The 142,323-nt window shown below is 44.4% G+C and overlaps 6 protein-coding genes, 1 long non-coding RNA gene and 1 pseudogene across 11 annotated transcripts; 1 reads left to right on the top strand and 7 right to left on the bottom strand.

Moving 5' to 3' along the window:
• The window catches only part of LOC115396439 (aryl hydrocarbon receptor nuclear translocator-like), a 9,242-nt pseudogene extending 8,277 nt beyond the window's left edge, over positions 1-965 (bottom strand).
• Positions 966-3,097: 2,132 nt separating this feature from the next.
• On the bottom strand, positions 3,098-20,524 carry LOC115397169 (ceramide synthase 2-like). Of its 2 annotated transcripts, none has more exons than XM_030103376.1 (11): positions 20,477-20,524; positions 12,284-12,457; positions 11,505-11,622; positions 11,309-11,427; positions 9,734-9,791; positions 9,447-9,497; positions 7,387-7,479; positions 6,770-6,898; positions 5,028-5,134; positions 4,789-4,942; positions 3,098-3,611 (listed from the first exon to the last, which is right to left on the bottom strand). In XM_030103376.1, the coding sequence occupies exons 2-11, from the start codon at positions 12,454-12,456 to the stop codon at positions 3,450-3,452; spliced, it is 1,164 nt and encodes a 387-aa protein (XP_029959236.1). In that variant the 5' UTR covers position 12,457; positions 20,477-20,524; the 3' UTR covers positions 3,098-3,449. The 2 variants fall into 2 exon arrangements, with proteins under 2 accessions (XP_029959236.1, XP_029959235.1); XM_030103375.1 differs by lacking the exon at positions 20,477-20,524 and adding an exon at positions 20,049-20,391.
• Positions 9,187-25,225, top strand: LOC115397171 (uncharacterized). Its single transcript, XR_003932442.1, has 3 exons — positions 9,187-9,220; positions 10,130-10,133; positions 25,159-25,225. It is a non-coding gene; the product is annotated as an uncharacterized LOC115397171 (long non-coding RNA).
• On the bottom strand, positions 24,353-48,649 carry LOC115397168 (CUGBP Elav-like family member 3). Of its 2 annotated transcripts, none has more exons than XM_030103373.1 (13): positions 48,391-48,649; positions 46,733-46,815; positions 32,282-32,330; positions 31,729-31,866; positions 31,554-31,633; positions 31,076-31,231; positions 30,499-30,643; positions 30,088-30,234; positions 29,925-29,990; positions 28,530-28,634; positions 28,236-28,379; positions 27,892-28,053; positions 24,353-25,365 (listed from the first exon to the last, which is right to left on the bottom strand). In XM_030103373.1, exons 1-12 carry the CDS (start codon positions 48,533-48,535, stop codon positions 27,926-27,928), a joined length of 1,386 nt encoding a protein of 461 aa, XP_029959233.1. In that variant the 5' UTR covers positions 48,536-48,649; the 3' UTR covers positions 24,353-25,365; positions 27,892-27,925. The 2 variants fall into 2 exon arrangements, with proteins under 2 accessions (XP_029959233.1, XP_029959234.1); XM_030103374.1 differs by having other exon boundaries at positions 31,729-31,857.
• A 5,641-nt stretch (positions 48,650-54,290) lies between these two features.
• Positions 54,291-89,285, bottom strand: LOC115397167 (thrombospondin type-1 domain-containing protein 4-like). Its single transcript, XM_030103371.1, has 17 exons — positions 89,134-89,285; positions 87,519-87,582; positions 83,761-84,368; positions 82,131-82,824; positions 69,647-69,749; positions 62,182-62,321; positions 61,538-61,742; positions 60,955-61,139; positions 59,443-59,605; positions 58,726-58,977; positions 58,441-58,570; positions 57,728-57,932; positions 57,367-57,540; positions 57,101-57,280; positions 55,687-55,866; positions 55,434-55,581; positions 54,291-55,358 (listed from the first exon to the last, which is right to left on the bottom strand). Exons 1-17 carry the CDS (start codon positions 89,154-89,156, stop codon positions 55,228-55,230), a joined length of 3,585 nt encoding a protein of 1,194 aa, XP_029959231.1. The 5' UTR covers positions 89,157-89,285; the 3' UTR covers positions 54,291-55,227.
• Positions 89,286-102,568: 13,283 nt separating this feature from the next.
• On the bottom strand, positions 102,569-114,126 carry tars2 (threonyl-tRNA synthetase 2, mitochondrial). Of its 2 annotated transcripts, none has more exons than XM_030102250.1 (18): positions 113,929-114,126; positions 111,945-112,126; positions 111,739-111,853; positions 111,196-111,317; positions 110,808-110,916; positions 109,926-109,990; positions 109,735-109,813; positions 108,961-109,104; positions 108,784-108,885; positions 107,591-107,760; positions 107,270-107,432; positions 106,635-106,772; positions 106,134-106,211; positions 104,379-104,479; positions 103,834-103,935; positions 103,141-103,213; positions 102,908-103,022; positions 102,569-102,817 (listed from the first exon to the last, which is right to left on the bottom strand). In XM_030102250.1, the coding sequence occupies exons 1-18, from the start codon at positions 114,010-114,012 to the stop codon at positions 102,675-102,677; spliced, it is 2,085 nt and encodes a 694-aa protein (XP_029958110.1). In that variant the 5' UTR covers positions 114,013-114,126; the 3' UTR covers positions 102,569-102,674. The 2 variants fall into 2 exon arrangements, with proteins under 2 accessions (XP_029958110.1, XP_029958109.1); XM_030102249.1 differs by having other exon boundaries at positions 108,784-108,882; positions 108,958-109,104; positions 113,929-114,125.
• Positions 114,127-115,899: 1,773 nt separating this feature from the next.
• LOC115396381 (regulation of nuclear pre-mRNA domain-containing protein 2-like) lies at positions 115,900-132,358 on the bottom strand. Its single transcript, XM_030102248.1, has 10 exons — positions 132,146-132,358; positions 124,818-124,947; positions 123,151-123,350; positions 122,993-123,045; positions 122,665-122,791; positions 122,239-122,414; positions 121,841-122,126; positions 121,481-121,741; positions 120,544-120,711; positions 115,900-120,432 (listed from the first exon to the last, which is right to left on the bottom strand). Exons 1-10 carry the CDS (start codon positions 132,342-132,344, stop codon positions 118,421-118,423), a joined length of 3,612 nt encoding a protein of 1,203 aa, XP_029958108.1. The 5' UTR covers positions 132,345-132,358; the 3' UTR covers positions 115,900-118,420.
• A 2,125-nt stretch (positions 132,359-134,483) lies between these two features.
• LOC115397227 (U4/U6 small nuclear ribonucleoprotein Prp3-like) lies at positions 134,484-141,975 on the bottom strand. 2 transcript variants are annotated; one of them, XM_030103449.1, is made up of 17 exons: positions 141,797-141,975; positions 141,250-141,403; positions 138,577-138,707; positions 138,074-138,244; positions 137,892-137,978; positions 137,483-137,739; positions 137,247-137,365; positions 136,971-137,158; positions 136,681-136,847; positions 136,514-136,596; positions 136,288-136,431; positions 136,099-136,198; positions 135,880-135,993; positions 135,676-135,794; positions 135,442-135,519; positions 135,287-135,342; positions 135,034-135,183 (listed from the first exon to the last, which is right to left on the bottom strand). In XM_030103449.1, exons 2-17 carry the CDS (start codon positions 141,392-141,394, stop codon positions 135,034-135,036), a joined length of 2,109 nt encoding a protein of 702 aa, XP_029959309.1. In that variant the 5' UTR covers positions 141,395-141,403; positions 141,797-141,975. The 2 variants fall into 2 exon arrangements, with proteins under 2 accessions (XP_029959310.1, XP_029959309.1); XM_030103450.1 differs by lacking the exon at positions 141,797-141,975 and having other exon boundaries at positions 134,484-135,183; positions 141,250-141,394.
• Positions 141,976-142,323: the final 348 nt, after the last annotated feature.

Below are 142,323 nucleotides of genomic sequence, written 5' to 3'. Positions count from 1 at the left end.
CCCCCCCACTTGCTTGGGCCCCACTTGCCCCCATACCCAGATTTGGGTCTGGTAAGTCTAATAATAACACAGAGTAACAGAGAAATGTAATGTAGCACAGATAACAGGTGATTTCCTTTTGCGATGCAGCACGAAGAAACAAACCGAAACCATTCACTGCAACATGCATGGATAGGCTCCAGCAAGTACATTAAAGCTCGTTGTATTCTAAAACGCGCACTCTTCCTTTTTGATTGAACAACTTAGAGTCACTTTAAAGCTATATGTAGCAAACATAACACCTACGCTGTGCACATTAGCCAATAGTTTAACCGTCGGCAGTAACTTGACATTTTACTACATTAGACGTTCAGTTTGTCGGCCTAACTGTTGTCGCAAAACAAACAAAATAAACCCACAAACATATTTATTAACAACCCAGCTGAATAATTACATAACCATTGGAAAGTAGTTAGCATGTTAGCAACCGATCATTTATGCAATGAGCAGCGAGATGAAGCTAAGCTATTAGCCCCGCTGTCACGCTATCTTCAAGAGAGTGTTCGCTAAAGAAACCGCTCCAAACTAGTTAACAACTGCACATTACTACATGTCTAAACTGTCGCAGTCACTTCTACGTCGTTTTACCTGGATTTGAAGAGGACATGTCCGTGTAGGATAACATAAACAAATAACTTCAGCTGCGCCAAAAAAAAAAAAAAAAATCCTCACCCCCCTTACCCTCCCCTATGCTAGCTATGTAGCTCACAGCTAACCAGCCGAACTCCTCGGGAGCGCTCGTTTAATGTGTACGGTAAACAGACCAAGCCATGGCTGATACTACTCCAGACGGGCTGTTTGAAACGCGGATTAAAATATTTTCCTGTCTCCCTCACAGGGCGCTTTCTAGCCTTCTCTCCGTTTAAACCCCCCCTTGCCTAATTAAGATGGCGTTTCGGGCTAGCAGCGGCAGCTGCGGTGTAATTTGTCCTCCTCCTCCCATTGGACGACACGCGGCCGGATACACATGACGTCACGTGTTGGGAAATCCACGCTAGTACCCGCCCAGAGAGAGGCGGGACCCGCAGGTGTGCAAAACAATCTCCACGGCTCTTTTTGTAAATCTTTAAAATTAGTTGATAATAGAAAAGCCCTTCACTTGTTTTCTTTATTAGAAAATTTTGATTTAACTTAAAAGCTCCCTCACAAATTTTATTTTTTATTATTGTTTTTATTTAATTTCATTTTATTTTATTTTTGGATTTACACTGACTGCTCAATCTATAATAGCAGTTTGTTGATTTTGATAATACTCATGTGCCTTGTTTGTATGTGTGTATATATGTTCTTGTTCTGAATAAAACTTAAAAAAAAAAACCAATCTCCACAGCGTGGCGCGTCTGGGGTCTGAAGGTAGCAGTATGAGGGGAAACCATTGGCTGTATATAAAAAAAAAATTATATATATATATATATATAAATATATATATATATATATGTATATATATGTGTGTGTGTGTGTGTGTGTATATATATATATATATATATATATAATAGTTGTTGTTCTTCATGTGCTTTTGTTTTCTCTGTCTTGATTTGATTATTTAAATGTAATTTCATGTTTCTTTGCCTTTGTGAAGTGCTGCAGGTAGCCTTGAGTATATTTAGTGCTATACAAATACATTTGCTGCACCATGTCTAGGCAGTGTTTTCACTGTACTCGCTATATGTAACGTCTTTTTCCATAAAGCAGAAAAACCTAACTTGAGATGTGTTTATCTGGTGTGTGTTTGCATTGCAGATGTGATAAAGACACAAGAAGCCACTTCAAAGTTCATTCTCTGTGATTCATGATTTTTGCTTTTATCATTGATAACAACATTTAAAGGAAAAAAAAATATCAAAATAAAAAAAATAACACTGTAATTAGGACACAGCTGTTTCTTCTGTGTCACTGGGGAAGAGAGGTTTGCTGGTTGGTCAGGGTTAGTTAAAAAAGGAGATGATGATGGAATGAGAGTAGGGTTGAAAAAAGGTCATTTAAGAAAGAAGAGAAGTGAGCCATGTATGAAACAGCGAGTAGGGACAATGTACTAGGTCTTGATGTGAGGTGGAAACAGGAAAAGAAATGGAGAGGGCATGGAGACCGGAGAGCTTCCCACACGTTACAGATAAGGCACTTGACGTACGAAAGCTTTAAAGCATGGCAACAAAAGTGGAACGATCGTTTCACAAAATCATCAGCGCAGAAAATAACATCTCTTCACAGACAACAAACAACAGATTCATACCTAAAATCATTCATTTAGATCAACACTCAAAGACTCAAACATGGGCCGAGCTAATAGGCAGTGAACTGAAGAAATTTGGCCCATCTCTTTAAAATCAGGAAACCATGAACCTGTCTTGATTCCCCGTGTTTGCTAAAAGTCCGGCATTTTGACACAGCACCACACTTTCGCAATGATTTTGCGCCGTGAGTCATGGACTTTCTCATCAGTGCCATCAGAGTGCTTCAGACGAACCGCAGAAGAAGAAACTCATATGAACCAGGAAGCTGGGGCCTCATGATCAGAGGGAAGCACTCGTGTCTGGTCTGTTTCTCACTGCTTTAAGACATCGATCTATCTATCGATCGGAAGCAGGAACCTAACAAACTGGGCTAAAAATAACTTGAATTAAAATATTTTATTTTTTTCAGTTTATAAAATTGAAACCAACTTCCTATGAAAATGGCACAGGCTGCACTGGGGAGCAGAGGCACACCGGCCCACTGCCGCTTATTACTTCTTACAGGAGACGCTGCATGTTTGTGCAAAGACGGTACAAAAGCTGAACTTTTACACAGTTGCATAGACAGAAAACTAGGGAAATAAATGCCCTGTTGTCTCACCTCAGTAAAACTCACTTTCACTTTGTTCTTTTAGTACAAAACAAACAGAAAACAGAATAAAGCGACATCTTTTTTTTTAAGCAGAAAGCTTTAAAATGGCTTTTTAACAGCCATCAGCTGGCTCTAAGGCACACAGTTAGAACATGAAAGCTAAAGTAAAGCAGCATCACCCCCCATCCCCCACCCCGCCACCCCCGTCCACTCCTCTGTCTTCTCCGCTTCTCCATTTTCTCCCCTGTCTCCTTGAAGATTTTTTTTTTTTTTTTTTTTTTTTTTTAGGGACTAACATCAAACAAAGGCAACGATTTATTTTTCCGATGACAAAGCGAAGAAGCTGTGCCACTTATTGTAGTGTTTATCATCTGCTGGATCTCTGCCGTGTCCTCTACAAGTACGAACGAATACGTGTGATTTTGTGTGAAGTAACAGTGTTTAATTTCCTCGGATGTCTGCTGTTCTCGGTTCGGAGGGGGATCACGTGCTCCCTCCCTTCATTTCTCTCTCTCTCTTTTCATCCCTCTCCCTCCTCTTCCTCCCCCGCTGAGGGATATGAGTCCGTCTCGCACACTTGTTTGTTTTCACTCCGTCTTGCTGTGGTTGTTGTTGTGGACCGAGTGGCCGTTCAGCATGGGCCCATTTTTCTTGGTGTGTTTTTTGTCCTCTGCCTGCTCTTCCTCCTCCTCCTCCTCTTCCGATTCGTCTGTTTCATCTTTGTCGCTCCTTTCATCATCCACTTTTTCCTGAACAAAACAGAGGAGAAGAAGGAAGTCTGTTTAGAAGCAGCCTGTTAATCATGGAGGAGATCTTCCAGTCAAGCTGTCCTGAAGCTCTGGTCAGCGTCAGAAAACGCCAGACTGTCTGCCTGCTATCTGTATTTAAAACAGCTACAATCAAGATTTTTAGCTTTACAGTTGATTTGAAGGCTTGATGTTTCCCCATGCACTGCAGCGGTTCTCAGGTCTGAACAACCAGATAACAGCTCTACCTCACTCATCCCTAAAGTCTAGGAATAAGTTTGCATCTCTGAATCTGTAGTCCTCTCATCCCAACCTTGACAGAATCTTCAAATTGATTTTAAAAAAAAGATGTTTGCCAGGAAATAGGAAAGTTTGACAACAGAGGCAGTCAGAACTAGTCATGTTATGTTGACACTTCTAAAACTATTCTAACTCAAACCTCCAATGTATCAGTTTACGACATTTATACCGTGATGACACCCCCCCCCCCACCAAAAAAAAAAAAAGTCTGGAAATAGTCTCACTGGTTTTTCTGAAGGGACACGAGTAATGCTCTTTTATTTTCACTGCTGTTATTGAAACACTTTATGCACACAGATGTTTATCAGCTCACCAGTGAGAACAGTGGAGCAGAAATGAAAAAGACAAAAACTAACTGGCCTTAAAAGAGAATGGATTCATCAAATTGCAATAAACATGTCATTTGAAGGATACTGTGATTGGTCAGCTCAAAAACAAAATACTTTTGCAAAAATATTTTTGTAATAGGACATCGCATCATGTTTTAAATCCATATTTTTACATTTATCTGCACTTTTAATTTGTTTTACAGACGGATTAAATCCCTTCATTCTTGTCACTATCCTTATTTTATCTACAAAACCAAGTGAAATAATAATGAACAATAATAATAATAATAATAATAATAATAATAATAATAATAATAATAATAATAATAACAATAAAAACCCTTTGGCAATTCAACTGTCAAATTCAATGTATTTGAAAATATCTAATTATTCCATTTTGGTTTTGATGACAGTAGGTTTTCTCAAAGTGGGTTTAAAATTTTATGGACATATTTTAATATGTGATGTCAAATTTACTCGCAACTTTAAAGGAGGGAAAATTTATATTTATGGTCTTTACTGTTGTGCTGTTTCTGTTTGTGCCTCCTTACATTATGGGTGAGGAAGCGGACTGCGATGCGGATGATGAGTACAGCCCAGAAGATATGTAGACACTGAAGAACCATCAACAGTCCGTTAAAAAAGTAGTAGCCGAAGAAGGGCTCATAGATGGTGACGGGGTAAACCCACGTACAGTAAACGATCCTGCAACAGACACAGAGGGAGTGTGACGACGCCTGCAGCAAAACGACATAAATGCTGAAAACAACAATTTAAAATGCGTTTGTACCAGAAAGGGAAGTAAACCAGGCGAGTGATGATGAAGACTGCAGCAAATACGATGAAAATGTAGTTGCAAGCATTTCGCCACCCAGCGTAGTTGAACATCTTTGCAGACTGTAAGAAAAAAACAAACACAAAAAGTTGCATGTGAATGATGATCATATTTGTTTTTAATTTTAATATCCCCCCCTGAAATTAGCTTCAAGTTTAGCCTCATGTGAAGAAACACACTGAGCTCATATGAGCAACAATACAATAATATTATATTCTTCTTTCTGTCCAGCGGTCTGCAGTTAGGCTGTAAAAAGCCCCATAACTGTAAGATTGTGGCCACAATATCACTGAACCTGATACAACAGAAAGAGAAGAGCAAACATCAGGAACCTCCTCAACGCAGAGCCGGCACACATCTCCAACGAATGCATACAGCTTTAATTTTCTCCACAAGGTGGCAGTGTGTGATCAGGTTTCAGTGGGACTCTGACCCTCAGCTCAGCACTGAGGTTGCACTCTGTTAAAATAGAGCCTTGGTGCTTGCAGAGAAATACGCTTTAAAATACTAGGAATCTCACATAAATGGGTCAATTTTAGAATAAGTTTCATAGTATAGGGGAAACTCTTAATATCATTGTATTGAACTCTGAAAAGACCAAAAACAGTCTGCGGCACGTCTACAGTCTACAATGTTTGCATTTTCTTTTTGAAACTGTAAAATTCTTCACTAACAATCGCCTTACTCAACCCAGGTCTGCTGTTTTAGCAGTTTTGCTCTGAGCTGTGATCTTGTCTGGTGTGATTTGATAACATCGGAACAAATGAAGTGGTTAATATGGGGTGTGTTAGAATAATGGTGGATCAAAGTGAAACAGGAGTTCTGTGTGTGCCACTTCACACTGACTGGCTGAGAAGACACTGGGAGTCACATCTGGCTGGAAAAGCACTCGGAGAGCACACACACCTTTCACCGACCAAACAGCACATTAAAGGTAATTCTACCCCTGAAACTACTGTTTGTGTTGATATAACCTCACTGATTGTGCAATCTGACATAATCGAGAACCAGAGTGTAAAAGATATCTCTAAGAGTGTGTAATTTGGCTCACAGGACGAACTTGAAAAGTGTTAAAACGACCAAAAATAAAGAAAGATAAAAACAGAACATTATTTTCTTTCAAAAAAAAATCTCTGGTGTGACCTGGGTGTGACCGCTGACCACTGAACTAAAAGAGTTTATCCGCCCCGAGTTTATTGATTATTTAGTATTCTGTCATCATGCTGTTAGAAATAATTGTCACTTTAAACAGCATTGCAATTTCCCCCCCAAAATACTTTGTAAAAGTAGAATTTAGGGCGAACCTGTCCTCCTGGTAACAGATTGTATGAGTATATCTGATGAAGTGGTGAGTGAGTGTACTTCCAGTACTTCTACGCTAATTTCCCTGTCTGACGCCTGCTGGTAGCCATGAATGGGGATTACTGTAATCACTCTTCTGAAATGCCAACATTTTGTTGAAGGACACCTACTGGATTCTATCTTAGGGTACATGACAATTTGTGAGCCACAATATTACCAGTAAAAGGTTTTATGACTTCCTTCCCATCACACATCCCGAGTTCAGACTGAAACAGGCTGATGCAACACTCTTTAACCAACTTCCATTTAATCTGGATTCCATCCTACAAACAACTGAAGTGCACTAATGACCTACAACTCTTTGGCAGAGTTAATGGCGCTCCCAAGACATTTACCTCGAGGAAGTAATCAGAGGAGTCGTGCACCAGCATGATGAGAGTTCCAGCTCGAATGTAGTTGACGCACCAGGAGAAGCTGATGAGGAGGATGGTCGCAACATGGTGGACGATCTGCTCCTTAAAGTCCTGGGAGACACGGGGACGTGAGGGAGGGAGGGGGAGGGCATGATTATACAGTGGAAAAGAACAAGAGTTTCATTTATTCTGTGACATGATTTTATGTGGTTTTATGCTCATGTTGGTAAATCCCTCTTCAGTGGTATCTGGGTTCAACTCTGGTGTTGGAGAAACACGGTGTGCATGTTCAGAAAGAGTTTTCCACACTGAGCTCAGATGACCGGGCAGTGAGCAAAGTCCAGCTCACACACACACACACAGACACACACACACACACTTACACGTGCAACAACAGTCTAATGTCCACCCGCGGTCCGTGCCAGATGTCTGGCTGATCATCCAGAAAAAGCTGCTTTTTCAGCTGATCACAGGCTAAAACTGTTTGTATGACCAATAAATGACTGTATTTCTTCTTCTCCTGCTGTCACACAAGTCTTTCTGTGTTTAATTGCTTGAATCATGGAGGAGTTCAGTGCGACCGAAATAAACTCACTTACTTTGCGTTTGACATCGGAAGCCACACTGAAAAGCAGAGAGCCGTAGAAACCGAGCTCAATCATGTAGTACCAATACTGAGATGGCAGCAGGGTCTGCGGGAGAGGAGAGAGAGACAGAGAGAGCGAGGTTTAACTTCAAATTCACGTGAAGAATAATGATTAGGAACAAGATTTGTAATTTATTGATCTAATTTGTTGAACTTTCCATTTTAAATGGAAACACCCCCTCCATCGTAATTAAGGTTGTTTCTGAGTGAGAGACTGTTTGATAATCAAACAGAGTCTGAACAAATGATCATTTAAAAGGCTGAAATCTGATATTGTTGACACGGCATAAAGAAAACCAAACAAGATTCATTGTGATAGCATTGAGAGCCCATATTACACATGGTGAAATTTATTGTTAACCAGTTTCTCATTAAAAGTGCAAACTGCGCGATTTTCAGAACAAAGATAAGCAAATATATTCTGGACAGCTGCTGTGATTTATATCCTGTGACATTGTTTGCACAAAGACACGGAGCTTAAATGTAATAAAGTGCATGAGGGACTCTCGTGGTGGGATGGTTAAAAGTTGAATACATTCAAACTTTTGATCTTGAGTCTATGATCTTCTATATATAAATCATGCTAAAGTGCATTCTTATGCAAAGAGACTGCATTTTTAGTTTGTGCATTTTGCAAGTCGTTTAAGAACAATACCATGAGAGTGACCTTGTGCAAACAGGAGCATTAAAGTGAAGGTTTTGTTTGGATTTATTGTTAAGTGACTGGATGGAGCGCTGGGCCCCACAAGTACTAGATGGAATGTGAAACCATGGAGGTGGAGGTGTTGCTGGAGCAGGCTATCAAGCATCACACTACACCAAATAACTTTGCATTTAATGAAAAAAAGAAGGAGGGGAAAAAATGCAGTACTTGGGATAACCTGTCACAAACTCCGGAGAAAAAAAGAGCAACAGAGGAGATTCAGAAAAGATTACAAGACCTCAGAAGGGGAAGAACATGTAACATTAAATTTCATACAGTAAACCTAGTTATATACAAAGTAAACATTTTCAGGTGTTGCACCCAAATCTATAAGCAGAAACTCCTGTCAGTATTCTGCATGATGTGGAACACAAGCTTAATCATCCAAATTGTCAAGGCAGACATGTTAAATGGATTGTGTGTGTTATTTTGTGCCGCAGTTAAAACAGTAAGTCCATTTAGCAGATTAGCTCTTATGTGTGTGGGCAACATCTAATTGTTTTAGAAGCATTTTTATAAATGTTCACACATCCACAACTGGAATATACCATGTTATCAGAGCCGGCAGGTGCGAATATACTCAAAGTGAAAAAGAGCCAAGATAAATTCAGACCTAATTTGTGTTTCTTTAAAAACGGTGCTGTAAGCCTCCTCTGGGGATGCCTTCTCCAAACATGATGTTATCCATTTTTCAATTTTTGAAAAGGAATCAAGATATTTAAAAAAAATGGAAAAGTTACAATGACTTCAATAAATAAAATACATATTAAAGAACTGAACTGCGGATATTGTTATAGAGTGCAAGCTTCGATGTAATGGCCGTGACACAGCGCATAATGTACATAATATAATGTATTGACTACGTCTTTCACATTTTAAGCATCTAACGAGTTGTACAGCATATCGGTTGTGGATAAAGAAGAAAAAAATCGTTACAGTAACTTATAATGTGAAAAACATTAGGAAAGCTGGCATTGAACCAAAAATTACTACTTAGTCTGAGAGAAAGCATGTGTGGTTGAGAGGTGGAGCACAATGTGGTTTAAGCCCTGTATGTGTGTGTGTGTGTGTGTGTGTGTGTGTGGTCATCCACCCACACTTAGAAAACCCTGCTCTAAAGAATCGCACTAATGAGCCTCCTAACGACTGTAACCTAATAGCAGCGACTGTGTTGACTGATGATCGCGAGCAGCCTCGGACCACAGAGGAATATTTAATAGCATCTGGGGGCCGCTTTGTGAGGGAACTAGATTTAATAATCAGACACCCTGTTGCATTCGGTTCACTTAGCCCTCTCGGTTTCTGCGTACCAGCACAGGAAAGCCTTCCCACATCTCCTTCACGTCGTACAGCCAAGGTTTCTGGAAGGAGAGACAGAACCTGAGTGAGGCAGGTGTATTTATAACAGCTGACTCAGCACGATGCTTCCCCTCTGACAGAGCGGAGGTCATCACAGCAAAAACAGAGAGGCCGACTACCATGGAAACCGCCAAGGTACAAATACAGGGACAGGTGACGGATGGAGATGTGTGTATGAGGAGACAGCAGGAGGAGGAGGAGGAGGAGGAGTGGTGGAGGTTTTCATGGTAGTACTCACATCGATGAGGGCGGCCAGGCCAGCAATGAAAGCAAGAAGGTAAAAGGTAAATCTCCAACTGCAAGAGAACACACACACATACAAACACACTTTCTACTCAGTCAATGGGGAAAAAAGACAATGGACACAGATTTCTACCAGCAGACACACAAGGGTGCACACACAAGCTGCTGTCACAAACACACACGCACACACGTGTATGTATGAGAGGAAGACGCCAGGCTGCATGAACTCACTGGAAAGATCTGGTGAACTATGCTGAGAATGTCAGATGAGGACAAAAACAGACATGAGCTGACAGGCGAACAGAGGAATCGGACTGTTTCCTCGGCGTTAATGAGCCACATCAGAGGCAGAAAGCGGTGGCGGCCGCAGCTCATACAGGTGTGCCGACAGAAGAGTGGACAGGAAACGCCACATGCCAGCAGAACGGTGGAGTAAGACGAGCCAGCGAGAGTGTGAGCGATACGCCAGAGGGGGGAAATGAGGAAGGGAGACAGAACGCCTGTTGTGTGCACTTACACAATACATTGATTCAGAGGATGAATGTCATTATGTTGTCTCACACTCAGTAAAAGACGCCAAAGCCAGGAAGTGACAAACATGCAGCTACATGCACGTCTGCGCACAACCACACACACACATCATGCAATAAATCTCTAAATAAAAGCTCAAATACAGTAAAATACACCAAAAAGGGGCCAGTTCACTAAAAAAATTGCACTTTTTAAAGTATTTCAAATCACGGGAGACACAAACAAGATGCCAAAACGTCTTCTTTCAAGCCTCCTAATGCCTCATGCTTAGTCACCAAATTTTCATCAAGCTCTGATTTTAATCCATGCATAAACCAGACGTGTACTTTGCGTGAACTGACCCTGAACATAAAATGCTGTCATGCACCTGTCATCACAGTGGAATGACATCCAAAACCATATAGCTAACTGATAACTCTGAAGCCAACACATGAGGATTAATACATGCAACTGCCTACATAGACACCAGTGTACACAGGCACTTCCAATGATTTGTCAGTTATTACATCGATAACATCAAAACTGAAAGGTTTAAACTTCGTGATTTTGATAATTATGTCTTCCAGAGCAAAAAAAAATTGGTCTTGATAAGCATATTATTAAAAAAGGATTCAAATATTTCAGTTTTTGTGTAATAAATTGCATCTGTGAGCCTTTGAAGTGTTTGTTAAAATGTACATCTGAGTCATGCATTGCCAGGCTGTGATTCGTCTCAGACTCGGTAGTCTTGTATTATCAGGTGATCAAGTTGTTCCTCCTGTTACAGTAAACGCTCACACATAAAAATAAGCAACAGTGCAGAGATAGTCCCTGCTACCGAGAAGCCGTGCTAATGAGCAGGTGGGGCAGTGGATGTGTGTGTGTGTTGCATGGTCGTGACCCAGTAGCATTGTAATGAGTGCAAGTTAAAAATAGAGGGCTACTTTTGCCCTCAGAAATTTGCTCATACGGCCAGAGGGACGCGGGGGTGGGCAACTGTTCCAGCTCGCTCCATACCACCAAGTGCACATACGTTTGAAAAGAACATTGGCGGGTTTACCTGGCCTCTCGGAACTTTTTCAGCAGGCTCGGTCTGTCCTGGTTCCTTCGCCTTCTGAACCATCGCTGGACTTGTCTTTCCGAATAGCCCGTCTGCTTGCAAAGGCTCGCTACTGAAGACTGAGCAAAGCACAGTTAGTGCGTTAGTGCCGCACTTTGTCCTCGTCACAATGCGCAGCGTGGACAGATATATCTACCTGTGTGGGGTTTTTGGTAATGTTACAGTAGTAGGACTCCAGTGTTGAGTTGTGGGGGGCTTTGAGCCGCACGGTCTCTTTCACCCCGAGTAGAGAGGCCAAGGGCGTCGCCACCGTCCTGCAGGCACATTATGGAAAACCAAGTTACGAGGAAGAAGAGGAGACGGAGAGAGGCTGAAGAAACATGAAGACAGAGGAGGATGTAACTATAGCAGCTCTTTCATTAGCAGTAAATTGAATATAAGCATCAAAGCAGTCATAACTGAGCTTACTCTGCTCATTAAAAGCCGAACAGCCACTATAAATATCATCCAGTTTACAGCGTGTATGCAAATGAAATATAACCGGTGTGTTTATCCTATCGCATTTGTCAACCGCCATTTGAACCACTTTATAACTGTGGCTCTATTGGAGATCGCAATAAAAGGCAGTAATGAGGAAGAGAGCTTCTCGACCATAGCGATAAAATAGACCCTGTAATGACTGTTTGATTTCCAAAAGATTAGCTACTGGAAACAGAAACGCTGCTCTCGTGAGGAAAACAATACAGTTTATTCAAAAGAGTTGACCTTTAATTAGAAACTTGGGCACAATAAAGGAAAGATTAGGCACTTGTTGAAGAAAGAAATAACTGAGATTATTGAAAAATAGATTAAAGCACAAAGGGAGGAGAAGCTAACATGAATAAATGAAATGTCATTAAGAAACAAGTAAATGTTGAATTAGACACAGGTGAAGAGCACATGTAAGGCGGTCAAGACCATGAAAAACTGGCTAACCTTTCAAAGATCTGACGGATAATGAGGAACATGAGGGCGATGGGAAGCGCCACCCACAGGTCGTGGGCCTTGGCGTAGACTCGTCCATCGCGGTCCTCCAGGTCAGCCCAGCCCAGGCCCTCCGGAAACCACAGCCGCTCCTGCCAGAACCACTCACTCAGCCCTGACAGCATCCTGAAACACGGGACACGCTGGACGTTAGCACCACATTTATCTTTTAACTGGGCTGTAAAGATAATGACATAAAACTTAAGTCCAGTTTTACAGCTCCTATTACAACCTAATGCTCAAGTAGCCCATACAGGCTGTTCTTTACAGGCCTCTTCTATAACAGGCCTGTATAGGCGGACAGCTGTTATTGGGAGTTTTTGGTAGTTTACACAATTACATGATTTCACTCTCATTGGGAGTCCAGCTGCACATATTTCCTCATGCATTATAACGGAGCACATTAGTCCGCAGAGAGCTCAGGAGGCCCACGTGAGGGAGCCTGGATCACGCCAACAACTGAGTAAATCTTTTCCTTCACACTTCCAACACATGAGCTGAGCCGGTAGCAGCTGCAGGAGGATTTTTTTTTTTCCTAAACCGAGTAGGTACAGAGATGAAGATTTCTGCTGCCGAGTTTAGGGAGTGGCATAGAAGCAAGTAAAAAGAAAAGGCGAGGAGGAGGAGGAGGGGCGTGTGGTGGCAAGGGAGAAGGAGCATCTGAGGGATTTGAGTCATGATTCCTCCACATGTGCGGAGCAGCAGCGGCGCCCCCATGCTCGACATCTCCAGAGTCCCCTTGCAGATCCACAGTAAACCCCCGCCCACTCCCCACCCGCTGCAGCTGCAAACGCCAAAGGCCTGTAACCGCTCCCATCCCCACCCCGATCCAGTAATCAAGAAGGATTCCCTCTTTGGCCCAGAGAGCCAAGAACTATGTGTAACACTGCCCTCCCTCTCATGTCTAACCATAAAGCATGCAGCCTGCTCCACGCTCCAGGATTAATCCTGATGTGGATTTCATAGAAGAGAAGCATGTGTTTGAATTAGAACTTCAGAAAGCTGTGCGTCTCACGAGGAGTCAATAAAGCAATAAACAGTTTCTTATCTCTGCGCAGAGCTGACAATTATTTGAAAGGCCTCCATAAGAAGAGTTTTAAAACTGATGCCAAGTCAACAATTCAAGATAAAAAGACTCGAATAACATCTTTTTATCTCATCTTTTTAAGCTTTGGGTTGAATGTTTTCATCATTTAATGGTGGGATACTTATTTTCCAACTGCAGTGTACTTAAGTCTAGATGACTCAAATAGGCCTGTATGTTGTGGATATTATATTTCAAGTATGCCTTTTGCATACCATGTTTTTCATTTCTGAGAAGTGGCAGCCCACCGTGCTGCAGACACCTGATCTTATAGATCATGACTCAACTCAGCAAAGTATTTACAGAGGTTGAAAGCATATGTTTTTCTCTTTATTTGTGTCAAAGCAAACACAATCAAGAGTTTGAGCTGAGATCTTAAAAACTTTGTCTGAGACATGACCACGTCAGTATTATTTCTTTGGACGGGAGCTGCAGCCTTTCTGTGCGGAGTCTGTATGCTCTCTCAGTGTATGATCCAGCGTCAGCTCTCCGCCACTTTCAGCCCGGTGAGGTAGAATAACGTGTTGCTCGCCGTCCCTGCCGCTGACGTCACTTTTAATGTTTTATCTTTATTATCTGACAGAGAGCAGCCAGTCAGCGATGCTGTTAATGAGGAGGTGTCATGGATGAGTGTGTCGGCGATTTTCCACATGGTGCCATGTTAGTCACGAGCCCTGCTTCCTGTTGCGGCAGAGCGGCCGCTGCCCGAGCGCCGGGCTTCCCCCCTCTCTCCCCGTCTCCTTTAACACAGGTGGCTGCGGCAGTGCAAGGGAAGGGTGACATATTTTTCCCAGTCTTTTTGCCAGCTCTTCCACTTCAGCAGAGCGACATCTAGCTTTTCCTGGTGAGTCCTGCCAGCTCTCGGGAGCTCTGCTGAATAGCATGTTTGTGTGCATGTCTGACCCCATAAAACGGCGGCGTAATCTGACCCAAAACAGATAAACTAAATGCGATTCTGCGTGCTGGTGCTGGCAGTCCAAAGGCCAGACTGACAGCTACAATTAGACTCAACACACACAAGCACAGAACAATCAATGAAGAGAAGAGAAGACGTGCAGCTGAACAAGTAATACATCTTCTGTATTTATGTTTTGGAGCAGTGTGCATTCAAAATTGTATTTTTGGGGGGGTTACTTCACTTGTGGAAATGTTTCTGGAAATTCAGCATGGTAAAGTACTTTTCCCAAAAGCTCTACTACCACCACACTCCATTGGCCCCCAGGATCACATGACCCGACTCTGACCATTTCAAAGGTCCAATAAAAATAAAGCGTGTCTCTGGCAGGGGAGGGAGGAAGGATGTTCTCTCTCTCTCCCTCTCTCTCTCTCTCATACTCACTATGAATATACATAACAGGCATGTGCTGATTATAAAGGGGGGTCTCACTCCGTGCTGGCACAGCATGGCTTCAGCTGTTACTGATAATGTTTCCTTTCAGCTATTCCTGAGTTTATAAGTCTACCGAAAGAAATTGATGAAACAAAAGGAGAAAGCCTCAGAACCTATGAAGCTACCGCAAAGCATAATCATCACTATCCTACAATACAGAGCGGACGCAGGAGACACAAATACCCGAAATGTGACACGCAAGCAGATTTACAAGATTTCCACAAAAAAAAGCAGTTTCACCTAAACAATGAACAAAAAAACCCTGGAAAATGATGACAAATTGCAAAAATTGATGCAAACAACCACAAAAGCTCCAATGACGAAAACTGTAAAACACAAAATAAGAGACAACTTGCATGCAAAAATGACCAGACTTACACATAAAAAGCAGATGAAAAGCAACACTGACAAACATTCATCATAAAAATGTATTGTGAAAGCCCTCAGAGCAGCAAACCAACCACAAAGCAACATGGCAAGTCCAAGGATGGTTACAAGTAAATACAGAATGACCAAACCATAAAACACACTGAAGCAAAACAAATCCAACCACCCAAAACAGCCTTGCAAATCTGATCATTATTATTAAAAACGATCCATACCAGAAAGGAGGATTAAAAATGCTTGTGCAGTTGTACTAATTGAGAAACGTAAAAATAAACAAAAAGGGATTCAAAGATGGCTGGGGGGAAAAAAAAAAGCAAAAAATGTGACATAGAACAACAACCAGCCATGGACCAATCGATCATACAGAGATCCATCTGTCAATGATGTATGTACTCACATTACAGTTTCAAGAAAACATGTTTGAAAAAGAGGGGGAAAGCCTTGGGCGGGGTTTGAAAAACCTAAACAGACCAAGGTGGCACCTGGTACGAAGTCCTGGTGTATTTAGAGAATGTAAACATGCTGCTACCATCCAGAGGAAGCAACCAAGGCTTTCTCATCCACAAAGTTTTACAGTCAGCCGATACTTAGCAAGAGGAAGACGAGTCATGAGACAGCAGCAGCCATGAACTCTGACTGTGAGTCACTCCAAACGTACCATCTACGCTTGTACAGCCGCCCATTTACTCACATCCATGCTTAGGATGTTCGCTGGCAGATGAATCACTCAAACCACATGTTTTAAAATAATCACTAAGAGGCTGACATGGAGAGATCAGACAGCTTAGGAGCGCAGACGACATGACGTGAGGGATCAAAGCTGAGGGTTGGATAAGTCGGGAGGAAAAAAGAAGACTGAGCAGATGAATAGTTTACTGAAATTCACAAGATTTCTTGGTTTCTCGGACCATACAGTATTGTTTAAACCAAGTAGTGTTGGTTTAAGTCAGTGACTCAACCTTGTTTCCTCTAAGAAAAACTCATCTCTTCCTCTGGCTGAAACTGGTGGAAACTTGTTTCAATGTTTGGGTCCTGAATAAAGATGTCTCCATTCCGTACAAATCAGATCAGACTTCTTTATTGCCATATTTTGTACACTTCTTCAATTCAAATTGTATTATTTGGTTTTAACAGAGACACAGTGGAACCGGTTTGAATTTATTTCCAATGAATCTCACCCCAAAATGCTGTACAACTTCTATATACCTCTAATAAAACAATAATCATCCTACACTGCATTAAATATACACATTTCCTATTTGTAAATTAAACTAACCAGTCTTAGACAACACAACTGCTGTGAGGTTACTGTGTAGATAACAGATCATTACTATTACTAATACTAATACACAAATACAGATGATAATAAACCCATATTTTATATTACTTAAACATAAAGCAGACTCCAACATCTTTAATTTTACCACTGCTGATTAACCCTGCATATTCTAATCACCATTATTTTAATGCTTTCATTGATATGTTGTAGCACAGACAGATTTTGGCACTTCTCATAACCATAACTCCTTAACCGTTTATGATGTCAATAAAATTCAACAATTGTGCGAAAGCAGAGAAACTGGGCTTACACACATTGTGTTTTTCTGCAATATGATCTTCCATTCAAAGAAAACATTTGCCAGCCTGCAACACAATCGAACATGAGCTCCTCACTGTCAGAAACATATTAATACAGAGGAGCTGGCAGACAGTCAATATTTATGAACAAGCGACAGAGCACTGACCCACTGCCAATGTCTTCCCCATTCTAAAGCCATAAAATCAAATAAATTCAGGAAGTCCTACTCATAAGTAGGTTTACTGATGTTTGATTATCAGTTGATAAACAGATGACCAGAATCAGATGACAGATCATCAGCTGTGGTGACGCTGAAAAAAACATAAGTTACTGTCTTACAAACCTGAAGAAATAACAATATTTGGTTGTGTTTTCTTTTGAATCAAAAAAAAAAAGAAACCTGCAGTCCAATTATTACTGACGGTAAAGTTTTGTCAGTTGCATCATTTGCCTTTAAATGCAACTCTGAACACAAATAAAAGAAACAATCATTTTAGGTCTCAGATCTACTTCAAGGCTGATGATGTGGACAGAATAATATAAGTCAACTTTCTCCACTGTTCATGTGTTGTTGTCTCACACAGACACACAGTTTCCAGATCGCAGTGGAAAAAAGGGAAAACAGCGAGATCCAGAGCACACATATTTTGGGATGAGGTGGCAATTCAGCAGGCTGACATGCTGTGTGCACATGGTTCATTAGCTGTAACTCGGGTCATGCCTCGGACATTTTCAACTGGAGCGCTCTGAGAGTGAGTCATATGCATCCTTCACATTTTAGACGTTCCTCTGGAATGTTGTTCACAAGGAGAAACAAACAAACAAATCTTTTAAATTAGAAGATAAGGAGACTGGACTCTGTAGGTGGAGGAAAATGTTGAATCATCCCAACACATCAGTGCCGTGGTTTCAGATAGAGATCACAACAAAGTCAACTTCAATACTTCCCACACCGATCTGCGACACTATGAATTATTGATGAGGAGATTCAATCAGCGGGCAGCAGACTCATTTGTAAAAGGCCTGTTCTATTCAGGAGGTGCCAGAGTGATATTGTCATGCTGATTTTCTTCTCCTGAGTGAATGTACACCAATTCTGCCCTTTGAGCAAGTACAGTTCCCTGTGCTCAGAGCAATTAGTTTGACCCATGAGGCTGCTCGCTTTGCTGAGAGGAAGCTCAGACCGAACCGTGACTGAATCGTTACTCAATGAGCAGAGCAGAAGAGACAGAAAATGTAATCATTGACAGATGATAGCTGAGTTTTGTTCCTGTCCAGGTTAAGCAGAAATATTACTAAGACTGAAGCGTTTTCCAAGGTTCTTTCCTATCTTCACTGGAATATCTCAGCGAATCGAAAGAATGCTTGGCCAGAGTTCAAAGCTGTTATCAATGGCAACGATTCACTTATGAATAATTTACACACTGATTTTAATACACAGCTTCTGAGTATGTCAGTTCTTTAGAACCAATAATGATTGACTCATCTGATGGCTATCGTTATGATTTATCATTCTGACAATAAGAGTCATTCATCTTCAGCAGGTATAAATTTTCATCCTAATTTCTCACAGCTAGTTAAATTGAGTGCGAACACAAACCAGAAGGGACTCCCAAATATTTCCGGGTGATATCTAACAAAGACGAGCCACAGGAAGGATTACATACTGAGCCTCCTGCACACAAGCTCAGGGGCCCACAGAGGTCAGAGGGCCCCAAAGTATTCACCACAAATAGACACAAGAACAGAGAGAGGCACCAAGCTAACAAGCTACAAAATAAAAGAAATAAAACTGTCACAAAGAGACACATCACAAAAACACACCAATCAAGCACAAGACTAAAAAGAGACATGAGATGCCTCTTAAGGCCTTCAATCTTTGTGTGTACAAACAAAACCTTGAATACACACCACATAACAATACGTGTAAGTGTTATTTTTACTAGCATAGCTCATTCTGGTGAATATACACAATCAAGACAACACAAACAATACTGTCAGTGCTTCAGCTGTGCGACCTGGTAAGGTTACACCGACCTTATTGACCTCATTGATACGCTTATTTTAGAACACATGACCAGTATAAAAGAGCCGCATGGTCGTGCTCTCTTGTTAGCAAGCGAAGGTCTCGATTCAAATACAGGCCAGGGTACTTTCTGTTTAAAGTTAGCATGTTCTCCCTGTGTGTGTGCGTGGGTTTCCTCTGGGTTCTCTGGTTTCCTCCCACACTCCAAAAGCATGCATATGAAGTGATTGGTGACCATAAATTGGCCCTGGGTGTGTGTGGTTGGCTGTCTGTGATTGACTGGTGATCTGTCCAGGTTTACTCAACCCTGGTCCTCGAAGGCCCCAGTCCAGCATGTTTTAGCTCAGTCCCTGTTTCAGTACCCCCCAATTTGATGTTGGTGTCTTCATTGTTCGAGTAAAAAAGCCCAGTGACGAGCCCTCGTTGCAATCAGGTGCACTGCAGCTGTAAGAGACCTAAGACAAGCAGGACTGCGGCCCACGAGGACCAGAGATGAGTAGCCCTGGTCTTGGGTGGATCCGGCCGTCACCCACAGTAACCTGGGGCTGGCTCCAGCTGGATGGGTGAATACAAAATAATATGAGCCATATCGGATTGTATATCAGTTTTTCAAATGATTTCCAATGCGCCTGCAAAGATATGCTTTTGGAAAACAAGCATATTTTATTGTAGGACAGTAGGCCTGAGGGGGTTTTATATCAGTGTTTCCAGATGTTTTTTCCATAGAGTCTCTGTAAGAAAGGTTACAGAATTCACTCTATATTCTCTGAGGTGTAAAAACATGGTTGTTTTTCAAACACGAGTGGACACATATATAGTCTTATGGTCAACCTGGAACTTTCAAAATGAGACCACGAGGAAAGAGCAGCGGTGAAGTACAGGTAAGGGAGGTGAGCTTGTAACTAGCTCGGTCTGTGGTTTGACTGTGGTATCTAGGTTCAGGCTGAAAAGTGAAAGCCACCACATCATTTGACTCCACCCTGATGTAGAAAGACTCTGAAAGCTCTCTGGAAGCTGATCTGCCACACAGAGGATCACACTGTGCACAAATTAATCAAATCTCTGCCTCATCTGCAAGCTGGAAAGTGTCTTATATGTGCTAAAACAATTTTCACAAAACAAGAAAAATAAACTTTTCACCTGATAAACTGTGGAACTTGCGTTAATATATATTATTTCATACTTTTCTGATTATTTATTAGTGTTGATTTATATTTTCTTCAACAAGTCACATCAATGAGAAAGACATACATTCTGCTGTTTTGTGGATCTCCAGGCCTTCAGGTTCCAGCCACTGTCAGTGAAGACAGCAGGAATGGCAGGAGATGTCCCGAGTGAAGAGATGACCCAGGGTGCTGGAGGCTTGGCCTGTGTCGGAGTGTTAGCTCTGGCGATAATGTGCCATAATCTGCTGCTGCTCACTTCACTTTACAGGAGACTCTCGGCCGAGCCGCGCGCCAGCCTCACCTCGTTACAGAGCAACCAGCATTTCTTCTGGTTTCAGATGTGTTTTTGTTTGTTTTGGCCCAAAACGGGGCCTTGTTGTCCAGCGTGTAATGAAGTGACTCGTGCATGAATGCGTAATGACGTGTGCGCGCAGACAGGATGCAGAACGTGCGTCTGCCGCAAACACACATTAACTAACCGACACGACGTGAAAGTGAAACGGCGCTACTCACTTTGGCGATTTCCCCCCTGAAAACAAGCGTTTTCAAGTCGAAAAAAAAAAAAACAAAAAACAGGCGGAGGCAGAAGTGTGTCTGCGTTTTTCCGCGACGTCGTCTTGGTCCCACCGAGCAGACTGAGAGAGAAGAGGGGAAAAAAACAGACCCAAAAAACTAACGGTCCCGCAGAGTGAGCCCAGCCCGCTGCTGGAGGAGCCGAGAAGGGCGCAGTCTGTCCCGCGTCAGTGTCCGGACTGCTCTTTACATGTTTCCATGGAGATTAAAGTGTCTTTCCCTCCGCGTGAAGGCTCAACTTGACGAAGAAAAAAAAAAAAAAAACACCCAAAAGTGGCCACGATGAGGGCATATGGGAGATGCTGCAATGTGACTGAGTGGCAGTTTTCTTGAAATGCAGCGTATTCTGTGGTCTCCCGTCGTGTCTGGAGCCTCCCCTCCTCCTCCGGGGTCGCTCCGGCTGGTGGTCCCGGGGGTCTGCGGAGGTCTGAGCGGGTCTGAGCGGGTGTGAGAGCCGGACGGAGGCGCGGGTCGGGCCGGCGGCAGGAGGAGCGGACAGACTGAGGGGAGCAGAGTCAGACTGAGGGAGGAGTGAAGGGATAACGGAGAGGGAGGGACAGCGATGACGTCAGAGCACACGAGACACACACACACACACACACACACACATCCGCGTGTTGTTTCCGCTCTGAAGAAACTTTTATCCTCAGTCTTTACACTACAAATAATCCTGTGCTGTCAGCTTTATTTACGGTAATTTTTTTCTTAACAAACATCTCCTTTATGTTTTCATAAATATGTATTTATCGATGACACTTTCTCTGCTTTCCTTAATTTCTTTTAGGTTCTAACCTTTGACCTTACTATTATTTGTTAACTCAGCACATTTTAGGGTAGATTTCTTTAAATCCAATATGCTGACGAGGTTTTTGTTTCTTCAGTAGTTGTAAGCAGTCTCTCTAATCTCTTTTGCCATATGGCTTCATAAATCAATGGTGCCAAACCTGGAATTCGGGGCCCTCTGGGATAGCACCAGATATCACATAGGGGCTGAGGTTATTCCTGCTCTGAGGTTGTCAAAATTAGATTTGCACATGTCCAAACCATATAATGAGACAGACTGGAGAGTCTGTACAACTGGGAACTGCTATAGTAACGTTTCCCAGTTTCCAACTGGGGCGTGAAAGTAACAAAAAGCAACACGACTGCGTCCTGCAGTGTCGATTTGTCCCTGCTGTAAGAGTCCCAAAACGACAAAGAAGTAGGCTATTGCAAGAATCAAGATAGTGATGAAATTAAGCTCAGGAGCTGGAATTTATATTTGCAGTACATTTCTGTACATTTGCTGTATTACCAAGTCTGTTTCAGAGAAGCATTTGATTGTAATAAAAAAAAAAAAATGAAAATGACTTATTTGTGCCCTTCACTTCTTTACTGTCAGCAAAACCAAACCAGACGTGATTCTACTGAATCTAAAGCTCCTTTTCTCGAGGTAAACGCCCAACTTGACCACTTTGAATGCATTTTTCTTCACTTGGTGGCCAGACTTCCCTCACCTCCGAGTTATTTATTGACACAGCACTGGAGCAGACCGTCAAACTGTCCTTTACTTTTACTTTAGCTACTTGAGCTTCTGTAGGTTGAGTATAGGTGTTCCTGCAGCTTCTGGGTTCACTGTGTTTTTCCAAATCAGAGACAGAAGAGGCGCTCTGCAGTCACTATACATTAGTATACATCAGGTCCAGGTTATACCCAGTGTTTTCCTTCAGACTGGCCTTCAGTCTTCACACCAAATACAGATTCCTTTTGCTGCTGTGATTCATATTCTTCAAATGATGTTTCCAGTGTGGTTATTGCGGTCGCTGTGACATCTCCATTCACTCTGGTAGCTCACATCTAAACTCTTCTATTAGTAATGCATTTTCTAGCAGAGAGCTGACCTTGTCTACATGTTGTAATGCATTTGCCTGACGATGCATGAATGGCTGATTAGATATCTGTATCAACAGTTTAACAGCCGCACGAACCCAGATTGCCTGGATGCACAACTGAAACCATTGAAAATCAGTGGGGAAAAAAACAACAACAACAAAAACAAATAACACAAAAAAAGAGATGTTGCAGAACAACACTTCTGAAACACACACAAAAAAACATCTCAACCTGATGAAGTTGTAGAAAAATTAGAAAACAATGTAGACATTCATCATGTTTTTCCAGTGATTTATGAAACATCCATGTATTTCAGATTCATTACATAAAAATTTAAATGTTTAACAACGTTTTTGTTTTATTTTTAGTTAATAGCTTCTAAATCCTTAAAATCAAGAGTCCAGATTCTAAAAAATACAAAAATGTTTCATAGGATCAGTCTCTTTTCATTTTTTTGACCCAAAGCCATAATCATATCAATCAAAAAAAGGAACAGCTTAAAGCACATATTGTGAGAATATAAAACAATATGGTCTTCAAATATTTTTGAGATGCACATGCACTTCAGACCTAGCTCTGCAGAGAGGCATTAAATGACACGCACGGTGTTTTTTCTACGTCCGGTCTAGATGTGCTGGTTGTGTTGGGGCCCTTGTCCTGTCTGTGCCTATTGTCTCATAATCCATCGATGTTTAAAAGGCTGGGGGTTGCCTTTGCTGGGCAGCACGCTCCAGACCTGTGAACCATGAGCTCCATAAAAGAAGCATGTGAGGGGTGACAGGCTGACACATGTAGCACACTGTGACTCCATCTGTGGTTAACCTCGGGGCTGTAAAGGAGTTCGCCTCAGATAGTAACAGCTTGAACTGTGAAGCAGGTTCAGGTGGACAAGGTCAGCCAGGCACCTGATATTTATGTGAAAGGTGCACTCGGTGCATTCATTAGTCATTTATTAAAACAATCCCTGTGGGAAATGATATTTATTCTATAATTACTACTTTTTTTCATGAGTTTGTGTTAAGTATTTGTCAATAACTCACCACAGTTAGTTTTAAAGGACTGAGAAAATAAATGCAGCAGTGGCCAGTGGTCGCATATGGTCAGCTACTCTCCTGAAGGTGCTTACAATTATAGAGATTTTGGTCCAAAGTTTAAAAAAGATACAAATGGACGATGTGATAATCTTGAAAATATGCTTTGCTGCATGATATTCCATGACATGTCTGTTTTTAACCTCACCCAGAAACATACTCCCACTTCATCTCTTTTTTCAGAAGAATGTGCAAAGAAATGTTCTCGGTCAAAACATGTGCTCTCGAACATCAGGAGCCTTCATTTAGTTTTCAACTAAATGCTGTTTTGTTGCTTCCACACACCTTTATATTTGCCCCTTATCTAAATTTGGCATGGACACATCATTAATCCTTATCATGCACTTTCTCTCTGTCTTTGGTTTATTAAACTGGGATCAGCTCATCCAGCGAGAAAGCAAATGTGCAGGATCACTGAGCCAGAGGGAGGAGAGTTTACAGGAATAGTGTACTTAAGAAATAAAACTAATGCTGCGGTTTAATTGTGCTGATAAATGAGCAGCTATTCCGGTAAAGGAATACAGAAGACATCAAGTGCAGCAGCTTAATGTGGATAAAAATGCTCCTTTCATAGTTTTTCTGACAGCACGCTGTTCAGTTCTGCCCCCTTGTGGTCACAAGTTAGAGGTGCAAACCAGTTAAGACGTTCTTCTCTTTCTCTCTCACACGCACACACCATGAATCACAACGAGACATTTCATTCAGTATGATAGTTTTTATTTAAACTTAAAAAGAGAGCGGATCAAAAACAGAATTCAATAAATTAGAAATAAATATAATTGCTGTTATAATTAATACATTACATTATAATTGCTTGATTGCAAGAGTCTGACAGAAACAGGCTCCTCAAAGTTTTTTTTTTCTCTAGAAAATTCTAAAATCAAAATATTGCAACCCACTCAAACCCCTTCTCCCAATAAACAAAATAATTGATAAATTAGTAAATAAATAAAAAATAGCTCAAATATTAAAACCTCCCGAATAAAAGTGCAATCCCCCCCTCCCCCGTGTTTCACCTAAAATCTAAGTAGAAATTTAAAATAGGTTAGTGATTTCCCATTTTACAATTTGGAATGTAATATCCTTTAATGATGATGATGATGATGTTACTAGTGGCAGTAATAATAATAATAATAATAATAATAATAATAATAATAATAATAATAATAATAATAATAATAATAGTAATGTTGCTGTGTCCTGTTCAGTGTTTATCTAAAGTAGTCGTCTTTTTGCATTTTTTCTTGTTTTTTAAATGCTGCTCTTTGTAAACTAAACTATTTACAGGTCATTAGGATCTTCTCCAACGTCTCTCTAGCCTACTTATTTAGCGTTTTTTTTTTTGCTTCTTTTTTTGTTTTTTTTTTCTTTCTTTTTTTATTATGAAACATCGGTCCCTCTATATTTGTCATGTAATAGACATGGTATAGACATGTTAAAGTCTACTGAAGTGATATATCAGCAGCGTTCATCTGTACCCTCCTGTACACTTGGTCTGAGTTGTCCTAGATGTACCAAACACCCTGTTCCACTCGGACTCACAAGATCCAACCAAGGTCCTGACTGCATGGGTAAGATTACTGACTGGTGTGTGTGTGTGTGTGTGTGTGTGTGTGTGTGTGTGTGCGTGCGTGTGAAAGGTGTGTGTGTCTGTGTGAGTATCGGCAGGCATGTTTATGTGTGTTTGTGCACTTTTATGTACATTTCAGTCTTGTACTGTCTGAGCTTCAGTGTTGAGAGTGCATGTATATTAAGAGTGTGTGTTTGTATGTGGCGGCACTCCTCGAACGCTCACGGGTCGCAGACAGTCTGAAAGCACAATGAACCCTGGGATTCCTTCTCGGGCCGGACTCTGAACGGTCACCTGTGAAAAGGAGGGGCAGTCGGAGGGGGGAGAGGGAGCGACACATGAACAAGGAGAGAGGGACAGAGAAGGAGGGAGGATCCCGTCAGAGTTAGAAAAACACTCCGGCTGCGTGTCTTTGTCTGTTTTTCACATCTTCTCAAACATGCCCCTCCCATCAAACAAACCCTCTCCTCTCCGCACGACTGCAACTACTTTCCCTCATCCTGCTGCAACCTTATGACGCTCCTAGCTTTCCTCTTTGTTTCTTTCTCAAGGTGGTGCGTTTAACGAGAAGGAGCCATTCACTACAGCAAAGTTCTTTTCTCCACAGCAGTAAATCATGGTGTTTGGACACATACACACACAGTGCCTGGATCATGCAGCTCAATACAGTGAGAGTCATTTATACGTGTCCTTGAGGAGCTGGAAGTGTGTGATTGTGTGTGTGTGTGTGTGTGTGTGTGTGAGTATGTGCGTGTGTGTGTGCATATATGAAAAGCTCCACTCTGTACACAGTAAGTATTTATGTTCGTGTGTGTGTTTGTATCTTCAAGACATGTGCTGCACTCATGTGCCTCGGATCATGGCAAGCAAACACTACTACCAACATGCATCACTCTCTGGCATTAGCAGTATAGAAATTCTGGGTGACAGTTTTATTGTGACTAATGCTGGGATCACATCTTTAATCAGCTGTTTTATAGGTCTACATCCATGTTTTAAAAGCCCCTCTTATTATCCACAAGGATTTGTTATGCAAAGGTTGGTCTAGAAATAGAAGCAGAATCCTTTATTTATTACGCGTGCTGCCATTTGACGGCGCCTCTATTCACTGACTTGACAGCAGCTACACATTTTCTCCTCTTTGGTAAAGTTAGGGAATTGTGTTGCATTAAATTTAAGGGATCCTATATTCCCCACTGCAGTTTTTCTCCCAGAATTCCTATAGTTGAAGGCTGTTCTCCAATAAGCAAGAGGCACTTTTTTTTTTTTTTCCACCATGACAACCACATACCCTTTACCTCAAACACGAGCTAGAGGGATAGAAATTGGAGGCTGGGATGGAGAGAAGCGAAGAAACAATTTGACAGAATAAGGGGGGGGGGGATAAGGAGGAGAAGATAAGGGGACTGGAAGAGGAGCAGAAGGGAGGTGGTAAAGGGGGAGGGGAAGGAAACGCCACAAAAGCAGTGATAGAAAATGTAAAATAAAAGAACCACGAAAGAAAAACAAAGGAGCAGAAACAGAACTAAAGTGCCACATCACACGGTGTAGTAAATCACAATCCAGGATTAGAAACTCAGCCTATCAGAGTACAGCTCAACAAAATGCATGCTCGCCCAACAATTCAATGTGTTTTTTTGTCAGTAAGATGAAATAACCCTGTCTGTCTTCTCTAGTTCAGGTTTTCGACCAGTTTGTGGTGTGTCATACCGTACTGTGAAGCCTCGGCCTCTTCTCCAACATGGCCTGTCACTGTGTATTGCATAAAATAATTAAACAATATTTATTTCTCTCTCTCTCTCTCTCTCTCTCTCTCTCTTTTTGCATCAAAATAATTTGATGGTAGTTGTCAGTAAGCTGTATTGCTGCTCTCCACTTCTCCACCAGTCCAAATCTCTGGAAACCTCTCTATTCAGACAACAGTACAACAAGGATTATGCTCTCCTGTATTACACGCTAACAGTGTAACACAGACACATACGCACACATAGATGCCCAGGCTCACTCCTTTACCCAAACAGTTTGTTCAAATAATAATGACACCAAACAGAACACTACAGAAACTGATCAAAAACAAAGCTGCGGAAAAATAACGAGCGTTGCTACAGAATTTATCGAATGGCTATATCGTGATTAAGTGTATCAAATATCCAATCAGATGAGTTGATTCTGAGTGCGGTCCTGGCTATTGACAGTTATTGATCAGTATGTGCACAGGTCAATACAAAATAAAGTCACAATGCACCAAACACAGTCTGTGGTCACTACAGCAACAGGACATGCAGGTCAACGCATGGCTGGTTGCTCGAGGTGACAGAACAAAAATTGCCAAGGGCAACCAACACAGGCAATCAATCGCCACAGCAACCCAAACACAGGCCAACCAATCAACTTACAACAATGCGAGAGGAAGGGGGGGTCAGGGCTTTATCGGTCACTAGGCAACCATTGCCATAGCGATGGGGTCCTGGTGAATTATGATTGGACGGAAGGTTCTTGGGTGAGGTAAGTTGCCGTTTCAGGAAAAGATCAAAACAGCAGGAAAGAAAATAAATAAGATTGTAAAAGAAAATAAAAAGGAAAACAATATTTAGTATCTTTCACTTTTCCTGAGATGATTAATTTATTTTATATGAGAAACCAATGCATAGTCACTTCAATGTCATGATAAGCTTTCTCTCTTAACTTGTAACAATATCACTACCAGTTAGCATCTAAAGTTACCCTTTGCATCTTTCTTTTTTCTCACCCTCTCCCCCAACATACTACCCCTCACTTCTCTTCATGTAGTGCCACTCGCCACCTCTTCACCACCACCTCACCTCTTCATTTGTCCTTCCTCCAGTCAGCAGTCGCTCAGTAGGGGCGGTTAGCATCTTTGGGCCTTTTGAGCTGCACTTTCAGTCTTTTCATGCCGATCTGGAAGCCATTCATGGCCTGGATGGCGGCTTGAGCGCTGGCTGGGTTGTCAAAACTCACAAATCCTGACAAAGAGACACAAACGGACTCACTTTACCTTTTTTGTCACCTTCGAATTAATACGATATATCACGCACACAGCCTCAGTCTTTATGTGCTTGTCCTTTCCTCGCTCTGATACACACACACTCCCCTGTACTCCCCCCCCGCCGCCACCGCCGTCTGCCCCCCTCAGTCTGTGTCTCACCGAAGCATTTACTCTGGTTGGTGGCACGGTCCACAAACACTTTAGCTGAGATGACATTGCCAAAGGGCAGGAACATCTGTAGCATCTCAGAGTCGCTGAACTCCTGGGGCAGGTGGTAGATGAAGATGTTACACCCCTCTGGACCTGAAACATACAGACACATGCACACCAGCGCACACACACACACAAACAGCATAGTGATGAATGATTTTGGATGGTGAACACCTCTTGACAACTTTGAATAAAGACACTGAGAGAGGGGCGTGGCCCGAGTCAGACAGGAAGTGGCATCACCTTCTCGTTGCTGCTGTTGCTGGGGCGGCTGGTGTTGCTGGGCAACCAGTGTTGGCTGCTGGGGGAACGGCTGCCCGACCAATCCGTAGGCAGCAGGGTACGCCGCTATTGGGAGAGGCAGACAGTAACAAAATGTGATTGGGTAAAAACAACAGGTGGCAACATCCGAGTGTCCAATAGAGTCGCTTCATTTGAGCTGAAGCGTCTCCTGCTGAAGGTGAAAACTATTAAGTGGAACAACTGAAGTCTCCTAAACAATGACACTGTTGATCTGAGTCTGGTTTGCAGACACTACTTTCGCCCTTTTACTCCGTGGCCATGAATCATTTACACAGATGGCGTAAAAGTACGGTTAGCCGTATTACATTATAGCCAGCCGCTTGTGTCACATTGAAATCTGATAAATCATAACAAAATTAATTCAATCAGCCTGTCCTTGAAACATCTCTATCCCAGACTGTCAGAAAGCGGACACTTTGCTTTCATTATTCCCTTCCATGACTTGTCTGAGCTGCCTGCTGGGTTGGTTAAATGTGTATTGTTATTAGCATAACTTCAGATGGGCTAGAAATATATACATGCAGGCTCTGTTGTGAATTTGAAATCATTTTCATTACATTAATTTTCAAGCAATGTTTGCTGATTTGAATCTGTTCCTTTTTTTTGACAAAGTGAAACGTAATTTGCAAGGTAAAGTTCAAAGATGATTTTAGGTGCATCACTAAATGGAGATACATCTGACAATGTGCCACAGCAACAGTGAAATCTGCTCAAATAAAAGATAATGTATCAGTGCTGTTGCTACCTATGCACAAAGTACCAAGTATGACAAAACAACAGTCAATAAAATAACAACTATAAGAATAATTTGCCTGAATTCTAAATGAAAAAATTGTTATCACCAATTCAACAAGCTCATGAATTTGTTCAAAATAACACAGTCATGGTGCCTGATTTCTTATATCTGTTTTTGGTTTGTTTGCTTGTACCTGACAACATCTGAAAAGTTTCAGAAACATTGTAGTGAAAATTATAACATGAGTTGTGGCCAGACAGGGACACTTGCATCGCGCTTGTAGCTTTGTTTCAAAGTGTGTTAAAATTATGCAGCGCTGGCATGTGTAATAGGATCCATATGAGCTGCTCCAAAGCAAAGCTTTTGTGCAGATTTAAAGAGTGTCAAGAATAACTGTTGTTCACATCAGATTCTGTAGAAGCCTCATATAAACCTATGCATTTCAATCAGGAATGTTGAAAGTTATAGACACCGTGGATGTTTTAGCAGTCCACGACAAGAACTGTAAAATTTTCAACTTAATTACGCATTACATATTAAATGATAATATGTGAGGATTCCAGGTCAAAATGACAACCAGCTTACAGATCTGTCTGTACCTGTGTAGTGCTGCATGCCTGCGTAGGCCTGCTGTAGAGGATCCAAGGCGGCTGCAGGACTTTGAGCTGAGGGAATAAAATAAAACCTCTAAGCATGAAAAAAATAGAGATTTCACAACATGTGTCTGCTGCTCTGTTCTATACACCCCTAAATTCAAACTACCTTGGTAAGGGTGGACACCGTTGGAGTATAATGTCTCTGTTTGCTGTCCGTTGGTGGGAGCTGGCACGCTGCTGTAACCATTCACACCTATTGGAGGGGGGAGAGCGGGCACGGGCGTTGCTGCAATAGTTGGTGGAGTGTTTGTCCCTAAAAACACAAATCACACCCATGAAAATTAAGCTCAGCTGCTGCAAAATAAAAAAATGAAGAACTTATAAACCTGAAATACAGCAAAGTGCAAAAATGAAATTAGAGGTGAAAGCCAATAGCCATTATGCAAATGCAATGACATTTTGTCTATATAATCAAAACATAATGTAGAAATGTAAGTGGTGAATTCTACAACCGTGCATTATTGCAACAAATCCAACAGTGTTTTAGAAGAAGTTGCGTATGGGCATGGGAACCTACCCGAGGACGGTGTGATGGGTGTAATGGGTGTGGCGATGATTCCGTTGGCATTGAGCGCTGCCATCTGCTGCATCTGTACAGCAGCAACTGTTGCCACTGGAGACAAGTACGCTGACTGGGCAACCAGGGCCTGCTGTTGGACAAGCTGTAAACATGGAAGGGAAGAGAGCGGGGAAGGGGATTCGGAAGTCAAGAGGGAGGAGGAACAAAGAGGGAAAAGTGAGGGAGAAAGGAAAATGACAAAGAGATAGTTGAATTGACATGGGAACCAGGGGGGAAAAGAGAGGGAAAGATGAAGTAGGAAAATTAGAAGAAGGGGACAGAGGAGGGGAGTGATGGAGGAACAGATGAATAGAGATCTAATTACAAGGCCATTATGTCCAGAGTCAGTGGGTTAATGGTTGTGTGTTGCGGGAAAGCTAATGCCAGATGACGTATGTTCTGTTGTCTGGGTAATAACATTAGCCCCAATTACACCACTGATAGCCTCTTCAAATTTATTACATCCTTTCATAAGCACAGCACTACCCTTACAAACTTGTTTTGTTCATATGTGTGTAGTACAGTGAATGCTTGCCTGTGCGTTGACCGCCTGCGTGTAGGCATTGTAGGCGGGGAAGTTGAGGGTCATGGGGCTAAAGATGCCCAGTTGGGAGGCCACCTGCTGCATCCTCCTCAGTCCTCGCTCCTTCTCTGTGTCCGCAAACTTCACCACCAGACTAGATGACGCCCCCTGCGAGGAGAGGGACGAGGATAGAAGTAAAGAACTAAGTTTTAACGGTACTGGACTGTGCCTTTATCCATTCAATTTCTCCATTCAATTAATCCTGGCTGAGTCACATGGGAATTAGGCTCATCCCAGCTCATACAGTAGAGCAAATATACATTTACTTTGCATTAGCACTGACAGATCATTTAAACTCTCCCTTGTGACACACATGCCTCAGGTAGAATGGAGATGCATTAAGTAATGTGTGCCAGGGATATGCAAAGTGTGCATATGTGTATTTTATGTGGCTGACTTCAACAATTGAGATCACTTGCATGAAACTTACCGGCATTGTGCGACTCCCGTGCAAGCTGTTGATGGCAGCTTGAGCTTCAGCGTGCCCTTGGAATTTTACAAACGCGCATCCTGCAGCAAAACATCCAGTAAATGAATGTGTGGTGCTGAATGAAATAAAGTCATCTGATGTGTCTCAGCTGTTAGTGCCAGAGCAATCATGTTACCTTTGCTGGTGCCATCGGGTCCTCTCAACACAGTACACTCGTCTATGCTGCCAAAGGGCTCGAACAGCCTTCTGACGTCCTCGTCACTCTGTTGCTTTCCCAACATGCCCACAAATAACTTCCTGTCCTCTGAGAGACCAACAGAGCATGAAAGAAAATATACAGATTTAGTCCTAAATTCCTCCAAGAGCAGACTTTTTTTTCTCTCAGATTAAAGAATGGGTCTATGGAAACTACCACCTTTGTCCACCAGGGAGCAGTATTGACTGGAGAAAATGCATAAGAACCCTGTCAAGCACCTTGTTGACCATTTTCTGTCTGACTTGACACCTGCTTATTTGTCACCGTTGTTGTGTTTGTCTTCTTAATTCAATAGCAGGTTTGAAGTGACGGCATTTAGTGGCTTCCCTTAAAAAGATATCTGTATCAAGTGAAACGTTCACTGCGACGGGTCTGGTTGGATCAAGTGCAGACAGGACGCGTTGAGTTAATCAGTGGTCTCACAAGGACTGAAAGACGCTTGCTTGTGTTTGAATACTTAAGTGTGTCTCACCTCCTCTGCCCTCGCTGTCAGCTGGTTTCACCTGGATTGGCCGATTCATCTGAGGGACAAACAAACAGGGACATAAACACAGATGGTCAACAAAAACAACTCTCATTTTTTCAATTTGGAAATTTCCCATATTCTCTAGCTGAAATCAATTGTTGATTCTCAATGTAACTTTATTAAAGTGTTTTCTTTATCCATTTCAAGAGATTTTTTTAAGAAAGGTGTCAAATGACACTATCAGAAAATTCCAACAGAAAATACTTCTATTCACAATAATGGTTTGAATTTTTCTAAAACGTAAAACAGTTGTTTCCTTGTGTTCTTCAGCAACAGATTAATGGGGTTTAGTAGGTAGCAGTTGTGTTACAGCAATGTGCCAGGTCTCTGTCTTTCTGTGTCAGACAACACACACACACACACACAATCTTACTACCTCTGATTTCTTACACTTACACACGCATGTGCACGCACTCACACACACACACACACACACACACCACAGCAGAGCACTGGGGGGATTGAGAAGTGATGAGATTAAGAATGCATGCCAGCTGATCTGGATTACAGAAGAACTACGGATTAGATGAGGGACAAGAGCAGGCTGAGATACAGAGAAGAGGAGGAGAAGGGGGCAGGGGTGTGAGAGAGAAAGAGAGAGAGAGAGAGAGAGAGAGAGAGAGAGAGAGAGAGAGAGAGAGAGAGAGAGAGAGAGAGAGAGAGAGAGGCAATGGTTTATAGTAAGGTGAAATGACAAGTGTGTAAAGTGAACAGGGGCAGTCAGCTAAAAATAAAAGGATAGAGAACAAGAAACAGAAAGAGAGGCCTGGGGGACCCCGACTGATTTCGACCGACTAAAAGGGCAGGTGGAAGGCCAAGAAGAACCCTGGAGTGAATGGGAAGGCTTGAAAAATAAGTATTACATGAGAAGCGAGATAGACAGACTGAGTGGGAGGATGAAAGCAGAGCTGTCCCTCAGAGGATGATTGAAAAAGAATAGAAAGAGAGGAAGGAGTGAGGAGTGATGCGTGACTTAGTCGTGACTTCCTCCTTGTAGAATATGTCACGACTACAGAGATCCCTCACTCAGAGTGATAATGCATGCAAAGACATTTCTGTATGTCTTTTAATCTCCATATGCTAAGCGTTAAATGCACAGGGTTGAAACACATGAATGGAGGCATACGCGGCCACATACTACACGTGCACACACTGCTTAGTCATAGCACAGAAGCAATGAGACAGAGTGTTAATACCGAAGGGTGGAGAAGGAGAAGGGCGGCAGAACGATGGCAGGGAGAGGAGGAAAGAAGTATAAGTAAGAGAGAAAAAAAAAAGGATGGATTGAAATAAGCAATGGAGGGTAAAGGGGACAACAGGGTTGGGTTGAACAAGGAAGAAGCATCAATTCGCAAAGCAAGGAAAAACAAACAAGCATCCCCCTGGAGTAGGTGATCCACTATTTTTGTCATCCAATCAGTTTTGGAGCATTGAAATCCTCTGAAATCAAATCTTCTTTAAAATAAATGCATTCTTTAAAATAAATAGCCATCCATCTGAATCAAAGGTGACAATCATGAAAAGTTACTGAAAAATTCGATGAGGAGACCAGAAGATTAAAAGAAAAGGATGAGATGGGACGTAGAGGAGGAGGAGGAGGAGGAGGAGGAGGAGGAGGAGGGTGCAGGGAGGGGCTGGGGAGGGCATGAGGAGAAAGAATGGAGACAGATCCCAGTGGGGTGTTAAGGCAATGTAATGAAGCTGGTAATTGAGGAGAGGGCAGAGCAGAGAGAGACTGATCCATACATTTGATTAATCAGCTCTTAGCTGTCACCACAAAGCTATTGATCTACAGCAAGGCCTTCAAGCACGTGTGCTTGCACGAGCACGCACGCACGCACGCACGCACGCATGCACACACACACACACACACACACTCAGTCTGCAGAGAAAAAATTATATACATTTTTAACCACACACCTTTATCGACTTAAGCAGTCAGCATGAACATAAACTTACAGAAACACACACACACACACACACACACACACACACACACACACACACACACACACACACACACACAAAGCCGTAACATTCCTCTATAACCTTGGATTCACGGTGTCTGTCCGTCCATCCATCCATCCATACATCCATCATCCATCCATCCATCCATCCATCCATCCATCCATCATATCCCTGTCCTGATGTTATTGTTGTCCATCCACCCTGTCATCTATCTTGCGCTATCAACTCATCGATCAGTCCCGTCTTGTTCATTGATTTTGGATTGTGTTGTAGAGCAGGCTGATTGTAGCAAGATTTGTGTCCACTAACCCCTTCTCTATCCTTCCATCCATCCATCACCTCTTCCATTTCTTCCTTCATTGAGGTTAGTCTAAAACAGACTGAATAGTCACAGCTCCTGATTCCAAATGAATCACAGTAGGTCGATATGAAAAATGCTATTATATTTGAAGAGCGTTCCCCTTTCAATGTTTTCCAGTCAGGACTTGTACAATTCATACAATGTATTCTGAAAGATGAGAGGAAGGATCAGGAGATGGAGACGAGCAGCAGGTGAAGAGAGCACATTGCCGCTACGGAGACAACACAATGGCATCGGAAAATTGGCATGGCAACCAGCTCGTTGTCATGGCAATCGTATGACGGCACACTGGGTAGGTAAACAAGGATGCTGGTTGCCAAGGGCGACTGCTGTGCTCTTTGGATAAACAAAGAATTTATCCTGGAGAATGATTTGCTGCCTTTATACTCCATTCCCAACACATTTCCCTGTCTTGGATGGTGAATATTAAAACTTGCACACGAATACTGAGCATGATATAGAGGAAGGAAATGCATAAGAATAATGAAGAGAGGTGTTATCAATAAGTACATGTGAGTAGGAAGGTGAGGAAACTGAATCCATCCTGTCATCGTGAAATTAAAATTTCCTTGAGTTCAAGAGAAAAATGCAGAGTATAGTCAATCACACTGTACTCCAGTCTGTCTTTTTTCCCTCTCCTTCTCTTTAACACACATGAACTGCCACACACTCCTTTCAAGTCAAATTATCCTCTAATTACTCACGTTCCAATTAAGACTTAATTAACAGTAACCATCTGTAAACGTGTGCACGTATGAGGAGCTGGCTTCTTACTGGAGTGTGGTTTGATCCATCCTGCTGCATACTAAAAAGCTCGCGCTGAGAGACAGTTTCTGTATCTCTGCGGAGAGTGAATTCGTATGGGAGGCGACGAATGGGGGGAGAGATATGTGATATATGATTGTGTGCGAGCTTGCATGAGTACTCATACTCAGTGGAGGCACGTCCACTCATACATGCATGATCAAACTCCGCATGCAAACACAGCTCCATTTGCATGCTGTGGTGACAACGCAAACACACAAACAGTACATGCCAGTCACACATGCACGCACACACACTCACTGACACACAGTGCACACAACACTTTTTCACTCCTCCAGTGCATCCGCCCTTCTGTGCACACAGAAACAAACACATACTACACACATACAGTTAATCTTGCTCCCTGCAGTAATGCAGAGAGGATTGTGTCAGGATTAAGGGATATTAAATCCTTGGATTATCCAATCAAATCGTATTCGACCCCCTCCCCCACCTATGCAAAATCAGTGGAATAAACCATTGCACCATGTTTGGAGGGAAGGGTAGTGTCCCTATTTAAATGTGTGTGTACACGCACTATTTGGAACATGGATTAAATAAAGCGTTGATTTTTTTCCCCCCCTTTGCCATCAAAATGCTGGAAGGCAATCTTTTAGAGAATGAAAAAAAAAATTCTTGGAGACAAAATGTAAAAACTGATTACAAGACGCAGAAGGACAATATACTGTGTGTGTGTGTGTGTGTGTGTGTGTGTGTGTGTATACGTTAACAGACACAAACATTTGCACTCTTTCTTCACATCACTCTTACATACAACCACCAGCACACACACACACACACACACACACACACACACACACACACACACACACACACACACACACACACACACACACACACACACACACACACACACACACACACACACACACACACAACACACAAACACCCTTCCCCCTTCAATCTTCCTCTGGAACACTCCATCCATGCAATTTCACATGTCCATTTTCCAGAGCGCACAAGAAAGGAAAACTATTTTTATCCCTTCTCCACGATCTAGCATTATTTCTGCCTCTTCCTCTCGCATATCCTCGATTCCCCTCCTTCTTCTCTCAGCTCCATAATCCCTCCATACCCAGCCTGATGACATGGCCATCACAGCATTTTCTTTTTTATCTTTTCTATCCCTTCCCCTCTCTCCTTTACCGCCCTTAACTCATTCACTTCTCTTTAATACTGTTTATTTTCTAGCCTGTAACATACATCACATGATTATTAACTCCTCCATCATTTTGCCAATTTTATGAATTAAAAAAAAACAACTAAAATATCCTTGTTGCTATGAGTTTTACATAAAACTCCACAAAGGTTTTATATAATGCTAACTTTGTTATGCATTTGACTGGAATTACAAAAGTACATCATATTGACATAGATTTTTAATGTAACGTTATTATCCCAATATAGACTGAATATTGTTTTAATGCAAGTGTGAAACAAAAATAAACTCAAAACACTTCTACCTGAACTGATTCAGTTCTTCAGTTAGTGCAAATTATTGTTGAGGTATTTTAGCAAAACATCAACCGTTTCAGTAATTTATTAGAAGCAGATCTTTGGAGGAAAAAAAATCCTTGTTTACTGTAAAAGGCTTTCTGTTAATCATGAAAGAGTAAAGTACAAAGCAAATAACTGTCCTATCTGAATATTTGATATCAGCACCAATCATCAACACGACCAACAGACAAGATGTAAATTTGCAGATAAATATGCGGCATGAGAAATTAGTCACTCTACACATCACGGAAGATCCCCAACAATATTAAGTCGTAAATCATATTAACATTTTATTTATCACTTATTAGTTTTTTTGTATCATTTGTGTAAGCAAGTCTGTACAGAGTGTGCTTTCGTGTACAAGTGAGGATGTTAATATTTCAGTGGAATTGAATGTATTGTAGTTGCAACCCCCTGATTCTCTGCTGAAGCTGGGCTTACACCTCTACCGTGCAGCGGGATGAAAACACTGAAATGTGAGAAATAGAGGAAGCGAGAGATAAGGTGGAGCAGTTCTACAGCCCGGCTCCACCCCACTTCGCCCCCGCCTCTCTATCGCACCAAGTTAAGCTTTGCATCCTCCAGGTTACCTAGCAACCTGGCATCTTGCTCGGCGCCGTTGCTTGGTAACGGGGGTCGACAACCATAATACAAGCTTGCGCGCGGCCCATCCCCCTGCGCTCGTCCCTCCCTCTATCTCTCTCATTCCATTCTTCACACCTGAGAAGTCTGCCCTCAACTCAATACTTTATCAAGCTGTTAACCCTTCATCTGCCTCTCCCTTGAAGTACAGATTAGCCACACATTTTATTCTCGCTGCCATGATCGTTTTTCCTCCATCACGCTCCCTAGCGATGTATCAAACCATCCAGAACGCAGAAGTAACTTGCCCTGTTGAGCCCTATAATATTTATCTGTTTTAGTCGAACCCCAATGAGAGAACATTCTGCATGCAGCATTGAAGCACTCACTGAAATTTGATCCTTTGGATTTAGTCCAACATAATCCAACGGCACTATAGCGGATAACTGTTAGACCTATGCACTTGGACCTTCTTTCTATTTTAGGGAGTGTAAGTCCTTTGGGAAATGAGCTGGTGAATTAAAAAGGCTGTTCAAAGCCATACAAATTCATGACTGTAAAAATCTCATATTCGCTGAGATTACATTGAACACAGAGCCAGTGACACATTTCTGAATGCTCAGATAGTTACAGTGTTCTGCACGATCCCAGAAAATGAAAGTGACAGAAATCACTTGTTTTCTCTCATAGCTGCTCACTGGGAGTGTAAAATACATAAAATACACTTTCACTCATTTCTGCTATTTTTTTTTTCTTTCACCTAATCTATTTTCTTGTCTTTCATGAATATGTATACTCAGTATCATGTACACTGAGGCCACACTGACAATAACTGATTAGTTTCCTGATGAGGCTTTTTCTTGAGTTTCTCCTGAAGCCTTAATCTCACTAGGTAATGTGAATCCGTGTCGTTTTTTTGTTTGTTTGTTTGTTTTTGTTTTTTGGACTGAGCAAAAGGCAGGTCTCTGAGACACAGAGTCGCCTGCCTGCAGCAAAGCCTCTAATGTATTTGTAGTGTTTATTTTTATTTACTTTTTTTTTTTGCTGAACACATTAGCTGTTTTGCATTTCAAACTCATACAGATTATCATACAGGCATCGTCTTAATTTCCATGAAACCAGAATAAATAAAGGCATTGTTTATTTGATTTTATTTTATTTTTTTTACATTAAGGCTGAAGCACATTAATGACAGAATTACATACACTCATAACTGAGTGGGCACATAAGCCTCTGAGCTTATAAGCCCAAAGACTGCATTTCAAGCTTATCACATAGTATTTTTTTCTTTTTTTTATCCAAAGCTAAATCTTCTATAAATGTGATGAACCTCACATACGTATAAATCTTGAAGGCCAGGCAAGGGGATGAAGACTTTAGACAATCTTCCTTCCAGTACTTAAATAGTTTCTCAAAAATTAAAGTTCCATGTAGAGAATTGTTTTTTTTTTTCTCCTGCCACACAATAACAACCTGACAATGTTGTTGTACTCTCATGGTCTTCTGTTGTTGAACGGAACAATGTGAACTGTCCTCATCTACAGCAGTATAATTTGGTAGAGTAAAGCTGCAGCTTTGCTCTGTGATCACGGAGAAAAGGCCATTATTGAGACAGCAGCTTGAAGTGTGGTTAGAGAGGGGACCTCAGAGCAGAGGTCACACCCCAGGTGCAGCTAAAGTCCTGTCATCTACTTGCCCGCCTAATCACACACGCACGCACGCACACACACACACACACACACACACACACACACACACACACACACACACACACACCACTGGCCCCCTCTGACAGATGTCTCTGTTTAAATTGACAGAAGTGCGCCCCGACTCCCTCCCACTCCTCCACCACCCAGAAAAAGCCCTTTCTTCCACTCACCACCCGCCTGCCCCTTCCTCCACACTCATTATGGAAAACTTTTGTCCTGTTTCCTCCTTCTCTTTAACCCGACCTCCTCCACTCCTCCCATGTCTCACCCCACCCCCTCCCTGTCTATGCACCCCTATTCATGCCAGACCTCTCCATGGCCCTCCTCCACTTCTCTTAGCCCCCTTTTTTCATTCACATACATTCACACATTCATTTTGCCCACTCGCACAAGCCTGTTGTATACGTCTGTCTCAGAGCAGACACATAAATATTGCATGCTGCGACAAGGTGTCTGGATTGTGAGCCGCAGGAATTGGAGTCTGACGGACAGAATGAAAGATGCCAATTCATTCCAGTCAAATTTTGCCTTCATGACATATGTACTTTTTTTTTTCTATTGTAATACTTCAACTTTCTATTGCAATACTTTAAAACTAACAGCAACTTTGGGGAAAATACACATCAATATTTAAAGAAAACAAAATCACTTTCAATCAAAGAATGTTTGATACAAAGTGTAGTGTACTAAGAACTGTGCTTAAATATGGAAATGAGATGGTCAAGGTTACAGTAATTGATGTAAAAGGGGAATGATGTTTGCTACATGGTTTGGCACTGGACATTGGTGCCACTGCTTAAATGCTCAAAGTGCAAATGCACTTGGGTCTGGCATCTGTTAAGGTCACTGCATTTAAGTGATTTTTTGGCACTAAGGTTTCTGGCACTTGTTTTCTTAAAGAAAAAATATTAACAGTCATATACATGAGTGAAACATATTCCTCTTTTGTCGGTCAAAGGTAATATACAGTGCAATTTTTATTCCCAAACATCTATTTTCTATGTGTTTCATTATGTTGAGATTTCAGTCAACGTGACATTTTGTCAAAATCCATCAAATGCGCAGCTTTCAGATCCACGGTGTTTGAATATGAAAATTAAATGGACATGGATGCTGCGTGCAAGTGAAGGTCTGAAACGAACTGCACAAATAAACAACAAAGCATCCAGCATGAGATGCTTTAATGACAACTGATAATTGCAGCTAAACAGCTCTTTTCATTCCATGAATGTGGAGACCAGACCCTGCAGAAGCTGGCTGGATTTACAAAACAGATGGTGTGTGATATGGACTCGACTCAACTTTGGGCTACTTTAGAGCTTAGCATCTGAGAGACACTGATTTGGCAGTGAACAATCACACAACCTGGTAATCATGTGTCCACAGTCACAAACGTAATTTCCAAACTGGCCGAGAGATAAATGTTCCTCAGTGTGTATGGGTGTGTGTGTGTGTGTGTGTGTGTGTGTGTGTGTGTGTGTGTGTGTGTTTAGGTTAGGTCTTAAAGAGGCAGGCTCTCTCCAGGGTCAGGCTTTTATGAGGCTATGATTAGATTCTGCCTCAATTTTGTGGTGAAATATGAGGCAGGGACTCTTTCTCTCTACGTTACATGCGCACATGAACCCGTATGGATACACACACACACGTGAACACAAGCATGCGTATGCATGGCCAGCATATAGACAAAAGCACACTTCCACAACTAACATTTGTCGTTTAAACAAACAACTAAAATCCCCTTTGGATTTTGCTGTGCACAACCCAAACAAACACCCTTCTGCTCTGCAACCCCCCTCTGTATCACGCTCTCCAACTTCTTTTTTCTCTCTCTACACACATAGACACACGTAATTCATACACATCATACACACACACTCACATACACACACTCAAACACACATGCACACACACGCACGCACTTGATTCTACACCTGTCCCTCTACTCCCTTCCCATCCCACACACGGTGAGGATAAAAATAGAGAAACAGCATGAGGGAGGGGGAGCGATACACATCACAAACCCCATCAGGAGGGGAGAGATAGAGGCAGAGGGGGAAGAGACTGAGGGAAAATAGAGAGAAAGAGAGAGAGAGGGGGAGAGAGAGAGAGAGAGAAAGAGAGAAAGAGAGAGAGAGAGAGAGAGAGAGAGAGAGAGAGAGAGGGATCTGGGGTCTGTTCTAAATTGAAAGTGCAGCAGTAAGCAGTGAAGGGGAATAGTAAACAGTGCTGCTGACCACATAAATATGCTAAATTAGCCTACAAAGTCGCCCTAGTGGATAATTGCTCATCATAGCTTTGCCCATAGGGAGGCTGCCTGCCAGGCATCTTAGATTCCACATGGAAACACACACACAGGATGTATACAACGTGCACAAAACGAAAGTGGATCTGATGAACGTCAACTCTTGCATGATGGACAGATGAAAAGACAGTGCCCTTCCCTCGTCTCAGACCTCTTCAGCCACCCTGAAAGAATGTGATGTAAAACGAGCTGTAACAAAGAAATTTCTGCCACTGCTGTGCTGTTATTGTTTGGCCTTATCCAGCTGAGTCTATGCAACTGCTATGTGTATAAAGTTTAACCTTTTTAGGCCGAGACATAAATAGACTTACTACTCTCTCTGATCCCGGCTCAATAAAAAGCAGAACAGCTCATGTCGTGTTTGCATGACCTGGCAGTAACTCTGGAAGTACAGCGTTTCAATTTATCAGCGCAGGAACACTGTCAGACCATCTGCATTTAATCAATATCACCGCTACAAACTTTATCATTTTTTTAATAAGTGTATCGATCGTCTGCTGTATCAGTTATTGTTAACTACTTGTCCTGTAGTGCCTCTTCTGCCGTTTTAATAATTCATTACACATCCAATGTGTCACGGAAGCACAGTGCGTGTGTGCGTGCGTGCGTGCGTGATTGCATGTGTGGTTTGCCTCTAATCAAAGAACAGGGGAGTAGAGTGCTGCCTGGAGAGCAGTGAAGCATGACAACACACACCTGGTAAGCTGCTTATCACACTTTAATTTCACCTACGCTGAGATCTGCGGAGGCCAGCGTGACCAAACAGATGTGTACGTGCGTACAAGTGTGTGCATGTATATGTGTGTGTACCAACTGTTGTGTTTGAAGTCGCACAAAGATGAAGGGAGTGATAAACACAGAGAGAAGAGAGTGCAGATTAAATGGAGAGAGAGATATCGACAGCAAAGAACAAAAGAAACAGATAAGGAGAGAGATATGGGAGGAAATACGGCAGCAGGAGGCCTGGGAGAGATAGAGCGTTAGATAGAAAGCAAAGGCAGATAGGAGGTTAAAATCCAGCCAGGCTGGGAGGGAAGTGTGGCGTGATGAAAAGAGAGAGAGGGAGGAAGGATGGACGAGGGGATTAGGATGAAGCAAGGGCTTTTTTTGTATAAATGATTGCTCTAAATTCTGTGTGCATGAAAAACGAACATGCATGAGCAAGTTTTCATATCTTTGTTATCATGTATGCAAAGTCTTTCTGTGTCACTCGTGCGTGAGAAGTGATGTAAGTGGAGGAAGTACTGAAAATGAAAAAATCTCTCTCCCTTCTATGAAAACAGTTATATTGTATTAATGTTTGGACGAAACTGAATCTAAAAATATTAAAGTGAGAAACAAACTTCACGTATCCAAACGTGTTGGTTTTGTTAAAAGCATTTTGCAGCTTAACGGTGTGGGAGATGTCATTTCCTCCTAATGATTTTCCTGGAGGTAAACTTTTACTGCTGTGAGAGCCCCGCCCCCGACACCACCCTCAAATTGGTTCACGAGAGGCTGAGTCGTGGCCTCTGACCTCAGACACACGCTGGCATCCACCTGCCATCAACTCCTTGGTCTGAAAACGCACACCAGTCACGCCACTCGGTTCGTGGTTTCACACATGCATTTATATGCATCTCATATCGGTGAATGAGTTTGCATAAACCTCAGCTTTAACAACAGAGGGTTCCTCCGACAGCAATAAAGCCAAAATATTAAATAAATGAAAGAATTGAAAATGTCTAAATGAGATATTAATCCTCCCTATTCGCTCACTGAGATTTACTAAATGTGGCTTTGACTGAATTTCAACAAAACACAAAAAATGCATTTATGGAGCAGAATTTTACTTAACTGTAATCTTTGATCATTGTTCTCCATTTGGTGGAATTCCTGTGTGAATATGTAAATAAGTAATTGAAATTTCTAGAGCAAATAAAATGTGACAGTTAAACATGTGATCTTTCATGTGGGCGTGCCCCAAAGGGACATTTCTACACAAAATGTGTGTGAGTTACAGCCGTTTCACAGCTAAATTCCTGCTACTTGGACTAACATCGTGTAACTCGCTCGCTCCTCATGTCGCGCTTCCTCTTTGCTTCTTTTCCTTTCACTATGTCCAAATTAAACACAAGGCGCAGAGCACTCTGATAAGGCCATCTGTTCATCTCTAACTCACAATCCCTCTGTACTTTTTCTCATTCTCCAGTGTGACATTCTGCTGCCCCCTCGGAAGCCAGCCGCAGCATTTGAGGTACAGCTTCTTTGCAAACCTCAAAACTTCCATTTGTCTGACTGCTCTATAGTGTAGTTGTTAAATCGGTGTCGAATCCCATCAGTGAATGACAGACAGGAGCAATAATACTGTGTGACACTCGACTTGTCACCATGGGTGTAAGAAAAACACTTCGGTATGAGTGTGATGCCACAGTTTAATTAAAGTTTTATGAGGTTCCTGACAGTCCAACACTGCCTACAGATCAACGTGATCTTAAAATTCAACCCCACTCGATCGAGACAGGAACGCATGCACACGAGCACGCACGCAAACGCAAACAGTGTACACTCCACCCCAGCCCCCTCGGCCCATGGTAAACCCCAAATCTGACTATGAAAATGAGCTTGTGCTAAACTCGTGCAGCTTAACAAGTAGAACTGGGGAAGAGGAGGAGAGGGAGGCGAGGCGGGTGTGAAACGGTCAAAAAGGTCAACTAATCAAGAAGAGGGGAAATGAGACGAGGGGTAGAAGAGCTGCAGGGTGTGGGGGTGGCGGGGGTGGAGGGGGTGGAGGGGGGGGGGAGGACTTGCGTTGAGAGGAGGACTTAAAGGGTTACCATAAATGACTGTGAAATGAGAATCTGAGGAGGAAGCAACACCGTGCAGCGAGAGAGAGAGAAAAGAAAAGGAGTAAAAGACAGCAGTAAGGGAAAAGGAGGCAAGAGAGAGGGACACCATGAAATGAGAAGAGTTGAAGGTAGTGAAGAGAGCATTCTATCGTACTGTACTGGCGCAGAGAAACGGGAAGATGTGAGGGGAGGAGCTGAATACAGGACAGCTGAGACTTTGGGGAAGAAAAGGATAAAATGGAACGAAAAGAAGCATGTGGAGGTCTGGGGAAAGTAAAAGGAAGACTACAGAAGAGATGAAAAGGCATTTCTGAGGTAGACAAAAGAATGGGATAATAGAAGGACGTGTGAAGAAGAGTGAAAAATCTTCTTTAGGCGTTTTTAAATCCTGTCAAAGAGGGTACTAAAGGCAGTGAAGGAGACAAAGAAGATGAAAGACACACATAATAGTAAAAAATATAGCTATGAGGAATGAAACTTTAAAAGGTAGAGGTAGGGCGTTCCACAATGTAGTGGCCCCCACACGACTAAAGCAGCACTTTGCTTTTGAAAATGATGTCTTTGTCATAAATAACATATCTGCGTAATTAGCCAGGAAATTATTTCCAGAAAAAACTAGAAGATTCACTTCAGGCCCAATCAAGACAAAAAAATGTTTGATCTTTGAGGGAATGTCAAGATTCTGAAAACAGAAATCCAGGTGCACACAAAGTATTGTTTTATCATTCAAGGTTTTTTAAAAGTCTGGACAGCCACCGCACCCTTTTTATTTATTTATTTATTTTTTTTGAGCAGTGGTCTTCCTCAGGAGAGTGGTGCTTGTGAGTGTTGCACCCTGGCTCTTTAGTAAATCTCTTCTGCTAATGAGTATCCTCCCTGCAAACGTTTCCTCCGTGCGCCTAGAATATTTATCACAATTTACCGGGAAATTCGCAGCAGCCATCAACTTGTAAAGCGTGTGTATAGATCATTTCCCTTGCTGCGACGTGGCCGTTAGTGGCGTCTTCAGCGGATAAGGATGAAGAAGAAGAGGTTGTCGGGATGAGTCAAAGGACAAAGGGCAGCACAGGAGAGCGACATAAGACACAGCAGAGTGGAAAGGTGATTCATTCAGAAAGGTCAGGCTTCTTAGCAGTCCCTAATTGGATTAATGTCATTATTAACACACAATGTTTGTAAAGGTGAGGGTATATGCTTCCATTCAGATTCATTCTCCACATATAGGAAATGAAAAAATGATTGCGCTATGTATTTATGCAAGGGCTGGTGGCTGTGCATGAGTCAGAACGACTCCCTTCCCCCCACAACTCTTCTTCAGGCCCTACAATAATTTTCTCAGAGATCTTATCAACACTCCTGCTTGCAGGGAAGGTACAGGAGCTGAAACTCTGATCAGTTGCAAGGCAACACGGAGAGAGTGCGATAGAGAGAGGCCCAGAGATGGCAGAGGTACTTCCAGTATTTTACTATAGCTGCTGCAAACTAAAAGTTGGATATGGCTATTCAAAAGTCATTTCTGCTAAATATCTGTTATTTTCACAGCCCACTGTCTTGGCTGGACAGTTGTGCAAGCGAGTCCTGGAGTAGAAAACCCCCAGCAACATTAAAATGCAAAATGCTCCAAAACAGACACTGTAAAATCCGTCCTTTAATGATGCTGGAAACCAGGTCAGAGAGTAAAAAATAGAGAGGGAGTGACAGAGGTAGAGCCTACAGCACAGACACTGCCTTCACACAGTGCCCCATCCATAATGAACAGTGTCCTATCCCAGCCGAGGCGTAGCGCGCGATCCCTCACTAGAGAGACTAGCGAGACTGGAGGGAGACTGGGATGAGACAAAGGGGAATGGCCACATTAATTACACACACTCTCCAGGCGGGAGCTATCACCGGAGGCCAGTGGAGGGGCCGGCCGAGAGATGGAAAGACGGAGAAAGATAGAGAAATGGAGATGATAATGCTGATGGAGTACCCCATGTGTCTCCGGTGAGAGGGAGTGTTTGTCCTTAGCAGCAAGAGGCCTGCTGGCTGCTGAGTTATGTCACAGTGTTACTAATGGGAGCTGAACCTCCAACTGCACACAGACACACTCATGTAAGTCCACGCGTGTGCGTGCGTTTGTGGGTGCATGTGTAGACACGTCTACTGGGTGGGTGGGTCTGGTTATGTCAAGGTGGATGTTTGTGTATGCCGGGAACTCCAGGATGAATGTGCGGTATACGTGCATGCTTGTGTGCATTGTTGCATAAGTGTGAACTCTATATTGTCTGGGGAGTGTATGTTGTGTGTTGTGTGCGTTTCTTGATGTTTATGATGTGCACTTACCCCTGGTAGTGTTTTCTGCTCATGAAGAGCGCTCTGGGCTTTCAGTGCCGACTCTCTTGCACAGTATGTCAGAAACGCACATCCTGTCAGACAGAAAGGATCAGACAAAGAGAAAAAGAGGTGGAGAAGAGTAAAAGTAGAAAAGGTCAGTGAATGGCTCCAGCATTTGTCATTCCTTATCTCCGTCTCTGCATCACTCCGTACAAACACACACATACAGTCATACACACACATACACAGCCAGACACACACAGACATACACACACACAGACACACACACACACACACTGCCATAAACAATTTAAATCATGTAAATGTTTCCTTTTCTGATGTCTCCCCTGATTATTTGTCCCCTGTTTTGAATTATCACAAGGATAATTTTGCAAGGCGATCAAAATATGAAGAATCATGCATTGTACGGTAACTACTTTTGACAACAGCATTATGATGTACTCTAGAGCAGAGAAGGACACTCCACGGCACGGCACATTTCAGAACGGCACGGCACGAGTCAGCACACATGACAGCACCACAGACGTGTGCACGAGGCTAACAAGGCCTTACAGGCTTGCCACTGTCAGGTTCCTGCCCTATACTAACCACTATGCATGCCTCACGATCACTCAAAATACACTCCCTCTGTTCTCCTATGAGCTGTACCTGTGTCTGTGTGTGTGAGGGAGGGGTAGGTAGCAGAGCTGGCTGGCCAGAGCTGTTTACTACACCTGTCACCAGCACTAAGACAACAAGATTAGCAGCAGGTTAGCATCCCAGTGACATCTCAGACAGACTAACGTAGATTCAGATTAAAGAAATAAATTGAGGGACAAATAAGGGACGCGACAGTCACACAAAATGTACATCTGAAGAACTGAGGATGACTCAACATAATGTCATAAAGACAGAAAAAAATGTGAGGGATGATTAATCTCACACACGCCGACACACAGAAAGGTAGAACAGCACACACATTATGACACACGTGTATCTTATGGTCCATCTCATTGCTTTTAAGAGAGGCTTAGAGTTGCCGTAAGGATTCTCAAAACAACAGATTCTTTCCCTGGTGCCACCCAGGCTTACAGGCCCATTACACTGATTGGTGCATACAGCCTAATCTGGTCCATAACACACAGAACCCCAGGTCAGCATGTGTGAGTGTGTATGTGCGTGTTTGAAAGAAAGAGAGAGTTTGTCTCTTTAGTTGTTAATCACCATCGGTAGTTACTCAAAGTCGCCTAATCATTAATATATTAAGGAGGATTTCAGTCTGTATTTCGCTCATAAACTTAAGAGTCACAGCTTGATCATTTGTCTGTGAAGCATATAGGAACATTTTTACACATTTTAGAGCATTTTTTTTTCCTAAACGGTGCCCAATCCTTGTTTGTCACAAGTCAAACTGATTGACTGTGTGTGCAGTGACTGAGTCTGCTTGCCTGTCTTCGTGAACTTGCGTTACAGTATTAACAGAAAATGAAGACAAGAAGTGCTGTGACAGTTTCCATGGTAACATGTGACACTCAGCGCAGAATAATCCACCCATCTATCTGTGTTACTGTTTGTTACTTGTCTGTCATGTAGCATTCGCCTTTCTATTTCTCTGCCCGTCTTTGGGCTTGTCTCGCTTTAAGCAGTGTTACATGGGAGATACTTACCTTTGTGCATGCCAGTGTATTTGTCTTTAATCACAGTTAGCTCATAGATCTTTCCAAATTGCTCAAAGATAGGTTTAAGGTCCTTCTCCTCCAGATTCCGGGGAATCTGCCCCACAAATAACTTGATGGCGTCAGCCTCCTTCATCAGGACAAAGTGAAGAGGACAACTGGGTGCTGAAGGGACCAGGGGGGCGGGGGGGCAAACAGATCAGTAGCAGGTATGGAAATAGTGACGCTTGAATGCTTGATGAGCCGTTGGGATGGAGCTGAAAAAGCAGAGAGAAAAAGACATATAAGACTTTAATAAAAAAAAAAAAAAAAAAAGGAGTCACATTATTAAATATTCATGCAGAGTGGGGTTTAGCCATGACTCAATTTATGGATTTCAATAAAAATAAATGTGTAATAATATCCATGTGTATCTCCATGGGTTTTTTCTTTTATTAAGAAATGTATAAAGTATATTATTGTATCAGTAAAATTTAAGCTCCAAGATAATCAAAAACAAGAAAACAAAGCAAAAAAAATTACTATATCTATTTGTGACAATAAATTGATTTTCTCTGTGTTTTAAAAAAGTAAATATAATGAACATAGTTATCATGAGTTTATTTTGCCCAGTCTGATGACAAAGGCATCCAGTATGGCTTCTGGTAAAACAATTATGCAAATGTTAATTAGCCAATCAAAAATAATAATGGCACTTTAAAAGAAACAAAACAAAAGCAATTAAATACACATAAAAAGAAAATTTCTGTAAAGATGTATTACCTTTAAGTGGCTAAACGGCGCTCGGATCTCTGCACATGAAAGAGAAATGAAACAACATGATTGGGGGTAAATTATTGCAATAGAGCGGTTTCTTTGTTTAGCCAGCTGTAGGTTACAGCATACACACGGATGTCATGGGGCTCCCCTTGCTCTTTGTCCGATCCCCCCCCCTCCTCAATGTACACACACACACACACACACACACACACACACACACACACACACACACACACACATACACCACATAAGCGCGCGCGCACGCACGCACGGACAAAACAACACATGGAAATTAACGTGGTACAAACATCACGTTCTCACCGTTTGCAGATAACGCAGAGGTACCGGTGATAAATTCGGGAGGGATGCTCTCCGCTGGGTCCCCGTTGTTGTCCTCGTCCCGTCCGCCTTCCTCCCCTCACTGGATGCTCTCCGCTCTTTGTGCCTGTCGTGCTCTTCCTCCTCCTCCTCCTCCACCTCCTCCTCCTCCTCCTCAGTGTACAGATACTACAAGCTCGGAAACGCGTATGTGTGTGGCTTTTTTTTTTCCCGAACAAAACCCCGTGTTCCCTGTCTCCGGGACCGGACGAGAGGAGTCCTGGCAGGTGAAGCCAAATCTCAGCCTGTCACGGGTTGCTCTGAAAATCTCACTGGACTTCAGAAAAGAGTCCACGCTGGATGGAGGTGGTTAGTTTATCACTTTCACCAGAGCCCACGCCTAATTCCAGTTTAATTACAAAGTGATAACGGGCTAACGAGCGGCTTAATTTCCTCTCACTTACAACTGTTTGAACTTGCTCGCTCTTCTTTCAGCCGCCTTCTTCAAGCCTCGCTTAACAGTGCCGACCGTCTACCGGGACGATGCTCGCTAATTCCTCGAGTTATTTGCTATTTTTGTGTGCGTGAGTGTGTGTGTGTGTGTGTGTGTGTATCGTCTCTCTCGCTCGTGCGTCCAACGGCAGTGTGGCTTTTAACGTCCCGTGGCTACCGGCGTCTCTCCGCTCTCTTTCTCCCCCTCCCCCTCCTCGCACCAAGCGGTTGCTAGCGTGTGACGTAACACCCGGGGACCGTCAATCAGCGGTCGTGCCTAACTCAAACGAAAAAAACAAAACGACTCGCCCTGAGCTTGGCTAACTGAAGTAGAATCTTCACAAACATATTTATAACGAAAATGCGTGCATTTGGAGGAAAGTTCGTATTTTATTTGTAAAAAAGTGCTTCGTTTTTAGCATTCTTCGCGGCGGTATCTTTTGAGACACTACCTAGGAGACACCGTGCGCGGAGCCGCCTATTGTTCTCGCCGCGAGCCCTGGCCTTGGTGCTGAAACGATGCTTCTTGACGTGAAGCCGAAGCGCGCCGCCGATGACGAGCACGCAGTCACGACTACTACAGCTGTTCACGCCCGAGCCCGAAATCACGCTCACACCCACACAGAGTGAAATGTGTGACAGAGGGAAGAGAGATAGCTCGGGGTTGGAGTTGGCCTACTTTACAGCCTGTACTTTGGGAAAGCGACAGACATTGGCCTATTGCGCTGCGATATGTACAAAACAGGCAGCCTCCAATTCTCCTGCTTACTAACGACACCCTCTTCCCGTTAGGATCCTCGTCGATGGGGTGTATGTTCGTGCACGCAGTCCCGGAATGAGAGAGTGAAAAGAGGGAGTCACAGGGTTCATGGTAATTCACTCCAAAAGGTCACCATCTGCCTGCCTTGCCTCGTGCCCTCTGTGAGCCTGCATCCTCCACCACGTTCATCCACCATATAGAACACACACACACACACACACACACACACACACACACACACACACACACACACACACACACACACACACACACACACACACACACACACACACAAACAGAGGTTTGCATCACCGCACTGGGGGCCGTCGCACAAACCGAGCACCCGGCCAGGACAGGCACGCAACGCCCGCTGCGCCCTGAGGATGTGCACGGTGAGCAGGCAGCGGGGCCGCACGCCACTGGAGCTGTTAAGCCTCCCTGCACGAAAAAGAAGGAACTTCTGCAACTCACGCAAGTGCAGGCAAGGCCATGTAAGGATGCGCAGGAGGGAACGATCCAAATACTGAAGCTCTCTGCAAGCTAAAAATGGAGATCCTCATTAAACTCGGATTGTTTTAAAGTCGCTCCAAACAAATGCAGCCAAAGTTTCAGCAGGTTCTATTATTTTATTGTCTGTTGCTGAGATTGCATTAAAACATTGTCGGAGTATACAATCTGGAGCCACATGTGAAACTTCAGCCTCCGTGGCTCACTGTCCCACAAAATTCCATGTGAATTTGTTTAATATTTTATTGACCTTTTTTTGGACAGGAAATACTGTAATCTTTTCATGGTAGTAAAAGAAAACGTTTACCCTACAGTACAGTGAGGTGATAACTGCAATACTTGATGTAAAATAAAAATGCTATACAATAGTGTAGTGGTGAGATGGTCCTTGAGTTTGGGGGGAAACCCCCAATGCTTATGTTTCTCCTGTGCCTTCAAGGTTTTTCTCTCGGTTCTACATGTCCTGGAGGCCAGTTTATGTCCCTGGTGCCCAAAGGCACAAGAGTTAATGTGACTCTCTGTCTCGTCCTGTGGTGGACAGGCAACCTGCCGATGCTGCTCGCTGGGTTCACTTATTGAAGTCTGTGACCTTAAGCTTTACAGAAGATGGATCCAAATTTCACTGCAGAATAAAGATATTCAGAGGTTGCTTTATAAATCATCATAAAACCACGACTACTCCACAAAAAAGAAGCAAAGTTTTTGGGAAAATCATGTGTATAATTCAGTGTGGACTATTAAATTTTCGGTTATTTTTTGAAGGTTAAATATGCATTCCAGACCGTTTAGTATGAAGGAGGCCAAATTGATTCTTTTGATCATAAATCTTCCTGACATCTGTTCTGCACATACTGTTTTAATTATAACACAAAAATAAAAATCTCTTGTTCCCACTGAGGGCAAAGAACTGACAAAGAACTCCAACATCTATCGGTCTGGGGAGATAATGTCGCATGCTTCCCTGATCCTACACAACAGATTCAATTAAATGTGCTTCCTCTGAACTCTGATCTTCTGTTTTTTTTTTGTTGTTGTTCCCAACATATTCCAGATATTATCTATTTCTGTAATCCTGCATGGATAGCAGTCTGAATTCATCTCAAAGTTTGAATAGCACAGCTTTTTCACACATTCAAATCATCAACGTGTTTTTAATATCTTTAAAATGTTTTCACCCCGAAGGACACTCATTTTTGAGGGAAAGCTGAGCCTGGCTGTTCATGTAATTGACTCAATAGCGCCACTATTTGGACAGAAGTGACAACATCACCTTTACACAGCAGACAAACAAAACATGATACAGACACCCAAAACATTTTCTTGAAACGTAATTTCAGTTTTATTTAAAATGAAGCTTGGAGATAATTTTTTTTCCACACTGTCTTCTTGCATGATAAAAAAAAAGTCTGTGTGCTGATAATAGTTTCATAAACTCTGGTGGTAACAAAAAATACTACAGCTCCTCAAAACAGAAAATAAATTACACGTTTTTGAAGATAATAGATAAATTACTATCTTTTTTGTTTATATATAAAATGTTATATGTACTACAGGAGATTAGCGACAAGACTGACAAAGAAAACAGTCACACACACACACACACACACACACACACACACACACACACACACACACGCGCGCGTACACACATCCTATAACAGTTATATGACAGTTAGATGTGAATAAATGCAGTCTACAACTAGAGCTCTGATAACTTTCTTACTTTGTTCTACAATATAGGCACCATCTATATTCAAAGACATTATAGACATTAAAACATATCTGACAAATATACAGATTTCTCACCTCTGACTGAGTATATGTCTTAGTGGGAGGTGGGGGGAGAAGAGGAGAAGAGAAAAAGACAAACAAAAAAAAAAACTTTAAGGCAATAGAAACAGCATCAAGAAGTACTTACACACATATACAGAGGTCACAACTTTGATATGCAAAATAATAACTTTTGCGGTCAAAGCAGATTGGCTGCATTTGATCCAGATCATAAATAACCACACTCAAATACTCTTGGAAGAAAAAAAAATCATTATTCTCCTCAAGGTTTCCTATTTCTGACTTCACCACATAGGACAGATACAGCAACCCCTCCCAGGATGCTGCAACATAAAGATGCTTTTGATCGGCAGGACTGTAGCTATTGTAAAATTTGACAAAAGTAGCACGTGTTTTGTCAAAATGTTCTCTATTTTTCCTTACGGTCAATAAATCTTTTCTAAGGAACAAAACTGACGATGAGCTTATTGTGAAAAAAGTACTGATTTCTGTGTAGTAAAATCCAGTATTTTTGGTACGTTGACATTTGCTATTACAGCAAACTGAAAGGCACTGAGTCCTTCATATATATTTAGATCGACTAAAACTATCACAAATCACAACGTCGAGTTACGTCCTGACCTTGAGAGTGGGGGACCCCGGTTTGAAACCCAGTTGCGACATGAAGGTGATACAGTGTAAAAACTAGCCAAGTCTATAGTCTAAGATACAATGACCTGCTCTGTAAAAGCGAGCAGCTGAATACACACTTTACTTTCAACTCTGCAGTCCTGAATATTTATCCTGCATTCAAAGAGTGTAAAACATGAAAGCTGGGTTTGTTCATGCTTTTTGCATAATACGCTATTACTATAAATGGCTGTAGAGCTCCCAAGGCAAAAAAAAAAAAAAAAAAAGCATTAATCTCCAGTTGGATGCTTCAAATTTGTAATATTTGGTAAATATTAACATACAACCTGGTGTTTTAGCTGTTACACATAAGGTTTAATACTGAGGATTATTTGATGATTCATATAATCTCTATGACACTTACAATAAATTCGGTTTTAAAAATGTGCGTTGGAGCAAAATCATACTGTATTAATTTTTGTGAGAATTTTTTTAATCACTAATTAAAAAATAAGAAAAAAAATCATACTGGGAAAAAGGCATAGCCCTGACCCCCCGGAGTTTTCCTTTATAAGCTCTCGCATAGCATTTTAAGACACTTTGTATTGACAGTGAAAACACAGTAAAATAGTACTTTCTTATATTTTCTGTTGTCAAAACTTGAGAACAACAGTTTCTTCTGCTCTTAAAACTCATTGAAAAATACGTTTTTTTTTTCAGTGAAAATAGGAGTGTTAGAAGTTAAAAAAAAAATGCCTAAATGCAAAACCAATGGAGTATTAACTGTCCAAAATGTGTGCTGCTTAAAAACCATATTTTTGGGGGGTTAAAAGTCGCATCTCTTTCCTTGTGTCTACTTATATTTGGTCACTTACTGCCGTGGTCACCCCCACTCCTTTGGTTTTCCTGCCCAAATACTGAACAGCAAAATGACACGAAGGAAATATATTTGGCAAACAAATAAAAGACAAACAATACGTAAATAAAATCCTTCTATCTTGGCCGGGGGGAAGCCACTACGTTTCAGTAGGGGACTTATGTACAGATCTATTCCCGCAGACATATCACTATAGTATACACAGCTTATCTGGCACTCATGGGAATCATTTTTCGAGCATAATTAGTGGTATGTATGTCTGACTACAACTGCTTTAAGATCCTCTAAATGAGGAGGAATCCTAACAAACGCTAAATCTGCTGCGGAAACACAGCAGTGTTCTCAGTGAGCACCTTTCATTATAACCTATCAGTCACCGAAATGAGAGGAAATGACAGTAAATGCCCATCGAGCCCTGTGTGACACATTAGGAACAGCTAAAGCTGACGCACGCTGTAAACTGAAGCAGGCTCGGTGGAAGCTATGTATCTGAGGAACCATAACTGTACACAGAGTACTTACTGGGAAAGGTAACTGGCTGCTCTCACAGTGTTTAACCTGAAGATTCAGGGGAACGTGGCTAAATGTTATTTGAATGCCATCACATGTCTACTCTGGCTCTTCGTTTCTACTGACGCGTCATTTCAGGGGTTGCAGGCCCCGTTCGACCTGGCCACCGGCTGCTTGTTAACCACGGCCGTCTGCGGTTGGCCGGTCAGTGCCTCTTGGCCCGCTGGGCACTCTGGGCACAGGAGGCACAGCAGGCAGTCTTGTAATAGGAGTAGACGCACAGCCTGGCCTGCACCACCATCATGCAGTTGTGACGTCTGTCCCGGCAGTTTTCGTCTGCGGAGAGAAGGCGGGAGAGATATTAGCCGAGAGACAGACTCCAGCACACCTGCCTCGTAAATAAACACCGACCTGGGACCCGCGGGCTGCAGGGTATGATGTTGCAAATTTGCTCCTGTTCAGGTTTGTTGCTGGGGTCACAGTCAAAGCTGTGCTTTTTATCCTGTGTGAGACAGCGGACCTCCCGCATCTGTAAGCCCTTCCCACAGGACTGCGAGCACTGAGAGGAAAAGAACATTTAAAAAAAATAAAAATAAAGGTTAATATGAAAACTGACAGCGGCCTGATGGAATTCTGTTCTCCTCCCCGTCCTCTTGTCGCTCACCGCGCTCCACTCTGTTGTGAACCACTGTGGCCTACACTCGCCCATCTCGCACTCCTGCACAGCGGCAGGCTTGTCCAGATGAGCACACTCAGAAGCTGGAACCACGGTGAAGTCCGCCGCCATCTTTTGGACACAGATGATGTCTCGCCGCTGCGTCCCGTTCCCACATGGGACATTACACTGGAAACACAACACAGCTCAGTCACATACGGCGGCTGCCTGACAGAAAAAAAAACTAGTGAGTGATATGGACCACAAAAGGAAACATTCGAATTTTCTCTTTTGTTTTAACTGAGCAATCCTGTTTTTTAACCAATATAAGAAGTCTGGAACTTTCACCAACACTGGTTTGTATCTTGGTCCCAAATTGCAACAAAGCGCAGCAACACTTGCTGTTTTCATCTTTATTTGAATTCACAAATTTAAGCAAATGAGCGAACAGTGAACTGTGGGTAACTGAATGGTGCTCTCAGCACGTTCAGAGAAGCTGAACGTGCAACGCAACATTTCTCACACGCGGCGGTCATCATCTGTACAGTAGAGAGGAGTTCGGAACACCTCAAAGTAAAAGTGGAGGCTGTGCTGCTAGTGTCAATGCTGCTGTAATTTTAGAATAACGCAAAGAAGCATTAAAACTTAAATAAAACAGCTGAAAAAGGTGGTTATTTTGGATTGTTTTGAGGTCAAAGACACCTTTTCAGATATTGGGATGACACTAATGCTTGCATTTAGCAAGAAGATGCATGTTTGCTGCACAACATGTTAATGCACTAACTTGAGTACAGCTTCCAGGACTCGGTAATGGACTTCTGCACTTTGGGTAGTCGTGACTGTCACTCGCTGCTTTGCTACTTTACAGGATGTACTGTTCACTCAGCTGTGCCAACTGTATCCTTTTTTTTTTTTTTTTACCGCAATTCTGCATCCAAATATAGGAAAATGTTATGTTACAGAAGCAGCAGCAGCAGGAAAATTGTCACACAATTATAATGAACCCTTTCAGGACAAGAACAAGCGGGTTCATTTTAATTTCACGGCTGTAGAATTGTCAGGAAATGTGTGTGTGCTCCTGCACTTTTTTTCTAAGATAAATTTAACTTTCTATATCTGGAAATTGTTCAGTATGACTGTGATTTTGACAGCACTGAGAAGGTCACCTTATAAATGTCAGACACATATGAAAATAGGCTCTGAGTGGACTGTGGAGTTCAGTGCAGAAGTTAATTTAAAGTAGGCATGTCAAATCCTGCTTTCGGTAAAAAGATAGGAACATAAAAAGTCTTTTTTAATTTGATTGCATCATTTTTAATGTTTTGTTATGTTTGTCTGTTTTATTGAGCATAAATCATATTTTTCGTGCCCTCCACACTGTTTTCCAAAAGCACATTTTGACTGTTTCCTCCTTGTGTCCCACCTGCGTCCAGGGGCTGCTGTACCACGTGGTTGTCGCCACGCAGGGTCCTCCATTGCACGCCTTCATCTCGGCCGGTTTTTCCCCGACACAGTCCCCTCCTCCTCCCCCCTCTCTGACGCCTCCCCTGGTGAGACACACCACTTCTCTCCTCTGCACCCCGGGGCCACACTGTGCCAAACACTGACGACACAAAGTGGGAGATCATGTTGAGATTTACCGTTAAGAGCATGTTAAGGTCTTCACTCCCCCGGATGCGTGTTACTCACGGTGTCGGACCAGGCGGTGAAGTACCAGTTGGTCACACAGGGGCCCATGTTGCACTCCTCGGTCCCTTGTGGGCGGAGCCTGGAGTTGCACTCCACGTCGTTGACGATGCTGCCCTGATCACTGACACAGCGGACGCCTCGTGTCCTCCTGCCGATGCCGCAGTCCACTGAGCACTGCGGCCGGTGCATGTGAATGGAGAGAGAAACCAAAGACCCAAGATGAGTTACAAATATGTGAAAATCCTCACATTAATGAAATTAAGCAGAGAATTATTAAAGGAGGCTGCCCATGTGATGAAGGTGTACTGTTGTGACAGTAATGGTGCATGTAATCGGCCTCATGCTGGTTCTGTGGACGTACCGTGCTCCAGTCGGAGCTGACCTCCCAGTGGGAGCAGAGGCGGAGCTGGCAGCTCTGCACCGACTCCGGCGGCGTGAGGCCGGCGCAGCGCTGGGGATGGACCATGGTGGAGCGGTCTCCGAAGCTCTGCCTGCACTGGAGCTGCCTCTGCTGCACACCGGAGCCGCAGGAGACGCTGCACTCCGACCAGGCGCTGGCCTCCCAGCTGATTCCAACATCAGACAGTTAAAGCAGACTTTTACACTCATGGCACACAAGGTTGAGCATCTTCACAGTCTGAATAAAAAGAAGCATTTGTCAAACAAAATTCTTTATACTTATTCTAAGGCTGATTTCTTCAGTTTGCAGAAATTTCACCAATTTAAAGAAGTTTCTTTACATTTCTCTTTCGCTCATGCCTAATAGAGGAAGTTTTCACTTCATTACTACAACTGGATGACTTTAAAGTGCTCTTGGATTGTTTATCGGTGATACATTTTGTTTTCATAAAAAAACGGATATATTCTCCATGAAGTGTCTGATTTATTTTTGTAATTTGGAAAAAAAACAACATCTAAGGAAACAAATTAAGGAAAAATGAATGTTAGTAAAGCTTTTTGGTGTACTTTTAAGTGGATTAATTACATAGTATAAATACTTTGTCTTTCCTTGTACAGCACGGCCTTTTAAGAAATGAAAGAATGATAGCTATGTATTTATGTACGTCTACTCACAACGGTGGGCAGGGGTGTGTGTTACAAGGCTCCTCCTCGGGAACAGGTTTGGCTGCAGAATCGCATTTCCTGTCCGGAACTTCTTCGTCCGTGTGTCGGCTGATGCACAGAATGACTCTGTGCTGCGATCCTGCAGACGGAGGGCGAGACGGACGCACAGTTCATCTCCATGTTCTTGTACTTGCACCCAACAGCCAGAGGAGGGTGACACCACATCACTCAAAAATAATTACGCAGATGAGACTCCTGTGTGTGACAGCCAGATGCAAATCTTGAAAGTCTGACCTTTGCCACAGGAAGCGGAGCACTCTGTCAGCCCGCCTCGCCGCCACACAAACGGCGGGTCGGTGTCCAGCGGCAGGTCAGTGCGAGGCGGAATCCGAGCGTTCCTGTTGGGGGCAGATCCCCGAGGGCGCAACCTCTCCGGTGTCCACCTGTCTGAGGAGGGGGGCGAAAACACGGAGGTGGAGGGGAAAGACGGGATGGAGACAGGCGGAGGAGCCGGAGGGGGGTTCTCTATGGACACAGTGAGGGGACCTGCAAGAGAGGGAAAAACATCGACACGAAGACAAATTAGAGCAGACAGGAAAGGTGGAAGAAAGATTAGGAACGAGACAAGGAGGAAAGGACGATAAAGAGCGAGGAAAAACATGAAATATTGAGGAAAGCGGTGAGTCAGAGACTAATGAAGTCATGATGAGGTCAGGGTCTCGTGGTGGAGCAGATAGCCTCCCATCTAGGTCATAGTCACACAAATACACACACACATTTGACCCACAGCCACACCCACTGACATCCATAAATACGTCAATCATTCTCCAAGGACGTGGACCACAGGGGTGTCTCCTTCAGTAGTTTTCAAAGAAGGAATCTTAAAATGTTGATTTACTGATTAACAAGTCAAGAATCCAAGACGTGACTGTGGGGAACATGTAGAAAACACATCTGTTAAGGTGTCTGTCAGAGAGCCGAGATAAGAAAGCGGAGGTGGGACGGACTCACTGCGGAGGGGTGCCCTGGCTGGTTCTCGCTCTCTCAGCCTCTCTCTGGGTGTTTCTCTGAGCGCCTCCCTCTCCAGCTCCGGCACTCTCTCCTTCTCGGCCTCCTTCTCTACGGGGATGTAAAACTCGTAGTCGATGCCCGGGTTCTCCTTGTGGAAAATGATCTGGAAAGCGAAATAGGGCGAGAGCGCAGATGAGGAACGCCCTGAAACAACTTTACGGATCCCTGTGGAGAAATGTACTTGTCAGAGGTCAGGAGTCAGGATGAGCTGCAGAATTTGCTCTCTGGCTCTGGCAGGCATTTAGTGTCACGCTCCAGCACTGCCTGCTCTCCTCGCTCCCACTCCAAAGCCCCGCAGGCTGTCTGCAAGATTTAAGTCAAGGTCATCTAAACTTAAACAGCAGGTGTCCCAGAGCAACAAAATTTTGATATGTTATATTTTGCAGCCAATGTCCTTCAGTCAGTGGTTTAACCTGGTGGTGCAGCACACGCAGGGAAATATCTCGGCAACTGGGAACAGTCGTGGTACTCAAGAAATGAAGCCAAATGACTGTGGTCATGCAAACCTTAGCATCTGAATTTAAGCCAAAGAAAACACAGTAAAAACACCCCTTCTCTTTGGAGAGGGTCAGCTTTCTTGTTTTCTTCAGGTTTGAGTCTTAATATTGCCTTATAATATCTACATACTTGTGGCTTTTTTTTTTTTTTTATCTACAAGTGAAGTAAGCTCTGAGATTGGATTTGTATGTACTGGCCCAGCAGTGTGTGCCACTTAAAGATAAACTTGCGTGTTATCTTGATAAACACAGAGCTTAAGTCTTCGATGGTCCTAATCTGGATGCTGTACAACCAAATAATGCAAGACTTTTTTTGTCTACAACACCAAAGCTAAGCTTCTTCAATTAACAGTCTCAACCTCTTCACATAAAGCAGCAAATCAACAGCATGAACCTGATTCAATTACATTAAAACTCCCCGGCTTGGCTCGCTTCACTTCATCTGTACAGCATTTTTGAGCATTCAGTCAGCTTTACAGCATCTCAGTACTGCTTTACACTTCTAATGTCTTATTTTAGTACCTGATAAGACCTTCAAATTGCAGGTGATTCCTGAGATCAGTCCTGCTATTTTTTACTCTTTCCTGCCCTGAAGTTACCAGTTGTAAAGCTGCACATGACTCCTGTTCTTTAATAAGATCTTAGCCTGCGGTAAGTGTTGTTATTGTTAAGCCCTGGATGGTCTGACGTGGCTCAGGCTGGGAGCTTTCGCGGAGCTGCACTTATTCCGACCTAATTCAGAAATACCGCTGCCTATCTGGAGGATCTTGACACAGAGCAGGAGGGCGCAGCCTCAGGCGGCTCACGGCGGCGGTATAGGGACGGTAAATATTCAGTGTCCACACACGTCCCCGTGTCTGTCAGTGATTGTTATCATTAACTTCATTTTGCCGTGGCCTGGATCATGTTTGCTTACTGGGTAAAAATAAATGCCTTCCTGTGGTCCAGTACTTACATACAGCTGGAGCTGTGCCGTGGTCGGCCCCGGAGCCTTGAGGGACTCGCCCCGCTCCTCCTCGCCCTCCACCTGCGCTCTGGGTCGGGCGTAGGTGAAGGTGGTCCCTCCTGCCGGGTACTCCCCCGGAGGGTCCACAGCCCAGCGCCCGTTCACCACCGAAACCCCCGTGCCACTTCTCATAGCTGGAGAGACCAAGGTGGAGGTCAGAATATCGGAAGGATTCAAGTTTTTTTTTTTTTTTTTTTAATTTCTGTTTTCACGGTCGGACCTTGTTTGGTCTGGAAAATACTCAGGAAACCCTGGAATGGTCAAACACATCCCAGACAGACAAACACAAGGTTTGGAGGCTTTCTCATAAACAAACAGGGGGTTGGTAAGACAAACACTAACACATACATGTACGCCCTTTCACTTACTGCCTTTCAGGCTCCGACAATGCTTGTTTGCCTGGACTGAGTCAAAGTCAACGCTCAATCCCACGTTCATGGGCCGCATCTCATTCCCAAAGCTTCCTCTCTTTTCACAGTCAAGAAATCTTCAACCAGGCGTGTGTGTGTGTGAGGGTGGGTGCAGGATTTACCCAGGTAGTTGGAGCTTGCGCGCCTCTCCGTGATGTTAATGAACGTGGCGCCGGGCGGGATATCCAGGATCTTGTGGTAACCAAGAGGAACCGTGACATTCTGGAAACTTCCCGTCACCTTCCGACAGGAGGTTTCACGCCCGCCACACACTCCACACTTGTCAATCACGGAGCCGGAGCCCAGCACCCCGTCGCAGCCCTCAGTCTGACAGAAGAAGAAGAAGAAAAAAGGGAGAAAAGACTTGAGTGAAGGCTTAGACAATGAAGGGAAAGTGGGGTAAAGGGAATGAACAGGGGCTGCGTGGGAGGAATGGCGAGGAAGGGTAGGGAACAGAATAAAACTGGCCATGGCTATTTCAGATTGGTAACTGTTGTTCAATAAATTCCTGCCAGAATCAGAAAAGCAGAATTAGAACAAAATCGCAGAGTGAGAGGGGGAAAAGGCAGAAGGAAGAAAAGATGCAGGGAAATGAGGCCCAGAAAAGGGCAGTTAGAAAAAACGGACTCAGACGTTTTGAGTCTGAATGCCCGCCTTAAATCAGCCTCCAGACGGGTTCTGGAATCAGTCAACCCGAGCTCGTCATACAGAATCTGACACCTGAACCAAAAGTCTCAGAGAAAATCTCACACTGAGATCTACTTACCAGACACCGTCCCTCCACGCACACGTCGTTGGCGCTGACGTTGAAGCAGGGGGTGCCGTCCCTGACGCGCTCTGCCTGGCGGACGTAGAAGCGATAGCCGGCAGGTCTGCAGGTGAGCTCGCACTGCTTGTCCGCGCCGACTGCAACACAAAAGACAGGGGTGGTGCTTTTACTCCACCGTGCAAGTGTTTGTCTTAAACAGCGAGAGCTTGTGTAGTTTTTTTTTTTTTTTTTTTTTTGTCTGACTAGTGTGGAGAGGAGCCAGCTGGCCGGTGAACATCTTACCATGTGGTCAGGAAGCGGAGGCCACACAGAATAACCCCTGACAGTCAACGAGTGGGAGAGATCGAGATCATTTCCCCTGCCGCACACTTGTGCGAGTGCGCCGACTGCCGCACCGTCCCGGGAGACGCGCATGCAGACGAGCGGTGTAAACATGAGCTCGGGAAAAGGTAAGATTTATGAGTGCAGCCCAATGGGGACACACAGCAGGGGGGGGTGTACATGGAAAGAGAGACAGGAGGGGGGAATCAAACAGGGCACTGCCTCAAGGTTAAAAAGGAAATGAAAAGTCCTTCAGTGCAAAGGGAAAAGGCAGAAAAATAGATGCGGGGGGAATACAAAGAACCTCACAGCGAAGCGGAGAAGCAAATACTGAGTCTTTGTGGTGAAATGCAATAAGCAAATTTAATAGAATTAATCAAATTGTAAGGGACAGAGATTATCTATTTATAAGGCAATCATTGAGACACTTTTAATGAAGGAAATACGAATAAAAATTTGATAAAATCTTTTGGAAAGTGCAAAACTGACCAGAAAGCTTTCACAATAGTCCCAGTCATTCCACACACACACAGTCCCACATAACAGTGCTATTTTGATGTGCTGTGATGTGATGGGCGCTTCGGTATATTTAGACTTATCAGACATAAAATCCCCCTCTATGCAACTTTCAGTTTTTTGCATGCTGCGAAGTTTTCACAATTAACCAACAGTGTCACCAGTTCTTTAAAGACAGATTTTCTGCCCAGGAAACCAATATGATCACACATGAATTTTCAGTCAGCTCATCTATTTTGTCTGATTCATAAATACCTACATGATTAGGCTCCACTGGCGCTGAGTGACCTTGTGGTTCCACTTAGAGCTTCACGTGGCGCATCCAGAGGGAGTTGACATGTTTCCCTATTTAACTGCTGTCTGGTACAAACAGCCTTTTCTCTTCATGGTTTTAACATTTTCAAACATGACTCTGATTGAGATCATTTCAAGCCCAAATTGAAATGCAGTCATGACTGATTTGGCGCTTTTGCATTGAGTACACTTAAATAAATAAGATAGGGTTAGGGTTAGTAAATTCAATTTCAAATTCCCCCAATCAACATGTCTCCCAACTCGTCATTATTTTTCTTTTTGGGAAGAAAAAGAATTACTGTGCGCAGCCTCACATTGAGCTCTTTATCTAACATCTTGCCAGATGGGTCAAGGTGCATGTAATCAATCTTCTTCCTCAAAGTAAATGAAGATTTAAATGCATTTCGAGATTATGCTATCTTCTTGAAGAACAAAATCCAATTAAATATGATTTATGGATAAACATAAGGGAAAAGGTTGTAGTTCATAGCCTGGATTTACAGGGGGAAACGTATGACTCATAGCTGCACATGCACAAACATTGAAGCAGGTCTTAATGGGATAAAGAGGAGAGAAAGACGAGGAAAACGACAGGAAGTGCTCCTCAGTGGCTCCACTGTTTATCAATTTCTTTCAGGAAAGAGATGGGGGGTCTAAAAGGGGTCAAAGACTGTGTGTGTGTGTGTGTGTGTGTGTGTGTGTGTGTGTGTGTGTGTGTGTAGGAAATCAAGTTAAAGACATGAGCTCACTGGTTGACTACAGGGTCAGAGATTAACGCTGAAATGGAAGCGAGGAGATTGTGTCACAGGGAATGTTCAGGGTGAAAAGGACAAAATGTGTGCTTCTGAAAATCTGACTTCTCACTGCTGTGTCACTTTTCTCTGAGAATTTATGACACAAACGCGGCCACTCTGAAACTTTGCGCGGCAGGATGCTTCGCCCGCAGTTACATTTCATAGCCGTTGAAACAATTAGAAAAATGAAGGCTTGCTCTTGTGGAATGGGGCTGTGTTAAGACAGAAGTGCATAAAGACACGATTTCAACAGTGAAACGTTTCCTCTTTCAACTCAACAAAACATCAGCAGCAGTTTCCATCAGTCTCAAGGTCAAGAGGTGGCGATGAGATAACTGAGAACAAAGAGAAAAGGTCGTCTACCAGAGCCTGGAGTTCACCTCCGGTGTGCCAGAGTCAAGTATGTGACGAAGCCAAAAGACCCTGATATAGTTTCCAAACGGCTTTACTTCAACAGGTGTAGCGGTACACAGGTCATCACTAATTTAGAAGAGGTCGGGGCAGAGGAGGAACTGAGGGAAACTGCTTTTTCAAGTTGCTCTTGAAATGTTTTTGTTGGTTTCAATCCCAGTACGACTCAAAACACAACGTACAAAAGACACTCAAAGTAATTCAGGACGTGGGCAGAGTTAAGAATCAGGATCAGGTGATGACAAAAAAAAAAAAAAAAATCAGTTGAACTATTCTGTCTCAAAAATATGTAAGAGACATTAAATGTCTGTTTTATTTTTGCTTTTATTATCCATTACTTGGATGTTTTGTGATCTTAGGTACAAAAACAGTCGCAGTATAGTTTTACATCCCCCTTCCTAACTTTCTCTCAGGAGATCCAGCGTCAACAGATTGTTCTGTGAAGACATTAATGACTCATTCCTCTGTTTCATGAACTCTTTCCCAACTGACACAAGCCCAGGCCAACTACAGAACCTCTTTCATGTTGGAATCTTGTTTTCTTCAGTATTTAAAAATCTGAGTAGAGACTGGACGCAAGACATGAGTGAAACTTGTACAAGGTGCAAAGAAGCCAAAATAAGTCATTTGAAAAACAGATATTTTTGTGTATGTTGTTCAGTCTGCTGGAGATAACGTTGGCTAAACATCGACAGACTATGCATTTTCAAGCTTTTGCAGTTCATCAGCATCTATTTATATCAAAAAGACACTTTCATATCAATAAGTGTTTCCTCTCATTAAGTGGGTGAAAGTGGGAACAAGGTTGTGCATGTGATACAAATGACTCAGACAGGAAGCTGATCATTGCACAAGTTTTTTAAGAATATGAAGGTATTGGAAACCAGGTACGACAACTTGTTTACAAATCCACTCCAAGATGTAGACGTGGCCCTCCAGCACAGTTAAACATCAGTGTCCAGATATTTACACAGTTTCAAGAGCGGTGATGAATTCAGCGCTGACTCATCAAAGTTGACTTTGTGGTTGGACAGTATATAATGTTTTGCATGTTTGTAAAATACATCAGGAATAATAAAGAAATATCTCATCAACATGTGAAATTATGTTAAAATAAAGAAAATTAGGCAATAAGATGAAAGAAAAATTCAAAAAAATATTTGATTCAAAGAAACAGCAATACAAATAGTACGTGACGAATTCAGTTGGTATTCAGAAACATTATTCATAAACTGACTTGTGTATATATTTCAATGGTCCTCAATCATAGTGGGGATTAACTGCTGTCAGATCTGTTTTATAGTTTCGAAACACAGTCACTATAATCCACATGGGTTTGGTTATATTTTGCTATTTCCATTTATCTGGTGCCATTATTTTTACTGCAGTCCAACAAGTGCAGAGAGACAGCTCTACACTACATATTTAGAGAGACCGGGAAGGGGAGGCAGTGTTCCCACCCTCTCTCTCTCCACCCTGGTTCTCTCTATCCGTCTGTCATAGTTATCTTTGAGAGATTAGACTGGAGACAGTGACAGAAAAAGAGAGGGGGAGCTAAAAGCGGGAGACGTGTCGCCACTCATGTACTCTCCCCCCTCCTCATCTCCTTCATTCTTCAATTCCTCAAGACACGCCGGAGCACCTCTCGGCTCCCGACTATTTTTTTTCCTTTATTTTGGTCTTCATCTTTCATTAATCTCTCTCGCCACTTCACTCTGTGTTTCTCCCTTCGCCTCGGTCTCTGACTGGCTTCCACTGCCTCCCTCTCCCTCTCTGAGCTTAGTGTTCAGACAGTGGAATATATGTTGTCTAAATATACTTCCCCATTATCTCTCCATCTAAACAAAACTCCAGCAGGGAGAGAGAAAGAGAGAGGCAGTGGGACAGGAAGAGGGGGAGGATGGGTGTGCAGAGAGGGGATGAGGCCTGAAAAAAAGAGAATATCGAAGTAAAACAACACCTGCACGTGCAGCGCTTAGAAAACCACACAGATGCTGCTATTCAGAGCCGTGGCTGGAGGGGGGGGGGGGGGGACGATTAATCAGCGCTATCGTTTCTGTGGTTTACAACCGCCGCGGCAGCTTTACTGTTTAAACTTCCACTTCCAAACCGAAAAGCCACGTCGGTCTGAGGCACATACATAACAGGGTCTGTCACCTTGGAGGCAGAGGGCCACACGAGCTGACTGCAGCGTTTACCAGCAAAACCGTTTGGGAATTTATGCCGCTCCGAACAGACGAGCGCAGCTGGAGAAAAGAAATGACTAATGCATGAGTAGATGTTGAATGTATACACACACACACACACCACTGCAGCCCCCTGTGTGTTGATGAGAGGCTCGATATGAAGGTCTGGGCTGTGGCCAACGGGACCAGACTGAAGTAAACAGAGTGATACAGTTTACTTAACGGAGTGGAAAAGGATCATCTCCCGAGCAGCTCGAGTGCGTCCGACCCAGATGATGTCAGGAGCCCGAAGCCTGCAGCCCCCAAAACCGACCTCTCTATCACGGCGGCCTATACATGTGACACCCTGTGACCCCCGTTTGCTCCAGGGCCCTCACAGTAATACAAGGGAACTGTGTTTTCTATATAACCAAGTATATCAGAGTGTGACGGTTCACCTCACAGATGGGTCAAACTTTCAGAAAAATTAGGGTAAGGGTGAACAACCATAAGTGTCTAAACTGAAATCCTTTGAACCAAGTATCGAGACACACAGCAGACGGAGAAAACCTGGGAGGATGTCGAATAAATCCAGCAACCTTTCTCTTCCCCGTCACAAACATTACAGTGGTGGCTGAAAGGACAGACCCGGTGTGTTTATACAGACAGTTTGACTCCAGCTGTTACCCTGCAGCGAGCGCACAGAATTAATCATATAGATTCACCTCTGTCCTTTAGGCTGCCCTAAGCATGACCCAAATAATAAATGGGGACTTTAAGGTCGACCTGCTGTACTCCCTTGAGCAAACGGGGGCATCCAGCAGCAGTAAATCTGCCTCTGACATTTCGCTCAGTGGATGGAAATAATAGCTCACATTATGCTTTATCTTCTCAATTGTTTGATAAAGACTATCTATCTATTGATTTAGAATGACAAATTCCATTGTATTGCCATATTGACACTTCCCTCAACTCAGTTTTTTTTTTATTACTGTTAAATTGGTTTGCCTGATACTTTCGATCCCATATATAAAAAAAACTTGCATGTTTTATTAAACGGATCATGTTGTTCAACCTCCAAAGTATAGCAGCCTTAGTAAAACGTTTGACTTGAGACATTTATTCGCCTGTCTTACAGGACAATATTATTTTTTAAATATCCATGCTGCATATTCAGTTCAGTTTTTTCTGTTTTTTTATGAGGAAAAAAAAATGATTTCAGATTTAACTGAATAAAGGTGATGCTGGATTACTTTGAAAAGCATTGAGAGAATGTTTGTCCCTCACTCCTGCCTGCATGTAGGAAGAAACCACAACAAGCGCTTCCTTACTACGTCATTTTATGGACTTTACACAAGTTTGCATGTCTTGTAAAATAATAATAAAAAAGCCTTGTTTTAAATTTATTGCAACCAAAATTTCCAAATGTGTTAAACTATGTAAATAACCCACTTTTAAGCGGTAATAATGGGGTCTTTTTTGTTGACCCAGGAGGAGCAGCACAAGCTGTAAACTCAACAGAGGGTTATTATCATGAAATGAAGTTCATTACGACTGTGCAAAGGGAGGCTTGTTTTAATTACACACACATTAGTCGTGGAAAAAGTGAGCGCTCATTGTAGTTCTCACTCTTTTCTTTTGGACGCCACTGACTCCTGAGGGGAAACATGGCTTTAACAGAGAGTGTGCAGTCAGGCTGCAGAGCTTCTTTTGTTTTCCACAAAAACAACCAGGTGGAGTCCAGAGACTTCAGTATGAAAACGTGAGATGGAAAATACAGACGGTTGGCTGAAAGCCTTGAAAGGGAACTTATTTCATTCTTGGGCTTGTTTCAGTACTAAAAACGTCCTTTCATTTCATCCATTGACAAAGTAGGTTTTTACCCTTTTGACAATGTGCAAAGCTACATTTTTATATTTCAGACAACTAAATGTCTGTTTTCAATTTTCTGTGTATATTTAGATTAGTGCAGTAACTGTGTATTGTTTTACTGGCTGCGTGGCGCTGCTGATCTGCGGTTTCTGGATCTATAACCTCACTTCTGTGCGTGCTGAGAAACTCCATCCGGACTGATGCAGTAATCAACAGACAGAAAGATATATAAACATACACGTCCCAACATTTTTCACATATTATCTGGGATCTATGAGTCTATTCATTCACAGTATGGAAGGCCTTGCCAAGATGCTCGTGCTGTAAATTCTCAGAGGCTCAAGCACATTTTTCTGAGTCTAATGACACATTCTGTTGACATTATCCCCCAGCTGTGTTTCGCTCTTCTCTCACTCCCACGTTGGTAGTATTCCCCCTGTTCAGTTTTGTCTTCCTGTATTATTCCTCAAACATCCATGAGGGTTTTTTTTCTGGTTTTTTCCTACTCGGCATTAGAAAACAAATTAAAAAAAAAATCCCCACTGTGCTGAACTATTGCAGACTTAACAGGACCAAACAAACGCAAAGAGCTCCACACACTCCGGCCCTGTGTTCTGCCTTCGCTCTCGGCGATCATGTGACTGAAACACTTCCATAGCATCACCTCTCACCTCCCTCTCTCCGTCCTTATTCCTCTGTTTTTATCTCACTCAGTAGGAATCTGTATGCTTAGTCAGAGCAGGGAGGAGATACTTGGCAGGCAGGAAAGAGAGAAAATGGGATGTTGGACAAATGACAGGAAAAAGAGAAGAGAGGGGGAATGTTTTGTTCAATAAATAAAAGCAAAGTGAGTTCCAGTCGTTTTCTTTTTCTCTGGAGTCCCACCACCCTCCGAGCAGGCCTGCTGTAGTGGGACGGCTGCGCTCGGCGCCAGCCAGTCAACCCGTTCCAGAAAAATACATATTTCACTAATGCCTTTTGACCCCCATCTCCCAGTCGCAGCGTTTAATTCCACCAGTAAGCCTATTATCACAGCCAAGCATTTAAATCCCAAACTGTGGTGTGTGTGTGTGCTAACTCAGTCCTCACCCTCGGTGAAGGGCTCCCAGTTGTAGAGCCGACCCATGAACTCCTGGGTGTTGAAGGCCGCGCACTGCTCGGCCCTGGAGTCCGACGCGCCTCCTCCGCACACCTGGGAGACGGGAGCGACAGGACACAGAGGGGAAAGGTCAAAAATTCAGTGCCACACATTGAATTTGTATGAAATCAGCCAGCGGTTAAACAGAGGGCTGATTCTGTCCTGCAGGAGCGAGGGCGGAGCAGGGAGTAAGAGGGGGAGAAAAAAACCAATAAAGAGGGAAAAGAATTAACTTGAGATCATAGAGGTAAGCATAAACACACACTGGCATTACACACAAACACACACACACACACGTGGTCTCCATGCTGCTGCCAGCGAACCCTATGAGAAACATATGGAAAGAATAGAAATTTTGGAAAGCAGTCAGTCACATAAATCCACCATGGCTTTCACTGCATGAGCACAGAATGTGAGCCTGTGGGTGTGTGTGTGTGTGTGTGTGTGTGTGTGTGTGCGAGCACATATACAAGTCCACGTGCTGCTTTCATACAGACGTATACAGTACGTCCAACGTCTCGGCCAGTCAGGCGAGGAGGTCCTCGTGGAGTCGTAGAGTGGAAAGAGTCTCACATAACACAGGAATGACAGCGGAAACATCAGGTGGACGCCGCTCTGCGGGGCTACACTGCGTTGACAGTAACTCACCTCGCCCTGTTTCATAGCTCTGTTTTTATTAGGAAAAAAAAAAAGATTTTAACAAAAACGATTAACTGTAAGAACCTCTGAAAAGAAAATCTACAGTTTTCCCCTCATTTCTACCACTTTACCCACCTTTTTTTAATTTGTGGTGTGAGAACATTAACGACAACAACGGACCAAACAAGTATACACATGAGCTCCCAGTCTTTCACGTCGGTTTCATGCAAATCAGCCAAAACATTATGACCACCTGTCTGATACAGCGCGTGTGTGTGAAAAGTTGTCCTCATCGCATTAAATTGTTCTGACACCTTTCGATCACAACCGCCGTTTACATCAGCAGCAGCTGGGGCTACAGAAGCTCGTCTCTTGGATCGGACCTCAGCGGCCAGCCTTCAAACCCCACCTGCATCAGTCAGCCTTGGCTGCTCGAGCATTATTTTTCCTGCACTGGTCCATTTTTGACAGATGCCGACCACTGCAGCCCACATGGTCTGACCGTTCATCCAGCCATCATGAGTTGGCGCTTGTAGACATTGCTTAAATCATTACACTTCCACATTTTTCCTCCTTTTTTCCACATCAGTTATGAGGACAAAATGCATCTTGACTGCCTAATACACTGTAAATCACACACCTACGGGTGGCATGATAAAGAGATGATAGGCGTTATTCACTTCACCCATCAAAACGTCTTAAATTTATGAATGATTTTATCTTTTTCTTCTCCTAAATACAGAGAACATGCAGTTTATGAAAGTGAAATGCTTCCAAATAAATAAAGAAATCCTCAAGTCAGTGGTGACAGAATAAAAATGCTCAGTTTGCAGAAGATTCTCACACAAGAGGAAACTTATTTTCAAGTTATTCTGTTCATATTGAAAAAAATAATATGTGTGGACATGCTGCAGGTTATTATAGAATATGCTGGAGCTGAGGGAAGATGTGCTGAGAGGTGCCACACAATTATCAAAATCACTTCATGAAAAACAGCAAAAAAGGCAGACGAACTCAGGTTCACTCACAGCCAGGATCAATATATGAATTCTGGCTGTGCTGAAGATGTCCTCCAGATGTTCAGAGGTCTCTATTCTGGACATATCTTCAGCAGCTTCTGCTAACTGGGCGACAGTAAAAACCATAGTGCAGCATGACGACAGAAAACACTAGATCCAATCACTGCCTTAGACACAACTCCAGATGTTCTTTGTAAACATGCACAGATTTGGATGAACAGCTCCACGGAGGATTTACTCCAGGTGTCTTTTGTCTCTTCTTTTAATCCCGGTCTGACTATGTGGCGTTCACATCGGCGCTCTGCGGAGGCCAGACCATCTGCTGCATGACTCTCTCGGCTTTTTTCGTGACTGGAGATGGTTGTTTATGACTCTGCTCGAGCTTTTTGGGGTCATTGTCTTGCTGCAAAATGAACTTGACTGTGATCAGTCTTAGAAATAAAGCTGATTCTTTCATCTCTGTTCTCACTGCTGCACACACGTTTCCCTCACAGGGTGCCACTTCTGTGAGAAGCTGCCATCACCCGGTCCAGATGAGGTTACAGACCTCTAACATACGGCATATTTCAACACATGCATGCACTGACGCACACTAGGGGCTCTTAGATTTCCTCTCCACTCTAATCTCGCTCGGCTTCACAATCTTCTTGTCTTTCACTTCTCTTCTTCTTCGATTGGTTCCTCTTTTCCTTTTCTCTGCGCAGCTTTCCACTCACGCAGCTGTCACAAACAGCTGGAAAGTTTCTCGTCACTCATCTGGATGGACACGAATGAGGGAGCAGTCACACACACACACGCACACACGCACACACACACGCACATGCTAATGGACACATCGGCAGTTCCCATGTGAACCGGCGGCAGCGACAAAGTGTGACTAAAAGACTCCCATGGATGAGGCATCAAAGAATGCACTCGCTGACACCGGCCTCTCCAAATCCATCACTTTCATGGTGCTCTGTGTGTGTGTGTGTGTGTGTGTGTGTGAAGGAATGTACGTGGACATCATGTCGCAAGGAGCTTAAAAGTATCATCTGTTGGTCCTGCTCTGCCAAAGTGAGAAACCAGCTCGTGAAACTTTATGTGGCACCGTTGGCCACAGCTCCACGGTACTGAACCGGACTCAGCTTGGTGTAATTTACGGCTGGCGTGTCGCAGTCCGGTTTATGCCTTGTATATAAAAGTGTGTTTGAGCAACGTCCGCCGGACACAGAAGTGCGTGTCTTGGTTTGAAGGTCGGCGAGCGTACGCGACCCGATGTTTTCAGGAAACTTGTGTAAATCTGCCCGGACGAGTGTGTGAAATGCGGTCGGTAATGGCTGTAAATATTCCCACTTGACATAAACATGCTGAGCCCCGTTTCAAAACGGACGGATTCTGTGTATCGGGGCATGCGTGTGCTTGTAGAACCATAAACAATATGTGGACAAGTTCTCCCAAACACACACATTCGAGGGCTGGAGAGGGCAGCTGCGCAACGCTGGTCAAACTGGAAGAAAGAAAAAAAACACATAAAACAGAAAATAGGCTAAAAGAAGAGAATGACGGGAAGAATGCAAGAAAAGAAAAGTATGTGCATTCATGCGTTGGATCCTAGAAACACTTTAGGGCGAGTGGATTCTCCTCTCGAGAGAGTTTAGGGTGTGTAAAAACATCGGGAGGCTAATGGACTGAATGGAGCGAGGAGGGAGGGGGTGAAGTGAGCGAAAACAGAAGAGAGACGGAGGCATGTTCGCTGCTGGTTCATGAGTCTGCGGGAGAATTTGTATGTTATTGTAAGGCCCGGTATACTGTGACTGCAGGGTTGGGGGGGTCTCCTTATAACTGCCGAGGGGAGCACGAACAGAAGGAGGGAGGAGAGGCGCAGTGAGTGACAAACGGAGGGGGCAGATACCCAACGGGCCAAGGGTGAAGAGAGGGGAAAGAAATGAGTTTTACAGGAGCAGGAGCCGGTTTACCATCAGCAGAGGCAGCACAGTTACAGCCATTCTTTAGTAGTTCTTGTGAAAGAAAACAGTAAAAGTAGAAATACCATTACATTGTCTTTACTTGAATCAGAAATTAATAAGGTTGGAAGTATGAACATAAAAAGAAGCCAGCTAAACAATATTTCAACCTCTTTAAGAAAGCCAAAGGCAGGAAATGTTTTGGACGTAAGCATTCTCCGTCTGTTGGTACAATTCTAACTTTATGTCAGCAGTCTGCACTTTGAGCAAAAAATAATGACGATAGAGATCCTGAAGGGGCAGGCCGTCCACTGGCGTGATAAACTCCTCGCCTCAGTCAGTCAGTGAAGCAAAAAGAGGAATGAAATGAAAGAAGCTGGCTGCTCCTGAGGAGCAGAGTGACGGGGAGAGAGGCAGACAGACAGCAGCAGAGGAGCAGGTGAGAGAAAAGTGAAGGCGGGCGGTGAAAGAGGGACACTCAGTGTTTTTGTACGGGAGCTGTGAAAGTTATAGATGTGCTTTAGTGGCAGGGCAGGAGGGAGGAGGGGTGGGGATCTGTGGGAGAAGGGGGGCAGGGTGCCTGGGGGGGGGGGGGTTCTTCTGCACTTCTCCTGCACTTCTGCACACACTCACAGACACACACACACACACACCCACAAGGCCACACCAAAGCCAAGGGCCTGATCACACATAACACTCTCATGTGAAACACAAACAGCCGGACAAAACTAATGAGTTCTGAGGAGGAACAGATCACACGGAAAAAAGCAGCAACTCCTCCACCACTCCTCCAAAAAAACAAAAAAAAAGAAAAAGATATGCTCCTGTCGGGAAAAGCCCCAGCCACAAGTTGCCTTCATCCCTCCGGTTGCTTTGCTATTTCCCCTGCAAGTCTGCGCCTGTCCAGCCGGCCCAGTCACCTGGTGCAGGTTAAAGCCGGCCGAGCGCCGCTGACCGCCGGGAACCCCGCCGACCATAAATCAACACGGGCCGCACTAATCACACAAATCCGCCGCATATGTTACTGTGCATGTGTGCGTGCACGCTCGTATCCTCCGTGATTAACGGTTTCTGGGTAATCTCGCGACTGAGGCTGAGCGTCTGCGCTTCGCAGGGCAACACCCAGCCTTCAGCCTTGACCTCCGGGGAGGGGGGGGGTGGGGGGTGGAAGATGGAGGAGAGGGGAGTCCTCTGGAGGAAACGCAGCTCATCGATCAACGAGAGCGCACAAAGAGTGAAGGAGCGGGCACGTCAAAGAAACGACACCATTAGGGCGTGTTGCTTTGTGTGCATTTCAAATGTCCGTGCATATAGACCTCCCCGTGTTTATATATGAATGCCCTTTTCCTCTTTTAACGTGGAGCAATCAAGTGTATCAAGGAGCAATAAAAATCTCGACATGTAGACTCAAGTCTTTTGGTTCTTGACAAATAACAGAGTCGACATACAAAGCTCATAATTACACCCTGACAGAGAAACTCTATCCCAGCTGAAATGACACAAACTAAGATCATAAAAATGTGGACTGTGAATAGAATACACAACTTGCAACCACTCGAGTTTGTTTAAAGCAAAGGACTAAAACAACTCACTGACCTGGTTTCTTGCTGCTGCTGTCAATGATTTTTTTTTTTTCCATTTGTCTGTACACTTTGCTTTGGAATTATTTTGTGCCTGTTGTGTAAAACTAAACTAAACTAAACTAAAGTTTAAAAAAGCTGAGAAGTATCTTCGCTCTCACAAAAAGTAACAATAAATACGCACTGAAGCAGTATTATTTCAACAGGCCACTGAGTTCGAAACCCAACCAGTGTTTTTAATCCACAGCAGTCACTTTTGATTTCCCTAATAATACAGTGGAAGCATCACACAGGGAGGGAGGAAGTGTGAACAGCTACACTCTTCTTCTGGACTCTTTAATCAACAATTCTGGAAAAGAAAAATACTCAAGTGTGGAAAACTGTCATTACTCTACGCCGACGCTAATTCCTGTGCAGCTGGATCTGAAAGTGCAAAAGCTTGGGCCCCTCTCTGATAACGCAAATGAGTAAAGGCTGGGCTCCATCAGCATGAAAAGACACTCGGTCATTCCTCATTCTGCAGAACGACTAATGCTGTCTGACTGAGGTGGTTTGTGACTGTAACGCTACGACACCCTGGAGGAAGCCGTTTTTACTCAGTCGAGGTCAGATTAAAGCACTTTAATGGAGCATGCAAAGAAACGGATGGGCAGATAAGTACTTCCCCCTGTAAAGTAAGCACTGGGCTTAGTTAGGTATAAAGAATAAATCATGAGCAAATAGCTGGCTGGATTCTACCCATCGGCAAAAAAAAAAAAAGGCTCTTTTGAAGCCTATGTAGTCATCAAATGTAGAAATTATGTATTTGAATGATTCTCTGAGGCTATTTTCACTCTTGATTGAACTGAGCCAATGTGCTGGGAGTCTGTTTAAAAGACAATTTTAAAATGTTTGATTAAAAAAATCAAAACGCTATCATTACAACGAGAACATCACAAGCTCAACTCCAGGCTTTGGCGCATGCATTGCATTGGTTTATTCCAGGTCGTCTGGCTTCCTGGTTTAAAGACATGCTTCTTAGGCGAAACTGTGTCTCTGAGTTGACCGTGAGTGTGAAGGCGTGTGTGTGTTTGCCTATCTGTCTGTGTTTAACCTGTGGTGACCTTCGCTCACAGTCAGCTGGGATTGGTTTCAGCGCCACACAACCCTAAATCCCACAAAGCAGTTTAGAATTACAACAATACGACACAACAGCAACACTGAAAAAAAATCACATTTTTTGGTTTTTAATCCTGAAATGATTGTAATTATTGATTACAAAAGATCCTGATATAAGAAGAGTGCAATTAACCAAACTACAATATCTTCGGTTAAGCTTGTCAAAGAGACTGAATAAAGATTTAGTTCAACTGTTCCATGGTCTAGAGATGCATGATGACAAAAGCAAACTTGCTTGGCATAAACTGATGTCTCAACCCGCTGGACCCACGCTGTCTGGGTTGGGTTAAGGGTCTGCTTGAGCCACTCCCAGCAAACACTGGGAGAAAGGCGCCGTGCATCACAGAGCAAACACAGAGAGTCAGACAGATAGTCAGCAACGCTCAGCTCGGGGCAAGTTAGAGTCACTAATTAACCTTCGGATTGTGTTACGAAATAAGAAGACCCAGAGGAAAATGCACACATGGCAAAAACATGTAATGGGGAAATGAGCTGTGCTGCTCTGAGGTGATGTACCAGAACTTTTTATCACGGCCAGAATGAGGATTTTCTTTGTTTTAGCTAAAATGATTTTGGCAGGTCAAGCAGTGAATATAGTGAAATATATCACAGACATCTGATCCAACCGGCTGAGCTCAAGCGGAGATTTAAAGTGTTGTGTGTTGATGCTTTCAGGTGGCGGCGGATGTTTCCCTGGTTTCCCTGAGTGTGATCTGACTGTACAGCTGTGTGAGCGCTATCAATCTCCCTCACCGCGAACGTGTGTTCGGCTTCAAATAATGGCCTATTTCATTAAGTGACAGGGGCTACAAAGAAATTGGGTGGACTGGCAGGGATTAAAGGGAACATGAAAGAAAAGTTCAACCAGACAGGAGCTGATATAAACAGACTGAACAAGCAGCACCTGGTTTTAAACAGGTACCTCAGCTTGTTAAAGCACTTAAAGCAAATAACAAACAGATCAGGTCGAAATTGGTTTGTGTGGTCAGTGTGTGTGTGTGTGTGTGTGTGTGTGTGTGTGTGTGTGTGTAGCACAGCCTGTCACACCTGGGCCTGTTTGTCGCCTGATGGGGAGGGCAGCGCGGCCTGAACACACTCATTAGGCGTGTGGGGAGCGTGGCTCCATGCTGACAATAACAGCACAATAACCCAGCTCGTAATAACAGATTTCCTGTGTGATGACAGACTGGGATTAGATCACCGCACTCTCGCTGCAGCAGCCTGAAGACATGCCGGCGTTTCCAGTCGTAGGTTACAACACAACCCGCTCAGGTGTGGACTGCAGGGGCAACGTCAGCGGCATTTTTAAAAAGGTTTTGTTTGTGGTTTAGTCTGCTCTCCAGAGTCACTATGGTCTAAAGAAAAGGAAGAACAAATCACACTTTTATTTTTTGGATATACTGAATTTCTTTAAATACACAGCTTTGGTTAGGAGGTATTTCTGGTCAGTGGGTTTTTTTTATGTGCGGCGGAGGCATAAAGCATGACCGAAGAGCCACACACATCACTGCAACCGAACCCTGTTATTCCTGTCGCTGCTGACAGGATTAGGAATGGATGGGTCTCAGATCCAGAACTCCTAGACCGTTTGTGACACCAAGAAAAGAAAAAAAAAAAACAGAAAAGAAATAGAGCTTTGGACTTCCACAGTACAACCAAATTCAAAGAACAAACTTTAAATTTATCTTGAAAAACAGGGCATTCATTGCATTTCATCCACTTTTTTTTTCTATTTTTTACAATTCAACAGCCACGAAAAAGTAAATGAATCCAGTCTATCAGTCATAAAAGATACACAGACAACCAAGTACACGAAATTTTAATGACCCTGGAGGTTAGACATCTGTGTTAGTGCATGTGCGTGTAAAGCTCTTTAAGAAGGCTGCCTTCGCGAAGTTCATTAACCTGAAATGCTTCTGAAGCTTTTCTGACATGCTGTTAATCTACAGGACAAAGTCTAGCAGAGCCGAGGCCTTCAGCCACTTAATTGATTGGCTGATTGTCAGAAAAATAATCACCTGCTGCTTTGTATTGATTGAGCTGCAGACAGACTAATTACGCTCTGGTATTAGCCGCATTCCTTCAGCGTGATTCAATATTACTTGATATTCTGAGATTTAACAACAACCCTGCAGCGGCTCCAGACAAATCAATTGCAGAAGAGAGGAGGGTACTCAACCTTTTAAGAGCACGTCCTAACTTCAACTCCTGGCTGGAGGAGACTCCCGTTGCGTATCATCTCCCTATCTTATTTTCCCCCCGGGTGGGGTTGGGGGGGGGGGGGGGTGGGGGTGGGGGGGGGGGGGGTCACTGAAGCTTCAGTCCAGCTCATGTTGGAACTCCCTGTCTGCAGAGATAACACACGCCCGCGCTCTGGCGCCTTTCACGCTGCAGCTCATAACTTCTCTCTTTCAACTCATTTCACAGTAGGTGTAATTGAGAGATAATAAAATAAGCCTGAGAGTGTGTCAGGTTATATATAGGCTTAGCAGGCTCAAGAACAAGCGAAGGCATGTTTTTGTTCCAAACGGCATCGAACAATATCCAGGAGTGTAAAGGGCGAACATCAGTGAGTCCAGCCTTCAACCAGAAAAACCACAGCTTGAGGCGGAGTTCACTGCTGCGAGCACAGTGCAACAGCTGAAGGTGAATATAAATAATATGCTCAGTTTTCTGTATTTATTTGGGCATTTACTACCTTTCTTCACAGCAACAGTGAGCGCTGACAGGAAATGAGGGGGGAAAGAGTCCGGTAATGGCGTGTTGTAAAAGTCTGGGTGGTCAGGAATCGAGCCAGCTGCTTATAGCACTCATACCTCTGACCACAGGTTGTCCTGATGTATTCACTCTTTTTATGAATTAGCAATAAAAGGAGAGTAATCAGAGATTTGTGAGAGTGATTTGAACCTGTTGCTCCTGCCTGCTGTATTTCAATGACTCATTATAAAAGCTATATTCGGTTGTCTTAGATCCACACAGCTGTGGAGGCATTCTCTGTTGGATAAATATTTATGAGACGCGAGACAAGAAAGAGAGTTTAGACCATCATTGAAATGTAGTGTGAAAGACTTCAGAGAGAAACAGGCAGGATCTGTTTTTGTGGACCGTCTGCTTCGAGCTGTCTCCCCCTCTGCTTTTTTTTTTTTTTAACATTTCAGGCGGCTTCATCTCAAATTCCACCTTTTCCTCCCCTCTCCCACCGACGGAATAACTTCTCCTCTTGTTACTCCGCACACAAAACTCCCTCACAATAAGACACACACTTTTCCACGAAGCCCGCTCATCAGCTGACAAACTTCCCCTTGTTTTTTTTTTCTTTCTGTCCGTCTCACTTCGCTCCTCTACCCACAAACCCCTTTGCTTTCACATCCTCCCTCATCATCTCCATTTCTTCTGCGGTGCTGCCTCCTCACCTCTCCTCTCCCTTTTGCCCTGTCGCTTGCCTTCCCACTACCGTGCGCAGATTTTCTAAAAACAGGACTCTCTTTCAGCGTAGCTCAGCCTCAGCGTCACTTCCTTGACCATCCTACTCATATGCCCTCGCTTTAACTGTCGCACGCACACACACACACACACACACACACACACACACACACACACACACACACACACATTCACCTCCTGCCCTTCTCGCTTCCTCTGTTCTTCTCTCGGTTCCCCAACTTGCTCCAACGCAACAGTAAAAACACACATGTACACACAGCCAATCGCACTTGTGATGGGCCTCAGGCACGCCGTGTTATGACAAACACACCTAATAGATAATGGGATGTGTCACACTCAGTCTGGCTCACTCCCTCCATCACACAAACACATGGACACACACACACACACACACACACACACACACACACATACAGTGCATACAAGCCTGGGCAAAGTTCTGCATTCATCAGCGTGTGAGCCCTATTTTTAAGAGGCATAAGACCAATAATCTACTGCAGGAGCAAAGGAGGGAGAAGACGGGGGCCGATGTTGAGTAAATATGTAACCCAATGAGTCAGGCTCAGCCATCACAGGACTGCTATTAGCACTGCTGGCACACTCGCAGGGTACGAACGCTGCCAGCCGCTAAATCTGCTTTCACATGGGGGACGACCAAACGCTCTGCGGGAAGAAACAGCAGCGGGAGAAGTTTAAGAGGCCCCGAGCGTCGCTCTGGTTTCAGGTCTGAGTGTCCACTTGAGGAGAGACGGTTGTAGATGTGTAAGTGTAAAGGCGTCCGCGCACGTGTGCTGTTTGTTGAAGTCAATCTTATCAGGCAGCCCTCCGCTCTCACTTAAGACAGAGGGCCGCTAGAATAAATAACCCAGTCACATGTCACTCAGAGTATTTTAGTCCCCGAAGAGATTTGAACCCCCATGTGTCCTCCCGATGTGGTTCACTACTCGCCTGTTCACTCACTTTAACCTCTAACTCCAAAATGATCATTTTTCCACAAGCATGTAAAGCTGCAGCTGTTTGGGATATTTCAACAGAACATAAAACACATGAAAATTTGGACTGAGCTCATTGTGATACAGACACAAAGGTCAAAACAGAGCAAATACCTACAGAAATGTCCAGTGAAGGCTCTAGAATGTACGGAAGTGCAGAATGATAAAAGAAATTTAAAGCAGATTTTGTTATACAAAAGATGTAGAACAGAATACAGGTTTGCAGTTCAGCTTCTGGGCACCATCAAAAATCTGGTTGTTGGGCTGATGAATGCTCCACAAGCTTCAATAATTCATCTTCACCAATCAAAAAGTCACATACAATTAAATCTACCATATCGTGCAAAATATGTCATGTTCACCTGTCAGTAATTAAACCAGAAGGGCATCTGATAGGCTTCAAATCTGTTCCACAACAAAGCACACCAACTGCGAACATACCGCCAATCATGAAGAAGGTCTTTGGAGGTTCCTGAGAGTGATAGCAAATCCTAATTTGATCGATTTCCAATCATTTGTGCCTCAACAGTGGGTTTTCAACAGAATAAGTTAACTCTCCCCAGCAGTTTCACCTTGACTACTGCTGATGTTTGTATTTCTGAGGATATAGCACAATTTAATAGTTTGAACAGTTTATAAAAGGTGAAGCTGTGACTTCAATTTATCTTTTATCTTTTCACAGGAGAGAGTTTTTGACAGTGAGTAAAACACATACACACACATACAATGACTGAACCTCCAGCACAGTAGGTATGAAACAATATCCATCAATCTGTCATGTGTATGAAAAAAACTGAGTACATTCAGCTCTTCTTGGCCACAGCTAGAGCCAGCAGAGACGCATATTTGAGCTGAAATCAGTGACTTTCCACAGGCTGTCGCCGTCTGCGGGACCACCTTCAACTGATTGATGGTAGAAAAAGGCCAAAGAGAGCTTGAGGGATGTGTGAAGGCCTGCCGCTGATTTAAAGCAGACGCAGAAGAAAAAAGGTGGAAAATGTGCAACGTGACACTGGCGGCCTGATGCAGTCGATTTTAACGCTTCGAAAATACTAACATATGTTTTAATGTGATTTTCATGCTTGAAGGTTTTGCACCATGACACTGCATACTGAAACTCAGCAACGGAGAGAACTCACTCTGTAGGAGAAACTTCATCCACGACGCTCATCCCACATTTTATAGCGAGAAATCAACCGCATCTACAGACACTTCGCTCCTGATAGAGCTTTCACTGTGCCACACGGAGAAGCATGAGGCAGGCCACGACCCCAACCATCACCACTGGTCACGAGCCACACGCACAACATCCTACCCACACACATGTGCGATGGAGACACATGGAGACAGACGCTCGCGCTCAGTTATCAGTTACGTGTACGGCTTCACGGCCGAGGTGTGACGCGGCGGACACTCGTGCCTCCAGGCGGCAAAGGCACTTTTCCGTTTGGATGCTTAAAGACAGACAGCTTGTGTTGAAGCCGGGCGAATGATCTACCGCTCCAACACACCCCGCTGACCTTCACCTCCTCCCCAGCGCCAGGCATGCATGTAAATGAAGGTGTGGTCTGCGCAAAGCAGCTGGGAACTGAAAATGTTTACAGTGTGAAGACAGTTGAATTTTCTTTTTTCTTTTAGCATAACCTCGTGGTCCTACCTGTGAGAAACACCTGCGGTACTCCTTCTCAGGCCCGTCGCATCGGTACACCTGAGGAGCTCCTCTGGGTCCGTCCCTGCCCGGCTCCACCTCCAGGTGGGGGAGGTGCGGGTGGCGTAGAGGGTAGACGCCGCCCGCCAGCGGGGCCTGGGGGCCGAAGCCCGGGTGGTGTTCCCTGTCCCTGTGCGGGGGGCCGGGGCGGTGGAGAGGAGGGGAGAAAGGCGAGCTGATGGCGGGGGAGTGCGGGCGCGAGAGGGGGGGGACGGGAGGAGGGGGAGCCGTGACGGAGTGCCAGTCGAACCGGTGGCGGCCGCTCTGGACGGGCGGGATGGAGGAGCGCGAGGAGTGATAGGGTGGGGCTCGCTCCCTGCTCCTGCCCGGCTCGGCGCGGGGCTGCGGGGGTCTGCCGGCGTGTCGGACCGGGTTTCCAGTCGCGGCGGTGGTGGTGGGGACCTCCTCAGCAGCCGGTTGATGGGTGCTCTCCTGCTCCAGCAGAACTGCTTCCTCCTCTCTCCTCCCAGAGTCCACGGCTCCTCCATCGGCCGTTTTCTCCTCTTCGTCTCTGGCGTCGTCGGAAGCTGCGTCGTCGTTCGTCCCGTTGGCCGTGTGGCGAGCCTGCCGGTTCTGACGGTGCAGAGGAACGGAGAAGGGGACCCTGCCGTACCCGAACTGACCTGGACGAATGCTGGAGGACCTGGGAAGGGAAAGAGAAGAGTGACCACCGAGGGATGTCAGGTTTACAGAGGGAAAGTGAAAAGACAGAGGCAGTTAGAGAAAACAGACACGCAGAGGTTTATTACAAACAAAATGACCCAAGAGACTGTGGAGTAAAGTAGTGTCTGCTTAAATGACAGAAACCAGAAGAATAACAGGAAACAGGCTCGAACAACAAATAACAATCCTCTCATTGCTTATACAATGTAAAGAGTCGAACTACAAGAACTGCTCATTCTGTCAACTCAGTTCTGTTATTTATCCAAAACAAGCCACCGTCACCACTGCCAACCAATTAGATTGTGGGAGGGTGACGACCCCCCCACCTCAACAATCACACTTCACATACATTTTCTGACACCAAATAGCAATTTGCATGCAGGAGTTTGTCATGTTTTTCAAATCATGAGTCGTTATTGCCAATAAAAATCACTCCATGCTCATTAGAGGCTTTAATTTTCACTAAAGTTTGTAATCTGTAATAAAATGTTTTTAAATCCAAATGTTTCTTTTTAATTGCCTTTTCTGCTAAATAATTTAAAAGAAAAAAAAAAATGTTGGTGGGGAGAGACCAGCACCCCAGGTTTCTCTGTGCCCGCCCCCCTCTGACACCACTGTATTCGAGAATGAAAGCCCATGCAACAATAGAAGGCTTCATGTGTTAAAGCATCGTAAAGTTGGGGTCATGAACCACCTCAAACATAAGAGTTGATTATAGTAGAAGCCTCATGCCTTATCATTTCAGACGTCATTGGTTTAATATCTTTTTGATTCTGTTTGATGATACAGTGATGTGACTGTTGAAGGCAGCTGGAGCTGATAGTTGTACGACGGTCGGTACAATCGAAAGGTTTGAAACTCTGGAAAACTTCCAGAGAGTGCAGAGAAACCTTGAAGACCGTCACGTTTGTCTTACCTCCTGACGGGCACGGCGTCCCGGCCGGAGGACACCGACCTCCTGCTCCCGCCTCCTCCCGGTCTCACGGCTCCCGGTACGGTCGGCCTCCGGACCACGCGGGCCGGCTGGCTGTAGCCCTGCGACGGCGCGTGGTAGGGAGATCGGAACACAGAGGCGTGATCCTGACCGGACGGGGAGCGGTCCGGATGGTAAAAACTGGGCAGCCGATTGGCCTGTCCTGGTACGGGAGGCCCGCCTCCTCTTCCTCCGCCCTCTTCGCCTCCTCCGGCAGGCGTACTCCGAAACACAGACAGTCCTGGATTGTGATTACTGGAGATTGAAGGGGAGTGGTAAGGGGAATGTTGCCCGGGGTAACGCTGAGGGTAGTAAGGGCTGATGGGTGAGATAACCGGACCCCCGATGCCCCCGGGCAGGTAACCCGCCCAGTTGGGAGGGGAGAGGGAGTAGGGAGGGGCCTGCGGGGGAGGAGGGGGTAAACACTTCCGGCTCCTCTGCGAGACGCCGACGCCACACGTCTGAGTGCATTCGGACCAGTCGCCCCAGACGGACCACACCCCCTCCACTGGCTCCGCCTCAAACACCTGCCGGGACCTCCGACCTGCCGCCTGGGACACGGGAAGAGAGAGAAGACCAGCTGTATGGCAGATAACCAACACCTTCATTCTCTCAAGAAATTACATTTTCAGTACTGAACAGATTATCAGTAACTAGCCAATTACAAATTAATGAATTGTTTTATCTGTTTTGACTTCCTTGCCAACCCAGGAGAAGGTTAAAATAAAAAGAAACACGTTGAAATCATAACGATAAAAGTAAAAACACCAAGTTACCCATAAGTTAGTTCCCTCCATCCCCCTCAAACTCGCTGGCAAACCCCAGTCGAGGCCTGGCCAGGACTTCAAAACCCAAATACAGTTTATTCATATACTGCAAGTGTTGGTGGAGTGAAAACCTCTTCAAGCGTTTTAGATGACTGTGCGTCCAGGATTGTCACGTTTCTTCCCCGAGTGTGAGCCCAGCTGGGATTTATGGGAGGAAAGGTTGAGCTGGACTTGGATTTTGTGAAAGGAGTCACTCGAGGTTCACTGTAAGGTTTTAAAGTGGGACCATCGAAATGTTACTCAGTCAGTTTAAAAGACTGAAAAGTACTTTAATCTAATATACTAACCCGCTGAATGCAACCCAGACTCTCCTGTAAAAATAGTGAAAACAGCAAACCTTGGCAGTATTTTGAAAAAAGTACTCAACTCCATGAAACTGTTGCCATTGCAAAATCAGAAAACTCTGAGCCCACTGATGAGCTGCAGTCTCGTGAGTTTCCTTCCACTGAGGCCAAAATCTAAATCCTGAGCTCCCGGCTGCCTCAGTGCGACTCAGGAGAGGCCCGGTCACCTGCCAGCAGCTCGCAAGCAGATGGAGACGCTCAAAATGACAAGATCCAGGGGCCGATCGAACCACGTTTGCGTGTTTGTACACACGGGCGACCCAGAGTGTGAGTGTGGGAGGGGGTGCCAGGCCCCGGGGCTTTGATTTCTTCCTCTGCGGTCTTAGACAAATGTTTCTCCTCTCATTTCATAACCGACGCGTTGGCCTGGTTGGCAGGGAGGCAAACATTCGGGGCTGAACAAAAGTTTCCATTGAGAAAAGAACCAAAACATAAAGCCGTGCTCCACTTCTCTCCGCTCCCTTTCAAAGTGCGTAAGTGTGTGTGTGTGTGTGTGTGTGTGTGTGTGTGTGTGTGTGCATGGGTGCAAACACACCGTGCATATTGTTAATGGGAGAGACGGTTGCAGGTGTATGGAGACAACCTGCACCAGACGCACACTGGTGCAGGTTGTATCCATACACCAGCAGATTTAAAAAAAAAAAAAAAAAAGCAGGAGGGTGGAGAGGGGGTGCGAGGGATGAAGGGAGTTGGGGGGAGTGGGGACGTACACTTCGTCGTAATGACTGACATCAAACCCCACAGCTGCCACATAACTGGGACCAATAATGAGCCGCGTGCAGTGACCCCCACAGCAGCCGCCCGCGACCTCTGGAGCTACTGGTTTAACTCCAGCAGCACCGCAGCGCCGGGCTGGGACCAGTCAGGGCCCTCCACCTACCCATTTCTGGAGTTTATGTTATATAATTTTTCCCAAAAAAAAAAAAAGGGTACAAGCGCAGTCCCACTGAGGACCGTTTCAAAACAATATTACATTCCACACGTTAAAAAAAAAACCTCATTAACGGATGATTTAAGCAAGACTGACATTACCGGTTCAGACTCAATGATTAGTTTTCCCGTCCTGTTTTATTTTGCTTCTGTCAATTACTTTGAGGAATACAATTTTGGCTTGTCTGCTGTGAGGGAAAAATAAAATCTTTTACATGAAAAAGCTGTCAAAAGACAGGATATCGACTTTTTAAATCACACATGTGACCGTATTTCATAACTCTTTATATTCCAGTAACGCTAGCGTTAGGGTTCATTTTGTAACGTGCATCAAAAGCCATATAAAACCAACTTTTTTTCCCCAAATAAGGCACGATATTGAAGGGCACCAGTAGGTTACCATGTGTGGAAAACGGGACATTCTTTAAGTATTTCTATCTGGGTTATTTTTTTCTATGAAGCATTTCATAAAAACAAGGTTAAGTTTTGCCATTTTAAGGGTTAGGTCAAAGGTTCTTTAAGACTTAAAGAAAACTACACTTAATTCTCTGCATGTACATCAGCTGAGAACAATAAGACACAGAGGTCAAGCAGTGACCGACACACAGCCTGAGAAAACAAGCCGACTGGAAACCAGTAACCCTTGAGGCGTTTTGTATATGCTTCCAGTGAAAGTGTTGTTTTATGAGAAGAGAGGCTTCTTCTGCTTCTCCTTCTTCTTCTTCTTGCTGCACCATAAAACGCAGCCCCCTCACATTAATTTGAAGGGAGTCGAATGGCGCGGCGGGGCTGCCAGATGCAGGGACGTCCAGCAAAGCAGTTCAACAAACTTTTGGTACAAGACACGGAATCGTCTGGCAACGCGCAGAACAGTCAAACACACTGAAACCGTGTTATTGAGCAGTGTATTCATGTTGGAGTTTTAGAGTCAGATAAACTTTGAGTGCAATGAATTAAGAAGGGAATGTTTGGTGTGAGTGAATTCAGGGTCAATAACATGAGTTTCACTCTTGATGAGTGAGCGGCAGTGAGTAAGTTTATTTCATGTGTTTTGCTGGTGAAGTAGTTTTATTTGCTAAGAGTATTCAAAATTCAGCATTGTGAAAACAGAGTGAGTATCTCCTCCCTGCCCATGCCAGCAAATTGCGCATTGGATCAGCCTTTAAACACTCAATTTGTTACTGTGACTTACCCAAAATGCTCTCCTGCAGGGCCGGGCATGTCGGCGTGTCACTTCTGTTTGAATCCCTGCTTAAACCGTTTCAGAACTTGTCTGACTTATCTCGAAAGTTTGCTGTCAAAAAGCTGCAAAAAGGGGTTGTTTCTTTCAGGAAGATACAAGATAACGGTATCTTGTTGTAAAGTTCAGCCAAAGCTCAGCTTCAGGCGTTCTGTCTTTATATACCGCATCACATGAAGCTGAAGTGTCTCAGGCTGGGAACTCTGAAGACGCTTTTGTTCGTCGTCTCTTGATCTCCTCAGACTCCTCACCGCCAGTCAGACATGAATAAAGGGGGAACCTGTCCTGTAGCTGCTGTCACCCTTCACCCGCTATAAAGCACCACCGTTGTCGGCTTAACGTGATGATCTAATGACTCACCTTCCTCTTGGCGGGCTTGGTCACGGAGGCCGCGGCCGCCACCAGGGCCCCCAGCACACAGAGCCTGCAACAGCCGAGGAGCAGAGGGTGAAACACAAGCAGGTACACCGGATTCAAACTATCAGCAGGCTGAATGGAGCTCTTTTATACTTTATTCCATGACCTAAGCCTGAAACTGCAGCTATACGATGCTCCGGCTCACACTGGCGTTCTTTCTTCCTCGCCCACTGTCCATAAGCTTTCTTTAACTTTTCCATTCAGCGTGTCGCTAACTTTGAATCAGTGCTGGACGTGTTGAGTGAGCGCCGGCTTGAATGTTCCAGTGACCTAAGAGTACTCCAGCAACCAATTATGTCCACTTTCTCTCCCACTACAGGTGGCGTGTGGGCTCAAAGGAGGGGGAACAAAAGTTTCTTTTTCCCTCTTCAAGGTCCATGGGCAAACATCTCAATCAATCTGGGAAAGCCTGGGAGGTGCGAACAAACTAATGGGTTTAAACAGCAAGCATGTTTTCCCTCCGCATGCCTCTCTCTGGGACTGTACACACCCTGAAGATGTGGTTTTAACACACATACACACACTCGTACACACACTTAATCAGTCACAACCTCTTAAACGGTCTTGTACTTTTAGGTACTTTTTATTTGAGGTTTGATCTTTAAAGGAGGTGGTTTATGGTTGGGATGGTTTTGGAGCGCTTAGATTAGAGATCATGTGAATTCACTGCAGAGCTGAGCTGAGGGGGGGGGGGGGGGGGGGAAGCTTTTCATTTTAAAGGAAAATAAAAAAGTTGTTTGATGAGAAATTGGGCTTGAGAGGAGGAAATATTCCCCCTGAAGAGAAAGTCTATGCACTTGTTGAGTGGGAACTCCACAGATAATCACCACAACAACCGGGGACAAGTGCACGAGAAGCAAGTGGAATAGTCTGAACCCGATCCTGAGCGACTGGCTCAGATGGACGCTTGGAGCGCTCCACCAGGAGAACCGCACCATCACCGCAAGCCACATGTAGCCGGAGTAATTGGTGCCGTCTTCCCAGTGTGGTGCACCGCCGCGGTCTCTGGAAGCCTCCGCACACCAGACTACACAATTACCCCCGAAAAACACAGACAAAGGTCCCGCACAGTCCGACACAACAGAGCCGCTCAGGCCGAAGTAACGACCCCCTACCCGAGTCCACGTTTCCCCCTGGCCGCTACAGTGGCACATTGTAGGATAAACTGCGAGCCGCAGGGAGAGAGAGGGAGGGAGAGGGAGAGGAAGAGAGAGAGAGAGGGAGATCCACATCAAGGGGGAAAACTCGCAAAAATCCACCCTGAGGAGGAAGAAGGGGGGAACTCTAACCTAAACCCAGATGCCTTCGGGTAAATTCCTATCATATATCCCGCACCGCCGCTCAGTGCGCAACCAGAAGGCACCGTGCGTAAAACCAAAGAAGAAACAACATTAAAAACAAACAAACAAAACAAAAAAAAAAACTTCCCCGCAACTTTTCAAACCTCACAAAAAAAAAAATCACAATCACAATAAACACCACATCCGCCTCAAAGGGGGGGTGCAAGCCTCCCCATGTGGAGCAGCGGGGCGCAGCTGCACAACGCCAAAAGTTTTACCTGAAAAGTGAGTCGCGCCGCATGCTGCTGTAGTCTCCCGCACAGATCCCGCTGCGCTCACACGGAGTGACGATCAGCCCGGATCACGGATCGATTCCCGGTCCGCACACCGCTGATAGACGCGTGATCAGGTCCTGGGAGGAGGACTTCAAGCTCTCTCTCTCTCTCTCTCTCTTCTTTTTGTCCCCTTCCTGCTGTCACAGTCACTCTCCGTGATTTCTGGAGAGTGGGAAGGGTTCAGCTCTCTCTCTCTCTCTCTCCTCTCCTCTCTCTCCCTCTCTCTCTCTCTCTCTCTCACTCACTTTTTTTGGGTCCTTATTATAAACCGGTGTGACGCCTGGCAGCCAGGGGGCCACAAGAGAGAGTGAGCGATTCAGTGAGGAGGGGGAGATAGGAGACACACAAAAAAATGGACAGATTACACAACTCCCTCACACACTCTCTCTCTCTCTCTCTCTCTCTTTCACACGCATAAACCATACACTCCCTCTCGTTTAACACACATACACTGGGTTCTGACTAAGCTATAACAACTCTCAGAGCCGCTTTCTCAGTTGCACAATCCTCCATAAGAATGGCCCATTGTCCTTTGGCCACAGTGATCAGTGGCGGTGATCTAGCCGTCGTCAGAAACATCCCCGAGCTGGCAGCATCTGCAGCAGCGGTGCTTCGCTGGGGGTTGAAGTACAAAGCATCAGGGGTCTGTCAACGTGCCAACAAAAACACAAATTGTTCTCAAGGAAAGTTGCACAGCCAAGTTCAGAGCGGGAGGAATCGTTCTGCGCAGGAATGAAATATCGTTGTCAGACGGTGCAAACATGTCTGTGTTTTCTCATCGGCTGTTTTATCACGTCTAAACACTGGAAACCAGACGCGCTCCGAGCTCAGATCGGTGCATCCAGGGGACGACCTGGCGTCCGAGATATGACTGGAAGTGTCAGTTTGTGTGCGAGTTGTAAACACTGAGGCAGATGTGAAAACTGCTCCCGCCAACTTGTTTACACATTGTTTATTTCAATCTGCCACCGTCCTTCCAAGTTCTTCTGCGTAGGTTTCTGGAGCAGAGCAAGCGGCTCACAGAGGGCAGCAGGGTGAAATGAAACACTTCTCAATAGGATTCAGGGGCTTTACTCCATCTTTCAGGAAGCTTATTTACCGGAAGGCCTTGTCTTGTAAAGCTTTAAATCAACAAAACCTTCATCTCGCCGGCATTTGGAGAAAACACTGCTGAAAAACGCCGCTCAGGTGGGTTGAGTTTCCTCACACGGTGCAGAAACATGCGTTTTAGGTGAACTTCTGACTCAGATCTGCAGATGCATGTGCATCTCTTGCTGGACATTTGAGCAGAAAATGTGGCTCTTTTAGGAAGAAATGTCTCATATTGATGAATCAATGTGATAAATGAACTGGTGATATGTGAATGTGTGTCACAGTGTGAAGGTAATCAATAGCTGGAGGGGTTCTTTAATGTTTAAGTGTAGAAAATAGAGATGATTCATTATTTATTTTTACTATAATTATCCACTTTATAAACAAGTCAGAACATCTGGACATAAAAGCTTTCGTAAACTGATTTTCTTTATCTATTGACTTTGGAGCATTTTGCTTTCTGGGTCTGGTTTACATTTACTCGCTCGTGACTTTGAGTCCCTCGAGGGCTCGGCATGGCTTCATGAGGCAGTAATAGAAAACATCATCATCTTCTCCATGACAAACAACGTGGAGAGAAGAAAAAGAGCTCAGCTGACGCAGAGAGTATGGAAGAGAAGCTAAGAGCATGAGTAGGAAGTGAAAAGAGGGGAATAGGAAGGACGGAAATGTTGTTTTATTGTTTGCATTATCTGGAAGTCTTTGTTCTTCTTGAGCTTCTTCAGTTATTTCACTTTGGTTGCGACAAACTACAAACTCCTGTCATGAATGAGATCCGTGTGTCTGAACAGCTGCAATATGTGGCATCCGAGTGAGATTTTGCAGTGAAAGAAACCACCTTGTTCCATGATCCTGCCTTGTTAACATTCCCCACCCTGCCACTGCAGAAAGTGGAAATGTGAGAGAGCTGGGCGAAGGGGAAAGGAGGGCATGCATGAAGTCAGTTATGGTTGCACACACATAAACACACACCCACGGGCTGAGGCGTCCCAGAGCCAGCGCCGCTGCCGCCGCCGCCGCTGCTGCTGCTTTTCTTGGACGGGCATCGTACGGCGCGGACACAGCGATGGTGACGGAGATTAGCGACTTCAAAGCCAGCGAATGAAGCCTTTAACCACATTACTGCGAAGGGCTTAAGATTGGATCTGCCAAAATAAAAAAAGTTAATGCAAAAGGCGGATCGGGAATGGTGAGGGCAGATTCCATCGCTCATGCTGCAGTCTCGGGTGTGTGTAACGCTTGGTGTGTGATTAGTGAAACCGATATCTCTGTACTTCTAAACACCATGTCTATCAGTGAGTACAATTAGCCAGAGGTCATCGCCATGGTCACCAGTGGTCCATGACCAAGAGCTCTTTCTCATTTTCTTTTTTTTTTTTTTTTTCTTCTGCTCCCTCTTTCTCCGAATCGCTGAGAAGAGCAATAAGTTACGTGCCGGCGCGCTGACACGCACCGCCGACCACAGCCCGCTGATTAGCAACGTGTCTGACTCAACTAGTCACCGCAGCTCACAGATATAGCCAGTTTGTGAGTCCAGGGAGGTCTATATGTAGCAACGGATCTGTTATTTGTCTCGGCTGACTGATCTGAGTAATAGCACCGCAGATCAGAGTGGCACAGCCTACTGGGAGGGATAAATCACTTCAAAAAAAAAAAAAAAAAACACACTTCTTGCATGTACACACACCCGACATCCAGAAAACACATCCACACCCTGGCCTCGGGCTCCAGGAAGAGCGGGGCAGTGATCCTTTTACCGTTGGAGATAATGAGGCCTTCAGGCTCCTGCAGGCCGGCGGAGGGGTCGAGGCTCTGGGCCGGACTGCCACGGGCCGCGTCCTGCACCGGCAGCTGCTGAGCGGCGAGACTTAAATAGGTCAAACGGAGGAAACCTGGGGCCACATTAGTCCTGTTCATGGAAGTGCTAAAAGTCTCTGACAGGAAAAGTCGGGGCCCCAAACATGCTTCAACAAACACGCAGGTTTCGTGAAGCATGGACGAGAAAGTGCTGCCATCTTACCGCCGTCCTGCAAATGAACAGACGGATCCTGAAGAAGATGAAGCCAAAACTCTTTGAATGACCTCTGGACTCTGACACCACCAGCAGGGCAAAGTCTTTTTTAATGGCCCCCAAAACCTGAAGATGTGTGTGCTTGTCCTCCGTTTCACTCAGAGCTAACTGGATTTAGCTCAAGTCTTCCTGCAATCCTGTGATGTGCAAAGCTGCATAAGAGAGATTAATGGACGGAGGATTGATGTAATAATCTCAAGAGAGTAACTCTAATGAAACTTTCCATATCAATGATCCAGAGACCTGAAATCTGCACTTATTTACTGCAAAACATATCTGTAGTTTACTGTTTCCTCCTTCGGCGACCTTTAGCTTTTATATGTAGAACTTGCATCATCGTGCTGCGGTTGGGTGTGTGGTAACTCCTAACACCTTCCAGAGAGGTTGATGTGTGTCGCTGCAGAAGAAAAGCTCCAGTTTCAGTCCAGTTCTAGAAACTCACACCAGATACAGCCCACATTAGAGAAAAACAAAGAACCACATGGTGAGAGAAGAACGTTTATTTTAGATTTTGGGTCGAAACGGGTTTTTTTTTTTTTTTGTTTTTTTTTTCACTCGCTCTGTTGTCTGTAATCTACAGCCGTGTGCAGCTGCAACACACATGAACATCACATGGAAGCACGCAGGAACATACCATCCTGGAGGACCTTCACACTCTGCCTGTGCATGGTTGTAGACTTTCAGGAAGTGAAGGAGCTGAGCTTCAATCTGAAGGCTGCGGCACACACGACACGCAAGTGACACAAGTGAGAAACCCAAACTTCACACAATCACAAGGATTGGACTGTGTGAAGGCAGCTGGGAGGAGGAAGAGGAGGAGGAGGAAGAGGAGAAGAAGCCTGACCTAACAGTAGTGACAGCCTGAGAAGCTTCGAGCAGAGAGAGGGAGAGAGAGAGAGAGAGAGAGAGAGAGGATGACAGACAAGGACACAAAGGGAGTGAGAAGAAAGGCACAGAAAGCAGAAAAGGGATGAAAAGGAATTTGAGAGAAAGAGGTAATGGCAGATTAAACGGGAACGGAGCAAGTGTAAAGGAGGGTGAAAGAGAAAGAACGCAGGAAGGGGGAGTGATTTGTCTGGCTCAGATGGAGTCAATATTTGCTCCATTCCACCAATCCGCTGCCAGGGTCCAGATCAAAGCGGGACGTGTGTGCTCGCAGGAGGAATCGGCTGACATCTTTACAGTCTGGAGAAGCGAGCGCCACGAAGGATTCCACTCAAAGTAAAGTTAACGTGTGTGAAGCTGAAGCAGGGGCCACGTATGCCTTCAGTGGGAAGAGAGAAATGATGGAATCCTAAAGGGGTTTTGCTGTAAGGAGCTGCCACAGCAGATCCTCTCCTCTGTCTCCTTTATCCTCCTCCTTCCTCCCAGCTGCCTCCCTCCCTGACCCTCCTCTTCTCCTCGTCTACTTCCCTACATGTCCAGCCTCAACATCCTCAGCTCTGCTTCTATCTTTCAAAAACAAAACTGTCTAAAACATGTGCCTCTGTCTATTCCTTCTGTCAGAGTTCAGAGTTCAGATGATGGCACCGTACACTCCTGGTGTCAAGTGTTCAAATGAAGGATCTGTAGAAGTGTGTGCCTAAGCCTGAACCAGAGGTGGCACTGTCTGGCAGCGCATGGTCTCCACTGGCACTGGACTCAGTCTGCAGGACGCCATCATGGACAGAGTGATGACTGCAAAGGCAGTGATTTGAAAGCTTTGACCTATAAAACAAACCTCTCTATTGCACATGGAGGTTTCATGCGCCCTACTTAACCTTATGGTGTTTTTTGTTTTTTCATTTTTCTCCAGTTTGTTTACCCTAAACATAAAACTCTCAGAGTTTGAAATGGGTTAAAGACAGAGACGAGAGGGTGGACGGTGGAGTTGACACTGGCAAGATGAGGACATGAGAGGAGGGGGGGGGGTTCAGTCGGGCCATAATTGGCCGAGGAAACTGCTGAAATAACCTTGTTCCAATTATTCCAACAAAGACCAATTGTTGCCCATTGAGAGAAGCCACCAGGTCACATCCATACACATAGCAACAGCCAGACAATGGGAGTTATGTCTCTGTGAACGAGCACGTATGGTGCGAGCGCTGCTCGCCTCGGCCACGTTTAGCACAGGACACACCAAGTGATGGAACTTAACAATGTAGCTGGGTAATAAGTGCTCCGGTATGTTTCTGGTCGACTGGTTAGAGACTGCTGAGTGTTGTGGCACAGCTCGCGTTTCAATTAACTGCTGCTGCCTCTGAATTCCTGCGCTGCTCGTTCATCGCAAGGACGGTGGGCACCGGCGACAGATCCGAGTCCTTTCAGCTCTGATTAAGTTTGAGAAACAGTTTCACTTTTCGCAAAGAAAATTAAACCTCGTGTCCTGTGCCAGAAGAGCCAAGTAAGAAGGAAACACACATATCTTTGTATTTTCCTCAGTATTTTTGTACTTCCTTGCTGTGAAAATGTATCAAGTGCAGTTATATTTATATAAATATATTAAGACTGATGCTGATGCTCCACATTGAGGAGGCGTTGACTTTCATCCACTAACTAAACTACCAGCAAAAACAGAAAGATTGATCCCGAGGGGAGCATGAATATGTGAACCAAATTTCAAGGCAATTTATCAAAAAGTCAGACATTTTACTGAGAAACACAGTAGGGGGGCCGAGAAGAAAAATTGGGGTCACCGAAGTCAACAAGACTCATCCCACTGGGAGCCAGAAAGATCTGGACAGAATTTCATGGCAGATTCATCTCACAGCCAAGACATTTCATTCTGCGGCAGAAAAACGTCGACTGAGCGATTTTTAAAGTCCGTCTGAGCATGATTGGAAAATTCTCTAAAAAAAAATGATCGCGTTGATTAAGAAACACTTTTTTTCTGCATTTACAGTCAAATAAAAAAATCCTCAAGGACAGCCAGAATAATTTGATGGGTATGTCAGCACAGTTGTCAGCCAGTTCAAGCTTCTTCGGAGCAGAAACAAACCCTGACACTGGATCAGCGTTTGAGCCGGGGGGCCCAGACCTCCACACAAGAGCCGCGGAGGACGGCTTCATAATGCCGGGCTGTGGGAGAGGCCCCGACCCGACTGAGTGCCTCAGCTATGCATATTCCCACACAAATTTGCATTTAATCGAATTACAACACAGCAAAATAATACAAGGTGAGTTCAGGAATTCGGAGCCCTGCCGCAGCGGCGGACCACCGCGCTTGAACAGTAATCCAACCTGAACCAAAGCTGCCTAAATATTATCCAAGGTCTGAATCCTATGCGGAACTTGCCGTTTGTTAAACATTACAGAGGATTAATGCAGATATCTCCGAGTATTCTCAGTCATGTGAGCAAACATGCATTTTCAGAAAGCACTTATTGTGCAGGGTTGTGCGTTTTGTACAGACTAGAGGAAGAGGTTTGGACTGAAAAGCTCCCTCCAGTCCTGAGAACTGAGTTTCACACGAACAGATGTTTCACCAGGTGTCAAGATTCTGTCCCGAAATATCAAAAAAGTCCTATAATTTCAAGCATCATTGCATTTTATGAACTATTTTCAGCCTGTAAACCACAATAAAAACAATTTTCCTTTATGTTTATGTCAGAAGCTGCAGCAGGAAATGCATCAATATAAAAAGAAACACATTCAAGCACAAGCAGGATGTCAATTTGGTTTAGCGCAGCAAAAACAACTGACCACACGCATGCAAATCTAAGAATAATCACGCATTTCGCATGCACACGGAACACCAATAATGTTGCTGCGTAAAACCTTCTAATCTATAAAACGCGCCACAAATCACAGCCGTGCCAGGGGATCGGCTGCACCCTGCCTCCCTTCAGGCTCCACATGAGCGGGGTTAAGTTACTCCTGAAAAGCAGGAATCCTGAAAACAAACGGAGGTCACGGTCCGAGGTCAGCCTCTTTTTCCTTCCTCCTCCTGAGCTTCGCTGGTTTCTGCGAGCCTGAGATGTGAAGTTTATTCAGTCGGGCTCAGGCAATCAGGGGTTTGGACGAGCCGCACCGCTGGACTAAAGTTCTGAATGGATATGGTAATGTCATTAGAGCACAGATGTCTTCAATGAAGGAATTAGAGCTTCAAATCAACAAAACTCTTTCTATGATATTAACTTTGGATCAATAATTGTTGCGGGCTAGCTGATTTTTTGCTATGTACACCATTCTCCAGTGTTTTTGTTTTTGTTGTGGAAGTCGGAGTAAATCAACTGTCGGATCATGTGAACAGTGAATTTACATCCTGGAAGTCTTTAAACGCAGATTTATGTCCCGCCCGCAGGTTTTCTGTCAGCTTTCCTCTTTCTGCCTCCAGACTTCTTGGGTTCTTTTCAGCCTTGTTGGATTTCGACAGCACAGCAGCAGCAGTTGTGGGATCTGAGAGCATGGGCGTCTTCCACATCGCGCTGCTGGCACAGACCCGGGCAAGAAAATTCAAACCCGGTGCTCTTTTCTGGGAAATATTCTACAGAGAGCGGCTGCAAATGGGGAAAACAGTAAATATTTCTGAGTTCAGCGAGGGGCTGATTTATTCTCCATGCTTACTAAAACTGGCCTTAGAGTCAACATGACCTCTGACCTTCCCTTGAACCCGTAAACTCCTCCCTCCGGAGAGCGGTTCAACAGGTTGGTTAGAACAATAAACCCAAAGCCTCTGTCACACAGAGGCTCTTGATTGGAGAAAGGCGCTTCTCTCTGCTCCCTGTAGGTATCCCCCTCTGATGAGAGCGGGAGAGGAAACCAGGCCAGCGGAGCCGAGCATAGCAGACATAGTTTGGAGCAGACCGAGGCCAGCCGGAGACTGTACACTACTGTGCTGAGTGCTCACTTATCTGTGTGTCTTTGTCAGTGCGACTTGGCCCAATCAGCAGCTCGGTGCCCGGGCGCGCACGCAGGGAGCGTCCATTACTTTAACCTTAATCTCGAGCCAAAGCGCAAGTTAAAAATCAAAGGCGTAAACTGCGTGTGGGTGGATTAGAGCGGAGCCCGGCTGACGGGGGGAGAGAGCAGCCAGATCAAACAAGGAGAGAGACGCACTCGGAAAGTGTTTCGGAGCCGGTTCGGAGCTGAGTGACTGGACCCTGAAGAGGGAGGGAGGTGGAGGAGAGCCCAGGCAGCGCGGGTGGCCCGGGGTTTCGGGGTATCCAGTCAAAGCAAAGATCTTTCTGACAGAATAATTCATGTGGAAATCTGGATTACATCAAAACAAGTTTTAGAATCTCTGCTAATTCCTCAGCTGGGTTCAGAGGAACATGACTAAGATGCAGACGTGTCTGTTTGTGCTCCAGAGCAGTTTTATTTTCCGTGTGGGGTTGAGAGGATCATGCTGCCCCCTCTTATTTTTGAGATCTAAGTCTAAAGTGGAAGTGATGGGGCAGGTCTTCATATATAGACCTGCAACTGCCAGACTTTAACTGGAAACGTTCCATCAAGATGTTAAAGCCTTTTCTAAGTTGGATTTAATAAATGCTGCATCAAGTTATTACACAAAAAATGAGGCCAAACACCTGGGCGGAACTGAAGATATGCATTTAGACAATTTCATTAAAACGTCCACCCGAACTCATGAATTCTTGTGGTGGACTTACTCAATCACAGTTTTTCCCTTTGGTTTTGACTTTATTTCCATTTTTGTGCACCTTGGATGAACTGATCGGCTTGCAGAATCATTTTCAGTTCAACCCTGTGAGTGAAGCAGGGACCAGGTTACACACTACACACACTCACAACACAACAGAGTGTGACTGAAGCCTCCTCTCTGGTCAGCTCCAGAGCTCGGGTGACGAGTTCACAGATGAGCCTCAAAAAAACTTAATTAACAAGGCGGTCCATCTTAAAAGTCAGTGTTGACACACACTTTCACTTGTTTCTTCTTCTTTTTTTCTCCAAAAACATTAAAAAAAAAAACGTAATGTACTGTATTTCTTCTGTGTCTGACAAATATCCCGTCCTGTGGTTTCTTCACAAATCACGACCTGAACATGAAAAACAGAACTCCCCGGCACACCTGCTGAAGAAAGTCAACAGTCGAAATGATCCAGTGATTTTCCCTCAGGAGGCCATTTATAAAGCTCTGTACAAACACCACGGACACACACACACACACACACACACACACACACACACACACACACACACACACACACACACACACACACACACACACACACACACACACACACACACACACACACACACACACACACACACACACACACACACACACACACACACACACACACGCTCAGTCTCGTATTTCTATCCTTGTGGGGACCGTCCATTGACTCCCATTCATGTCTAGCCCCTAACCCTGACCCTTACCCTAACCCTAACCCACACCACAATAAAGCCTAACCCTAAAGAAATGTTTTTGCACTTTTACTTTTTTCAGTAACAACAACATGGTCAAGAAAACACTGTTTCTCCTACTTAGGACCGGAAAAAGGTCCCCACAAGGCACGTCGTTCCACGTTTTGCTATCCTTGTGGGGACATTTGGCCCCAACAAGGATAGAAATACGAGAACACACACACACACACACACACACACACACACACACACACACACACACAATGCCAGGCCTGGGTATTGGGGGAGTGTTCTGAGAGTGTGTGAGTATGAGGAGGAGGTCGCTGTCGGTCCTGGCTGCTGGGTCTCTGTCACCGTTTGGCTCCGAGCCTCTCAAACCTCCTGGTATTGTTTCCAGGGCGCCGTGGCTCTGCTCGGGTTTCTCTCCCTCTGCTCGCACACTCCCTTTCTTTCTTAACCCTACTCACAAATAAAATGTTAGAATAAATGTGCACGCGCGCACACACACACACACACACACACACACACACACACGGGTTATTTATAACAGGGTGGAAGGGAAAGGCTGCCCGGCCTCCCAGGGCCTATTTTGGGAGTCGGGCCTTCAATCACCCGGGCTGACAGCTTCTCTGTGATACCAGGAGAACAATAAGAGCCTGTTTATCTTCCTCCGGCCTGCCTGCGAGGCTCTGCCTTCCCGCCCGGGTCAACGTCGGTCTGCCCCCCTCAATTAAAGCTGGACTCCCAGGAGAGCAGCAGACTCAAAATCCGTCATTTCACCAAATTGAATATTTTCTCCGACCACTATCGTTATTAAACTGCTTAATAACTGAATGAGGCTTTTAAGCAGATGAACAGTTGTGTTTATTTCCATCCCTCTGGTATTGTAATCTCAAATTTAAAATAGTTTAAAAAAAGCAATACCTAAGAACGTAAATGCGTTTTGATTTTCAGTAATTGACCAGCCTACATTTTAACCAGAACAGTTTTCAAAGCCAAACATTTGCTGGTTCCATTTTCTTTATCATACATGTATCACACCTGTGCTTTAGACGGTTCATCAGGCAAAAGAAGACATCCAGGCATCATCTCGAACTTTTTCAGACACTTTCTTGGCAAAACTGGCGATTGATTGAAAACTCCTCTGCACCAGCTGTCAACAGGTTTTTATATAAATGTCATCAAATCCCGATTCCCAGGTGAGACGCTTCAATCCGGCCAGAAGAAAAGTAACCAAGCGTGATGAAGCGTGTGTTCGGGACTCCGCTGGTCATCAAACTGCTGCCTGTACAGATAAATCTGCTTTAAATAGACAGACTTTTCTTGATAGTTTTCCCATCAGGACTATTCTTACCGCCCGCTGCTGCAGACGTTGTCCTTACCATCATGAATGGATCGTCTTTATTGTCTCCCTTAATGGTGAATTTAAAAGCTTTTTTTTTTTTTTTTTTTTTTTGGACGGAGGCCACAGCATCTCTCTTCGATGGTAAGTCCCTTCAGCTAAAAATAATTCCTAATGAACTCTGAGCGACTCCACCACTTGAATGAATGATCGCATTGTGTGTGTGTGTGTGTGTGTGTGTGTGTGTGTGTGTGTGTGTGTGTGTGTGTGTGTGTGTGTGTGTGTGTGTGTGTAATGGGAAGAGATAGTCAGGGTGGAGGGTGGCCGCAGTGGGGAAGTGATCAGGGTGAAGGGAGGCTGCTGCTGCTGTTATCTGGTACAGATTGGAGCAGAGTTAATGGTCTGTGTCATCACTACGCAACTACTGTGTAATGTTGGCCGCTGGCTGTTCTGTCTGGGTCAGACGTGAACTCCTTTATTTTTTTCTTTTTAAGGAAGCTTACAGAACATGGAGAACACAACCCGTTAGGGTAGAAAACTCTGGTTTGAAGCAGGTAACAGTTACTTTGATTACAAATCAAAATCGATGTTGCAATGTCACGTTACATTTATTAATTGAAAAACCGAACACATTAACTTTCTAGATTACATCTGTTTCTATTGTGACCCGAGAGAAGAATTCAGGGAAGTTTCTAATATTAATAAATACACAAATATTCAGGACTGTGTTTCACCACTGCACCCAGACCAGCAACAGAAAGAGAAAAGCAAATTAAAAGACAGTGAGATAAAAATCTAACTGAAGAAAAACCCTTAAACTAAAATCAAGGCAAATATATTTGAAACAAAGTTTGAAGGAAAAGATCATTTCAGCGGTTGAGCTTTTGCTTCACACACTCAAATATCTATCAATGCTCCTAATTATCAGACAGAAGCTATATTTTGTCTGTTTTTCCAATCAGAGGTTCTTTGTCTTCAGGTCAACTCATTCTGAATGAAATGACAGGTTAGCCACAACATAAAAGAAGTTTGATCTTCTTCAAATTTGCACGTTTTTATCCAGTAGCCCAGCTCCAGTCAATGTCAGTAAAGTCTGATATGTATTATTGTCATTATAATATAGAAAACACTCAATTAAACCACTCAAAGTGGCATTAAGAGGGACTGTACATTTTCTAAAGTAGATTAAAGCTTAATGTATGCAGATAAAATTCAGTAACAGCACGTTATTCTGTGGAACCAGCTAGAGAACGATGAGGATTTGTTTGTACCTTGTCAGTTTTATCACTCTTGTGTGGGTTGAGGAGATATATATTTTATGAATATATAACATGATGTACAGGTAATCTAAGTGCTGCACTGTAGCATTAAAACAAAAAGCAGTGAAGGTCAGCATCTGACAGCTTGAATGCGGCAGAACTTTTAGTTAAAAACAGACACAGCAAGCAGCAAACATCTCATGACTGATGATCCTTAGACTCTCAGTTTTAAAACAATGGTGGCATTTTAGACAAATGCGGTTTCTAACTTTATTTCTGCTTCGAACTGACATCACAAACTTTCCTCGGCTTCCTGACTCACTGAATGATCCCTCAAGAACAGAAACAGACAATTCCTTTTCCTCAGGGGGCTTCATAAAATCCCAGGAGGACTTTAAAGGGCAAAGTCATTAAATTTAATTCACCTACTTCATTTGTATATATATATATATATATATATATATATATATATATATATATATATATATATTTATATATATATATATATATATATATATATATATATATATATATATATATCTCTACAGCTCTCCTACAGTTTGTTCCATGGGTTTAATGAGCTCCTGTTCTCGCTTCTGTTTTCAATACTTGAGTAAATTCGTCCAAATCTCAGTAAATACTCAGATGGTACTTCGGTTTCATCAAAACAGTCCTAAAGTTTGCACCAAAATAAAACCAAATTTCATCATGTCCATGACTCCTTCCTCAGTGACCAAGGGGCCAGTCAGGGACCACCGAAGGTTCCACATGCGGGCCGCGGACCGTAGCAGAACCACACCGTCCCACTGTACCCGCCCGGTCGACTCGTTTTATTCTCTCGCGGCCGACACCTCGGTTTTTCCCCTCCGTGCCACTGTTGTGACCGATGTCTTTTCCGTCCTGCTGCCCTCTCTCAATTAAAAGGGAAAAAGCTTCCAATCCCTTTGACCTTTACCTTGACTCGGCTGTTTCCACTAAACACACATGAAAACACACAGCCTGACACAGCTGCTCCCGCTCCTATTTTAGTCAGGTCCAGCTCTCTGTCCTCCCTTTCTTCCACTCTTTTAAAGGTATGTCTGCTTTTCTACTCTCACATCAGGAGACTCGCTTACGTAAGCCGCCGGTTTGCATATTTAATGGCTTTTAGAGAACAAATTGCATCTACAGCGGGGTAATGCCGGCATTACGGCCGATCGGGATCTTTAAATAGCTTTCAGCCCCTTCCGTGAACTTTTTAGGACAAATTTAGCAAAGAATTCCAGTGAAGGACCGGCCAGCAGCGAGTTATGACCACAAGCATCCTCCTTTTAAATACTTTTATTCAATTATACCAGACATTCTTCTGAAAACACAAAAAAACGTAACCGAGTTTCACATTAAAAAATAAACAGAGCCCATTATTTCTTCGTCAGAACTGGTCCAGGTTGCTCCTGGAGTCTCGCAGCTGTGTGAGGGCCGTCAGCACCTCCTCCGTCGGCCTCCTCCCCAGCTGCTTGCCCGCTCTGCTCCTCACGCTCACAGTGCCGCTCTCGCACTCCTTGTCCCCCACCACTGCACGAAAACACACACAGGAGACACGTCTGAAATGCTTAGCTGGAGATGGGAGTACCGATAAAACCCGACGTTCCTCCTCATCATTACCTAATATGTAGTTGTACTGGGCCAGCTGAGCAGAGCGGATCTTCTTATTTAAGGTGGCGCCGTGATCGGCGTTCAAATCGACCATGAAGCCCCCTTCGTGGAACCGGCGGACCACCTTAAGACAAGAGAGAGCGCTTCTTTTAAGACTGTGTCGTGCGTCTCACATCGGCAGGCAGATCCATCAGGACAGAAAGAGGAGGGAAAAAACACACGGTCCTGCATCAGACACTGACCTCTCTGCCGTACGACTCGTTGTTGCCCCCCACAGGAATAACCATGACCTGAGAGGGAGACAGCCACAGCGGCCTGCGGGAGGGAGGAGGGGAGGGGTTAATCCACCTCGCTGATCACCAGTCTGTTTTTTATGGCCGGGTGAACTGTAAATACCTTTTCCAACAACACTCCGACTTTCAATATGCGGCAATTATTCTTCAACACCACGCTGTTCAGAGGCTCGTGCCACAGGAGGGACACCAGCGCGGCGATAAGAGCCCGATAGCGCTCTGCTCATTACAATCAGGTGAGCTGGAGCAGGGAGGCATCCCAAGCATGCAGGACAGAGGCCGTCTGTGACCGCCGCTGAGAAATGTGTCAGTGACGACTCTGGAGGAAGCTGTGACCTTTGGCTCAAACGGCCTCTTTCTGTCCGATTCCTCCAAGCTGTGACTGAAAGCTTTGTGCGCTAATTTACAATTAGTTCGTATTTTGTAGCTCTGCCCGAGACGAAAGTCTCTTAATAGTTCTGAGAAGAAGAGACCGCACTACAGGATTGGATTAGTCTAAATTTTTTGATTTTCTGTGCGCCAGAAGCGGCTGGTGCAGGCCACAAGTCGGGCGCAGGCCAGGAGTTTGAGGTTGTGGTTGAGAAAAGCACTGAGGCCAGAGCAGCAACAGAACAGGAAGAGGAGGGTGAAGCATCTTCTTACCACTTTCCACCAAAGTTTTCAGCCAGTATGGCGATCATCCTCTCCAGCGAGCCCAGCACGGCTCTGTGCACCATCACCGGCCGGTGCAGCTGTCCGTCACGGCTGAGGGAGACGAGCACACACCATCAGCCTGTGGGGCTAATTTTGGTTCGGGGGACACAAACAGCCCAGTTTGACCTTCAGAGGGTCAGAGCCTAGTGGGGCGATACGTTTTGAGAGCAATATGCTAAAGCTCAACATAAAAGACTTTTTTTGACAATGCTAAATGTTTCCATGAAAAAAAGTGTTGTTTCGTACTGCTGGTGTCTTAAACTGGAAGATCAGACTCGGTACAGCAGGAAGCATCTGGGAAGCGGCGCAGACTAAGAGAGTTAGACCACAAAGAGTGTGTGTGTTCTCCTGGGCTGGTAAATTGAATAAAAGGACTAATTTGTCCTGATCAGATCAGGCCGCTGTGAACCCAAACCGCCGCTACTATAACCTGAGTAACGACAGGAGCGAGCGCTGCTGTGAACCGGCGCCTGATGAATTCACGAGTGACTCACCCGACGTACTGCAGGTCGAATCTGATGGGCAGCTGGAAGTCCAGCTGGATGGTGGCACACTGGTGCTGGCGGCCAATGGCATCTTTGATCTGGATGTCGATCTGCGATGGAACACGAAGGAGTTTCTCAGCAACGGCTTTTTCCAGGACAAGATCCAGAAACAAGAGTTTGGGGCAAAACAGATGTGTTTCCAAGAGAAGGTAATCAAGTTAATTATGGCCAACACGCCCCGGCTGCACGTCTGAAAGGAGCGCTTGTTTTGGGATGCGTCTCACGCCACTCGGCCCTGACCCGTGTCCCACTCCGCTCAAACATGAGCAGAATCATGTCACAGACCGACGTTTGCTAGATCCATCCACCGGGAGCAGTTTGGGGTTCAGTGTTGTGCTCAAGGATGCTTCAATAGACAAGGGGAGATGGGGAAATCGAACAAACAACCTTCCAACTGCAACCAACCGAGTCAAAATCACCTAGAAGGTCACCCTCCTGTTCCGCTGCATCCGGTTTATCCGAAAGTTTTCATTCCAGGATAAATCCCATTGTAGTTTCTCTTGGTGTGAACTGAGGATTCCTCTTTGCACAGTCACAAGCAAAACAAAGTGTGTGTGTGTGTGTGTGTGTGTGTGTGTGTGTGTGTGTAAGTTGCACTGTTATCTCTGACAAAAACTAATAAACTGCCCACAGAGGAATGAGACGTGACTTCTAAAATATACACCCTCATCTTCACGGTTTTACAACTTAGGCGGATCCACAGATTTACACAATGAGACTGGGGGGCTGCAAACTTCACATGAAGCTTCTGCTCACAGACAGAGATAATATTTAGTTTGACAACATAAACAAAATATCACATCGAACTATGTAGGACATGTAAAACACACAAAGACATAAAAAGTGAGGTCGTACATCTGGAATTCAATAAGCGGTTAAACGCCCACTGTTTGAAAAACAGTAAGAAATCTTATGGAAAGAGCCTGAAAATGTCACTGTGAGTCTCATCAACACTGAAAATACATTTTGCACAGCTCCCAAACGTCTGGCTTCACTGCCATGTTTTGGGCAAATATCTTTTGTTTTTTTTTGTCAGTGATGCTTCTTTTCTTCTCCAGTTCATAGAGGGTTAAACTAATCATCCACTGCTGATCCTGCATGTCTTCACTCCATCATCCCCAAATCTAATGAATATGTTATCAAGCTCGGCCGACAGCCTGACAACACGCCACTCATTCCAACCCAGCAGGCATCCAAACGCTGCAGGGAAGGACAAAGGTCTTCACATCTAACACTGGATTAAACTCATGGATTATTCCTCTGGAGGAAGTTGAAGGTGGACCCTGTGGCCTTTTGATCAACACGAACCTGTAGTCCAAACAAAAGCCATTACTGGCTGAATACCTATTGTGCTGATCTGACATTACGTCATGTTCTGCAGCTCCACTGATAGAAATGCTTTACGGAGTTTTGGTCGAGGATTACATAGAAGTTTTGCATTCTGTCAGGAATGTAATATAAAGGTCACAGCATTTGTTTTGTCCACGGAGAACATTTGTTTGTCTGTGGGTGGAGCTGCTCCCTTTCCCGGGCTCTCTGCTGCAGGTCGGCGTAACTCTCACCAAAGACTTGGCGAGCGTTCAGCTGGGGTGAATCACTGAAGGACAAACGTTACTGCAGACGCTGTGTGTGCAACTAGTGGGCTCAACCGCGTGCACGCTGGAGTGTTGCAATGATTGCGTTAAGTTAACCGGCTGCACGAACCTTCGGTCCGTAGAAAGCTCCGTCTCCGGGGTTCAATTCCCAGCGCTCGCCAAACTGCTGCAGACTCCTCTCCAGCTGCTGCTCACACAAGCACCAGAGGAGGAAAGACCACAGTAAGTGCACAGGCGTAGAGGAGATAAGAACATTAATGCAAACTGTGAGCAGCGCGCGCGTGTGTGTGTGTGTGCGCTCAGAACCATAATGTTCAATTAAACTCAATTGAATGAGTTTAAACTGCTGCTGCGCCTGTTTTAAATGGGTCTGCGGGGATCTAGAGATATATATCTACCCAGCAGCTCGACACGGGGCAGGTCTCCACTGGAAAGTACCACTCGCATAACTGATTAAGATTTAATTACACCGTGTCTTTATTGTACACCGGGAGGTTTTTTTTTTTTTTTTTTTTCCCCCTCCATCAAGCTGTGATGAACTTGTAGCTTTCCTACAGAGAACATGTTCTGAGCTTGACAGTAACCAGTGAGTCGGTGTCTTGGCGCTGACCTGCTCGGCGTCGTCCCACTGTTCGGGCTCCCCGAGGCACGGCGTGGGCCGCGTCGACAGCAGGCAGTGGAAGGAAAACCCAAACACTCGATAAACTTTCCTCACGAAGTCCAAACAAGCCACAATCTCTTCCTCTAGCTGGGGAGAAGGAATGAAAAGATTCAGGACGAGAGCAACAACAGGATATGATAATGTAACAGTGGAGCCAAGACTTAAATTCCAACCGGGACGACAATTAGAAAAAATAGAAAACAAATGCATTTTCTGATTCCTCGGAGCTCAAATCAGGATTTCAGAAACGAGCATGGTGACTTTTATTACGTGGCGATTGTTACTGAGCTTTCAGAGGACGCGGACGGATGCACCGGAGGAACGGTATCATGGGAACGCTGCAGGAATCTCCGAAGGGGATCAGGATTACTGTTATGGCCGCTAAAGACACACCGAGGTGTAATGTTTGTACAGGACAAAGACCTTCATTCATGCGGGCCGAGGCCTCCTGGAATGTCTCAGCGGTTATTTGTACAGCCCGTCTAATCGCAGTAATATGGCTCCGCATGTGGCACACGCATCGTTTCTGTTCCGGCCAGAGCAGCTGGACAAATCTTTGCCGTTGTCTCCGTCTGCCTGCGTACCTGCTCAGGTGCACAGAAGATGTGCGCGTCGTCCTGGCAGAAGCGGCGAACGCGGGTGAGGCCGCCCAGGGCGCCGGAGAGCTCGTTCCGATGCAGCGCGCCGAAGTCGGCCCACCGCAGAGGAAGCTCCCTCCAGGAGCGAACGCGCTGCTCGAACATGAGACTGAACACATGAAAGGAGAAGACAGAGGCTGATTCTTCTGTCGCCGTGCAAAACGGCATGATGGCGCAGTAACCTGCAGGGCCTGGGGTCAGCGGGAGGACGAGAGGGGCGAGGGAACGCTCGAGAAATAGGCTTTTCTCTTTTGTGTGTGTGTTCACCAGTGAGCCGGGCAGTTCATGGGTTTGAGAGCGTAGGTCTGGGAGCCCTCCGACGTCACCGTGAACATGTTCTCGCTGTAGTGCTCCCAGTGGCCCGAGCGCTCCCATAATGCAGTGCTGTAGAGGGTCGGGGTCACGACCTCGGTGAAGCCTCGCCGTCGGTATTCACTCTGCGAGGGGTCGGGAAGGAAGGATGTGAGCGTGTGTGACAATGAGCGCAGGGGCGAGGTCACAGCATCACAACAGTGTCATAATTGAAGGCTAATATCCTGACACACACACACACACACACACACTAACAGAAACACACACACACACACACAGAGGAGTAAAGTCAACACAGCACACTGCCAGCCAATGTACACTTTTATAAGTTTACACGGAAAGTTTTTGTCATTAAGCCAATAAAGTAAACACTCCATAAAAACCTGGAGCTACAGTGGTATTTTATGATTATATAAATCCAACAAAGGTCAAATTCAGAGTGTTCGGAGCAAATTAGGGGAAGTGGGGTGTTTTGGTTTTCGTTGCATAAGCATTATTATAAATACTTGAATTGTGGTTCACATTGAAAGGCTGCAGAAAGTGAAGCTGTTCAGTGTTTCTCTTTTATCCTGTAAATTCAGTGAATGAGGGAACTTCAAAAAGTGCCAAAAAACATTGGAAAATACATGAAAAACTCATGAATACATTAATTAAAACTCTAATAATGAAATCTGCGTTTGACAAAGAACCTGATAAAACCCAAAATTAAATCATTTCAGCCTAATTTGTTTTAATTCAAGTCATAGTTTGTAACTATGACTTCATTAGTTCTAAATGTGACCACAGATCTATTCACTGTAGTTACTAATTTCAGATAAACCTGTTTGTTCATCAGAGAGGTAAAAAACTTCTGACATGATGCACGTCCCATGTCTTGCTGGTTAGCACAACTATTAATTATTATATTCAGACATGAAGCTTTTGCAGAAATCATCAGCAATGTTGGAGATACGGTGATGGTTTTACTTGGTTTAGATTTGTTTTTTTTAAGAAAATGTCTTTAGTTTTAATTAACACGGGAAGCTATACAAAATATACAAAAGAATGATAACATATATAACCCCAAAACAACATATTTTGTGATCTGTGATCTTCAGCTACTCTCGTTCTTTAGATTGCAGATTTGCAGAATAAGGATTATTGTGCACCTTGATGAAGTCGGTCAGAGTGTTGTAGATGTGGGCTCCTTTAGGCAGGAAGAAGCAGCTGCCTGGGCTGACTTCATTGAAGAAGAACAGCTCCTGGTCCTGCTCAGAAAACCATGGAAACGTGGTTACAGTCAGGCCAGAGTTGATTCGGTCCTCATTATGTTTTCATCTCACCACTCCGATGCGTCTGTGGTCCCTCCTCCTCGCCTCCTCCTGCTCGTTCTCCCACTCCTGCCTGTCCTTCTCTCCTGGAAAGGCCACTCCGAGCAGACGTGTCAAACCCGAGGAGTCCGTCTCATTGCTCAGGGTGACGGAGGACAGCTGGGGGAGGGAAGGGGGGTGGGGGCCAGAAGACGGGGAGAAAATACCGAGTGAGCGAGGACGTGGTAAACGAGAGAGGGGAAGCGAGGGCCAGCCAGAGGAGGAAGGGCAAACAGATGAGAGTGACAGTGTGTCTGATGGATGGACGGCTGAGTGGAGGAACTCAGAACCGGAATCTGGCCTCGGACTAAAACAACATCCTGCCGCTGAGATTCTGCACGCCGCTGGTTGTTTTGAAGTCTCAGTCTGCCCAGTGACAGCCCGGCACGGAAACTCCGCCCTCTGCCCGGATCAATAAAGACGAGGAAAATTCCATTTTAGGCCAGCTCGGTCCCATCGGACCGAGAGACCCACACAGGTGATTATTACTGATAAAATACAAATAACCCGGTCACGTTCATGAGAGCAGCGTGTCATAAAAACCCTCGTAACATCAGATGGAACGCAAAGAAAAACGACATGGCTGCAAAGGATGAAACAGTTCTGGAATTACAAGTAAATGACCTTCAATTTTCAAGCTGAAACTGGATAAAGAAACGCACAAGGTCAGTGAGGGGGACTGAAGTAAAGAGCAGAAAGCGTAAACAAAACCACAACGTGACAACTCCACACACACTCACACACACACACCTGCTGCAGCTTGAAGACCTTGAGGAGGCCTGTGTGTGGGAGGACCGGCCCGTTACACACCGCTACGCTGTCTCCACACCTGAGTACACAAAGAGGATCAAACTGGTTCATTTGTTGAGGATTTTATCAGCCGCTTCCTTCATGAATCATCAGGCCTGCGTGTGTGTGTGTGTGTGTGTGTTTATACGTGCCTGTATACTGTGACAGTGGAGTCACTGATCTGCTCTTCAACAAGCCGCAGCCTCAGACTGGAGCTCTGGAACAGGAACGTGCAGAAAACACTAAATGCACATCAGAATGTGGATAATATGAAGGAAGCAAACCGCAGTAAACGCAGTGCACTAGAACTGAAAGTCACTTCACAACAGTGTGTAAAATGACTGTAAATCACATGTTATCAAACGTTACAGATAGCTTATCAATACTCAGGCCGATTGCAGTCCACCCACACAACAAAGCACACCGCCAACATTTATATCTTTAATGTGACCAAAAACACAACAAATGTGAATATCATTAAAAGTTAACATCAGTGGTTTCTACATTCATAATATAAACTGAACAGTTTGGAGCCCTGCAGGTTGTAATAATGAATCTGATACTGAGCTCACTGCTGCCCCCTGACACACAAAGCTGGTATTACTCAAATATTACATTTAACATTTTAAATTTTCAAGGTCAATTATTCAATTTATTTTGATTTAGCAAATTTGAAGTATCTGTCATGAGATTGCTTTGGTTGAAAGGTTAGATGACAGAAATATGTAGGAAACATGCAATAACAATGTTGTCTCTGAGGTGTCATTTTTCTCTGTTCTGTTTTATTGTGGAGGGTCAGGCAATAACAGCTTCACAGTGAGTAGTTTCATTTGATCCGCAGAGCACTGCCGCTGATATTTTAAAATCTATTTTTGCACAGAAAGGCAACATTTAGGAAACATCTTGAAAAAAATACATTTTGACGCGGCAGTTTCCACAATTTAACTGTTTATGTGATTTTTTTTCTTTTTTTTTACACAATCATACAGTCCATTTTTACTCTGCTTTCCTCAGAAACAAAAAAACATGCTGACCTGGAACAGCTCTTGGACCTCTTGGACATTCAGCTCCAGTCTGGACAGAGGAAGCTTCTGGGCCGCCGTCTCTCTGCACTTCTCCTCAACGTCAGCCAGAGAAAAGCAGCTGTGGATTGAAATCACACTGAATGATCACAAATCAAAGCCTGAAAAATCGGTGGCATTCAAAGACAACCACGGACGAGGAAAAGCATGAACCTTGAGACGATGGTGAGGAAAGGAAGAGGTCAGGGACACAGCATGAATCATGAGAACTAGAAAATTAATCACAAGCCCCAACCCATCTGCTAATTAAACACAGTATTGAAAACGATCAAATCATAGCCAATGATTCACGGTCATCCTCACTAACACCCGACGATGAACAGTGACCCGAGTGTTTCACCTGTTGTCCAGCAGGTAGTCGCAGAAGAGTCCGAGCTCCGACGCTCCTTCTCTGCACACCTCGGCACCGAAGACGCCCTCCAGCACAGCCGCCAGGACGCACGCTCCCGTCCTCCACGCCGTCTGGGACATCGAGAACGGGACGGAGACAGCGAGACACCAAGGACAAAGTGTAAACACAGCACGAGGGGAGGAAATACCACAGAAAGGGACAGAATATATGACAGAATGATCTTCTGTTCTCTTTTCATCAATAAAAGACAAAACCAAGCAGGTCAATATATTCTCATTGTATTACTTGAAGAAAACTAACATTAACTTTCAGAAGCTACGAACACTAAAATCACAAAGTCACGTTAGCGTTTGGAATCACAGCAGTAGAACATCACTAAAAAAGGATTTGCAGCTTTACTCACTTTTTAAAAGAAACTGCTATTATTTAAACACGGCTGCATGTGCAGGAAGACCTCGGGAACAATGGTGCTACATTTCAGACGACCTTTGTTGAAAACTCAGCCGAGGCCAAAAGGAAGAGTGTAATTACCAGTTTCCCTTCAACTGTGTCAAACCCGAGAAGTTGTACTTCACAGTCTGAGGTGAGAGGTCGCCCGAGCTCCCACAGCTCGCCGTTCACTCTGCTCACCAGTGCTCCTTTCACCCTGCAGCAGCAGCAACAACAACACGGGTGATGAAGAAGGTGGAGGAAACACACAAAAAAAAAAAACACTTCAGGTCATCCTGAACATTTACCGCACGCTCTGAGCAACAGAAAGCGGCGTGGTGACGCCAGCCGTTCCTTTTATCGTCCGTCCGTCAGCCAGTCGGACGCTGAGGGGCTTTTCCGACGCGTCGGCCTGCCTCTTATCGCTGCGTCTTTCCCTGAGAGATTCAAACAATCGCAGTCGCTCAGATAAAGCTGGCGATACCTGCAGCTGGACACAGAGAGGAGAAAACCAGTGAATATGATGGTAACGGAGAGAACCAGTCGACTAGAGCCGCGTACAGGACAGCAAGGAGAAATACTCATTTCAGTCATAATGGGGTTCAAAAACCCAATGCTTTTGTTTTCCCCCAGTTTACCAATATACTCCAACTCTTTAGACTCTTTAGACCTACTGAACACATGTATTTTCATCTGGCTGCATCTGGTGGAATGAAGTCACATTACTACACCAACTCTGATCACGTTTAGACCTCAGCTTGGGGTTGTAAAAGTTTCTATTTTTAATGACACTTTTTTCCCCTCTAAACATTAGGATTCATCCTATTTGAAAAGGTTTGGCTAATGCTCTCCTACCAGCTCTGGCATAACGCTTTGCTTTATTTTTTGGGGGGAATTTATGCATAATCATTGCTTGGTATTGGCATAAATATATAAATGAGTCTAATATTGAAATTCCCCCTAAAGCTCAGAGCTACTGACACAATATTCACGCTAATGTTACTCGTGAGAGCAATGTCTCCCTCTGCTTTCAGCATGTTCCTGTTATTGGCCCCAGTCCTCCAATACACTGCATTCTCCTCCGTCACTGCATCCATGAGCCTCATTTCCTCTCTTCTGGCACCTCCATCTTAATCTTTATCCCTAGTCAGCACAGCTCCTACTTGACCAAACCACTGCAACCTCGTCTCTCTCACTTTCACACCAAACTGTCGACATGACAGACGTGAGCTGCTCCTCTCATGCAGTCACTATTAATCCATCCGTTCTGCTCACTCTGCACAAAAACACCCTCAACTCTGCCACCTCCAGTTCAGCCTCCTGCGCTCTGGTCACCCTAGTTAACGCAGCGTCCAAAAGCATAAACACGACCCTATTAAGAGGTTAAAGGCCACATTGTGTGAACACTTCACTGGACAATCTGACAGCTGTAACATGCAGAACTTCCCCTCAATCACTGCAACTGAACAAGTTGAAGTTACAATTTCAACACCAAGGCTAGAATCTGAAAACGTGTAAGTTTAAGTGGTTTTAAATTTCACTACAAGGGCAAATCTTCTTTCTGTGAATGTAAATCATCTGCCACTTTTGTGGGGAACTTTTCCCTATGTAGAAATAATTTCATGGGGTAAATAGTGTACCTGCTCTCACATACATGTACTGTTATACTGCTTAATTCAATCACAAGTATGGGGCTTAAATACTCACATAAAAGCATTCTGATTGAAAAAGTACTTGCTTGTAGCAGATGAATTAAATGTATGGAATACCTATATTTAAAAGAGGTATTCAAAATGATTTTGATTAACTTGCTTTAGAAATTAACATGAGTTAAAAGCAGCCTCTTTCTGCAAGGGAAATAAATATAATGGCTAAAAATTGCAAATCTAAAAGTTTGAATACCAGTTCAAAACATCAGTGCATGCAGTGGTTTACTTATTGCTGTCGTAGTAAAGTATAAAACATTGTGTAATCAATATTTAAATCGTTCACAACAGTGCAAACATTAGAAAAACTACTTAGTGTTGCACTGGTAATCTATTACTGCTACTACTACAGCTTTAGTCATGTTATCAAGTGTTCAAAACTGTCAACATCTGTTACTGTGAGGCAAGAAAAACTATTCAAAAAGGAAACAGGGCACGAAATCTAATTGAAGTTTTACTTTGAGACACACACACACACACACACACACACACACACACACACACACACACACACACACACACACACACACACACACACACACACACCAAGCTAACGCTAGCTCTGTTCGTTCACGAGCCTGCGCACCTTGCTGTACCTCCTGTGCGCGCGGAGCGTGGCACCGGCCGTCGACCTACAGACGGCCAGCCGAAAGAGCTGCGTGACCGCCATCACCCGAACCCCCCCCTGCCTACAGGTACACGGTCACGTCCAGTTAACCCCACACCACATCACTGCCCCTCCGCCTGCGAGCGGCCATAACACCGGAAACACGGAGGAAAGACGGGCGGAGTGACGTCGACAGCGACGACACTCAGCGAGCAGCGTGCGCGCTCCGGGCGCTGGCGCCAGAGCGCGCTTCGACAGGAGCTGCGCACAGAGATAAAGTGAGAATTATCCCGAGATATTAAAGAGGGAAATACTTTAGAATTTAACCCTGAAGTCACGCACGGTCAGGTCAGGGGTTTCAGACCGGATTAAAATGTCAGAGCGAGAAGTGGAGTGGAGAGAGTGTGTGTGTGTGTGTGTGTGTGTGTGTGTGGTGGGATGGGGGTGGGGGTGGGGGCATTGTGGCGTGCGTGCATGGCCACCGACAGGGCTTCACAGGAGAGTGCTCCATTAGGAAGAAGAGCGCCTCAAAGAGGCGGCTCCAGCTGCATTTAGTCTGCTGGTTTGAAGCCAGAAATACTATTTCAGAGTTCTAATGGAGACAATTAAATGGAAAAAGAACTTCTATTTTACTCTTGCGGAAATGCATTTTAACTTCAGCTACTTTTCAAATCACCGACATTTTTTAAAGCCCTTTCTGACCTGGAGCAGGTTTCCAGAGAAAATGTTCTATAAATAAAGTTTACATCTAATGCAGTGCTCAGTCAATCACATTATTAAACGTGGGCAGTTTTAAATAGAACTATTAATGTGGATGTAATAAATCCAAGAGAGGCTCAGTTAAAGCTGTTATTTGGTTTTGTTTGGGATATAAAAGACGAAGACCTCAACATCTCCACGTCGGTACCGCTGAGCTGCCACTTGGGGGCGCTACAGCACTTCTCAAACAAAACAGTCCTGCAACATGAATGAAATTCCTGCTGACAACTGCGGTTCAAATTCTGTGCATTTTCTTTTAAATAAGCCATTTATCTCACTGACTGGCAAAGTTTGGTTTAAATTACATGGCTGGATTGAACACTGATAGATGTGCCTACTTGGAAAAGATGTCATTTTGATATGTACATGTTGAGATGTGGTGTGAGTATAAAAAGCCTTGGGAAAGGGAAACAAAGTCATCATTGCAAGTAAAGAATGAACAGGAAGTTGCAGGTAAACATGCAGTTTGAATGCACTGTGAACAAATGGAATAACCGTATATAGAGGCCAAAATATTGAGCTTATATGATGCAGGATACAAGAGCAGCAAGTCAAACCATCTTTCCATAATGCCATCACATTTAAATTATTTAAATGCAACTCATTTGCTGAAAATTACTAGATTTTCCTCTAGATTTTATCTACTGAAAGTGTGTAATGAAAATGTCTCAAGTGGATCTCTTCTTATGAAGAAGGAAAACTCAGTATCTACGTGCACGTTACATCAGTAGTACCTCAAAATTTTAAACGACGCCTCCACAGTGTGGTTTAGAGAAACATCGTCAAATGTAGTTTGCAGATTTTTATCATGAACCAACAAGTTGATTCCTCTCACTGGTGTAATGAAAGAGGCTTGAGTGGAGAAAGGAAAAAAGATTTAAATAAACTTTAAACAAAAACACTGAAAAGCTGACTTCGGTTGTCAAAGTCAGGAGTGAAACCTCCAAAAAAAAAAAAAAAAAAAAAAAAGAACACTTACTGAATGCAGAAAACAGTGTCCTAATTTAGGATTAAAAATATGAATGTTTTGTCGATGTTCGATATTGATCTATTCACTGTGACAAATGCAGAATGTGTGCATGTTCATCACACCAGAAAAGATTGGACACTCGAAGACCAGAGATATAGCATCGTTGATGGGAACAGCAGTGATAAGCAGTTAAAATGCATCAAATACACAAAAAAAAAAAAAAAAAAAATCATCACATCATCAGCTTCAACCGTGTCAGTTATTCGAGGTGAGAAACAGGTCGTTTACATGAATGCTTAACTGTAGATAATCGACTTTGCTTGAATGTTTATTATCCTCTTTCTCTCTGTGGACACTGCGATCTGATGGGATTATGAGCTGCTCTGATGTGCGACTGCAGTGATAAGAGTTCATGCATCGTTGTAACAGACGTTGTTTAACATTCATCCAAACACCGATGAAGTGCTCAACACTGTTGTGACAAATGAACGCCGTAGCTCTATTAACGTAGGAAAGTTTTCATGATGAAGTGTCATTTTAAACTGTGAATAAGAACAGGAGACTTCACACACTCAAATCAAAACACAGGAGAGACTCGGCCTGCATCTATAAATGTGCGGGTAAATGACAGTTGTTGCATTATAGCAACAAGAGGGGGGAGGGAGGATTGCCGTCACTGTGCTGCACCTCACTCATGTTGAGAGGTGCAGGACTGTGTCTGGATGAAGCCATTTTCAGGGGTTTGAAGGCAGAAGCAAGAAATTGGCAAAGAAACGATGCAGAGAAGGAGCTCAAAACAACTGGAGGATTTAAATAAACTTTCTGGAGAAATGATTATCCTTCAAATTTCATGTGCTGTGCCTGCTCGTGGAGATTTGCTCATCTTATCCGGTAAGGAAACAACGCAAAAAAGGTATTAAATGTAAATTTAAAGTGAAAATGGCAGCAACTGTGTGAATACTCAGGGAAAAAAAAAAAAAAAGAAGCTGAAAACAGGTAGGAAAATACAGCGGAACAGCACAAAAATGATTAAAACAGCAAAATTCGAGTTAGAAATATTGACCAAATAAAATACCTTTCCCCCCCGCCGGTTGAATTGAAACTGCGGATTTTATTCAAGTCCGTACATGGTGAACCCTACCAGGAGTGCAGTTAAAGCTGTGATGTCTCCCCGTCGTCTACCCATTACCTTCATTTCTCTAACTTCACGGGCCACAACCACAGATAGTGGGAAATTAAAGAGAAAAAAAAAATGCTGATTTTCTTCACCCTCTTCAGTGCGATGGGTTCAGAAAGATACTTCTGTGGGATTCTTCCAGGTTTAACGCTTATCCAAGGCCTCAATCACAGTAAAGACGGGCTGCGCAAGTAAGGAGTACTGTCCTCTTTCACAGAAATTAGAACTTGGAAGAGAAAAAAAAAAAAAAGCTGTATTAACTCAGTCACTCTTTGTATTTACAAGCTTAGAAATGTACAGTTGGAAGAAATGGAAGAATGGAGGGGAAAAAAAAAGGTTTAGCAGGAGAAGAATATAATTTACAGCAGGTTTCCAGCCGCGGCTGCGACACATTTCCCCCCCCATCATTTAAAATGAGAAACAGCATTTCAGGACGCACAGCACACACCCGACACCCATGGAGGAAAAGACCTCTTTGGAGCCCATGTTCATCCCTTCGATCACACGTGGCTCAAAAAGGATCGGTTTGACATCCGGGCAGTTATGTGCTCATTCTTGCCAAGATTAAAGAGAACATATCTGGTGAAGATGAAGCAGGGAGGACAGAAGACCTTTAGCTTATCTGAGCATCAACACTGGAGACACCAAAATATTAACAGTGAGTCAATTCTGACTGCAGATACTTCTGCAAACATTTTATAACAGGAAACTGATCATTTCTGCCCAATGATCAGTGTTCTTATCAAAATGAACGTTATCAAGGTAACGTAACTTTCACCGATATCTTAAACAACAAAGCCATGCGCAGGGCTCAGTGGCCACTGAATAAAATGATCATCTAGCAAATGTTTAAAGGAACGTAACTAGTCAAGAATTTCATTTTTTCAAATGTGAACAATCTCGCCTGCTTTGCGTTCCAATTGGTTTCAATGAAACCGAAACATCTGCATATTGGATTCATACGGGATTCAGATGGAGGTTGTTCAAACCTCAGTGGCACATCAGAGTTTCGGATCTCATCAAAACTGTCCGACCCGAAGACAACTCTTTGTTTTTAATTTGAAGGGATGGGGTCAACAGGTATGTTCACTTATTCCCAGTCTTGATGCTCAGCTAAGTGTCAAGAGAGGAGTGCAGACCCTGTAAAGAAAGAGTCCTGAAGAGAGCTGGAAACATCATCCCCGTAACGCCGAACTGCCTCAGGTAAAACTACAAAAGCTTAACACAGAACAGTTTTCTTTCTGCACAAACTATCCGCTCTCATTCCACCGCACTTGCTGGAGAGTTGGGAGTAAAATGGTAGACTGGGGGTTGTTACATAACACTCTGCGTGACGCAGCTGCTCACCTCTCGGCTGTACTGTACAGTGTAAGAAGACTGGCTGAAACATGACGACTATCACGTCTTTTATTTGTGTATCAACTATTTACACACAGCCTAAGGTAGTTTTTAATTCAAGCTTATGAACAGAGAGACAGCGGGGCTCATACCAGCAGGGCTAACACACACTGCACTTCTAGAGGCGTGGCTTGCGGCTCTCGTCGGGCTCGTGGTGGCGGACCGCCTCAGTAGCGCGGCGGCAGGAACGGCCTCTTCTGAGAGTGGAACGGGCCGCCGGCGAACGGAGGGCCGGGCCGCTTCCCGCCGCGAAAACCCCTGCCGGAGTGGTGGCGGTCGGGGTGCTGGGAGGGGGCTCTGCCCCGCAGAGGGGGCCTCTGCAGCATGGGGGCGGGGAGCATCGGGGGCAGGTTGAGGAGGGGGACGGGGTTGGGGGTCTGGTTTCGGGACTGGGGGGGAGGGCTGGCGTGGGGGCCGCCGGGCTGAGGCAGGGAGCGAGGCGGCGGCGGTGGCGGCGGCGCCGTGTCGAATGCGGGGGAGTTGGGTGTGGAGGGGGAGGGGGTGGAGGACGTCGGGGAGTGGGGGGGAAGGTGGAGACTGAGCGGCTCTTTGACTCTCCCCAGTAAAGGCGGAGGAACGCCCGGGGCGCCGGGGCGGTGCAGGGGGGGCGCGTGGCGGGGGACGAAATGCTCTTTGACCGTGCCGGGCCGGGGGTGCTTTGGCGGCTCACCGAGCAGCGAGGGCATTAGGGGCTGGGGGGCCGACTTGTTTCCCCGATGCCCCCCGCCACCCCGCTCGCCACTTTCAGACCTAACCTGGGGAGGGAGCGACAGGGGGCGGTCGATGGGGACCAACACCCCCCCCACCATGACGGCAGACGGCATAGGGGGGTGAGCCGGCGGGGGGGAGCGCCGCTGCGGGATGGGAGGAGGAGGAGGGGGGGGCCGAGGGATGGGCGGGGGGGCGCCAAAGAAGGGGGGCGTGGGGGGGGGCTGATGGTGGTGGAGCGGCGGGGCGGTCTGGAGGTGCTCGGGGTGATAGGGCGCCGGGAACGGACTGTGGGGGGGGAGGTGCAGGTGGGGGTGGCCCGGCGGAGGGTGGAGGTGAGGCGGGAGGAGGAAATGCGGGGGCGGGGGCATCGGGGGGATCAGGTCTTCGGCGCCCCGTTGGGGGATGCTGAGGGGAGGAGGAGGGGGGGCGTTCAGAGGCGACGGAGGCTGCGCCTCCAGGTACTCCTCCTCTTCGTACCACATGGCTCCGCCCGGCCGGCCGCCGGCCCCCGCCCCTCGCCGCGAGCCTCGGCCAATCACGCGTATGCTCTCTACTGTCTTGATGCGCTCGCCGGCGAGCGGCCGGTTGGAGTAGCCCAGAGTCTGGATGGGCGTCCCCTCCGTGCAGGGCGACACCAGCGTCTCGATGCGGTGGTACTGGCCCCCCTTCCCGTCTCCGCCTGGAGACGCCTGACCTTTTCCTTTGTCCTCTCTTTTCCCGTCATCTGAGCCGATGCTGGTCTTACGCGAGGCGCCGGACAGCCTCCTCTCTCCCATCACTTTGTTGTTTCCCAGCATCCTCAGCTGGCCGTGTTCGTCTTTCTTCCCCCTCAGGTCGTTAGCGGGAGAGGACGACACCGTCTTCCTTGTGCTCATCGCTTCGTCGTCCTTCAGTTTCTTCTTCCCGGCGCCGTACCGGGAAGACGACGAGCCCAGGAAGTCCCCGTCGCTGTTGCTTCCCGACGGCGTGATCACGGCGTCCCAGGGCTCGCTGCGGTAGGCGGTGGGCGACAGCGCGTGGCCTCCAGAGGAGCCCAGAGACTCGGGCACGCTCCCGGGCGTGTCCATGATCTCGTCCTGGGTCGGAGTGCCGGCCGCCTCGTCTCTCACCGGCGTCCCGTCCACCCCGTCGGGACTGACGTCCCCGAGCGCCAGGCTGAAACCCGGGTTGCCCTGCAAGAAACTGTTGATCTTGGATTCTAAACTGGGGGGGGAGACAGACGGCGCTGAAGGGCGAGGAGGAGGAGGAGGAGGAGGGGGGGACAGCTGTCTCTCCGTCTCCCAGTCTCTGTTCCTGACCGGCGTGTCTCGCTTGAGGCTATTGATCACAGGAGCCTTCGTTTTCGGGGTTGTCGGGGTAACCGGGGTAACTGGGGTTATCGGGGTTTTGACGCTCGTCGATTCCGGGGAGGTTCGTGTCGGAGGAGCCGAGCTGCTGTTTGTCACACTTTGCAGGAGAGAAGACAAAGCTGCAGCGGGACAGAGAACAATTCAATAAAGTAAAATAATGAAATGGGTTCATCACAACTCTTCTTCGTATGAATATCACAGCAGTGTGTGTGTGTGTGTGTGTGTCTCACATGGTGTATTGGTTTTAGACAGAGCACTGAGGATCCCCTCTGGGGTTATGTCGACACGTGACAGGATGCTGGCCAGCGCTGGGCTCTGCGGCGTCACTTTGGCAGCGGACGATTGGCCGCCGGGTGTGGTGGGCGTCCCAGGAGACGGCCGAGGTGACGGACTGACTCCTAAAGCAAGCGGGGAGAGAGAAGTGAAATGGCAATACTCAAACTTCTTAAATGTATCAAATCAAAGCAAACTTCCTATTGATTCCTGCCACAGAGGTCTGGTATCGTCGAAATAGAATTAACGGCCTATCGCTGCGCCGCGCTGGAGCCCTCAGTGACTCGTTTCTTCATTACGGACATCATGGGCATGTTGGTTTATTTAGAAGCAGTCCAGCAGAGGAATAACAGCAATTACTTCCCGTGGCTCCGGAGAGCCGCTCCGGCACGTGTTCGGACATGTTCAGTTAACAATTCTCTCCTTAATTTTAAAACACAAACCTCTGCAATAGAAACCTTGGAGAAGCCTGCAACACCTCTGTGGGCAATAATCTAAATGTAGAATTCAACTGTGGAAAACGTTTTCCAGCTGTTTTCTCTCGCTTGATGATTTTCATTTATTCAGAATAGTGGATAATAAAATAATCATCCAATATAGTGTAAAACATGCCTCGGGGGAAGCCCTGTAACTGCTGCTGCTGCTGCTGCACAACACAAAGATACACTATAGAATCAGCACTGAACACACAGGATCAAACAGCACAGCAGTCAAAAAAAAAACATTTAAGGTAACAACTGTGGCGACTCCTGAGTGTCAAGAGATCCTGATACTGTTCTTTAATAATGAGTCCCACAGAATACACATAATGTAAAGCAGTGTCTTTTTTCCCTTTCCACTACCAGAAAAGCACACATTTTACAGCGAACCTTCATCGGTCTTCCACAAACACACCTGTATTCTTCATGGCAGAGGTGAGGGAGCTGAGAATGGAGCTGATCTTCCCCAGGTCCACTTTGGCCAGGTTGACCCCCAGAGGGGCGGCGGCGGCGGGAGCGCTCGTGGTGGGAGTGGACGTGGGAGTGACCGGGGCAGCCGAGGTGACGGCCGGAGCGGCGGGTTTGGAGACTTTTGCCGGCGGGTTTGGAGACTTTGCAGCCGTTTCGGTTTTTGCGGTCTTTGCAACAGCAGCGGACGGCTTGTCTTTGTCGTCACCTGCAAGCGAAGACAAAAAAAACAAACAAAAAACACCATCAACATGACGTCACTGCGGTTTTGAAATTCAATCTGATGTAAAGTGGAAAAGCCGCTGACCGCCTCCTGCAGCGGGCGCCGCCTCCTCGTCAGACATGTCCATGTCCTCCGTGTCCCTGTTGTCGCTCGGCAGCTCTGCCTCGTCCATGGCCTTCCCGTCCAGCTCGGGATCCACCTGAGCTCTGCCAGAGACCACGCCCAGGAAGGGCGAGTCGGAGCCGGAGGGCGAGGGGGCATCTTCCGATGGCGAGGGGATGGGAGAGTCTTCAGGCCCGGGGAGGGTCGACTTGAGAGAATCCAGCTTCCTCTTCAGGCTGGCCACACGGTTGGCAAAAGCATTATATGCCTGAGTGGAGGGGAGAGAAAGAAGAAAAAAACAGATCTAAGAATAATGATCAAGGGCTCAATAAATTCACAGATTTTAGATTTCTCGTCATCTCCAAGTAGCCAGCACTCACATTGGCCACGATCTTGACCTCCTTGTACTGCATCTCGTAGAAAATGTCTGCGTTTCCCAGAGCCTCGAGCAGAGGCGGCCCCGTTTTCAACTCCGTCTCCAGGAATCCGACAAACTCCTGCAGCTTCAGACTTCCGTCCTCAAAGTCCTTCGCGAACTTGTTCCCTCCTGCTTTATCTGACGACCAACACGCAGGGTCAGAAGACAATCGACAAACTGTGTTGAATCAACTTTCACCTCAAAATGAAAAAAAAAATCCCCTTAAGAACATATTTATTAATAAAATGTACAGATAAACACTTCCCCACAGCTCACTTGTGCTGAAACTTAACCTTGTACAGAACCTGACTGTCGGGTCTGTTCATGTTTTAGACACCGAGAGGAAAACGAGTGAAATGATGCAGAGCGCAGCTCGACGACGTCTGACCTTTAAGCCTCTTGAGGGCCTCGGAGCTGCAGACGTCCACCCGGAGGGCTGTGAGCTGCTTCTCCCTGAACTCCTCTTCAGCGACGGCTCGCTTGTAGCTCAGCAGCTGCTCCACGAGGGACTGGGGCTGGAACAGAGGCAGTCATGACGGGACGTTGCAACACTGGCGGGGCGGTTACAGTCTGGCGTTTTTCAATCTGGTTGAACACTTTCTGATTGATGGATCAGATTAACTCTGAATAAAAAACATCAGATTGATTTACCCGACGCTTTTGATGGCTTTCGTGTTTTTTTGTTTTTTTTAATGTTTTGCATGACGACAACTTACTGTGAACTCTGCTACAATTTTGGACTTCAGGGCCGCTTTGGTTTTGGCCGGGACTGAAACAGAGGAGCACACCTTTAAACTCAGCACTGCAATTACATTTTCAGTATACTAAAAATCTAAAGAAGATATTTGATAAACATAAAAAGTGATAAACTGACCAACTGCAGATGGAGCCTCTTTTACTTTCTCTTTCTCCTTCTCCTTTTCCTTCTCTTTTTCTTTTTCCTTCTGCTTCTCTCGCTCCTTTTCCTTTTTGTTCAAATTAGCTTTGAACTGACCGATGACCTCTTCAGGATAAACGCTTCTTTCCTCCCAAATCGTGAAGATCCTTTCTATTGATTTCCGGACCTTCATGTCCCTGACAGGAAAAACAACATTAATGTAGAAAGACTGACAGATGAAACATCTTTTCATTCAAATAGGAGACATGTCACAGAATGCAATGTTTTCCCTTGAAAAAAATTAGGGTTGCAAAGGGGCGGAAAGTTTCTGGTAAATTTCCGGAAACTTTCCTTGGGAAGTTAAGCTGGGGAATTTTGGAAATATTCCAAATTAGAAACTCTCCACGGGAATTATGAGAATTTTTGGGAATTAACTGGAAATTGGGGGTAATTTAAACAAACGGTATCATATCCAAACATAAATGTAAATATTTTTTGTTATAAGCAGACATCCATGCAAAATAATACAAAAACATGACATTTCAACAGATTTATTTCAGTAGAACTTTAGTTTTTATTCTTGTATGAACAATTAATTTAATGAACCAAAACATGAATGTTGAGTAAATACTCACCCCCTCCCCCACCCAATCTGCAGAAGAAACAGCATCAAATTTGAGGTAGTTATCACCATAATAGCTCGCCTCTTAAATGGTCAATGAAATGAAAAATAGCTTTCATTTAGCACCTAACTTATCAGCTAGTTAGCTACTGCAAATGTATTAATACATTTTCATTTAATATTTGCAAGTGAACAGGGCTGGGGTAAATATATTTACCCCATGATATTATCAAAACTTACTTGACTTTATATTGTAAGCAGGCTCAAACGTGTGGCTTCAATAGTCTTGTGCTTTCAGCTCAAAAGTGTGGCCTCTGGGCTTCAAGAAATCACCTGTGCATGTGATTGAGTGTATGTAGGGGGCGTGGCCTCAATAGCCCTGCAGTAAGTGTGCTGTGTGCATGTGATTGAGGAGTGTACCTGCATTAAATCTGGTTGTTTTAGCCAAGACTATGCTGCAATATATTTCCCCCCCCCCAACTATATTTAAGTTCCCTGTTAAAGGTGCTGTAGGCAGGATTCCGCATCTAAAATGGCGATTTGAAACCCAGCACAGTCAATCCTGTCCTGTTTTCTCTGACATCACGCCCTTGCGCAAGTTAAGCCCCTCCCACAAGAACGTGCGACGAACGCCCCTCGACCAATCACGGTTAGAGCCTCATGGGCTCTTCTGATTGGTCAAAGATACCTGGAGCTGTCGAGATTCCTTTTCAGCTCAGAACAGAGACAGATGGAAACTCTGCGCCCTCACGGTAGTGCAATTATGCTACACTCCTAAAGGATTATCAATGGATACTCTAACATTTAATCCAAAGAAAACACAGAAAAATTAGAATTGACTAGCAAAATCCTGCCTACAGCACCTTTAAGGGCCAACCTTCCATTTTGTAAATTTCTAATTTAATCCCATATATTCCCGTTAATTCCCATGGAAAGTTTCCAACTTTGAAAATTCCCGGAATTTTGCAACCCTAAAAAAAAAAAAACAAACAAAAAAAAAGAGACAGAAAAAGAAAATCAATAATCACATCAGGATACTCACTTGATGAGCAGAGCAGCGTTGGGAAGGACGTCTGCGAAAGCCGAGCGAAAGACAATGGCATTCTTTCTTTTGCAGTTTTGGATCACGTCATTGGCGACGTAGAAGAGATTCAATCGATGATTGTTGTCGGCTGCAAAGACACGGAAAAATATTTGGATTCTTTAGTTTTGGATTCTCTTAAAGCCTTGAACATTTCAGCTTGTGTTTGGTCATTTAACATGCTGAAGTTTCCCTGGGTGAATGAATGACACCCAAAGAAATAAATTATTCAGCAAGTCTGACTAAAACTAAAAGCACATGGTCACATATCAGTTCAGCTGAAATCACTTTTTAAAGTGAGACCAGAACAGTCAGGCAGTGCAACAGAAGGTGAATATACTCCTGCATGTTGGTGCAGTAAGAAGGCGGATGGGAAGAAAGCAGCAGGTTGGACGCACGACACACACACTTTAGCTCAGAACCAAACAGTGATCAGCTGCAGATCAGCGTTCACAGAGGAGCTCAAACACACGAAGACGGCCGACTGTCAGCTGTAACCAAGGTGAAAACTGTGGAGAGACGAGCTCCATCACTACTGGTGGTTGATGTAAGAGTGCAAATTATCACTGTGTGTGTGTGTGTGTGTGTGTGTGTGTGTGTGTGTGTGTGTATACTGGCATCAACAGATATGGTCAAATGAGCGGTAGGTTATCACAGATACAGATCACCCATCAGAAAGTCCAAACTAACATACTTTTACTTTCACATATTCAACTTGCACTGTCTGCAGTGTATTTGGGGAATAAACCAAGTTTCCAGTAAATCATTTGGAGACGCTGCAAAAACACAGAGAGAAGTCATGCATGGTCGTTTTACAGCATCGTCAGGCAGCACTGCGGTGGATTGGTCAGCAAACGTCTCACTACAAGACGTTCCCGCCTCAACTGGGCTTGACGGCTTTTCAGTGTCAAGGCTGCATGTTCACCCTGTGTGTTCGAGTTACCGCTTTATCTGAAACCAGAATTTTACTATACAAGAGGACTATTTCTCCCCACAGGTGTGGGTGTCCATGTGACCTTTGTTTATAGTGAGCTGAGATCAGCTCCAGAGCGGCGGCACCGAGTTAGATAAATGATCTGTGTCAGTATTATCACTGAATCATAAATATCTAAGGTTCCTCGCTTGGTTTTTACACAAAACCATCTGTAAATGGTGAACATTAGCGAGTATTATTATTATCTATTCAACTTCCCAGCATGGCTACAGCACAAATCCTGTGAAATATTCTGGCAGGAATTAAGAGAAGTCAAGCTTTTGGCCATGTTTACTAGATTTAGTCCAAAAGAAAAAAAAAAGTCAGACAAGAGCCTCTATACTCTGCTGACTTTAGTCTTAGGGCCAATCCCAATTCTACCCCTTACCCCTACCCCTTACCCCTACCCCTATGATATGCGCGTTCACGAGGCTTAAGGGCTATCCCAATTCTCCTTTTTGAATAGGGGTAGGGGTAAGGGGAAGGGCTATTTCACCCCTTTCAGCGAAGTCTGCATCGATGCTCCCTATTCTCTATAGGGGTAGGCGGAGTTTCACATTGGCCAGAAAAAAACAACATGGCGCCCACCACGGAGTCGCACAAATGTAAGATTGCTTTCTGTATACTATTTAAAAAGCTATAAAAAGTGTATTTGCTTCACTGAATTTATAGATAAACTAGCGTGACAGTGTCCCAGTCATGGATTAACGTTTTAGCGCTGCGCAGCACCGTTTCCAATCGTGAATTTGTAACTTATGAAGAGCACTAATCACTGAATTAACGTCATCCTTTATCATGTTTTTAACGTAATATGTTAGACACAGGGACCCCCGATGAAACCCGACTGCTGATTCAGTTTAGAGCCGGGTTCCTCAATTAGCGGACGGCACACCTCGCTGCTGCCCCAGGGCAAATGTATGGAAAAAAAAAAAAGAAAAAAAATCTTTCTTTAAACGCTCCATGTTCCGTGTGAGCACCGTTCTGCACCGCGCCGCTCTGCGCGTGTCCAGCGCACTCCGTCGCACCGCACTGCTCGGCAGTCCTCGGTATCGCCCCCCCCCCCCCCCCCCCCCCCCCCCACAGGGCGCTGAAGTCCGGACCCATGCTTGTATATAAAAAGCAAATGTGGACCTTCAAGATTTGTATTTGAGGACCCCGGGTTTAGAGGTTAAAAAGGAAGAAAAGTTTTTGAAATCAAAATACAGCGCCAAAACACATTGGGAGTAAATTATATTATTCGTCTAAGCTATAGTATGTCAGTAATAAAATGTGTTTATATAAATATATCTGTATTACTTTAGGAAATTCATAAAAGAAAATGGCTTGGAAGGGGAAGTTACAGCCCAGCAAGCTTCAAAAAAGTGGGAGAACCTCAAAAAGAAATATAAGGTAAATAATAATACCAATTTTAAAAAAATAAAAGTAATTTCTAATGTAATTTCTATCATTTCTAATATCCATAATTTTTTGTTGTTATAGGAGTGCGGCGGGGCTTAAAGGGCCAAGGGGTATCCCAATTCATAGTGCTGCAAAGATAGCCCTAGCCCTCAGCCCTATTCTAAAAGGGGTAGGAGAGTGATAGGGGTAGGGCTAAGGGCTAAGGGGTAGGGGTAAGGGGTAGAATTGGGATTGGCCCTTAGTTTCTATTTTCAAAAGAAGCGAGGATGCTGGCAGAGAGATGCGATGACTCCTGCTGCTTCTGAAAATACCACAGTGGAAGCAAGTACAATTCAATTTGAGTCTGGATGGAGAAACATTGGCCAAGAAAAAAACCCTTCAAACTTTAGGGCACAACAAGAGGCTTATCAGAAAGTGTAAATGCTTTGACTAGGACACATTTTAACGGAGAAATGATTCTGTAGCAGCAGAAAATTATTCCCTTCTTATTTGATCGTCTCTTCTGGCAGTAAAATCAAATGAAAACCAAACAAAAAGCAATAAAAGGAGGCAAAGGAAACCCCCATCCCCGTCAAACACACCAAATACATGCATTTACAAATCCAAGTGAAGCAGCGAAACTAGTGAAATTCAGACTATAAACACCGATGTCTCACACCAAGAAGCCAATTTTGATATAAAAGATGTCATTATAGCAGCAGGTTGGATCCAAAGGCAAGAGAGGAGTTACCAGAGACTCGCTCAGCTTTTACTTGAAATAGGTTCCTGAAAAGGAACCGCCGAGCCCTTAATTCTAGACATTCTGTGATAAAAAAAAAAAGTGCATTTTATGAAAATGGTAGTTCTGAAATTCCACTTAATGTTTCATTTTTGCATTTGATTTTGACAAATAGTGAATGAAACATAAAGCTTGTTTTATATTCTGCAGACACTGTAATACAGCGGGAAAACAGCAGACGGCTGCCATAAGGAATAAAGCACATCATGACCACTTTAATAAATACAGTAAAACAGATCAGTCACATTCTATCAAAATACACTCACATGTTATGAAGTTAATATTTACTGCTATATAGCACACAATTCTATGAATGTGTTTCCAAGGTATACTGCTGACGAAAATCACTTTCATCAAGAACAAAATCACTTTATTAGAACAAACATGAAGAGCCAATACTGAAAACATGAAACCTGATATAGCATTAGCTGCCATCACCATCACATTCATTTCCAATAAGAAAAGATCTCAAATAACCGGTGAAAGATCAAACAGGGAAATCCTTTGTTCCCACACAGAGTATGTTTGATCGCCGGTTCAGTCAACACATTCACCTTCATGCCAACACAACATCTCCTCACCAAAACTCTCAGATTATCTAGAGTTCTTATACACAGGATTTTTGTTAGGTATGATTTAATGATCCAATAAAAGTTACTTAAAAAAAAAACAACAACCAGGAAGTAGAAAAGTGATTGTAACAACAAGAAGAAAACAATTCAGATCCTCGACAATTTCACAAAACAACTTAAACCGTAACTTTGATTTGAAATACTCACAACCTGCCCAGGCTTTAAATGTAATACCAAAGAAACAAGTAACAGTGAGAGTCACGGCCTGTTTTACTGAAAACATCACAGCAATTCAACCTCTGCGACCGCAAACCTCATCAACTGGAAGCATCCAGTCAAACATCTGAGGATCAGTACAGAAAACATGAATATTATGACAGCAAGCGAGGCCAAGCTAAAGTCAAAACCAACTTGTTGCATGGCGAAACATCAAAGAACATAATTCTTCAAAATGCACTCATTTGCAGATTAATGCAACATGCTAACTAGAATGAAAGCCTCATCTGGAGCCACTGGCAGATTGTCTCTTGGTTAGTTAGCGCTGCTCTGCAGAGGCCGGGCCGCTGCACCGCTCCTCATCCTGTATTGTCGACATAAGCTTTTATCGTGCATTGTTCCCTGAGCAGTGATGCAGGGCGGGGATTAAAAAAAAATGTCCACATGATGGTTTTATTGATATTGACCAGTCAAACAGAAACTCCTCACAGTATGAAATAAATCCCCACATGTTCTGACTGAGGGTCCACGAGACCTGAACCCCCCTCTCATACATTTCTGGATGCCGTGGCAAACAAAATTTGTCACGATCTCCCTTTAAAAACTCACAGATTACACAATGAATTAGACATAAAAGAGTCTTCATGACCAACGAGCTTCTCTTGAACTCACCGAGTGCGATTTGACTTCCCAGAGTTTTACTGGAAATGCAAAAATATATGTAAATCAGTCAGTCCAAGGCTTAATTGATATTTCTCCTCGTCTACTGCTCTGTGAAAGCCACAAACCGATTCTTTCTTTTCAAATCAGTCCCACCTCGATAAGTCAATAAAAAGCAACAGATCAGCGCAGCACGGTGCGTCAGTCCGACTCCTGTGGTTAAAATAAATCCACTGACAAACTACAAACTACTGTAATGTTTGATCTGCAACAGCAGCCAGTCTCTTACAACCCATCAAACCCATTTCATCCTCCGTTACATCAAATCCTCTGTTCACCGTCAGTGGCCTAAAACAAAATACGCAGAACAATTTCTGGCTGGTTGCTTCTGCACACGTCACCAGAAAAAAAAAAAAAAAATTCAAAGGCTTGAAGAAATCAGAGCACTTCTCTTGCTTCACTACAGAAATGGCTTCATATTAATCAACTCCTCTTCAGAACTCACTCTACAGATATAAATAGAATAAGGTAGATCAGCATCATCCATCAAAATATACTGCAGAGACTCGGCCAGGCTTTCAGCAAACAGACGTGTAACTTCATCCTGTAGAAAGCACGGCAGTGTAATGTCGACATCTTCCTCACCAAACCACTTTATCAGCCACATGTCACTTCAGCAGACATACTGCTGTCAGGATTTAAGGCTCTGTTTACACGGCAAAGGCAGAAACACTGAAAACAATGTAGTTAGCGTGCCAGTTGCGTTTGTAATGAAACCACACATGCATCTGTGCAGAGGAAACCATATGTTATAAACACAATCAATGGAGACGGCAGGGACATTCAAATGAACAGATGACAACAGGTGGCAACAACTACCAAACACAGACCCAAATGGCAACAGGTCTTTTGCGTTTCGCTCATTTTTCACGCAGATGGGGCCTCAGACTTGACCACAACTCTTGAGATGAGCTGTCCTTTCAGAATAAAAGACACTAAATCAACACTTATTTCTCATCTCTCACCCATGAAACAAGGAGAACTTCCACGACAGCAAGCATGAACAATGCAGAAACATTCAGGTTTTCTAGATATCAATGACGTATTAGCAGTTTTTGAAATTGCTCAGCTAAGAAATCTTTTCTTTCTTGAATTGTGAAATATTTTGACCCTATCACATATAAAGCCATCTTTGATAAAAGCTTTCCTACAAAGACTTTGATTCTAGCTGTCTTATAAATTCCTCACGTGCAACGTAGACTTCATGAACTTCAACAAGTTTGTGGCTACTTGCTGTTGCTGTCCACTGAATACAGAGTGAAGACTGTTACAATGTGCTTTGGAAAACATTATCTTGTACTTCATCACTTATGCCACTCGTACCTTCAGCAGATCAAGATCTGAGACTTTGCGCTTGTAAAATGTGGATTTGAACCAGCATTGTCCCCGGGACAAATACTGCTGGAGTCTGTGGTCACATGACCACTACAGCAGCCACAGATGAATCTGTAATAAGACCATGGATTGCAAACCATGATCAAAGACTATTGCTGGCAGGCAAACTGGAGTCAACAAGTAACAAAATAAACATGTGTTTGGATCCTGTGAGATGAAATAAAAAAAAGGCCCTGGTCAGCAGTGAATATGGGTGTTTAACTGAGAAGGCAGCATGTCGTTTCTCAAAATACTAATGATTACAAGCTTGGACTGCCTATACACCATTCATTAGAACTGTTGTATGCTAAAGTCACAAAAAAGACAACCAATCTTACAAATTCTGTTGACAAAAGGTTTGGAAGCTAGTAAGATAGTGACCTTAAATTGCAGATTTAATCAACATAGTATAATTTATAGCAATAAGACGCAACAACTTGAAGTGCTACACCTGTTTAATGAGGCCTGGTGTTATCTTTTACTCTTTAACACTCCTGCTGTGACCATCAGCACCTTCAACTGAGCTCGTTTATTCGCACAGAATCCTCTCAGTGAACCCCAGAAACAAATGACACTTGTGGAGATCCAGAAAACACACAGAGCTCAGCCACCTCTTCAGTTCATCAGGCAGAAACGTGCAGCAAAGGTTTTAGGTCGCTAAAGTCACTGAGAGCTCCTGTAAGGTGCATCAATAATTCACAGTGTTCTACTTAAGCATGTCTCAGTTTCAACCCTGGTCGAATCACGGTCATACGCACAAAACTGGATCTTTAAACCAAAGTGTGATCGTTTAATAGATGTTAATCGCTGCAGAGCTTCCATTCGATGCATTAAAAAAATGCTCAATCGCACGTGCCAAAGGAAAACATACAAGGTGCACTCATCGTAGATTATAAAAATAAAATAAAATCTAAGCACATGCATTGTTTGTTTTTATTCAATTGGGGCTCAATATTCAGCAGAAGTAGTGCAATGATGACTTCTGAGCATAAACCCCTGGAGGCCCCACTGTAAACACACATTAGCCTAGCATCTGTTCAAGGCTAATTTAAGTAGCGAGAACGACAGAGTTTCCCTTATGATGCAGGCAAGAATAAGTTCAACCTCCACATTGCTAGGTGTTTTTGTTTTGCATTGGCCTTCATTGCACTTGAGACCAAGTTGACATGAGAAGCTGCAGCAGCGCTAAAAACGCATTTCAACCCGCTCGCGTATGCTAGCCTGCTAGCTAGCTAGCCTCGGTGACGGGGCTACTCACACTTCTTGAGCCACTTCACCCAGTGGCGGACGATCAGGCCGTGGTGCTTCTTGTTTTCAATGCACCAAGTCGAAAGTCCCTGTATCGACTCCATAGTGTTTGATACTCCTTGAAACCGCCGGTCCAAGGACGCCTCCAGAGCGGCGGTGCTGGAGCTGCGGGCTCCGTGGCCGCTTGCAGCGCCCGAGCCGGCCGCCATCTTTCAGCTGAGTCTCCCGGTGGGATGGAGGAGCGACCGTAATGAAGGAGACGGGACGGGGGGCGAACACACCGCCTCGGATCCCCCCGCAAACTCACTTCAACCGCACACACTGAGCAGGATCAACAGGAGCGAGTCCACAGCACTCCAGAAATACAAGATCACCGCTACAGGAGGCCCGATGAAGAACAAGAGGGGTGGAAAATACAAATATTAAATAATCGGATATTTAAAAAAAAAAACCAGCTATCAGCATAATGTATAAGTGCCTCACAATATGATGTGAAAGAAAACAAGCACTATTATACATGTTATCAAAAGTATATACATGAAAACGAGTCTATCAAAAACCACTAAAGTGACCCAGTACCTATCAAAGAAAATCCAATGCCACAAAGTGGAGTGGAAATGTCACCCAGAATGACAAAAGACCAAAATATGACCAAAAATAAAAACCAAATGCAGAGTAAATTGTGAAATTTGACTCAAGATGAACCATTCAAACATTTCCCTGAATAATATACATATTAAAAAAAAGTATTGGTCTGCATAATGCAGATTTAAGTGCAAAACATATGAAGGCAATAAAAAGAAAGCATTCTGACAAGACAAACCAGACTCTGCCAGCAAAAGACCCACAAGGTGACCTGTATGAAAAACATGACATAACCCACATGACAAAGTATTTAAAAAGGACATAAAAAGTCATTGACAATTAAACAAACACAAAACAAAAGGAGTTAAAATAGGAAAAATCCGACCAAAATCAAACACTCAAGTGTGACACAAGAGCTTCAAAACAGAAATATGACCCCTCCCCACAAAAAAAAAAAAAAAAACAGACAAAAAGTGCAAATTTGACAAATTACTTCCAAAATGAAAAGGTAAGAGAATCACATGATGACCTGAAAGAAAGTCAGGACGGCTACAAAATAAATGAAAACAAGAAAAAATAGACAAACCAATTAATATGACAAGAAAAGCAAAATAATTCGATAAAGTCTAAAATGTGACCAACGTGGAGATAAAGTCAAATGTTTCACAAAACTCATTCATTCAATGAATGAATGCTTAACAATCATTACTGAATAAGATAAATAACAGCCAAAAGAATGAGTAAATATAACTTGATTGTCCCATGTGGGATCCAGGATGGCTTTAAAGTAAAATCAACCTAAAGAGACAATAAACCGTGCAAAAGCAACCTGTCAACATAAAACAAATGATGAAAACATGGCACACATAGAGTGCAGGTTACAAGACAACAAATGACTGAAGAAACTTGACTACAAAAAGAAAGCACACACAATGAAAAGGAGAGAACAAACCAAACATTCAGGAGGGAAAAAAAAAACATTAAGCTACAAAGTGACCAACATGGAGCCAAAGAAAAATGCTTCGCAAACAAAAAAAAAAAACAAAAAACAAAGAAAAATTACTGACAAAACAAAAATTAAAGGTCATCTTGATCAAAATCATCTTACATGCGACACCGGATGGTTAAAACAAGATCAAGGTCTGACACAAAACAACCTAAATGATAAATCAATTTAAAAATCTACAAAAATCAATTAAAAAAAACAGAAGCAAAAACCAATACGCAATGGCAACATCATGTTTAAATTTAACACAAAGCTCATGAAAAGGGCGCACTGATCAAAATAAGTTGTTTAAACGGAATAGGAACGGAAAATAAGACTCCGCACAACAAAAATGAATTGCATTAAGAAAAATAACTGACATTATGAACTCCGACATGCACCAAAAAATAGAAAAATTACGCAGGCATACAGGAAAATTGCATGAAAATAAATTAGATTTAGTTTCTCCTCCCCGGTTAAACGGTAGAAAATGGAAAGAAGGATCAGACAAAACCAAACTCTGCATGGGTTGTTCTTTATCTGGGGAATGAGAGGAACGTTAGCAGCAGTTCAGGAACAACTTCATCCACAGAGTCATGAACCAAACGTCACAGAAGATGAACGTTAAACACAAGATGAAACAAATACTGACTCTAGAAAAAAGAATACAAATTTGATTAAATTCTCTTTATTCAAGGTGGTGGTGTGACATTACAGATAAGTGTAGCTACAGCTGAGTCAAACGTTGGCTTTTTCACCCAAAAGTCAGATTTGTGCACTTTAAACTGAAACGCCTCAGGAAAGACAACAGAATCTTTTTTTTTTTTTTTTTTTTTTATGTGTTTTCACATTAGCTGTGAATTCACCCATTAAAGAGCTGTATTCTTTTCTGGATCAAGAGTCTGAATGAAACTCTGATTATGGTTAGTGGGTTTCTCAGCTCAAACCGTCCAGCTCGCCTCCTCACATAAAGCCTTGAGGAAGAGATTCATGTCAGTGCGACCTGTCACTCCGTTTCAATGATACATAACAAAATAGACGCAACTGAAGCCTACCGCCACATGAAATGAACACTGATGAAGACCTACACACACACACACACACACACACACACACACACACACACACACACTTTCCTACACAGCTCTCGTCTCTCACACATTCTCACAAAAAAAAACAAAAGACATCCACACAGGCTTTCGTTCCTCCTTTCAGGACAAGTCTCTTGACTGGACGCCCGGCTGGGGCCGGGCAGCCAGCAGTGTGAGGTCTGCTGCCGTCGGGCTGCGGGGGCTCAGGCTCTCACTGAGGTTCCTCACAGGCGGGTTTCAGTCATCCGAGCAGTCCAATACGCTCTGACTGAGCGCCAGGTCCCAGTAGTGTTCTGTGCCGTGCTTCTTGAAGTGTTCCCGGGCCATGTTCTCCGTGGGACACTGCTTGAACTTCATCTCGCCAAAGCTGCGCTCCTTCGCCGTTCCCTGCGGCGCGGAGAGGAGCGGGTTAGGTGCGGAGTCGCAACAACTCGACTGCGCCGAGGCAGCGGCGTGAGGACGGGACGGACAACGGCACGCGAGCACTCACCTCCCAAATCAACCAACATTTATTGTTCCTCTTCGTGTCGTCGTCGCCGTCTGGATCTAAACGAGAACAGGCGGAAGTGACCTTGATGAGTGAGACACAGCGGAGGATCCTCGTTGGGAAGCATAAAAAACGACCAGAGGTCAGGATATTCTCACCGTCTCTTTTAGAGTTGTGTTCCTCCCATTTGACTCTGTGCATCATCAGTCTCTTGAATTTTTTCTGGGATTTAGGACCTAAAAAAATATAAAAAATGTTTTAAAAAAAATCAAGAATTATCTGTTATCTGACCGACAGCGAAAGATGCAAATAGTGTATCATTACAGGATGTAGCAGTGTGATGTGATGACATGAATGAAATATAAAGTCAGAAGCGTTCTGTCCTCTCGTACCTCCTTCCACCACAATCAGGTTTACGTCTTTGTGCAGGACGACGGTTCCCGTCAGGTAGAGCTGGTTGGCGTTGGCCTCCACTTTAAACTTCTTAGCAGGATTTTGCAGGTTGCGGACCCTGTGCGGAGAGGTCACGGGATTACATAAGACGGTCCAGCGGCGTGACGCGCCACGGCTGAGGCTTAAACGCCACGTCTCCGTACCTGTACACCGCGATGTGAACGCCGTTGGTGAGGTCTTCTCTTAACTTCTTCACCTTCTTCTCCTTCCTCTGCTCTGCGGTGAGCTTCCGGGCTGCGTTGGCCTCCTCGTGAGCCCTGCGAGTCGGGAGGGAAGGTAGAAAAACATAAGAGGGGAGTCCAGTGGTAAAAACATGAAACACAAGAAAGAAGAAGAAGAAAAAAAAAAAAAAAGGGACTAACTTTTGTCTTTTGGCCATCTGCGCTCTGACGTGGGCTTCCACCTTTGTGGGGTCCTGAACTGCCTCCGTGCCCAGAACTCTCATCAAGTTGGAAATACGTACTAAGAAAGCAAAAAGAAGCGTCAATAAGCATTTGTTGAAGCCGGCCGTGCTCGCCTCTGTCCCGGGAGTCGGCGTGCGTCGTGTCTACCTTTGGGTTCCGGCGGAGGCATCAGCCCCAAACGGACCTTCTCTTGCACTTCTTTCTGTCCCTCTCTCCGCGTTTGTCTTCTCAGTTTCTTCTGTTCTTTCTTTGTCAGATATACTCCCAACGTAACAGGCTTATCTGTGTCGACTGGAAGCACAAGGAGAATGTTGTAAACACCTGCTGTGGGAAAAAATAAACAAAGTTCCTTCCAATAAACACTAGTACTCACCTGGAGGGCTGATCTGGGCGGGATGTTCGACCAGGTTGGTCACACCAAACAAATCATACTCCTCAAAATTTGTGCTCGAATTGCTTCATGTCACGAAAAGAAAAGGAAACAGGTTAGTGAGCAGATTCACAACATTTTCAGCAGTGGTCATGACGAAGTTTCCTTACAATTCTATGTGGGAGGGCAGAATGAAGGAGTCCCACCACTCGATGCTGGGCACCTCGTCGTCCCCGATCTCTTTTTTGGGGGCGATCAGCGCCAGTTTGGTGGACGCCTGGATTCCAGTCTTTCTGGCAGCCTGGGCAATCTCATTCTGTAACCGTTCCAGCTGGGCCTGATGGTCGTTAAGATTTATTCAAAAACAGAGAAAAGCTGCGTTATAAAACTACTTTAAGCAAATGATGAATATTACCTTTTTTTTTTTTTCTTTTAAGGGTAAAAAGCTAAAATCTCCCACCTTAGTTCTAATTCTCTGAGCAATCTTCTCGAAGCGGCCCTGCTCGTGGAACTTGAAGCCCCTGCGAGGGCGCTGAGCCGGAGTGGCCAGGACGCGCTGGTCAAAGTACGACGTGGATTCCAAGTCATCCCCCGGCTTCTCCTTCAGCTGCTGGCGGAACTGCTCCCTTTTCACCGCTCGAATGTTTGCTACACAGACAGAGAGAGAGAGAAAACATAATTTCACCAACAAGTAAACAAAGAAGACGAGCCTGTACGGCGGTGGCTGTTTACGCACCTTTCAGTGTGGGCATACGATGTGTGAGCTCCACTTCTTTACCAGTGGCGTCCACAGTTCTTCCCTTCTCATCCAGAATGAGAGGCGTCGGCTTGTTTACTTCCTTCACTTCTACTTTCCTGCAGATGCAAACACACAGAGATAACTTATTCTTGCTCAGGAAGGAAAAATCAAACATGTGGATCACATACGCCTCTGTCCCAACTCCAAAACACATAGAAGACTCTGCTACTCACGGTGGAGCGATTCCCATGGCGTGCAGGTTAGCCAGAGCCACCAGGTTGTGAGGGCCGGTGTTGGGCAGGACTCCCAGGATCCCGGGTTTCATGGATAACTGGGACTGGATGCGGGCCTGCAGCTCGGCGGCTTTGCGCGCCTTCTCGATGGCGTCATTCATGAAGCTGGCCGCCTGCGACGGGGCGATGGAGGAGGCGCCACCGGCTGCGGCGGAAGCTCCGAGAAGCCGAGAGACGGAAGAGACATCCAGCTGCGACTGGAGGGGAGGGCATGAAGGTTACTTATCATTCCTGAATAATTTGAATATTTGATTTATTATTTGAAATAACAGCACTGGTAGCTTCTCCATTAACAAAAAGAAAATGCTGAATGTGTTTTTTTTTTTTTTTTTAAAAAAAAGGTCATTACCGCTCCACCAGCGACCGGAGAGCTAAAGCTCAGCTGTTTCTTCCTCTCTTCAATCTGTTTTGTGGCTGCCTCCATCATCTGTTTGATCTGTTGAAAGAGAAAAACAGCGAAGACTTTAAAACAAATTCAAGATCAGCTTGGCAAAATTGTTGGAAGATTATATTGGACCAACGGTCACGTACCTGCATTTTGGTGAGCATGCCGGGACTCTCAGACGGAGGTCCAGGTATGACTTCAGGCTCCTCCACCACCTCCTCAAAGCGAGGGGTCCGCTTCCTCTTTGGCACCGTTCCGTCTCCAGGGTCAACGGCTTCGCGTACGGCGCCCGGTTCGGTCTCATCGCCAAACACATCCTGCCACAAACAGTGGAATTAAATCATGAGTCAGATGTCACTGTCAGGACAACATGAGTGGATTTAAACTGTGTGTTCTTCGCTTTTCAGACATGATGAAAGAAATTTGATGAAAGAAAACAATTTACATCTCAATGGTCTCAGCTAATAAGGAGCGTATCTTTTATTCAATGACTACAGGTCGAAAGAACCCACACTTGCTGAATCCAATGAACACCACATCCTGATATATTTTGGATTCCATCTTCTTGATGTAATCAGTAGGAAAACAATTATTTTCCACTTAACTCATAAGGTATCTATTTTCTGTCACAGCATTTGTGTGTGGTTACCTTCAGCTCTCTTTTGCGATTCTTCTCTCCGGCTCCTTTGATGCCTCGGGAGCTTCGACTCTCCTCGAGCGCCTCAAACAGACGCTCCACAAAACCTCCGGCAGAGTCGTCAAGGAAAGGACGCAGCTGATCTGAATGTGAAACAATTTGCCACAGTAGTCCGTTAGTCGTCATGTTGAAACAATGCTCTCAAACAGTTGTATGCAACGGATCATGACTGAAAGAAAACTTAAGGTTTTTTTTTTTTAGGTATTTACAAAATTCACATGAACATCACTTCTGTTATAACCGGACAAGTTTTTGATCATCAGTGCTTGATGGATCAAAGTAGGAGGCTGAACACTGATTACAGCAACTCAGTCAAAACATGTAGTTTTTATTGATGATGTCCCGATCCCAGCATCAGTACTCGCTCCGATACTGGCCTGTTTTGCTGTACTGGTACTCGTCAAATTCTCACTCGTGACAGCAGCCGATACCTACAACACGTCAACCAGTGAGTCTGCAGTACCAGCGCGAACCAGCAGTGTGTGTGTGGAGGCGGGGGTGTTGTGTTTGTGTAGCGTCATCTGGAAAAAAAGACTCATCACACTCTGCGAGTAAGTTTTCTAGAAACAAACACGGGCTCTCTTTAGACAATAAATATGTTTGGGGCAACCTTAGATTGTACAGTAGGTCCAATATGTGTACTGCTGTTTGGAATGCTCCAAAAGATATTTGTGTGTGCACCACCTTGAATGTGTGATGTGTGCATATGTGACACGCATAATAAGGCTGTCCGTCCGTCTATTAACTGATAGGATTGGTGCTAGCAGGCTTAGCTATTTGAGGAGTAATTCATTATCGCTTGTAAACTTCGCAAAATCAATATTAAAACATATTTGTCTGCTTCCTGTGAAAAGGTGGAGATATCAGCAGTTCTGGTGCCTCAGAAGTTGAGCACAATAATAGCTCAGAGCAACTTACAGGTAAAGAGCAGAGGTCATCTGCCATGTGTCAATATGATCAATAGCTATGACTAAAATGATCAGTGTTATTAAAGCCCGATTTAGTTCACACAAGTTGAGCTGTTGGTTTTTATATTTATTGTTCCCTGTTGCATACAGCATTCTGATAAAACATTTTGGATATACCGACTGGCAAAATAAGCTGGTATCTAAATTGTTTTCATTTTTCACTTGAACATAATACCACAGCATTATTTCAGTAGTGATGTGTTGTGAAAATATTTTATTTATTTTATGTTATCAGTACATGCATAGATTGCCCAGGCTAAACTTGAAATGATAAGTGAAATCTGTGGTAAAGTGTGCTGAAAAAAAATAAGCTAAAAAAATGTTATTTTCTTGTTATGGTATTATTAATTACTCGTATCGATACTTGGTATTGACAAATACTCAAATATCAGTGCTCGTATTTGTTCAGCAAGAAAGTGGTATCAGGACATCCATAGTTTTTACCGGTGAGCCTTTTTTGTCATGGCTTTAGCAACAAAACAATACATGTGGAAAATGTTCAACTCAAACAGGTGTTGAGCGGCAGCTGAAGCAGGGACCCCGCCCCGCCTCCGCCCCGTGAGGTTCAGCTACAATGCCCCACGAAATGGAGAGCAGAATACAGAGAACGAATTTAAATCGGTTGGAAAATAGCAGCAGTTGAGCCCATTGAGGGTAAATAAAGTTACACACCATTCAGACCCACACCATCATCACAACAAACACAGCTATAGTTGATTGTTCATGTCTTGGGTGCAGCCACTGTGTGAGTCGTGCATAATACAATAAAATTCACCAAATAATCTACAATGTCCACATTAAGGTTTCGGGCGTTGCTCAGCAGAGCTCAGTGCAGACTACAACCCGAGCAGCTTTTCAGTCCAGCACAGGACAAAGAAAGAAGGGCAAGAGTATCACATGCCTATGGTCAATTCAGAACTACAGATTAGCCACATTTCTTTCGGGGTAATGTTTGCTGATGTTGAGTGCATGGAAGACAGCCTTTTTTCTTTTCTGTGATGTCAATCTACCTTATTTCTCAAACAATAAAAGAAGATGCTGCATTCCTGCACGGTTTCCATGTGTCCTCACTTCAACACACTAATTGTAATGAAATATTCAGTTGTGTTCTGAGCGGGGGAACAATGGCAACATTCAGGACTGCAGCCCTTCGAGGACTCGGATTCCTCACCCCTGAACTAGAACATCAGACACACCTCTTCACCTGCTCATTCAAGTACAATTATAACATTTCCCTTAGACTAACAGAAATATTTAACAATAGTTATCAGTAATGCACAATGTCAGCAAATAATATTCAGTCAAACTAAAATGTCAGTATCATCCCAAAAATAAATCTTTCAAGAAGTAAGGTCTCAATACCACACTCCCAATTAACTAATAAATCTTACATGGTTTCAGTACAGCTAATATTAACGGGTAAATCTTCACACGTCGTTTAACAAACAACAGTTCCTCATTGAACAATTCAAACAATCAAGTATTAGATATTTGCTCTCAGAGGAAACCAAAAATGAACAAATCCTGAATTAGTAAGTTGATATTCAATGTAGATGAAAGCAACACTCCATATACAATGACTAATCAATGAGGAGACAGAACATCTTGATTGCATTAACTGGATTGCATCTGTGCGTTGTTAGGACGGCAGCGTTACCTATGGTCTTCCTCTTGTCCAGTCCTTTTCCCACACAGTGCAGAGCTGCAGTGACCACGGTGGGCTCAGAAAACCCCAGCACCTTCTTGACGGTGCGCTCCACCCATGGCCTTAATTCCTCGACCTCCCGCTTCGGAAGAGACATCCTCCACTTCTGCAAAAAAATCAGTGAATCAAACACCATGTCACACAATTTGTGGACGTTCATAACAAAACAACCACGTTAATCCTAATGGCCCGGAATGTGCAGGCACGAATGTGCACGAACGGGACCATCAGAAACACCGCACGGGGTGCACACACTGGATAGCTACACAAACACAGCCACCAATTCAGTAAAGCGCACAGTTAGTCGGTGTCTGATAAGTCTCTTTCCAGGTGTCTACGATTGGATTATATTAAGTTAAATAAGCTAACTCGGAGCAACACACAAGCTAGAATGGATCACATCCGCCAAAACTCCCGAGGACATGCTAACTAACGTTAGCACATTGCTGGAAGCGCGCAACCAACACAAACGGAAAAGTCCAATATCAAACACACAAACCTCTAAATTCGGCGAGTATCTGCTGTCAGTCCACAGATGCTGGAAAGACAAAACGTTCAAATTGTGGTTTTTGCAGTCTGGTGTGCTGAAATTGAAGAGTTTTCGGAGAAACTTTCTGTGAACCTGCTCCGTTCACACAACGTTTCTGTCTCAAGACCCGGAAGAAGAAACGCGGAGACTTCTTCTTCATGACCTTACTGTGCAGTGTGCTCGAACAAATGTTCTCTGCCGCCACCTACCGGCGAAGAACAGCCACTGTCCTGTCTGTCTTCACTAGTAGCAGGTAACTTTAGCAAAATACAGATGGAAATTCAGAAGTCATAGTTTCTAAAAGTTACACAACTTTACTAAAATCACATTGAATTGTACCGCTAAGAGTTATGGAATATCGTTATTGTATTTCTTCTGCATTATGAGCGTAAACCAGGAGGACAAAGGCACAGAAATGCAAACAGCAGTCAATCGTGAGTATTAGTGAATTTCTTCTCACTTGAGGTCACTGGAGATCGTATTTCCAGATTGTCTCT

This window comes from Salarias fasciatus, chromosome 11, assembly GCF_902148845.1.
Source record: "Salarias fasciatus chromosome 11, fSalaFa1.1, whole genome shotgun sequence".
Classification (NCBI taxonomy): Eukaryota; Metazoa; Chordata; class Actinopteri; order Blenniiformes; family Blenniidae; genus Salarias; species Salarias fasciatus.
Note: the sequence above shows the minus strand (reverse complement) of the source record. Positions and strands in the feature narration are given on the sequence as shown.

Excerpts from the sequence above, each read along its gene's own strand:
- LOC115397169 (XM_030103375.1), bottom strand. Across the intron at positions 9,498-9,733 it reads GCCTGGCCGCCCTCATCGAT|AAACCTTGGCTGTACGACGT; the intron begins GTGAGTACTACC and ends CTCTCCTTCCAG. Across the intron at positions 3,612-4,788 it reads TCCGCTTCCTCACCCATAAT|GAAAAAGTGGATGATGAAAG; the intron begins GTAAGGAGGCAC and ends TGTTTTGTTCAG.
- LOC115397168 (XM_030103373.1), bottom strand. The coding sequence starts at position 48,535 with ATGAAGGAGGCTGACGCCATCAAGTTATTTGTGGGGCAGATTCCCCGG. Across the intron at positions 30,644-31,075 it reads CGCAGGCGGTCAACGCACAG|CTTGTCCAACAGCAGGCCCT; the intron begins GCAAGCATTCAC and ends CCATGTTTACAG. Across the intron at positions 28,635-29,924 it reads AGGCATGCAGCACTACACAG|CGGCGTACCCTGCTGCCTAC; the intron begins GTACAGACAGAT and ends CTCTCCCAATAG.
- LOC115397167 (XM_030103371.1), bottom strand. The coding sequence starts at position 89,156 with ATGCGGCGCGACTCACTTTTCAG. Across the intron at positions 69,750-82,130 it reads ACCGCAGGTGTTTCTCACAG|GTGTGCGGAGGAGGCGCGTC; the intron begins GTAGGACCACGA and ends CCCGTCTCCCAG. Across the intron at positions 57,541-57,727 it reads TCAGCTCCGACTGGAGCACG|TGCTCAGTGGACTGCGGCAT; the intron begins GTACGTCCACAG and ends CACCGGCCGCAG.
- tars2 (XM_030102250.1), bottom strand. The coding sequence starts at position 114,012 with ATGGCGGTCACGCAGCTCTTTCGGCTGGCCGTCTGTAGGTCGACGGCC. Across the intron at positions 109,814-109,925 it reads TCCACTGTCACAGTATACAG|GTGTGGAGACAGCGTAGCGG; the intron begins GCACGTATAAAC and ends TTGTGTACTCAG. Across the intron at positions 108,886-108,960 it reads GGGACCACAGACGCATCGGA|CAGGACCAGGAGCTGTTCTT; the intron begins GTGGTGAGATGA and ends TGGTTTTCTGAG.
- LOC115396381 (XM_030102248.1), bottom strand. The coding sequence starts at position 132,344 with ATGGCGGCCGGCTCGGGCGCTGCAAGCGGCCACGGAGCCCGCAGCTCC. Across the intron at positions 123,046-123,150 it reads AGAGGCTCCATCTGCAGTTG|TCCCGGCCAAAACCAAAGCG; the intron begins GTCAGTTTATCA and ends CCTCTGTTTCAG. Across the intron at positions 120,712-121,480 it reads CTCTGCCATGAAGAATACAG|GAGTCAGTCCGTCACCTCGG; the intron begins GTGTGTTTGTGG and ends CGCTTGCTTTAG.
- LOC115397227 (XM_030103449.1), bottom strand. The coding sequence starts at position 141,394 with ATGTCTCTTCCGAAGCGGGAGGTCGAGGAATTAAGGCCATGGGTGGAG. Across the intron at positions 137,366-137,482 it reads GCCATGGGAATCGCTCCACC|GAAAGTAGAAGTGAAGGAAG; the intron begins GTGAGTAGCAGA and ends TTGCATCTGCAG. Across the intron at positions 136,432-136,513 it reads CGCCCAGATCAGCCCTCCAG|TCGACACAGATAAGCCTGTT; the intron begins GTGAGTACTAGT and ends TTGTGCTTCCAG.